Source organism: Delphinapterus leucas, chromosome 12, assembly GCF_059928025.1.
Source record: "Delphinapterus leucas isolate spDelLeu-1000000601 "Yukka" chromosome 12, BTC_Dleu_Yukka2, whole genome shotgun sequence".
In the NCBI taxonomy this organism is placed as follows: domain Eukaryota; kingdom Metazoa; phylum Chordata; class Mammalia; order Artiodactyla; family Monodontidae; genus Delphinapterus; species Delphinapterus leucas.
In genome coordinates this window covers 96265769-96399714 of record NC_143140.1, presented here as the reverse complement: position 1 = coordinate 96399714, position 133946 = coordinate 96265769, and the positions used below count along the sequence as shown (strand labels likewise).

General features: G+C 50.7%; 2 protein-coding genes across 11 annotated transcripts; one reads left to right on the top strand and one right to left on the bottom strand.

The window, feature by feature from the left end:
* Positions 1-19062: 19062 nt before the first annotated feature.
* Positions 19063-101480, bottom strand: FAM120B (family with sequence similarity 120 member B). 10 transcript variants are annotated; one of them, XM_022561493.3, is made up of 11 exons: positions 101383-101479; positions 88884-90353; positions 83695-83875; positions 71756-71857; positions 64942-65114; positions 61425-61517; positions 49432-49638; positions 47892-48000; positions 45142-45234; positions 39350-39401; positions 27237-31345 (listed from the first exon to the last, which is right to left on the bottom strand). In XM_022561493.3, exons 2-10 carry the CDS (start codon positions 90330-90332, stop codon positions 39361-39363), a joined length of 2448 nt encoding a protein of 815 aa, XP_022417201.1. In that variant the 5' UTR covers positions 90333-90353; positions 101383-101479; the 3' UTR covers positions 27237-31345; positions 39350-39360. The 10 variants fall into 10 exon arrangements, 9 of the variants coding, with proteins under 9 accessions (XP_022417234.1, XP_022417225.1, XP_089778401.1 ...); XM_022561485.3 differs by lacking the exon at positions 101383-101479 and adding an exon at positions 100841-101338; XM_022561498.3 differs by lacking the exon at positions 101383-101479 and adding an exon at positions 100600-100801.
* Positions 101481-112707: 11227 nt separating this feature from the next.
* DLL1 (delta like canonical Notch ligand 1) lies at positions 112708-122285 on the top strand. Its single transcript, XM_089922271.1, has 12 exons — positions 112708-113394; positions 114017-114430; positions 114618-114914; positions 115632-115692; positions 115924-116181; positions 117983-118043; positions 118553-118683; positions 118803-118972; positions 119088-119304; positions 120432-121227; positions 121417-121534; positions 121632-122285. The coding sequence occupies exons 2-12, from the start codon at positions 114377-114379 to the stop codon at positions 121635-121637; spliced, it is 2169 nt and encodes a 722-aa protein (XP_089778397.1). The 5' UTR covers positions 112708-113394; positions 114017-114376; the 3' UTR covers positions 121638-122285.
* The last annotated feature ends 11661 nt before the right edge of the window (positions 122286-133946 follow it).

Sequence of the window (133946 nt, the reverse complement as noted above, 5' to 3'; positions counted from 1 at the left end):
TATGCACCTTTCTCTCTTTATTCCATCCAGATACAACTGGAGAAGGTCCTTCCTCCTAACAAAGGTCAGTTATTTCACAGGAGTTTCAGACCCCTTTCCCTCTCATTGTGTAGGTCTTCTTTCCTCCTATTACGCCCTTCTCTGTTGTGAATTACTGGTCTTTCTTTAGGACTTGGTCATCCTCACTGGCAAACTGATGTGCTTTAGGGCCTCCCACATAAAGAAACAAGAGAACCCCTCTGGCCTCCTCACCCCCCTCCGGCTACTGTTCCATTACTCTGATTCTCTTTATAGTCAAATTCCTCAAAACACTTTCTGTAAACACCACTCGCCATCCTTCCCTCCACGTGACCTCCTGCACTCTGACACATCAAAGTGCTCTTGTCAAGGCGCCACGGATGTACTCAGGCCAAATGTAAAAAAGAATTCTCTTGCTTGGACTCCCTTCTGTCTGTCTCGGCTTTGTGACAGTGCATTCTCTGGAGCTTTCTCCTGTTCCATTAGCTGCACCTTGGACTTGTATGCTTTCCCCTTCCTTACCCAAGTTCTGGTGGTGGGTGTTTCTTAGGGCTCTGGAGGCCACTCTTGAAGGAACTTGGATACGCTTGGCTTTTGTTATTTAAATTTTTGTTAGTATATTATGCTACGTGACTATACCTTTTCATTAAAAACCCACAATTACATAAAGAGTCAAAATCCCACTAACCACTCCCACCAGCCCCATTCTCGTCCACAGAACTAACCGCACCCCAGGCCTGGGGCTCTGGAGCCTCGCCAGCCACTTCGGGCCTCCAGGCCACCAGCCACCTCGCCTTCTCCCCTCCCCAGACAGACGTCTTCACGCCGTTAGGAAGGGCTTCCCTGGTGGCGCAGTGGTTGAGAATCTGCCTGCTAATGCAGGGGACACGGGTTCGAGCCCTGGTCTGGGAAGATCCCACATGCCGTGGAGCAACTAGGCCCGTGAGCCATGGCCGCTGGGCCTGCGCGTCTGGAGCCTGTGCTCCGCAACAAGAGAGGCCACGACAGTGAGAGGCCCTCACACCGCGATGAAGAGTGGCCCCCGCTCGCTGCAACTAGAGAAAGTCCTCGCACAGAAACGAAGACCCAACACAGCCAAAAAATAAATAAAAATAAATAAATTAAAAGAAGGCTCAACATTTAAAAAAAAAAAAAGAATAAAGCCTCTGGGAGCAGCAACTCTGTGTCTCTCAGTGTTTCAGTCCCAGTGCTTGGAGCAAACAGGGCACAGCAAAGTAGTACAATACACGGATGGCAACTTCAATGCAGCCTATGTTTGGTGCCCATCTCACATGTACATACCCTGAGACTACATGTATGTGTACATACGTATAGTCAATCCTCATTACCCATGGATTTCATACTTGTGAATTTGCCTACTTGCTAAAACTTTCCAAGGAAGGAGAAGATCGGAGATGCACAACCTCCCAGAAAGAAAGGCAAGTGAGCAACACAACACAGCACAACAAACACCACACAACAGTCATCAGCATTCGAGACGTCGGAGCACGAGAGCCTTCCTCCCAGATATTAGCTGTGCTCTATTTCCCAGAGTTGAGATGTCGCCCCAAAGCCTTTCCCCAATGAAGAAACCTTCATTTCTTTTAGCCTCAACAGGCCATGTGTCCAGAGTTGTTTGTTGTCTTTCATACTCCTTAATAGACTTACTTCGTTTAAAGGGGAAAAATTTGCCTAAGAACCTGGCTACTAGAGATCTGGTCCAGTGCCCTGTTTCTCTGGCATCTAGATGTTCACAGATGTGGTAATGACAGTGAGGGAAGGCACAGAAAGGCTTGAGGATAAGAGGGGGTTACTGCTCTCTCCCCTTCTGGGAGTCCCTGTGCCTGCCCACGGGCCGTGGGGAGTGGTGCTGAAACCCGGGCAGCTCCGTCGCCCAGACGCTTCTGCAAGCTGGTACATTCCCGCTCTGTGGCATGGAGGTCAGAGGGCTGTTTCCAGATATTCTCTTTTCTGCAGAGCTTTCTGTCCAGAGCACCTGCTGGTTTCCCAGCCCCTGCGCCCCATTCTGGGAGGAGCCACACTCTTTCCCTGCTCTGTTGTAAACAGTAGGTGCTCAGAGAGCCTGGGCCCGAAAGGCAGGGCAGGAGGCCACACGTAAGCTGGCGGGGGAGCAGGGCCCCTGCGAGCGGGCGGGAAGCTGGCACCGCCCGCCCATCCTGTGGGACGCCCTGCGCAGGTGGCTTGCTCAGAAGATGGGGTTCCCTCGTCCCTTTCTGGAGCACCACGCCCTCCCCACCTCCGCCATTGTTTCCTGCTGCGGCCCCTTGCGCAGCGTCTGTCGGTTATAATCTTGTCCCCTATCGGCTGCAGCCAGGAGGGCAAAGCTTCACACGTCTTGCTCGCTTGGACGGGTGCCTGGCGCTCAGGGTGCACAGCACCTGGTTGTGGTGAACAGATCCAGCCCCTGCTCGGCTGGTGACCGTCTGTACTGCACAGCCTGTGACACGGGACAGACCACTTCAGGCCTCTGACCCTCCGCTCCTTCGAGAACACGGGTTTTGAGGGGACTCTGTGATTCTATGTCATGAGCGTGAAGCCACACTGGGAACCAGCAGACACAAGCTGGGGAGTCGCCCTGGACAGAAATGGGTAGGCAGGAGCGCTTCCAGAACCATCAGAAAGCACTCCGTGGGGTAGAGGTAGGAGGGCGGCAACCGAGGGGACAAAGGAAAACTCCTGCCCAAGGGACAGTCCTCAGACTCCGCCCTCACCAGCCCCTCTCAGCCTGGAGGCTCGGCTCTGACCAGGAGGGCGGCATCATCTGTAACAGAATTCATGCCATTTAAGCCTGACAGTAGCCCTACTTTGTCACACAGATGAGGAACCTGGGACTCAGAGAGGTTAAATCCTTCCCCACAGTCACAGCAGCTGGAGAGGCGAGGAGATCGCATCTGACCCCAAAGCCTGAAATGTTACAGATCTCTTAGCTTCTGACAGTTCCCTGAAAACTGCAAAGGACAGCGGTTGTTAGGAGTTCAGGCTCTGAAGTGAGAACGCAGGGTGAGACTCCTGGTGCTGCCCTGTCTGTGCCTCAGTTTCCACATCTGTAAAATAATGGGGATGATGGTAGTATCTGTGCCACAGGGTTCAGTGGCTTTAACTGAAAACACACCTGACAAGTAATACGTGACCAATAAGCATTAGCTATTACTATGGTTATTATACTTAAAGAATTACTACAATGAGGAGAAAACCTGCTTTTCCAGGCTTATCTCCTGTTGCTCTTGAATCCCCTCCGACTCTGCTCTAGATGAGAAATCCGTGAGGAGAAAGTACTCAGACAGTCCATGATGGTGGCCCAGACCTGTCTGAGGTCCCCACTTACCAGCCTTCTGGGCAGAGGAGAGGGAGAGCCATCCTCTAGGTGACATCTGCCTGACTGCTTTCAATGGTGCCTCATTTCTTTCAGGTTTTGGGATTAGCTCGTCAAGCTAGCTTGTGTGGCCACTTTGAAGGAGACGCGATCCTGGGAGAGCCAAGGACTCGGGATGACAAGGGGTCAGGGTGCGGCCGGGCCCCTCGAAGGCCTGGCTGAAGACAAGACACACCCCCAGACACGGAAGGGCCGATGTGGCCGCGGCTCAGGCCGACCCTCCCACCTGGGCTGCAGGGGCTCATGCGGATGCAAAGGGGGGATGCAGGCTTCGGATCAGGAGGGGTCAGGAGAGGGAAGGAAGATGGTCGGCCCAGGACACGCAGCCCCTCTTAGGTGGCCCCTGTGCCGACCCTGCTTCTCGTTACCTGCTCTCTGTGTGTCTTCTGGCTTTGGCTTCTGCTGCCTGTCTGTCTCAAGTTCCAGCTCTTGCAGAGAAGCTGGCCGTCCCCTCAGTTTCCCATCAGCCCCCTGGGCCTTCTGCCTCTTGGGCCAAGGGCAGATTCAGACGCTACCCTTGAACTAGGAGTGACTTAAGAAGGGCAGTGAGCACGGCAGGGGCTCCTATGTGCGTCTTCTGGACGCCCAGGGCTCAGCGTTGAGGCCAGGTAGCCAGGGCATGACCGTTAGGGGTGGAAGCAGAGACAGAGACAGAGAAAGACACAGGCAGAGAGAGAGACAGAGAGACAGGGGCAGAGACACACACAAAGAGGAAGGAGAGGCGTCCAGCACCTGCTGGAGGTGAGCACAGCTGCCTCTGGCTCAGCCACACCTCCTGGAAAGGACACCCCCATTTTATGGATGAGGAAATTGAGGCTCAGGGAGATTCAGGGGCACTTGGGTTTTGCTCAGCTTGTCTGAGCCTCCTTACTCCCCGGGAAGCTGTGGAGGAAATTTAAAAGGAAGAGATGGAGAGAGCAAAATTACTATGTTTGCATTGGGCCTGAGGGCAGTTTGCCAAGGGTGGAGGGAAGCCACACCTGTGCAGACCGGAGAGGCTGTGTGTCCCCAAGTCAACTAGAAGTTGCCGGGAAAGGCCACGATGGCAAGCACGACAGCTCCCCTTGGGGAGGAGTGAAGGCAGCTTGGCGTGGGGGGAAGGTGGAGGCGTCTGTGTTTATTAAATCACACAGCGGGGTCTGGAGGGGGGCGGTGCCGCGGGACTCATTGGTGTGGAAGAGGTTCCCTGAGTGCATCTCACGGGGTCCTGGCTGGGAACACAGCCGGCAGAGCTGAGCAAGGGAACGGACACACAGGACTAGCTGTGGGGCGGCTGGGGAGGAGGGTGGAGATGGCGGCCCAGGAAGGCTTCGAGGGGCTTGCGGATGCCCCTCTGTCTGGGGCCACTGTCCTGGTGGTGCCCTGCCCCACCTGAGGTAGCAGAACCGCACCCGGAGGGTAGGGAGACGCCAGGGAGTTGCCTACAGAGCACAGCGTCTGTGATCAGACCCTTGCACGGTCCTGAGATGGGTGGAGGGAAGAGAAGAACCGGGGAGAAAGGAATTCCCAGCGAACAGCTGGATCTCAGACACCGGCAGAGACTGTCAGGTGACGGTGTCTCAAGGATAGTGCGCGTGTGTGTGTGACACACGAAACCGTCTAATGCCTCGTTTTATTCTCAAAACCATGCTTGGGTGCAGTAACCAGCTATCGCTATGACAACCCTGTGCCCCAAGTCATCACCCCGGTGCTCGGGGGCATTGGGCAGTAAGCTCCCTTTCTCACTCAGCATCTGTGGGCCGCTGGGCTGTGGGCAGCGGGCCTGGCAGGCCCCCTCCCGGGACGAGGGGGCAGCTCTCCAGGCCTGGCTCAGGGTGGCAAGTCCTCACCACCCTCCCATGAAGGGGTGGGAGGGTTGGAGGTGAGGACTCACTGAGCAATAACTCAGCCGACCGGCTTGTTTTCTAGCTAAGGAAGAACAGGCCCAAGGGTTCATTTGCTCGTCAGCAGCATTCTTCACCTCCAGAAGGGGGCAAGCGCAGGCCCGGCTGGGGGCAAATGCAGGATCTGGGGGTCAGAGTATAGCTGCAGATACCTGCATCTATTTGAGCTGGTTCAAGCAGAGGAGGACATAACACAGGGAACAGGCACTTCCGGAGTCTGAAGCCGAGGGGCGGGCTCTAGCTTGGACTTCCAGAAACAACCCCTGCCCCACCCTCTCAGGACTAGCCCGGTGAGAGGGCTGGGGCTCCTGCTTCCAGGATTAGAATTCAGGGCGGTCAGATGCCCTGCAGGCACGCAGACCTCAGGAGAGGGTGCTGGTAGCTCCGTGGGCTGCCAGGCCTCACCTGCCTTTTTCTTTAAACAGTGAAGAGTGATCTGTGGGGACTTAGGGCTTCTCTGCTAAACGGCACCGGCAGAGTCTGCAGATGGGACCAGAAACGGAGCTGCTCTTCCCGCAGCCCCAAGCCTGACCCTGGATGCTCTGTGGCCGCTGTGCCTGCGTGCAGGCCCTTGGGCCCGGGCGGCCTTCTGAGCTGCCCTCGGCAGCGTGTGCAGGTGTGTGCACACGTGTGCCTGCGCGTGCGCGTGCCTGCCTACTTGAGGACGGACCTGGGTTTGGATTCTGGTTTGGAACCCTGGCCCCACCACTTGTTAGCTGTATAATCTGGGTCAAAGGCACAGCTTCTCAGACCTCGGTTACTCACCCAGGAAGAGGGCTGCCAGCACCAGGCTGACTGCCCGGGAGCCTGGGAATTTCCCCAGGAGCCGGAGGGTGCTGCTGGGGTCTCCGAAAGGGCCCTGACAAGGCGCCCTCCTCCGCATCTGGGTCTCAAGCAAAATGAGACCCCCCCCCCCGGTCCTGGGTCATCGTGCAGCTCCAGCCGGACCGGCGACTCCCTTCCGCGAGAAGACAAACCGCGTCTTGTCCAGACACCGCGACTGTGCTTTCCAGTCGCAGGCAGTGGCGCTCGGGGCCTCACTGATAAACATTCACTGCCCAGAGCTACTGCAGACAGCGAAGGACGTCATAAAGTCAAACGCCAAATGAACGTGGCTTGTTTAGGACTCACTGGCTTCCCTAGCAGGACTTGGGAGGGTCTTTCATGGGAAAGGAACTGACCGCGGCGCCACGCCAAGCAGGAGTGCAGACGGCCTGTCTCAAGACCACCTCCCTCCTCCACGCCCCACGGCTCGCCGCGTGCCAGGGCCACCTCTTCCAACCGCAGCCCCGGGGACAAACCCCGCCAGATGGCCCCCGGCGGGGCTCTCGCTCATCCTTTCTTCGGACGCACCACTGACTGTGCTTCGGATCTCAGCTGAAGTTCGGGGCTGACCAGTGAGACCCTGCCTGACAGAAGGGTGGTAGGGGGTGAGTCTGCGATTCCTGACTTTCCTTTTTGGCTGTCTGGAGACTCCCGGAAGCCCCGCCTTGTCTGGTCACCACACCAGTCTCCCCTGAACCTTTCTCAGTGGGACGTGGGACCAGGGGAAACAGTCCCCTTCGCTTTTTGCTGTCCCAGGCAAACTGGTCACCGATCAGCAGGACGGCTGCAACCAGAGCGGGGTCTGGCTGGCTGGGGAGGCATGAGAGGGACTGACACACCTCGGAACTGCCCAGATCATTCTGTTACTGAGGATGCAGCCTGTATTCAGGCGTGGTCACTTGAGAAAAGAAAAACAAAACAAGACAAAACCAATGAGCTAAAACAATTAAAAGGTAAATGGAAAAACACCAAAGTTAATTATCTACTTTTCTTTCTCTTAGGTTGTCAAATGAAGCTCATTCCCCCACCATAAACCATAAAAAACCATGACAGAGACTTCCTTGAATCATGAGCATTTGTGGCAAGATCCACTTTTAATAACGTGAAGTGCCACACGGAATCAGTCGCCATGGTGAGCGTGTCCTTACAATAAATAACGTTCGTGTCATGTTTAGACTGTTCGAGGTCTTTTACGTAACTTTCCATTGGATTCCATGGTAACGTTTGCAGTACAAGTTGTTGAAAGTGTCATTCAGCTTTTTAAAATGAGGAAACTGAGAGGATTCATGGTTTGTCGAGGCCTCTTTAAGGAATTTCAACACATCTGGGGAGACCATGAATTCTTAGTGACAGGGATGTGGTCGGGGGAGGGGAAGGCTGTGAGGAGCCGGTGGGAGGTGAGCTCCAGGGTGGGAGCTGGTGGCAGCCGCTGCGCTCGCGGGTCTGCGCCCCTGTTCACCGCCCTGACAGGGAGGCACCACATCCCCGCCTTGGAAGAGGACCCCAAGGATCAGAGAGGCTAAGGCGCTCGTCCAAGGTCACGCAGCTAGTGCCTGCTCGCGCCAAGCCCCAGTGCCTTCCTCCAGCCTCCCCGTCCCCCGCCCCCCTGCCCCTGCCCACCTGCCCAGTGCCCCTGCACTGGGAAGGGCCAGAGTGTGAGTGGGGTCGTGAGCCTGGTAAGGTGGTAGAACTTTGGGGCCGAGGGCCTTAGGGATCATTTAGCCCCTCATCTTAGTCCTTTTCTCCTGGCTGGTGGGCTGGGAAGCGGATCCCTGAACCCCTGTCCGCATCTTGGCCTGAACTGCCAACGTGAGCACTGATGACCGGTCGGGTGGCTCAGGGCGCCCCCCACTGGCAGGAGGGGACTCAGCACCACGGGCTCTGCTCCTCTGCGTCTGGTCTGAGGTTCTCCTGCCCGGGAGGGAAGGACAGAGGACGCACCTTGAGATTCAAAGTTTCTATTCATAACAAAGTTCTCCCCAGAAGAAGGAAGGGGGAATTGGATAGCTCTGGGAACCAGTAACAGGATAGGGAGTTTTTAACCTGTACAGACCACCTGTTGGAATCTGGCTGGCCGGCCTGACAGCTGCTTGGTGAGGGCTGGTCTCATTTGGGGTGGAGGGGCAGCTGTGCCCGGTCACCACCTACCCTTAGCCAGTACCTCTGCTGACAGAAGCAGTCGAGGACCGGGGTCCAGGGTGGCCACCCTTACGCTCATTAATTCTGTTCCTTTGTCACAGGAACAGTTAGTGAGCACCTAGGCGAGCAAAGCTCTGCTTCCTCAGGGGGCAGATGTGAGAGGGTACGGCCTGGGTTTGGGGCTCACCTGGGGCCTGTCCAGAGGGCGTCCCGTCCCCGGGGGTGCAGGCAGGGGTGCCCCGAGTTTGGTGTGTGTTTAGTGAACGGCCCAGATGGACAGCTGCTCCATCCACTGCTAAAGGGGGGCTTATTTAGAACTCTGTCGACTTGACTTTCAAACCACTAAGACCATCTTTGGTGAGCCAAGATCAAGGGTAAATTGTGTAGCCATGAGTCAGGCTTTAGAAAAACTGGCAGAAACAAACAATCTTGTGTAGGTATTTTTTAGGTTGGCAAATTTTAAATAGAAAATTGTCTATTCTAGGAAGGATTTCTGTTGACAACTATCTCACTAGTTTATGGTGTATAGCAGCCAATGACACTTCTTGTAGACAAAAATTAAGTTCTTCCTGAAGTAGTGTTTTCGTAGGATTTGGGCCACAGGGCTCAGGTGAACTACGGTGGCCTGCAGTTTGATTGTTCTGGGAAAACTTCTTGGACAGCTGAAGTCTCCATGCACGTCCGAGCCACGGGGGCGAAACCCAGATGCTCAGACAACACTGCTAAACAGTAACTGAAATGAGCAGAAACAACTAACATACATCACTTGAAGAGTTTCGGGTGAATTATTGTTCCGTGACAGAGGCTAACCCTCAGGAAGGTTATATCAAGCATCAAATCGTGTATCCAACAAACATTCACTGAGCACCGAGGGTGTGCAAGCTACCCTAAGAGAGCAGTCCCCCTGCAGGGACGCGCGCCCCCAGCCCCGTGCTCCGGGCGCCATTTGAGAGACGTTTTGAGTGAATGTGCTCATGTCACCAGGGCTACAGTGACACACTCAAGTGGCCAGTCCTTGGTTTCCCAGCTGAATGGGGGAAGTTCAGGGAAATCGGTCGTGTTAACAAGTTCAGGTGTATCCACTCTGGCTACTAGATTAAGGTTTTATGCGTCCATTTGGCCGAGGTGTCCACCGCTGTCCCTCCCATTGTGTCCTGCCCTCGCTCTTTATCCTTCGAGTTCTGGCTCCAAGTCACACCGGACAGCCCACTGGACTCCAACACAGCTTGCAGCTCTGCGCCTGGCTGGCGAGGGGCACAGTTTGTGGAAAGCAGGATTAGAGGCCTCAAGCCAAGGACCTGTGAAGAGGGTCCGCTGCAATGCAGACCCCACAAAAGCATCCTCTGTGGTGTAGCAAGGTCACCCTTTCATCTTGTTGTCCCTGGAGGGGCTGCCGGAGGGCACCTTTTGAAAGTTCAAACTCATGCACCTTTGCAGGCGATGCCTCCTCACGCGGGGCCAGCCCCAGGCAGGTGTGAATTCCCGTCTGGGGGCCGTTGTGGGACAAGCCGAGCCGGAGACACGCCTGGCTCCTTTGATCTCAGACACTCTTCAGAGTCATTTGTGCGCGGAGATGGTGCGGCCTCACTTCTCAGCCTACTGTTGATGGCTTAGTTCCCAGAGGCGTGCGGGCAGGCAGCAGCTCTAGAAGCTGAGAGCTGCAGGCCCTGGTGTCGGCTCTCACAGGGAGAGGAGGGCGAAAGCCAAAGCTTCCATTTGACTCTTTTATATTCATGGTTGCTTTATGCTTTTAACCTTTCACGGGCTCCAGTGAACAGACTTTAGGGGCTTGTGAGGAAGGAACCTCAAAAGCTCATTTGATCCAGCCCTCTGCCTCAGGTGGGACCACACCCAGAAGCCCCACGGGGGGACAGATGGCGGCCGCCCACCCGCTGGAGGGGCAGCCCTGCTTGGCCTCCAGCCCCTGCTGGAGGGGGTGTGCTGGGTGGGGGCTCCAGGCTCCTGCTGGCCCCTCTGTGTGCAGACCTGTGCCGGTGACAAACAAGCCCAGACTAGCTGGGCCCTGGTGGCAACTTTGGGCCTGTAAGCAAAACCATCAGACAACATCTGCTTGCCTCTCACAGGTTTGAAAATAAATTATGCACGTGGGAAAGGTCCCCTTTCCCTCCTGCCCTGCACCCTTGTTCCAGAGGCCGTGTCGAGCGCCCTCTGATACCACTGCCTGCCCTCATCGCCCCTCTGTGACCACGTTTCCTGCAAAGGCAACCCCCCGGCTGATTCTTTCTTTTCTTAAAATAGAAGTTTTAGCTGTAGAACAATATACTTTGACATCTGTACACACTACAGTGTGATCGCGACCACAAGTGTAGTTTCCATCTGACACAATACAGCTGAGTATCTATGAGCTTGTTTATGTTCTGTTTGTTTCTCAGATTCCACAGATGAGTAAAATTGCACAATCCGTCTTTCTCCATCTGACTTATGTCACTTAGCAAAATACTTTCAAGATCCATCCATGTCGCAAGTGGCAGGATTTCATTCTTTGTGATGGCTGAGTGGTACTCCATTGTATATATGTACCACATCTTCTTTATCCATTCGTCTGTCGATGGACGCTTGGGTTGCTTCCACGTCTTGGCTGTAAAGACACTTATAAATAGTGCTGCGATGAACATTGGGGTGCATATAAATTTTTGAATTACTCTTTTTGTTTTCTTCAGACAAAGGCCCAGAACCAGAATTGCTAGATCGTATGGTAGCTCTACTCTTAGTTTTTGAGGAACTTTCACTCTGTTGCCCACAGCAGCTGCACTGACTTATTGTACATCCCTGCCAACAACACACGAGGGTTCCTCTTCCTCCAACATCTGTTATTTCTTGCCTTCTTGATGGTAGCTCCCAGGCTGATTCGTAGCTTGATTCCACTTCTGTAACAACGTGGGGTGCAGGGGAAGTGTTGTTTGACTGACACCTGTGCCAGCCCCCTTTTCCCTGAGCCCTTCTCCCAGTTCGGCTGGGAGGTGAGGGGATGCCAATGTCTGCTCCCCTCCAGGCCACGCTGATCCACCAAGGCTGTCTGTCACTGGGAGCCGAGTTTCTCCTCCAAGCAGAGAGGACCCGAATGCACAAGTGCTGAGGTGCCATCCCCATCAGGAGCCAGGGAAAAAGCCACTATGAGCCTAAGTAACATCTTGCAAAGCTGGTCTCCTCCTCCCAGGCCGTTCCTTCTCAGCCCTCCTCTCACGATGCCCTGGCCGACAGTGTTGGGGGCCACCTCTGCCTACGGGCCAGATGCCCCGCTTCCTTCGCCGGGCCCTCACGTGATCGACCCCAACACTGCCGCCGGTCTAGGCAGTGGGGGCCTTGGGTTGGCAGTACACAGAGAGAAGGTTCTGCTACCAGTGGTGACCCTACCACTCGGAGCTGCCTGCAGTGGTGGTGTGGGCCCTGAGCTTCATCCATTGCTGGCCCTTTGAGGGCACCTGTCTCTTTACCTCCCCTCCCCACCCGCCCCAACTCTGTGCACAACACCCGAGCTTGATGCTCAGGAGGTGCTCAACACTCATTCAGAAAGATACACGCACCCCAGTGTTCAGTGCAGCACCATGTACAACAGCAAAGCCATGGAAGCAACCTAGATGTCCATCGACAGACGAATGGGTAAACATGTGGTGCACATATACAATGGAATACTACTCAGCCACTAAAAAGGAATGAAATTTTGCCATTTGCAGCAACATGGATGGACTTCTTAGAGATTATTATGCTAAGTGAAAGAAGTCAGACAGAGAAAGACAAAGACGGTATGATATTACTTACATGTGGAATTTAAAAAATACAGCAAACTAGTGAATAAAACATGAAAGAAACAGACTCACAGGCAAACTAGTGAATAAAACATGAAAGAAACAGACTCACAGATGTAGAACACAAACTAGTGGTTACCAGTGTGGAGAGGGAAGGGGGGAGGGGCAAGCTAGGGGTTAGGAGGTTAAGAGAAACTGTTCTATATAAAATAAGCTACAGGGTTCATTGTACAGCACAGGGAATATAGCCAATATCTTATAATAACTATAATTGGAGTATAACCTTTAAAAATCGTGAGTCACTGCACTGTACACCTGAAACATACAATATTGTACTCAGCTACACTTCAATTAAAAAAAAAGTCTGCTAGTATTGCTGAACCTGTGAGCACTTTCTGTTTATGTTACTTATTTGACACATAAAACACAGGTCAGGAATATCAATACTTGTCTGCATTACACAAGCTGTGTGGTGGTGAAAGCTTGGGGATGCCTGACAGGGGCCAGACGTGGAGCTTGTGGAAAAAAGCAGCTGAGGGTCTGAAGAGGGCTCCAGGGCGTCAGATCTCTATTTTATTTGGATTTCTATGTTATTAGGAGCATTTCACACACAGAGAGTGGATGTTGAATTTCATCCAATGTTTATCAGCATCTTTAAAGACAATATTTTAATCTTTTGCTCTACTAAATGGTGGTTTATATCAAAAGACCTAGTATTGACCCATTCCTACTTCACTGGAAAAAAACCACTTTGCCTGGAGAGGCCACGCTGCCCACCCTCTGACACGAGGATGGGGGCCCCTGACTCTGCACCCCCCAGGGGATGGGCTGTGCGTGGGCATGCACGAGCGCGTGTCTCGGGCTGGGGTGCGGGGGTTCTGCAGGGCCGTGACCAGCGTAGGGGTGGTTGGTGTCTTCCCACTTCCTCACCCATGGTGGCACCATTTGTGGCTTCTTGCAGATTTGCTAGTGACACTGGCACACAGGTCATTTAAAGTTCCTTATGTTTGTGGGAGGTAGTTTCTTTGCTCATTTATATTTTCCTATGTCTATATTTCAGTAAAAAGTGTGGTTAGTCTTCTGGGGTGCTGAGACGTACGGTAACAATAGGGGACAACTGGTCACTTTGGGACCGACACGGGGCAGGCGCTGGACAGACATGAAACCCAGGCTGAACACGGGATGGGGAAGGCCACAGGCTCTGTGGCTTGGCGGCATTGCTGTGAATTTTGGATTTCTTTGATTACGCAATGATAAAAGTTACACCAAAATGCAAATGTTCCATAGCTCATCAAATTCTTCAACAAGTATTTATTGCGTCCCTACTGTGTGCTAGGCATTTTGTATGTTATATTATGCATTGTTTTCCTTGGAAAATAATTTAGCATTTCTTAAGCCGCCCCTGGACCTGGCGAACCCGCAGGCAGGCCCGGATGTCTGCTTTAGATCATTTGGCCAGATCCCCAGAGACCCTCATCTCAGGGGCCTCTGATGTGCGGCCTCCTCCCATTCTGTGGTTACAGCAGCTGGGTGGCAGCCCCTCTGTCTGACAAAGTCACGCAAACTTCGTGGATTAGATTGTGCGGCAACACTGCCAGCTTCTCATCATCGCCATTTGATGGGAGGGATTTGTAGTATTTAACAGTTTTACATATTTAATAGCTATTTGTCTAAGAAGCTTAACACAATAAACACTGCCAGCCACCCGGGGCCCCGTGTGCTCGGCGTGAGCAGAGGCTGCCGTTCCCCTTGGATTTACAAGTCCAGGCACCACCCGGGACCACAATCCTCCTCTGGCCTCCGGGTGCCCTCAGGAAGGGGTCAGGAGCCTGGGTCGGGAGCAGCTGGGACTTCTCAGTGCTTCTATGCTAACTTGCTCATTTTTGCGAAAGCAGGAAAAAAAAGAAACTAGCCTCAGCAGTAGACAGCACCAATTTGGATCCAGGCAAAGTGAACGCTTCTCTGGGGCCCTAAATCCCATACACAGCAGGGAGTGTAAAATGGGACTTTCCCAGGCTCCGGGCATGCCAAGTCCTTGCCACTCAGCTCAGGAAACAGGAGGGTTCTGTGGGAGAGCTTCTCTGTCTGTCTGTCTCAGAGAACCTCACACTCAGGGCTGTTCTCCCTGTCTTCCCCCATCCTACCGTGGGCCAGCAGCCTGGAAAGCCCACCGCTGACGTGGGGACAGCTCCCCCGCCCACCGTGGCCCCGAGCGCAGCAGAGGCTCGGCTCTGGTGGCCCCATGGCTCCCAGCACACGGCAGCAACGAGGGGCAGGCCCAGAAGAGGAGGGAAGGCACGGAACCCCCCCACTGACGGACAGCCCTCCTCAACACACTGGAAACATGGCACCGTCGCCAATCCCCGAGCCTCCAGGAAGGCGGCACGGAGCGGCGTCCTGAGCAGCCTACACAGGACCATCGTGTCTCACCTGGGTTTCCCAGACGCCTGTGGCACTGTCTCCCTTCTCTTTGGACCACCGCTCACAGCAGCTGCTCTGTCCTGCAGGGTCTGTCTGAGAAAGCATGAGGCCCAGGCGCTAGCGACACCCATGGAGGGAGGCTGCCTCTGTCTCGCAGTGCTGCCCGGTGCACGGGCGTCACCAACCACAGGCAGCTCCATAGAGGGAGCGCCGTGTGCGGGGCACTGTCCCGAGTGCACAGCCGAAATACCCCTCATTCAGAGGACCAGGGCGTGTTCCTGGCATTGGATGTGTTTCTGGGAGCCATTCTGGCCTCGCTGATCTTGGCTGGGCTGGTGATACTCTACAGAGGACACGGGACGGGACGGGCTGGGCTCTGAGACGGCAGACGGCGTGGCCGGACTGTCACTTAGGTGGTCTTCAGATTGGCCAGGAACAGGGAGTGGCCGGTCGGACAGGCCTCATGGAGTGACCCCCCCCCACTCCCCGTCTGGTTCTGAAGAGTTCAGCTACTCACGTGATGGGTCAAGGTCCATGTTCCACTTTTCTTACTTCAGGCAAAGAGTTCTGAAGCTCACCTCTTTCAGTCTCCGCTTTGCTGCCCGTGAAGCTGGCCTGGTGCGTCCGTCCCGCTGTTTCCTTCTCCTTGGATGGGTCCACATGCTTCTGCAGCTCTGCTGGTCACACACAGAGACTCTGGGTTCTCAGTGGCTGGAAAAGCTGTCACTTGCCTGCCAAGATTCTTTCATGCTAACTCCCACTAGCTGGACATTTTCTTCTTTCTTTCTTTCTTTCTTTCTTTTTTTTTTTTAATAAAAGCGATAACTACGATTTTGCTGCCCCTGTTATGGGACACCTTGCACACATTATGTTATTTGTTTATTAATTAGGTGGAGGTTTTCTCACCCACTCCTTTCCCTCTGGCTTTGTGTAAGCATATCACACTTACGGCTGTGCAGCCACGTTGTGGCCATGAGGAGGCGCTCACCCAGCAGCCTGGTATCAGTGAGCACTGAAATAGCCCTGAGCTCCCCACCTCAAGACTCCTTGTTCTGTGAGAAAAATAGCTTGTTTGCTGAAGACACTGTTATTCCAGGAGTCTGCTACTTGTAGCTGAAAGCATTCCTTTTGACGCGGGGAGGATTTGGACAGACCACTGGGTAGAAAGGGGGCTCCAGGGATGTGCTGGGGGGTCGGCTAGTTGCTGGCCTGCTTCTGAGGACACAGAGGGTGGGCTTTTCTAGAACACTGCTCAGCCAGCCCTCGCAGGGCCAGAGTCACCAGGCAGCGTCAGGGCAGCGGGCGTGGACGTGAGGCTGGGAGCCCTGGCACTCACAGCTAGCGTGGCCTGGCCCATCCGAGGCGCCACGAGTGTGTCCCAGAGGGGTCGGCCCAGGCACCTCAGCCCAGCCTTTCTGACGGTGTGGCCTGGCCTGAGCCTGCCCCAACGCCTGCTCCCTCTGGCTTTACCCCAGGCTGGATGGAGGCTCAGACATGCGGCCCCGTTTGCCTGTCCAGCAGAAGCCACCTCCCTCCCTCTTGTGCCCCTGCCGCTTTCCCCAGGATTTACTGTGTGTCTGCTCCACACCTGTCCCACCGGCTCTCCCCACCCTCATCGAGACAAGGTTTGCTGCCCTGATTGGGGGACCCCGTTTCCCAGAAGTCTGACCGAAGCCTTGGCGCAGGCCTGAGCATGGCCCGAATCCCACCCACTGCAGTGCTGGCTGCCCCTGGCCCCTCGGGCCCCCATGCGTCCTCACTTCCGCTTCCTTCGACACCCACGTCTGCTGTTCTCAGTAGGTCATGGGGTGTGCAGGCACCCAGGGGTTGTGGCCGCTCCTGTCTCCTGAGGAGTCGGAGCCCTGGGGGCCTGTGGCTAGGTGCTGGCACAGGGCTTTCCTGGCTCGGATGTGGCCTCCGTCGCCCCTGACAGGGAGGGGCTGCGGCGCCGTGGGACAGGAGCAGAGTGCTGGGCCCCCTGGGAGCCAGCAGAACCGGGTTGCGGTGACCTGGGTGGGTGCCTTGTCTCCCAGAGCCTCGATTCCCTGATCTGTCAAGTGGGTTAGAGGCACGCAGCTCGCCGGCCAGCGCCGGGGCCCACCACCCTCCCTCCTGGGCCCCGTGCCGCTGCCTCCGGCCTCCAGGCCGCAGGCTCCGGGTCCTGGGCCCTCCACTGTGGGAACAGAGCGTTTGGGGCCCCGCCTCAGAATCTTCTCAAAAGCAATATTCTGAGCACCCCTGGCGGCGAGGCAGGCCTGAGTGGAAAGCTTCCCAAAGTGACTTTTCTTCCACACCCAGCCTCACCCTGCAGCCAGGACCCTGGAGGGCTGCCCAGGGCCCGGGGCCATGACGGGCAGCGGGAAGCCTGGGGGACGTCGGCCCCCCTGCCAGCAGGCTCGGGCTGCACCCCTCCCTCAGCCTTAACCCCATCAAGTCCTCGGGGGCCACACAGCTTCATTGCCTTAACTGACTCAGTAAGCCCGTGTTCTGAGGGACAGCTCTGCGGGTCTGGCTTGTGATCCAAGGGCAAAGGCCGACGTAATCCCGGCTTTGGGGGTTCAGACCCCTCTGTGGAATTGGAGATCCCGGAACTTGCTCCCCACCAGCTTCCCAGCAGCAGAAGTGTCTTTGCAGCAATTCCCACAGAGAACAGCCCAAGCCCGCCCAGGTGGCACCTGGAACCCCAAGCCATTGCTGGGGTTAGGCCTGCGGCCTGGGGGGGCCCACAGCTGACCTTTCTCATCTGCCAGCTGCCCTGAGCTGCCACCCCGCTCCTCCTCTGGGTTATGCAGATCTGTGACTCCCTCGGAGGAGGCGCCGGGCAACCCTGCAACCCGCGGGAAGGTGTGATGACCGCCAGGCTCCCACCCTCTGCTGGCCGAGATGCAGGCGTGGCCACTTCAAAGCCCAGGGAGGGCGGTGTCCTGAGCGCCCCCTGCCGGCCCCTCGCAGGTGGGAAGTCCAAGTGTGAAGCGGTTCACAGCGGCAAGAGGTCAGGGGCGTCGCTCAGATGGAGGCCCAGGCACGCTCCCCCTGCCCCCATGCCGTCGGCTGGAGGGGCGGGCGTGGTCGTCCAGCTCGTCCTGGAGTCTCCTAAGCTCAGAAACGCTGTGATTTGTGACACTGGTGTGGGGCCAGCACAAGGGCAGGAGGACACCGTCCGCCGGAGAGAGGGGCCTGGCGTGTCCGTGGCGGGTCGGTCGGTGGAAGGGTCGCCTGCCCCATATCCCCAGATAAGAGCCGGAGGTCGGCTCACTTTTCTTTATCACGTGTCACGTCTGCATGGGGGGCTGGGAGGGAAAACTTCAGAGGAGGAAGCCTGGGCCGGGAGAGCAGCGCAGGGTCAGCAGAGGGAACTCTTCTGCCCGAGGCTCTGTGGCGTGAGGGGCGTCGCCCTCGGGCGATTCAGCGGCTGGTCCGGGGCCGGGTGTTGGGTCCCGGCACCCAGGTGGGTAAGCCTGGAGGCTGGGTGGGGCACGACCCGCCGGCCCTCTAACCAGGTCCTCGTCAGCAGGTGAGAGCCAGCAGGACAGAGATTTTAAGCCGTTTGGGGTTCCGGCCACCGGGTCGGGCAGGAGTTCCGAGTCCCCCGGAGCAGGCTCCCATGGGTCAGGCAGAGGCCTCCGGTCGAGAAGGGGGGCATATAGACCACAGACCAGCCGCGGATGTCGGAGCCTGGTCCCCAGCACTGAGAAGCAAGGTGGCCCCTGGGATGCTCTGTGCTGTCAACACTGATCACAAGGGGGACCAGGCCTCCTGAACCAGGATCCCCAGGAAATTTACACACAAATTCAGGTCTCAGCAGCATGATGTACCTCTTAACTGGGCCTTCCTGCCTCCTAGGGGCCCTGGGCGCCTCCTGCGAGCCCTGGAGTTGAAGCTGAATGTCAGCAGTGAGCCTGGGTCCCAAGTCTGCTCCCCGGGCCAGGGGCACCAGCAGCTCCTCAGCAATGTTAGAAACGCAGGTTCCTGTGCCCGCCTGGTCCTGAACTCTGGGCGGTTCTGGCCACAAAGTCTGAGATCCACTCAGTCCGCTACAGGAGCCTGAGGAAATGTGGCCGAAGGGGCTGGGTCAGCGGTCAGCGAGCACCTGACCCAACGTCCGGGTCACACCTAACAGCCACTCCAAGCGCAGGTGCATGCCCGCTCTTGTTTAAAGAAAGCAGATTCCTGTGTCTGCGGGTCAGGGCCAGAGCCCCGCCCCCTCGGGGCTGAGGCAGACCTCTGTTCCGTTCCTCATTTACAAGAAAAGTGGAGGACCCACCCTGGTCCCCAGAGGACCCACGGATGGCCGTGCCGACACTGCCCCAGAGGACACCAGGGCTGGTGGGATGCGCCCCCGGTCGGAGGTGAGGAAGGTGTGCTTGGTCCTCCTCTGTCCTCTCGCACGAGCAGAGCTGGGTGGTGACGAGCCAGCCCACTGCCCTCTCTGCCTGACCCCCACCCAGGGTCGTATGGCTCCCTCTCAGAAGAGGGCAGGGACGCTGCCTCCCCCAAAGTCACGGGGACTCCTTCGGCGGGGGGGGGGGGGGTCGCGGTGGCCCAGAGAGCTCCAACTCCGCCTGAGTTGAGCCGGGGAGGGGCGAGGTGGTGGCCGGCTGAGCAGCGACCCCCCCCCCCTGCCTGGCAAGCTGCAAGTGGACACTCCACAAACCCCTGCTGCGTCAGGTAAGGCCCCTTCCCCTGGGGGGAAGAGGAGAAAGAAAAGCTGGCTGGCCTTGCGTGGGCGGCAGCTGCTGAGAGATGTAACTCGCACACACACACACACGCACGCATGCACACACACACACACACACACACACACACACTGTAGACCCAGGTGAGGCAACACGGCACCATTCTCGCCAGGAGGGCGAGGCCACTGCGGATCTGCCGGGACAGAGGATTTAGAGGTGCCTGTTGTCAAAGTGATCACCCGAGTATCCCATCGACATACTGTCAGGTTCTGCGATGAAACATGGGCTTTGGACACAAACACAGCAACGGCACCGCCGCCTGGGTCCCAGGCAGATGGGGCTGCACGTCTGTGGCCCCCTGGCCCCACCTCCTCCTGCCCTGCCCCCATCCCCACTGCTGAGGAACCCACGGGGCGGGCGCGGCACATCCGCTGAGAAGCAAGAACCACGGCTCAAGGGTGACTCCCAGTGACATCGAGCTTTGGGCCCACCCCTCGGGGGTCCCACCGGGGGGGCGGGGAAGGGAGGAAAGCGGCGACTGTTCAGACCTCCCGTGTGCTGGGCACTGCATGCCGGTCCTTACATGATACCCAGTGTTGTCCTGCTTTCCGAGCTGAGGGAACTGAGGCTCAGAGAGGGTAACTTGCTGAAAAGTCACACAGCCAGTATCCCAACCACCTCGGCCACATGGCCCCGGCCCCTCATGCCGGCCACAGTTTCTTATGGAAATCAGGGTCAGCTTGTGCCCTGCTGGGGCCCTGGGAGAAAACAGGACTGGCTCAGAGAACCATGTGTGGGGCCGGGGAGTGGGGTCCACCCCCCGTGAGCTGGACGTGCTGCAGGGAGTGTTTGTGATGGGAACCCCAGCCCCTCCCATCTTCTCCACCTCCTCTGCAGTCCACCCGACGTGGGGCTGAGGGGGTCTCCTGGCCCCCGGCACAAAAAGCAGCCGACAGGATCACTGGGCGAGTGGCTGAGGCCACTTACAGTCACAGTGCAAGCTCTCTGTGTGCTCAGCAAAGGTGCTTACAGAGAAGCACCTGTCTCATTTAGCCCCGTCATCACAATCACACAGCCAAAACAGAACAGTTACCTCTGTGGGCAAAACTAAAACTGAACTGGGCAATCAGACCTGGCTTTGCGGCCCGACTACATGTAGAGGCCGCGGCTGTAGCTTCTATAAGCCAGATGCTGTTCTCCCCACAAGAAACAGGGACAGAGGGGTGTCAACGAGGCTCATTTGGGAGATCGGTTTCCCACCTGTTACAGATACTCCAGAATGAAAAAGCCTCTTCGGCTGCTGTGCAAACCATAGTTTCTTCTCAGATCCGTGGGAACAGCTGGAAACTGGAGCTGGGCTCCAGGGGGAGATGGTCAGCTCGGGGAGGAGGACAGCGTCTGGACAGTGGGCAGGTGCCGCAGAGCTACAGACCCCGGACAAGGGGACAGCCTCCTGCCAGCCCGGTCGAGCCCCCGAGGGGGGCCCACCTGGTGCCAGCCTGTATCTGGCACGGGACTCGCGTCCCCGGGAGAGGGGCAGGTTCACAGACTTGGAGACCTCAACCTTAAACCCGGGTCCCTAGTTCCAAGGCTTTTCAATTCTTGAGTTTATTCCACAACATACATATGTCCAGCTTCCTCGTCTCTTCCCGGTGAGTTCATCCCATGCGATCACTGCTTCGCTCGTGTGACATGGGTTGTGTTGGGAGAAGGGGTCCCGTGCTCAGGGTGGAAAGGCAGGGCTCCCGCCCTCCGTGGGGTCAAAGTCCCTCGGCTCCACTGGCCTCCAGGAGCAAGGATCCTGCTCAGACAGCCCTATGAATTTGAGTAAGTGATCAGAAAAGGCAGTTCCAGCGTTCCTGTGCCTTTTCAATTTGTACATGTTTCTGAATTGCAGTATTTTCTCTGCAAATTAACCCACAGGGAGAAAAGCCTCGCCCAGACACATGCTGAGATGTAAATGAGGAGATTTGAACACACCTCGTGGTTTCAGTGAACACCCAGCTGGTGGCTCCTCGGCCCCTGTGGATGGGCCCCCCCCCAAGCCCAGGCTGCTCCGGGCCCTGGTGAGGTCTCCCACGACAGTGCGGGTACGGGCGTGAGGGGCAGGGTCTCTGGAGGGACGAGGGCCCTCAGGATGGCCTGTGACCTGCAGGGACTTGGGCCCCATGACTCGGGGCTCACAAAGCCACCGAGAGCTCTGGGGGCCACACCTGTCCCAAGCCAGCCCTTCACATCGGGGTCCTAACGGGAGACGACGGTGTCCATGGGTCCGAGTCTCAGGTGAGGATTTTGGTGGCCACAACGCTGGGCTCCGAGCTCTGCTCTGCAGGGCCAGCGCTCAGCGGGCAGGTGACACGCAACAGCATCTGTGGATGAGGGTGGACCCACGGGCAACATGGCCACGAATAACCACACACGTGTCACTGCACACACGTGTGACTGTACCTGTGGAACACATTCATGGAAATAAGAGTTCTGATGGACATGCCAAACCTTCTTCGTCCCTTGAGAAGGGAGGGATTTCGTATTGCCTGCTCAGCCTGACCCAAGTGGAACACGGTTGCTCGGGGAGTTTTATGAGAAAAGCTGGGCATCTTTTCGTTTAAGGGCGACTTCTCCTTCCTTCTCGTGAGCTGTGTGTCACGTCCTTTGCCTCCTTTTCCTCATTGACCTATTGGTCTCTTTTATTATTGACTTAAATAACAAAGAAACTCCTCTCGGTTTCTGTTACAAACATCTTTTACAGCTTATCTTCATCTTCTGACTGGCTTACGGTGACGGTTTAGCTCCACGCAGAGTATTTTTATTCTTATGTCATCTTTTTGTTCATATCATTATGGCTTCTGGGTTTTGTGCTATATTTAGGCCTTCCATACAACATAAAAACCCTCCTGTGGTTTCTTTCAGTCAGTACACGTCTGTTTCTCTTCTTTAGCATTCAGGTCATTGATCTGTCTGGAATTAACTTTGATGAAGTATAGGGCCAGCTTTATAGTTTTCCAAGATGTTTGTCTATGTAGCACCACTACATTCCCCCAACGATTTAAACACTTTTATCATAAATGACATGTATTTTGGGTCTGTTTCTGGACTTCCTAATTATCCATCTGCCAGTAACAGAGAGTTTAAAATATAACTTCAAAATGTGTTTTAATATCTGATAGAGCTAATTCCTCTATTATTTTTCTCTTAGATTTGCCCTATTTTTATTTTTTCACACAAATTTAGATTTAACCTGTCTAGTTGAAAAGAGTTAACCTTTTAGTTGGGGTTGCACTATGTGTGCAGATTAACTGTGCGGAAACTGGCATCTTCAAGCCAAGCGCACGAGTGCTGGTCCCTGTCCTGGTGTGCGCGTTCCCCAGAGGTGCTGTACAGTTTTCTTGCTGTAGGACTTTCATATTTCTTCCTAACCACATTGTTATACAGCTTATCTTTTTTTTGATGCTGTGATAAATGAAGCCTTTTCTTCTGTCGTATCTCCTACTGGTTCTTGTTTCCAGACAGGAAGCCTGCTGATTACTTTGCCAAATTCTCTTATATTTTTGTACATATTTTTCAGCTGCTTCTCTAGGGTTTTCCAGATATACAATGAAATAACCTGTAAGTAATCATCACTTTATCTCATCCTTTCCCATTTTTGTACTTTGTTTCTTTCTCCTGACTCAACTGCATGGGCCAGAACCACCAAAGCTGTGTGAAGGGGCTGTGGGATTGTGAGGGTCTGTCTTCTTCCCAGTGTCTCCAGGGTTCCCCAGGATGTGAGCTTTCAGGCTGCGACAGCACTGATAATATTAAAGACGTATTCATCAACTGCTGTTTTATTAGGAGCATTTTAAAAGCTGAGAGTGGATGTTGAATTTCATCCAATGTTTGTCGGCATCTACAAAGACATTTTAATCTTTTGCTCTGCTAGATGGTGGTTTATATCAAAAGACCTAGTATTGACCCATTCTTACTTCACTGGAAAAAACCTACTTAGCCCCTTACTAGTGTATAATCTTTTTAACACACTGTTGGATTCTGTTTGCTAATTACTTACTTAGGATTTTCACACTTGCTTATACATTAGATTAGTTGATAGCTTTCGTTTTTGCTGATCTCTTTGGTGTCAATGTTATGTTCGCTTTCTTTCTACATTTGCGATGGCTTAAATAATGTTGGAACAGACAGGGTAAATGGCACAGAGGGAAATCAGCACTTGCCACCCTTTACCCAAGTAACCTGGAAATGGATCTTTTATGTGCATCTGTTGGAAATTAAAAGATACTTGAGATATTATGAAGAAATTCCTATTTTAAAAAGCCATCGAGAATTTAATAAGTCTAACAGGAGTTTTGCTTTCGGTAAAATTCCAAGTTTGACTTGCTCTTAAGGCCATTTGGTGCCCAGCAATGTTTGTTAATTTGGAAGCTGAAGGCCAGATTTTAATTTTATTGAAATAACACTATTTTATGCTCACAAGTGCAATGGTGAAAGGCCAGGAAAGTGTAACTTAATAAGCAGCCAAGCACCTGCTTTCTCGTTTCCAGGAAGTGAGGACCTGCCTGCGTTCGAGCACCGGGCGGGTGACTGGAGATTGAAGGGAGCCTGGCAGGAGGTGGCCAGGGGCCCGGCTAGGGTGCGGACGCTTAACTAGCTCCAGCGGGCAGTGCGGTGCGGAAGGCTGAGGGCCACTGCCGAGCTTGGGGTGCCGTGCTCATGAAGTGACCGCGGGGCACCAAGACCCTCGTGGTGACACCCAGCCCCTGGGTCTGAGGGAAGTCGCGTCCTAGAGCCACAAATGAACCTTTACAGCAGGTTTTGTGAAATTCTGGGGGCGCTGCCACCACGGCAGCCAGGGGCTCTGTGCGAGGCGGGCATCTCAGGAGGGGTTTGGGTGGGTGAGTCTGGCCACGAGAGGCTGACTCCTCCCCAGAGGTGGCTTCCTATACCGCACGGAGTCGCCCGGGTCCCTGGCTTCCCACTGACTCCCTGGAGACCATAAGATGCTTCAGGTCTTGCCTGGGCATCCGCTCCTGCCCACGCCCAGGGTCTGGCTGAAAAAGCGCCGAGGGGGCCCCAGAAACCCTGGAGTAGGTCCCGTGCTGCCCTCCTGCCTGGTCCCAGTTCTGGGTGGTCCCATCAACTTGGAGAATACGGAGGGCGGCCTGGCGCCCTTGTTTCTGGGAGGAACTGCCATGCTCTGCCCTCTCCTGATAAACCTGGGCGTGGGCCCTGCATGTGCAGCTCAGCAGCCTGTGAGGCCTCCTCGTGCACGTCTGTGTGGTGCCCGGTGGAAGCGCCCCGGACACACACGCCGTCCTGACGGAGAGAAGCAGCCCAAGGTCACAGCCAGACCTGGGAGCTGGTCTCCCCGACAAGAACCAGCAGGAGAAACAGAATCTCTGTATCCCTCGGTTCTCAAAAAAGAAAGTAACTGTAAGCAAACAGGGTAGGGGGTCCCTGGAGAAAGAACCAGGCATGGCCTTCCTGACATAAGAAGCCATTTGGGGCCTAAGCCTTTTGTGATCTGACGCGGACACAGCGCTTGCCCTTGAACAGGTCTCAGCAGTTAATGATCTTAATGGAGGCGGGGAACGCAGGACCAAAGGAAGAGCAGTCAAGAAGCAACGGAACAGCGATGCAACAGAGTCCCAGCTCCTCCCCAAGGGGCGCACACTACAGTCTGAGTTACTCTGCAGGAACTAAGTCCCCCCCAGGAGGCCAAGAGTGATGTTGACCGTCCCAACTTCAGTCAGCTAAAGCCTGGGCTGTGTCCACCTCTGCCCAATTCTATGTTGAATTCTCTTCTGCTCAAGCCCCCTCATGAAGACGCAGGTACCCTTAGCTTAAAACATCCCTGATTTTGCTGCTCTGGGAAATATCCCCGGTGCTCTCCTTACTTGCTGCAAGTAATCAATCCTTCCTTCTCCAGCACTGGGCTTGGTTGTGTCTTCTGGCTCGACGCTCACCAAGAGTTCCCAAGAGGGGAACTCAGTTTTGGGGTAACGTAGCAAAGGTCTGGCTTTGCCCTAGACCCCTCCTAGCCTCCCGCTGGGGGGCTCCAGTCTCACCACCTGACACCTCGGTGGAGAGGCGACTGCAACCGGCCCGCTCCCTTCAGCAGCTCTCAACCCCAGTTGAAAACACGGACTCTCTAGGAGGCTCCGCAGCTGCACCCCCTGCAAGGAGCCCCCTGGTGCTGCCAGGAGGGACGTGGATCCCACAACAGGGCCCACGAAACGGTCCTGCTAACAGCTGATGAAAGCCCACCCATTTGTCCCATTAAACCAGCTCCCCAAACTGCGTGGGTGGACAGATGTTCCCTGGCCGAGGGGCCGTGTCCCAGCCAGTTGGAGCTCTCCCGTGCGGGCAGAGACTCAGCCCGCAGACACCAGCCTGAAATTTGGGGAAGGGTCCATTCCGGAGTCAGGCGCCAGGCCAACAGAAATACACGACCACCCAGCTCTCAGACTGGCCAGCTCTCCTTCCAACCGTACGTGCTCCGAACTGGGGGGAGAGGGCCAGGCCAGAGGCGGAGGGAGCGCTGAAGGAGGGGCAGCAGGGCCGGGAGGAAGACCCGACCCCTCCCCAGCCCCATTCCAGAGCACAGATAAAAGTGAAACCTGACCAGGGAGTGTTTGTGTTGCCACGGTAACGGGGACACTTCAGCAACTCGGAGCAGATGGTCAGTGAGCAACAGGCAGCATATGCTCCCGTAAGCCCTGCCATGGGCACAGATGGAGGGTGGGCAGGGCGCTCGCCCTGGTACCCTGACATTTCCTTCCCTGCCCTCCCCTTGGTGCTGCGTCACGGACATTAGCGCCTGTGTGTGCAGCTGGGCTTCAGTTAGCCGAGTGGGACGCTGACGACCAGGGGCCCAGAGCCCAGTGGGCAGCCCTGCCAGCCCTGGGCTGTGCCTGCGGCTTTTACAGAAGCAGCACACTTCCCTGTGGGAAGGAGGAGAATTAAACGTCTCCTTCAGCGTCTTCAAGGACAGGGTGGGGCAGAGACAGGTCCTCGTGGGGACTTTGGGGACTCAAGGGCGGGAAGCATGTGGTCACGCTGCCTGGCCACCAGCCAGCGTGTGACCCTGCGATTCTGCGTCTTGTGCTGTTTGTAAATATTCACCGCATCTGGTCTGACCCCCTTCGTGGGAGGTTTAAGTATCAGCCTCCAGCCCGGCCGACGGGAGAAGACCCCTGCACACGCCACACCTTCCTCTGTCCCAGTTGCATCTGAACGTGTCCTGTGGCCCGTTAGGTCGGACACTCCCTCTTCCTCGGGCTGCCTGACTCAGAATGAGCCTTGTATGGACAGGACGAGAGTAAATTCCTATCTGGACCCTGGGGACAGAGTCTCCCACACAAATGTCACGTCAGTACGTCTGCCCACAGAACGGCTGCGTCAACCTACGTGGCTTCTCCGCTGTCCCCAGGCTCCCACACCTCCATCCACGCCTCCTCCAGGCTGTCCTGCGTTAGCTTTTGGCCATTTTGTTTCTGATGCTTTTTTTAATGCATTAAATTCTAACCCATATCTCTTCCCACTTTCCCTTTCCAGAGGTGCTGAAGTTGTCATTTCAGGGAAAACAACACAAAAACAGTTTTGTTGCCAATGATGAAATCTGAAATTTAAAGCAAAAATTAGAGTTGGGAGCCCTTGTGTGAGCCACAGCCGCTGGAGGGTGTCCTCAGGGAAGAGCTCTCAGACGGAGCTGCGGGCGACAGCAGCGAGTGTGAGTCTCGTATAAGGAAACATGCCAGCGTTTGGAAGACTGCAGAACTCAGAGAGCCAGTATTTTCCACATGACCAAGCAGGGTACACAACTGTGCACCCAGAGTGCAGGGCAGACCAATGCCTGTCACACACGCTGGGCCGGAGTTACTGAAGCGGTTTCAGATTCCACTGCAGTTGCCTTCAGAGAACTCCTGCCTGTGGAGTGTGGGATGGTTTCCAGGAAGCCTGTCCATCTCTGAAAAGGCACCAGAGGCCTCCTGCTCTCGAGCCATAGGCCTGGGGCCGGTCCTCCTTTTCTCTCAGACGAATGGCGCACTGCTGCAGACGGTCTGCTGTCCCTCCTAAAACCGGACACTAAATGGATTTGCAAAAGTGCAAAAGAACGCTGCTCTTCTCACTAATTTTTTGGGGGGAAATATGTTATTTTTAAATGAATTAATAAATACACATTTAAGGTTTTTTACCATTTTTAATTTTCAATGCAGTAACCTAGAGTCCTCAATAGTTTCTAGGTATAAAAGGGGTCTAAGACCAGTAAGAACGAGAACTGGTCCTAAGAGGATGAAAAGCACATTTTCTACGACTCTGTGTACTTGCTAGGGGCCACCAAAGCCTGGGAGTCTACTGTAGTGATCTGCGGCTCCTCCGTGAAAGAGAAATCCTTCATATCCAACATAACAAGGTGATTTTCCTGACGTCTGTCCACACAAGCTCAGAAACATTCAGTTTGACAATCAGCTCATTATAATGTGCTGTGAATGTTTCTATGAGGGCCAGGGACTGAACCTCGCTACATACCATCCGGGATTAAAACGATTTTAATCCAGCTTTAAGACTTGGAAAGGTCCAACTGTTAGAAGGAAATATGCTGAAACCCAGAATATCAGAAAAGAGCAAAGGAAGAGGAGGATTTCTAAGGGGGGGGAAAAAAAAGAGCATGACTCTTTGGGAAAACCTTTTCAGAAAGAAAGAAAGTTCTGTAGCCTTAAATTGGCGACTCACGCTGAGTCATATGATCCCTTCAGCCACTGCGGTACTGTCTTCTCAGAAGTGCATTGCTCCGAGACCAACGCCAAAGATATTAGACAATTTCCTCCTTTCGAGCTGACTGCATCCCCCTCGCCCGGGCCTGCTGCCTGGGACAGGAAGGCTGGGGTGACACCAGATGTGTATCAGTGGCTCAGACTATTTCAATATCTCTTCACACGTGACAGGCTTTTATCTTGGTCTGGATCCGAAGTTAAGGGCTGTGGCTTGAACATTTGATTCAATAGACAGGCTGGTGGCTTAATTTAATCGAATTATCTGCTTTTCCTGAATTTTAACAGCTACATGGATCAAGAAAAGGGAGAGTATATCTCACGCCATTTTACACAAACTTATGAGTTAGCTGCTAACGCAAAGGACTGACAGGCTGGAGAGGCTGAATCAAACCACAAAACAGATCTTGGACAGTGTTTTACTCTTGGTGCCAGATTTGCCTCAAAGAAAACGGGTTTAGGACACGACGAAACTGTAAAACAGCCAGCGAGAAAACCTACAGCCCGTGGAACCTTCCCAGAAGAGGTTTCCCCCGGATGCTCAGCTTTACTAACATTTAGTGGCTCTAGTGCAGACAAGTGTCCAGGTGCGAAGCTGTGACCAGTGGGCCTCGCTCCCTCCTGCCCTCAAGCCACTGCCTGCCGGACCCCCTGCCCTCCAGCTCTGACCTCCGGGCAGAGGTGGGCGCTGACCTGGGTGCCCGCGGGGGCCTAGTCGTCGGCACCAGCACACGTTTCCCCCGCAACTCCCTGCGTGTCCTGTGGGCGCTGACCTGGCTCCCCAGGAGAGAGGCTTTCCGGGAAAACCACAGAGACGCGAAGACCAGTCTGCTTTGGAGAGGCTGCTGCTTCTCCTTTTTAGTTCAGACAACTTGCCGAAAAGAGAAGGTTGAAGTCAACTTCAGTTTTTACCCAACCTCTAATAAAGCCGGCTTTCGCCATCCACCTCCTCATTCAGAACTATAACCGCCCCGCAGACCCGCGCTGCTTCCACAGAAGGCGGGCTCGGTTGGGCCGGGAACAGTGGGGGAGGCACGAGCCATGGCCTTGGGTGCCACCTGAGACCGTGAGGGAGTAGCTTTTCTAACCACACAGGACCTCGACGTGAGGGGATGTTTGCCAACTGTTGGTTGGCTCACCTCCGTGGATGGGGTCTCACGGTCAGTCTGCAGAGCCAGCTCCAGCCCTTCTTAACGCTTCACAAGGAGCTCCCAGAACATCTGGGAGACGGGAGCCACGGAAGAAGCCACGAGTCAGCTTCTGCTACACTAACAGGGAGGCGGCCGGCTCGGCCGTGGGTCACGTTGGCATCAAACAGGAGGAAGTTATGGGCATCAGGCCCTGCGGGGCCCCCCGAACGCAGCACCTGCAAGCAGCCCAGGTCCCCTCTCCCCACACGGAACTGCGGCTTCCCCAGAGCATGGCGTTCAGCGTCCCTCTTTCCACCAAGGGACGCAGTTCATGGTCTGACAACATCACGGTCCGCAAGCCTGCTCTTCCCCAAGCCGGCAGGACAGTGGGGTGAGGAATTCACTGGGCACTAAGCCAGGCTGACGCTGAAGACCGGTGAAGATGTCCAGTCACCTGTGTGTCACCAGCCGAAGCTTCAATACCACGTACAAAACACAGACCCGCCTCACACATGTGCTTCATTTCCCTTTTGCAAAATTTATTTTTCTTTTTTGTGAGTCAGGAAATAGTGGTGCCTGCTTATTTATTTTTCTTCCTAAATTGTGGCAGGTGCCTGAAAGAGCTTGAAATTTTAAACAAGAAGTTCAAAGGATGGAAAAAAATGAACATAACCAAATTCTGGGTGTTGAAACCTGAAAAAAAAAAATCAGATTTATAAAATCCAACTAATTAGTACTTTCAAAAAGGACACTTTATCTCAGACGAAAACAGCGTCCCTGCCGTGCTGCGTTCCTCCACGGGATCACACACACATTGCTGCTGCAGAAATTCCCACAGCACAGTTCAGGCAGGAGCCTTCCTGAAACCCAGTCCGCCAGAAGCTCTACCAGTTCAAGGGAGCAGCGAAGTGGGGGACTCCCGGCCTGGTACCAAGGGGCACGAGGCACAAGAAGGACCCACCGCACCACAGCTGCAGGGGTGGGTGGGCGCCCGGGGCAGGGTGCCCCAAGCCTCGTTCCCCCCAAGGCTCTGCTCCCCCTTGTGCCGCCACCGCAGGCCCTGCAAGAGGCTCAGCCGCCACTGTCCTGGCACAGCCCTCCTCCAGCACAGGCTACGGCAGCCCACGGAGAGCTGCTGCGGTTGTGATGCTGACACTGTTTGCTTCATAATTTAGCTTCCTTTCATCTACATAATGTCTTAGATTGAAAGCTGTATTAAGGAAGAGCTGTGAGCATAAGGAATCTAAGGTGTGTCTGCACGAATTTAAATAACATTAGAAGAACAACAAATCAGCACAGAAATCACTTTTTTCCTTTTAGGGAGTACGTGTGACTTGCATTTGAAGATGAGGACACCGGGGCCACAAAGTAGGAGGAGGCCAGGCAGAGTCAGGACCAGACCCTGCTGTCGCCACGGTAACCTCATGGGAGTCGTCTGCTACCTAAGAGGCCTGGGTTAGAGCCCCAAGGCCTTTCCAGCTCTAGAACTTTAACTACAGGTCCAAATGAAAATCAGAAGCAAAGAAGTCAGTCATGTTTTCTCATTAGTAACAGACTAATCATTTATATTTGGCATAAACCACAAACTTGTATCACAGATCACCGTTATGACACGAAGAGAGATGGCAAACCCAACCAGACCATCTGTACAGCTGCAGGTTTCCCTGAGGACCTTGTGGAGAGTGCCGAGGAACAGAGCACATGGAATGCGGCCCTGGTGCCCCGCTCCTGGATGGGTCACAGCTTTTCCCTGGTTCTTGCATGTGTCTCCTTTAATGATGAGGTCTGGCTAATTCCTAGGAGCAAAATGCTCACCACAAACCAGTCATTTCCACTCACCAGTAGAAAACTCTAACTCCTGACAAAATGGCCTTTCTGACAAATTTAAACAAGGAATCAAAACCTAAAAGCTGTACCATGGACACATCAATGCATTTTACAAGGATCCTTGTATGTCAGAAGCCTGGGCCCACCACTGTGAGAAAGTAACTTTCTGTGAAATCGTGTTTTTAACTCAAGGACAGCTGTATGAAGACAGGAGTGTGCACTGGGCTGTGTGAAAATGAAGCAGGAGCTGTAACCACGCGCTCTGGACAGACAGCGAGGCCTCTGCTGTGCGGCCGACCAGAGGACTCCTGCAGTGTGGCTGAGTTCTCCACTCCCTTATTCTCTCCCACGAGCGTCTCTGCATTTACATTCACTGTTAGGACGATACTTGTATTCGGGGTGAAGCTGCAGTGATGCTTCTGGGCGACGTGTCGCAGGTGGTTTTCCGTGAGCGTCTTCAGTTCTGCCTTGTCTTCCTGGCTCCCTTCTCTACCCACTGCCTGTGAAATGCACAAGGGGAACGGAGTTTAAAACACACACCACGTCCCATGTACGTCTTGGACTGGGTGCCAGTAACGTGTGAAACACAGTGTATTTTATAATGTGTCTTGACTGTAGATAAGCCAGAGGCACTATGTTCAATGTCCAAGTTTTAAAACAATTCTCTCTCCAATGGTGACAGGGTTCTGTCCCACCCAGCAGGCAGGCGTTGGCTGGACTGCCTGGAACACAAGTGGCTGCGTGAGTCTCCGTGGCAACCGCATCTTCTGAGCCAGCCCGCTCTTCCTGCCAGGACAGGACAGCTTCCTAAGCTGGAGGGCCTGGGTGTGCGGGGGGGGTGACCAGGAAAGGAGGGGTGTGTCAGCTGCAGTTCCGTCCACAGGGAGCATCACACCTGAGGCCGTGTGTGTCTGCATGGGTGCTGTGCTGCCTGGATGTGGAGGAGAGTCTAGGAGAAGCTGAGGGACCCCCTGCCCCTGCGGTGCCCCCTCACTGAGTGTGGCCTTGGAGGCCCACGACGGGTCTCCTGATCTGACGCCACCAACCATGTGCTTCTTCCATCTGACCCCTGCTGTCCTCAGGGCTCAACATCATCCTTTCTTTGTGGGTCGCTCCTGCCTCGGAGATGCTGGAAGGTGCCAGCCCCTCTCCTCTGAGACGCTCCTCCCCGCGACCCAGGGCACCTGCACCCAACTCCTCCTGCACCCTCAGGCAGCTCTCCCTCAACCTCCCCTTTCTCCATGGTGTGTGGGTGCTGGTGCCCCAGGGGCTATTCCTAGTTCTCTACAAATGTGCTCGCCGTGTGCGCCTGCATCCGCGTGCGTGTGCGGCATCGGCGTCTCAAGGGCAACACACCCACAGGTTACTGCTGTTCTCCCCATGCTTCCAAGTCAACGCTACTGAGATCTTAACCCAACACAAGTCAGAAACCTGGGGGTTATTCCAAGGCCCCTCACCCTGTTTCCAAAGGTCACGCAGAGCTTCAGATTTTCTCAACTACATCATCCCTTCTGTGCCTCCAGAAGAAACTAGAGGTCTCTGCTCTAAGGAAACTGACCAACCCGAGGTAACAGAGCGAAGGATTCCAGTGCCAGGGCTTCCACAAGGGTCCCATGACTGAGAAGATGGCGGGTAGAAGCCCCGCCAGGCACAGACTTCCAATCCCCTTTTTAATGCCTGACTCTTCAACAAGAGCGGACACTCAAGAATCACCTGGCATCTGAGGAAAAAAAACTAAAGTAAAAACAGAGACCAAAACAAACATACAGAAAAAGAAACTTGGAAGGACAGTCTATGAAGGAAGAGAAACAAAATAAAACGAACTTATGGGTGTAATTAATCTCAGGTGTGAGAGAAAACGTGCAGTCTTGACACAAAGAAGAAAATGTGATAAAAACTAAGTATGTTGAGCTCTCAGAATTTAAAAACAGCACAATTAAAAAATTAACAGAAAGGATGGAAAATAAAGTTTAGGAAATTTCCCACAAAGTAGAGTAAAAAGACAAAAAGATATTAGGAGGAAAATGTAAGGTAATTATAGGACTCAGAATACAGTGTCTAACCTCTGAGACAAATAATTGAGAGCAGAGAAAATGAAAGGAGGAAATCATCACAGAATCATTTGAGAAGTTTCCGGACCTGAAAGATGTGAATTGGCTTCATGTCACCGTCCATTCGGCAGGTGGGCCGCGCTGGAGATGGACTAGCTTCCCCCACCGCTCTGAGCAGGGGCTCCTTGGAAGCTCTTGCTGGTGGTCAGGTGTGTGCCAAGAAGCTGGGCTGGGTGCTGGACCTCCCTGACTTGGGGCCCATCAGGATGGCCAGGCCTAAGGCCTTTCCTTAGAAGCTCACCCACACTGACCTCCTTAGAGAGTGAAGGACACACCTTCCTCACCACAGGCCAGAGACAGACCCAGTGTGTAGAGGTTGTTAATTAAACAAAGAGGCCATCAGACTGACTTGGCTCCAAGGCCTTAGCAGCCTAAGTAAGCAAACCCTCAAATGCCTTGAAATCAAGGAACCAAAACCTAAGGACAACCCATCACAAGCAGCCAGAGAGGCTATGAGCTTCAGCCGGCCAGCAGCCTCCTGGCCTTGCTTCGCCTCCTCCCTGGACAAGGCTCCCCTCGGCTCTTACTGGTGACGCCTCCAAACAGATTCTGCTTTGGTGCGGCCCAATTTGAATTGATTTTTTTCCTCAAATAAACTCTTAAAAATTTAATATGCTTTAGTTTGTCTTTTAACAAAGTGAAAGAGAGTTTAAGTTAGCAAAGACATGGAAAATTGAAGCAAATGCGGCAAAATCTTGATAATGAAGAATCTGGAACATCCATTCTGAAGCTGAAGCTTCCATTTACTGCAGAACAATGGAAAGAACGGCACGTGCTAATCAGAGCATAAAGGTGGATTAAAAGAGGGAGGTGCAGAGGTGAGGGCAGGCTGCGGGCCACAGAGGGTAAGGAGGAGGACGCAACCGAGTCACTCACGAAGGAGGCAAACGCCTTCAGACCCAGCTTCCTTCCTCTGCAAACCTCGGAGATAGAAACAAAACCTCAGCGACGCGTGAGTGGTACTTTAGAAGCTTGACAGCGGCCTCCACAACAAAGCTAAAGGTCAGAGATGAACTGATGCCATCACACTGCTGTCTGCTGAGGCCAGTTTTAGCTGCCAGACATGTCTCCCTATTTCTTTGTATGCCTTGTGATTTTCTGCTGAAAACTGGACATTTAAAGCGTATACTGTGGTAATCCTGGAGATCTGATCCTCCTCGTCTCCTGGCGTTTGCTGTTTGTTGCTGCCGCCTCTGTGCTGGGGACCAGCCTGAGGGGGACATGTGAGGCCTGCTCACGTCTTTTCTGAGCCTGCATCCTTCCCTGGCCATGTGTGGTGGCTTTCTAAATTCCCCTGTATATATGCTTGCTTTTGAATGTCCTAACCCTTTAATGTCTGGCTTCCAGAAGAGCACAAAGGGAAAAAAGAGGAAACAAAAGCTCCACAGGGGTTGCTCCTTTAAATACTGTGGGGTTGAGACAGTGGCGGCCAGCGCCTGTCCCTCAGCAATCAAGAAGCCTGATGTGTGGCCCAGGACCTCACTGCCCATCCTGGCTCCAGCAAGCTGCTCTAGGAACGAGGACACGGCTGTCTGCCGAGGGCTGGAGGATGGGCAGCCAAAAGGGATGGATGGAAATTAATCACAACTAACCAGCCACGCCTTCCCCTGGAAGCTGCAAGCCTTCAGACTCCAGAGTTCCACAACAGCTCCTTCACACAGTTGCTGCCAGTACAACTGCTGTCCAGGCAGATGGGTCCCGGAGCCTCCTACTGCAGCATCGTCCCTGACATCACTCTCCTGCCATGAATTTTTGAATGTAGTATTTTTATTATTATTTCTAAAAGTAATTTTGATTTTGATTTCCTCAGTAAAAATTCAGAATGGTAGATTAACTTCCAAGTGGGAAGATTTCTGCTTTTTATCCTTCTGTTGTTGATTTCTTAAGTTATTTTCTTGTGGGCAGAAAATATGTCTTATGTGATTTCTGCTTTTCACTAAATTGGTTGAGATTTACTTTGGAACCTGTAATACCCAGTTAGACTTTTTAACTGTCCATTTATTTTTGAAAATAATATAAATAAAGAGGGCATATATTGTTCTGTATATTTCTATTACAGTAAACTTCTTAATGAAGTTATTCAAATGTATATCATACTTTTGTCTACCTGATCTGTATCTCTGAGAGAGAGATGTATTAAATATACTCTTATTGGGTCTGTTTCTCCTTGTATGTTGCTTATAATTTTGATTTATGTCAGGTGCATAAAGGGTATGACAGATTTTCCTCTATCATCTTTCTTCCCCCCTTTCTTTCTTTCCTCTAGAGTGTACCCCTACATTTTACAAACATACGTAAACTTACATTTTTCTAAAAACTGCTAGATTTATTCAAAACCTATTCTCTCTCTAAGCAAGATAAAAAATTTAGTCTGCCTTTACTTTTCACCTTTTTTTAAAAAAAATAAATAAATTTATTTATTTACTTGTTTATTTATTTATTTTTGGCTGTGTTGGGTCTTCATTGCTGGGCGTGGGCTTTCTCTAGCTGTGGCGAGCAGAGGCTACTCTTCATTGTGGAGCGGGGGCTACTCTTTGTTGCAGTGCGTGGGCTTCTCATTGCAGTGGCTTCTCTTGTTGCGGAGCACGGGCTCTAGGTGCATGGGCTTCAGTAGTTGTGGCACACAGGCTCAGTAGTTGTGGCTCCCGGGCTCTAGAGCGCAGGCTCAGTAGTTGTGGCGCACGGGCTCAGCTGTTCCGCGGCATGTGGGAATCTTCCCAGACCAGGGCTCGAACCCATGTCCCCTGCGTTGGTAGGCTGATTCTTAACCACTGCACCACCAGGGAAGTCACTGCTTTTCATCTTATGTCCCAGAAACACTCATAACTTTCCTTATAATACTCTGATATTTTAGTCTCCAATTGTTTTTGCTTATTCCATTTTTACAGTTAATAATTATATAGCAATAACTATACATTTTACTGATTTCTTTGTTCAACACTTTCCTATATCCCATGCATTCCTGTTAGCTGAAGTGCTCATTTTGCTAGAGCATACTCACTTTCTTTTGGAAAAGATCTGTTGGTCAAAATTTTACAATTCCTAAAAGTGTATTAATGTTTTGCTCTGATGTTACAATGCTAATTTGGCTGACTATAGGAGTCTGGGCTCAAAATTATTTTTCTCCAAAGGAGAGCAAAGAAATGATGTGATTGCTGGAGAGAAAGCAGATTACAAAGGGTTTTTGCAAAATGGGAGGAATAACCAGGGGATATAGCTGATGCTTCAGGAGCCGGGCGGTGGGGGGAGGCTGTGGTGGAGCAATGCCACTGACCAGGTGATGGGGACTTGAGAGCACAGCTGAAGAGACTCATGGGTAGTTCATCCATAGGAGGAGACGAAAAAGTAGATATTCCCTCTGTTATTCTGGATTTGTCTATTTCTCCTGGCATTTGCTTATACAATTTAGATTTGATAATGCATTGATGCGTGAAAGTGGCTGTAGGAATGTACAGGAAGCAGCGTTGTCAGCTGTGACTGAGGTTGGGGCGAGTGCTGGAAAACTAAGCAGGGAGGAGAGGTGAAACGTGTGGACAGTGGGACAGAGTGGAGGCTGACTTCCCTGAGGTCGGCGAGCGTGAGTGTTAAGGTGGGGCTGGTAAGGGTGACTGTGGGTTTTTCTCTAGCCACAGTACAAATGCAAAGGATTGGATTTAGCCGAAGTTTGCAGTTTTACCACAAAACATAGTAAAATGAGAGAGGCAAAGCAGTCAAGAATAGATACAAGAAAGTCACTTTCATTACTGATCATGGAAGGTAAACAGGGAGGGGATACAGCAGAGAAGGAATGTGAGGACCAATGAAGGGGGCTGGACAAGTGGACTGGGGTCCTGATCTGACCAAAGGATCACCCAGATCTAGAGGCAGGAAGCTGTGTGGCTGGACAGTAGGTGTTTAAAACTGAAGTTATTTTTTTAGTGACCACAGAGGGGACCCAGAGCAGACTTCTCTCCTTCCCTTGAACTCTACGTGGCACTGGAACTTTGTACCACCAGAGGCCTCTTGTGCCTGTCTGCCTCCCCAGAGAGTCCAGATAAATTGGGGAGACTGGTTCAAGATGGCGGAATAGAAGGACGTGCCCTCACCCCCTCTTGCGAGAGCACCGAATCACAACTAACTGCTGAACAGTCATCGACAGGAAGACACTGGAATTCACCAGAAAAGATACCCCACATCCAAAGACAAAGGAGACGCCACAATGAGACAACAGGAGGGGCGCAATCACAATAAAATCAAATCCCGTAACTGCTGGGTGGGTGACAGACACTGGAGAACAATTATACCACAGGAGTCCACCCACTGGAGTGAAGGTTCTGAGCCCCACGTCAGGCTCCCCAACCTGGGGGTCCGCCAACGGGAGGAGGAACTCCCAGAGAATCAGACTTTGAAGGCTAGTGGGATTTGACTGCAGGACTTCGACAGGAATGGGGGAAACAGAGACCCCACTCGTGGAGGGCACACACAAAGTAGTGTGCGCATCAGGACCCAGGGGAAGGAGCAGTGACCCCATAGGAGACTGAACCAGACCTACCTGCTGGTGTTGGAGGGTCTCCTGCAGAGGCGGGGGGTGGCTGTGGCTCACCACGGGAACAAGGACACTGGCAGCAGAAATTCTGGGAAGTACTCCTTGGCGTGAGCCCTCCCAGAGTCGCCATTAGCCCCACCAAAGAGCCAGGTAGGCTCCAGTGCTGGGTCAGCTCAGGCCAAACAACCAACAGGGAGGGAACCCAGCCCCACACATCAGCAGACAAGCGGATTAAAGTTTTACTGAGCTCTGCCCACCAGAGCAACACCAAGCTCTACCCACGACCAGTCCCTCCCATCAGGAAACATGAAAAAAAAGATCTATTTCCAAAGCTGGGAAATAAGGTTGTAGGTCCTACAAGACTGAATGAAAAGTGACTAGACATGCAGATGTCCTTAAGAAGGACCAGCAGGAAGGGGTGAGGATATTTCAAACGTAAGAGATATACATGTATTAAAATAGCGGGAGACTATATCCCTTTTTGGTAAATACCAGATGGGATTCAAACACAAGACAAAGTCAGGAGCTATGCACACAGAGCTGTCGGTCAGGGTGAAGCATCAAGTGCAAAGTTACAAACTGAACTGTGATTCGTTTAGGGTTTGTTTTTAATGATGTCAACTGAAGGACACGTCTTATGAGTGCTGGTGAGCATGTCTGAGAGTGCTGGGGTTCTCCCAAGTCGTGGTTGTGGCCCAGAAGGGGACTTGGTAGTCACAGCAGCTCCAGGCCAAAGGGAGACAGATGCTAATGAAGGGCCTGTCTTCTAACCCCTAATCTAGATTTTCTTCTATTATCAGAATCTCAGGGGTTGAGTTCAGAACAATCTGGGGCTTACTATTTCAATTTTTGGATTATCTGAAAATTCCTCCATGAAAAGAATTTCTCTGAACTTGGATTCATTTAAGATATTTTTTAACAACAAGAGCCCTGCAGGGCTCACAGACAAAGAGCAACAAATGTACCACTCATTAGTGGCATCATAAATTAGGCTTCCTGCCTGATGCCTGATGTCTGCTGAGCACCCGGGTGTGTCTTCACATGCACAGGCTCTGGGCTTGAGCCTAACAAGTGCAAAATGAAAAGGATGACACAACAGAAGCAGACCCACGAGTCTCATGCTGTGTCAAGACTACGCAGTTACCTCTCCCACCAGGAAGGTGAGAAGGAAGCTGGTACCTCTTTCGCTATACAAACACTTCTGAGGACCAACAGAAGATATGGTTGGAAACTTTACTTTTGGTTAGAATTTATAATTAGAAAACAATTCCTGGAAAATGACATAGCTAGTAGACATCATGTCTTCAAAGACAAGATCATTTGGGAAGCATCCTCACTATCTAGTGTTAAAGTTAGAAAAAGTGGGATATAATGAGATTCCCACTCATTAAAAGAAACCAACCATACCCACATCACAGATGAAGACACTGGAATGAAGATGTTAACAATGACCGTTTGGGGCCATGGAATCAGGTACAATGTCTAAAAATAAGCCAACAAAGGCGTTTCTTATATGATACGAGGGAGAAGACTGACAAGGATGTTTGTCCTCTTTACGTGATGCTGGGTCTAGAAGCCACAGGTCAGCCCCTCCTCAGAGAAGACAGGCACTGTCTGATTACTTCACTCTGAAGGAGGGTGCTGGGTTTCATGGCCAGACTCTGCATCTCTTTCTGTGCACACTTTTTCTGAAGGAAGCAAGCTCATCTTGAAATCAAGTTAACTTAGCTCCTTGTTGGGAGGTTTTAACATCTGAATTCTTTTAAAGTTTGGCACTTGACATGAAAGATGTATGTTATAAAGACAGATACTGTACCTCAACCTTTGATAAAACTGACTTGTTCTGAAGATATAAGTGGTGGACTTACCCAAAAGATGATTAGTATCTTCTCCATTGGTCAGGGTCATACTGTCTACTTCCTGCACCAAATAAATATGAAAACAAAAATTCAGAATCAAATTTCTCTAAAATTCAAACAGAAAAAATGGCACATTTCTAAGTATGTATAAAAACAACACCTGAGTTATATTTGGGGCCAGAACTTTATTCTCTTTTCAGTTTTGGCCACCATAATTATTCCATTAAAGTAGGAAGCAATTAATTAAGAGGCAGCCCTGTGAGTGGAAGGAAGCAGCGTCAAACCTGCTCCCCTCAACTCCAGTTCCAACCGCCTGCACTGCGCCTGCACAGTCGCTGCTGTCAGTGAAGTCTGGAAATGGCCTTTCACGTGGAGACGGCTCATGGCACATTCTGCTGAGTGTGGAAAAGCGCGAGTGTGGTTCCCTCCACAGCAGAGCCCAGGGCTTCCTTGCCCCTGCCCATGGGGCTGCTGCCCACCTCCCGCCCGTGCTCACGGATGATGGGCAGTCTTGTCACCCACACCCCCAGGAGGGTAGCAGGAGGTCACAGCGGTGGCCAGAATGAGGTTTCCAGGCCCCACCCTTGTTATCACAGATGATCGGAGGCAGCTTTACAACAGCCCAGGCCTCCTACAGAATTACCACAGAGAAGTGAAAATCTGAAGAAATCACAGGCAAATTTGTGGCTACTGACTGTGGAATTTAACACATCATTTCTCACCAACAGCATGGAAGAGGTTAAACCATTCTCACTTTAGCTGCCGGCTAGCATTTTAAAAGTTCCGAAAGCTTTGATGTTCACCCCCTTAGTGAGGGGAGGTTCACACCTCTGCTGGTCCGGGGTCCCCACCCCTAGTTCACTGGATCTCAGCCCAGAAAGGTCTCACAGGCTTGTGATTCTCACCTCTCTCGGCTGGCCAGGCCCAAATGGAACGGCTGGCCTCTCATCAGGCCAGGGGGCGGCCGTGGGAAATCTCCCAACTTCTGGGCAGTAACTGAATACTCTCATTTTGAGGCATTCTTCGTTTTTCACCAATAGGAAGAATTTTGCCTGTTAACTCTGCCCTGGAAATAGTGACAACCTTCTGCTTGGACTACCTTAGTATCTCCAAAAAATACTAAAACAGGAGTTCAAAAGTAGACAATACCCAGCAAAAAATGTGCTGGCCAAGTGGAGATGACATAATTCAATCATAGCATAAAACTGAAAAAGTGGATTACCTAACCTGAAAAAACATATTCCTGTCCCAATAAAAGACTTTATGTATACAAATGTGTGTGTGTGTGTGTGTGTGTGTGTACGAAACATATACTATATGAAAACATCTGCAACTAGGAAACATACGTGCATTGCAGTAACATTTTCTGAGCACTCTCCATGTCAGGCAACATGCAAGTGCACACACTCCGGCTGTTTATGTGTGTCCCGTCGGAACTTCCACCACCCTACTCCTCAATTCCGAAGTCTGACACCAACTCAGTGCTCACCACCTCAATTTGCCTCTGATCTGTGGCCTCCCAGAGGAAGTTTTTCAGCCCCAGCCCTCTGGCACTAGCACCCCTTGACTTTGGTGTGGCTACTGTGGCCCCGACAGAGCAGGGGTTTCCTTCAAAGACCCCTTATCAGACGTATGTGCTGGGTGTACAGGGAAAACACCCCGGAGGCACCGGCACCAGCTCGGGAACCACCGACACCTGAAAGAGGAGTCGCAGCTGCACCTCTGGCCTCATTCCCTGAGTCGATGGTTCCTTAAGTCCACGTATCGACCTGGGTCCTGTGACCTGCACTTGAGGTTTGGTAGTGAGACCTGTGGGGCCCAGAGCTCAGGTCTCTGGCAGAGGAGGAAGAAGGGAAGAGACAGCACATTTCCCCGGGGGCCTCTGCTCTGCCAACGTGCCCGAAGCCCGAGACCAGGTGGGAAGACTCAGCAGACATGCACAGGCCTTGCTGGCATGCGTCCTCGACCCCTCTCATCAGCCCAAGGTGGTGGCAACACCTGGCCTTGTGCTCCTGCAGGTGACAACCTTTCACCCTCCCTCCCCCAGACCCAACCACTTCCTTGAATCATTCCTCCCAGCACCTTAAAGCCCGCCAGACCAACGAGGAGCCCCTTGTTCTCCAGTCACCAGCTGCCTGCCAGCACTCTGGTCCAGTCCCACTGGGACACTGCCGCCCCCAGCCTCCCAGAGGCCCTCAGCGTCCGGGTGTCCCCGTCCTTCTGCACTGACCTGCTTACTCTCAGGCTTGTGTCCGTCCACTGCTCTCTTCACCAACACCACTCAGCCTGACCTCAACCTCCACAGGGCCCAGTCCACACATGTAGGATACGTGAACGCGGGCAGCACCTGGGCCTCCGCACAAGCAGCAGGGCTCCTGCCACTCCCCAGGGGGCCAGCTGTCAAGTCACGTGGGGTCTCAAGAGGAAGATTCCTCCCCAGCAGGGAACCAGGGCTGATGGTGAGTGTCTACGCTTCCACCCTAAGGAAAGTCACTGTTTTTCTAATTTGCGCGAGGAGAAATTGCCAGACACTACTCCTGTCTGCCAACAGAATCTGAAGAAACTTCTTCGTTTACTGTAGATCTCTGCCAACAGAATCTGAAGAAACTTCTTCGTTTACTGTAGATCCAAGGAAAACTGTTTCTCCTTCTTCAATGTTAACACGCTCCTGAAATTTTTGCCATCACAAGGAAGTAAGGACGAAGCCAACGTTCACGACCTTTTCTCCTTGGCCGGCAACCAGAGGAAACTCTGACCAGGTTGAGGGCAATGTCCTGGAGAGGATTTGGTGTTTAAGCAATGGCTTCTGGTCCTGTGGTCAAGTGATGGCTGAACTCATACAGGCCAAGCCTGCACAGTCAAGCTTTGCTTTGTTTCCTTCCTTTATTTTTAAAAAACAGCTTTAACTGAGGTATAGTTGACTTTGTTTGCTTTTTAATAGAAAAACAACTCTAATAAACTAATAACTCTAATAAAACAGGTCAGCGTGAAAATATTAAGGGAAACACTAGAGCTAACAGCAAGAGAGGAACAAGGTCTCAGAAAGGACAGCGTAGGGGCCACCAGAGGCCAGGTCCACGGGTGCCTTCCCTCCAGCCCTCAGCACAGCCTGCAGGAAGAGCCCGGCCCCAGGTCAGACGTCAGGGAACAGCCCCAGGGGATCTGTGATTTGCTCAGGCCAGGCCTCTGGCAGGTGGTGGACCCAGGTTTCGAGACAGCTTCTGCCTGTCTGGACCCAAGTGAAGTAAGAAAAGAAAGTCTGTAGCGTGTACTATTCTACAGGCTTCAAATTCAAGGGCGCACCAGGCCCAACGCCACCTGGCGTGGGGCAACACGAGGCCTGCACCCGATGGTGCGTCCCAAGGACACAGGTCTGCCTCTTATGCACTCTGCAGGGCCACTGTCCCAGCGTGAAAAAGCAGCAGCAAAGGACCTGGGGTTCAGAGCCAGAAGGACACTAGGGGGTACCTGGGCCGGACACCCAATGATGAGGCCCAGGGGTGGTGCAGGAGCTGTTCGAGGTGACACGCCCTCTAGAGGACGGCCTGGTGCTGGCCAAGTGCTCCCCCGCAGGCGCCCGAGGTCACAGCCTCTCCCACCCGGTGCCCGTCTCAACCTGCAGCCTCCCACCCTGGCTCTCCTGACCCGAGGCCCAGCAGGAGGGAGAGGGCACAGGCCTGAGCCAAAGGGGCGAGGGAAGGTGGCCGTTCACAGAACACCAGGCCCCGATGGGGAGCGCAGGGCGGTGGTGGGAAGGGAGACGGCTGGAGAGACACTGGCAGGGGCCTGTCTCCTGGCTTTGGGAGCGGACTCTGGAGGGAGGGCTGACCCTGGCCACGCCGGGCCAGGCAGCTAAAGATGGCCCCCAGCTCCCCCCGCCCTCCGTGCTCTGCTGGGGGCCTGACTCCAGGGGGAGCAGCATCGCACTCGTATCTGGAGTGGGGGATCCGGGCCGCACCCGGCTCCAAGCCCACCACACAAGGCCTCGAGGCCCCAGGGCCACCAGCACCGAGACCCAAACCCAGTCAGAACCGCAGGACGTTTCCTCCCGGCTCCGCACTGAAGGCCGAGGGCTCTGGGCATGTGGGTGACAGTCTGCTGCCTGACGGCCGCCCCTCCTGGCATCGCCCTGCTCAGGACACCAAGGGCGTCTTGTGTGGCCCTCGCGAGGGGAGAGCACGGCCGGGTAAGGGCCGCCCCTGCTCCTCCGCGGCTGTGGCCCCCTGTGCATGGCTTTGCCCCTCTCCTCGGACCCCTCGTGTAACCCAGCGGGGGCGGGGGGAGGGGAGCCCCGCCTTTTTCCCTCCAGGCCTCCGCATATCTGTCCAGGGTCCTCCTTCTCTCAGAAACACCTTGCCCCTGGTTCCCCTGAGGAAGGCCCATTGTTCTCAAGAGTCAGAAGCTGAAATTCTGCCTGTTTCCAAGCAGTCCCACTGCCCAGCTAGAGGCGGATGGGGCTGACGGATGAGTGCCATCGGCAGCATGTCCCTGTGCACGACGCAGGTGTGACGGATGGACAGCCCCCCAGCCCAGTGTCTGAGGAGCTGCGCCCTCGGCCATGAGTCCACAGCACTGCTATCACCTTCTGATTCCAGAGCGTACACAGACCTGCCTATGGTTTTCCGGGTGCCCTGTCTGCACCTGAGTCAACCTCAGCACCTTCTCGCTGTGAAGTCATGGAAAGGAGGTATTTTCCCTGCTCAGTGACACGGCACTACGTGATCGTTCAGATGACTTAGCTGGCACTGGGCGGAAGTAACCCCGTCCCAACAATGGACCAGGGATTCTAAGAAGATGGAACTTTACTCACTTTGTTCAACCAGCCCACCTTGAAGCTTCAAGTGACAGTGGGTGGCGTCATTTGGGAGGGCAGAGACTGCAGGTGAAGTAAGCTCAAAGGAACAGCTGCAGCACCTGCGAGTCTAACTCTGGGAAGCTTTCCTCTCCTGACAGGGATGGGCATTTCCGAAACAGTCATCATAAACTCTGGCATCACGGAACCGTACAACAGACTCCTAACATTAGGTAAGTGCAGATTCTACCAAGAACCAGTGGGAAGAACTCAGCCCCCCACAGGCCACCACGGGACGAGCAGTCCACACACAGCCTGGCTCGGAGTCCACGTGGCCACAACGTACTAAATTCATCTTTATGCGTTCAAACCAGGTATCTGTATTACACACATAAGAAGCAAAGGATTCATCTTACTTCCCAGATCACACTGTTAAGGCTCTTACGTATAAAACCAAGTCATAGGGCTTCCCTGGTGGTGCAGTGGTTGAGAGTCCCCGCCTGCCGATGCAGGGGACATGGGTTCGTGCCCCAGTCCGGGAAGATACCACATGCCACGGAGCGGCTGGGCCCGTGAGCCATGGCCGCTAAGCCTGTGCATCCGGAGCCTGTGCTCCGCAACGGGGGAGGCCACAACAGTGAGAGGCCCGCTTACCGCAAAAAAAAAAAAAGTCATAGAACATAAGAAAATGCTTCTACTGGTAGAATGCTACTGTTTGTGTTCTTATTAGAAGGGTGTATGTATATGTAGCCTTTACAAGAGCCTTCCTTTGAGTAAATTACAAAAAACTGGGTCTTGAACAGATGAATAAATTGACAGAAAATGAATAAAGCAGTGAGCAGAGGCAGGCTAGCACCGAGCATGGCAATTACGTCTCCACTTCACTAGGCAAAGCAATCAGATCTATCAGTACATTTATCTGTTTATTTACTTGTAAACATACAACCTATTTCCAAAACAGCTGCGAGGCAGTCTCCAGAACACTGCCGCCACCCCGCCTGCCTCTTACCTGGCCCCTGGTCCCTCCAGTGCTGTCCTTGGCCAGACCGGCTGTACCCAGAGCTCATCCTGTGGTCGCTGGATCCCTGTCGGCCCCTCCGCCCTGTGGGGACACGTGATCAGCACGTCAGCAGCTACCAGACGCTGAACTCCAAATGGCAGTCGTGTTTAAGAGTAGAGCAAGGTGACCCTGGGCTGGCAGCTCCCAAACTTCTGGCGTCCTTACCATCACAGGGAAAGCCCCTGAAAAATGCAGATGCTGGGGCCACGGCACGGCGGCTGGGTTGGGTCAGGGCTGCACTTAAACCTGTTCCCAGGAGTCTGTGGGGGGGACGAGCAGGCTATCTTGTCAGGTCCCTCAAAGCAGGGCAGTAAGTTCTCCTTTCTGCCTCCTCGGGCAGCTGCCCTGGGCAGCGGCCACAGGCCCAGGCCCGCACTGCTGGCCACCAGCACGCGGGGCTCTGGGACATGGTGGGCCTGACCAGGCCACCCTCTCCTCCCAATTCCCCGCAAACTTCATCGGCATGCAATCGGCTCACTCTAAATTCTTCTTCTAAATTCCTAAACCCTGACGCCTTCTTCTGTTTGTCTCTACTAGAATTCAGTACTAGCAAGTCTAAGTACATATTTAAATGTGATTCTAAACACTACCTTGGTGCCTCACACTATTCCATAAAGAAAGGAGGCCAAGCCTGCCCGGCACCAGCCACAGGGGTGAACCAGCGCTCTGAGGACATGGGCAGGCGGCTCCGCACTGGCTCAGCCCCGGGCCCCTGCCCTCCACGCGCACACTGTTGCCAGCTGAGGGCGGGGAGCAGCCTGAAAGGCACCGGCAAGTGTCAACGGCACCAGCTCGTCCCGGGAGAAGGAGACAGCGGCTGCGTGCAGGTGACCGAAGGACGCTGGGCTGGGGCCAAGGGGCTGGGCTCTGCCACTGAGAACCTGTGCGGTGTTGGCGAGCCACCGGGGCCCAGGGGAGTGAACCACAGAATATCAGGCTGTATTTGTGAAGAAAATGATGACATCGAGGACAGAAAAAAGGAGCAGTTTCCACATCACGTAAATTGACTGATGATTATCTGTTGAAACCGTTTCTTCCATAATCTGGAGTAACTCGACAGGATCACCCAGGTCTGCCATCTTACGGACACTTCACCAGAAAGAGATCACAGAGTTTCCTGTCTGTATTAGGAGTGACCGTACTGCAGCATTAAACTCTGTGAAACCACAGGCTGTCTTAGGGCTTTCAAGAACACTTGTCACATGTACAGTCCTCTTAAGCCTGAGTGTAAGACTCTGAAATGCAGAAAGAGGTTCAGGCATCCAAATCCCAGTGACTACTGTAGCTGACAAAGCCTGCATCCTGCCATCTGCATGTCTGCAGCCAGCCTGTCACTGCTCTGCTAACAATCTCACTAGTGACAGGAATCCTGGTGCGGTGCTCACAGGGCAGACGGCCTGAGTGACATGCTGCCAACAGATGTGGGGAACAGGGGACACAGAGAGAAGCTGCCTCTTTCTTCTGCAAGGAATAAACTTTTGCTCTGGGGTCTCAAACGCCGCCTATCTCCAGGCAGCTGGAGAAAGGTAAAGGATGGAGAGGGGGCGAGGCCAGGAGGGACTCTGTCACCATTAGGAGTGGGCTGGGGCCGGAAGCCCCTTTACACAGCACTGACCAGCAGCAGCTGGACGCGACCCGAGGCCTCACCGACCTCATGGCACAAAGTCTCTCGGAGCGAAACGTGCAGGGCTGGTGTGAGCAGAAGTCAAGACGGTCTGGGGGAGTAGGAATTTGGGGTAATTCTCTATTCCATCAAGAAAAAATGGGGCTGCTACAGTTACAGGTATAGATCCTACCCAAACGAGGACATGAGAACGTGATTAAAATGAACTCAACACAATGAGCTACTGAACAAGATGTCCGACTTCACTGATAAACAAAGAAGCACCCAATCGAGGAGACAGGCTTTTTCATCTATCAAATTAGTCAGAAAAACAAACTTTTAAGTGGTGTCAAGAATGCATGAAACAGGAACTCTTAATCCCTCTGGTGAAGGTGTGAAGTGACCGTGTGTTTTTAGAAAACAAGTTGGCAACATTTATCTAAAATCCAATTATGTTTGGATCTATAATTCTGTGAACCACGGAACTCTATCCTAAGGAAACAACACACAGAAAAGCATCAAGTATAATGAGAAAAAACGGAAGCTTGAGGCGGGGGGGCTACGACGCAAAGGCAGTGCGTGTGGTGGTGGGGATTCTGTTTAAGGGGAGCCTGACCACCGTGACCACGATCACGTTGGAAGTCAAGTGCCAAGGAGAACAGGGCACACAAGCATGCAGAGTATAATCATAATGAGACGAAAACCCAGGAAAACACCTGTCATCATCATCTTCAGGAGACAGAATTAAAGGTTATTTGGGTTTCATTTTTAATTATTTTCTTTATATTCTAAGTGTTTTCTCATGTACTTTTATCACGAGAAAAAACACGTCCAAACCTCTGTCAAATAAAGGCCCACCAGCCCAGCGGCGTGTGTACTTCAGGGCCTCCTGGAAAGGAGGCTGAGCCCCAGAGGAGGGTCCTTAACTCTCAGCACATGAACCCTCTGAAAACCCCCTCCTAAGGGGGCCAGAACTTAAACCGCTCAGCAGCACACTATCATCTTAAGTTTGTTTCTTCTTCCAATTTTATCAGCCTCTCCTCGCAGCTGCACGTGGCAGTGGGGCCCCTCCTGGGACCAAGAGGCTGGGACCCACCTGAGTGGTGTGAACGCCAGTGCCGCCTGCTGACGATGGGTCTGTTCTCCTTCATGCAGGCCTTGCACACGACTGACTTCAGGGCATGGAATCTGGTGAGCCAGGACCTCTGCAAACAGACCAGATGGGCGGAGCAGTGTCAGACACAGGCAGGCACTCAGGAGACGCAACTACGTGAGTGAAACTACACAGTATGCTGTGCCCAAGGACACCGCAGCGGTGTGGGCGAGCATGGCTGCAGTTTCCCTTCCACACTGCAACTCAGCAAGATGTTCTTAGAAACTGATCTTCTCCTGCATGCCCTGGAACGGCAACAGTGGCAGCTACACCCTCTCTGTCCCCGGTAGGTTATACAACCATTTCCAAAAGGGCCTTCAAGTTCTACTGTGACATCTATGGCCCTAACACACAATCATACCTAAAACATCCATGCCGGTAATGTGTTATCACCTCAGTTCCTCTTGGTTGTAAGACAGTAAGTGGAAAGAGCAAGGCCACAGACAACGAATTAACATGCGACCTTCCCTTCCAGCCTCATCTGTACTATTGAATATTTGATCCTATCTGCCCTAACTTGTTTTAAAGCAGTGAGTGTGAACCTGTAATCATTTTGCACTTGGTCAAGGCATTAGGAAGGAAAGGAGGGAGGGGTCCGTGATGGGTGATGTGCAGGCCGTGAGCCCGGCCTACTGTTACCTTTCACTGATTCGGTACTAAGGCCACACTTACAGGACATTTTTGTCAGTACTCTGCTTTTGTTGACTACATAACTGTGGCTGCTTCTAAACTCTGAACACTTACATTCCTATGACGCCCTGGACTGTGTCTGTGTGCGAAGCAGCACTACCGGCACATCAGTCAGTAATGTTTTCCATCTGATGCGAAGGCGTGGAGCGCTGACCCGTCACAGACAGTCAGCTCTCGCTGATGACAGGGTCCTGTGGGTATTAACACACGTTCCAAATGAGCTTGGCCGGGGCCCGACTTGGAAATCTTCCAGGAACCGTGTAGCAGTTGTACTTACAAAGCCAGAACAGCAGCCAATGACCCCAACTAAACTGTCAGCCTTCAGGGAATATTTTCAAGTAACAAATCATCACCGCTCCTATCGAATTAGTCTGATGTCTGCAGAGGCAGCTCTGCAGGGAACGTGCATTCTTAACTCAAAAAGGGGAAAAGCAGCGAAAGCACTCGAAAATTTAAAATGTGTGAGACTGGGCAGGACGCTGCTCGCCCGCCTCCTCACAGGTTCTGGCAGAAGCTTCAGCAACGCTGACCCTGAGGCCTGAAGCACAACCACAGCGGAGGAGGCCACCGGCACCAGCAGCCTCACGGACTTCTGGGTCAATTTCAAAGCCTGGGATCTGCGGCTCCTCAGAGCGGACGTCTGGGGTCTGTTCCTAAAGTAAAATGACCGTGAGGACAGAAGGTGCTGCGGACCCTTTTGACCTCCAGCCGAGGACTCTGAGTTTTCGTGATGCATTTGAGCAACTGATTTCAAACCTACTTTTTCTAAGCGTAAAGAAAACTGTGAACTCACGTGTTGTTCCACAAGCGCCTCTGCTGTGTACCCTTTCTCAGACTGCAGGTACTTCTGATGAAACAGCTTCCCGTCGAACAAATTCCAGGGCATGAAGTCCGACGTTTTCCAGGGGAAGCCGCAGGCACTGTTGACCAGCACCAGGGTGGTGAGGCCGCGGACCAGGAGGGTACCCAGCTGCACGGCCCTGGGGTCGACGTGGTCGAGCTGTGGAGACAAGATGCACAGAGAAGGTGAGGAGGCAGCCGCCACTCGGGCAGAGAACCAGAGGCGCTGCGCACTCGGGGTGCGACCTGCTCCGCACACAGAGACACCCTTGGAGCTGCAAAGGCCAAAGCTCTGACCTGCCAGGAAGGTGACAGGATTGCAGCCTCGGGCCTACTGGGAAACTTTCTTTAAAAGCAAAGGCAAAGGAAGAGAAGCCAAGACGGGGGCATTTTGGACACAGATGAGTCACCGCATTTTAAAAAATCACACTGAGTTCTGTGAACATTATTAGATATGTTTTACACGAATGTCTACCATTTAAGAATAAAATGGCTTATTACTGCATAGGGTTGATGGTCTGTTACTTCTTACAAATTAAGGTCACACCCATACAAAATATTTATTCTGCTGTCAAACCTCCTTCCTGTTCTTGGACATAGCAGGGGCTCCATTTGGTGAGAACCTGCAGAGACGCCCTTCGCCTTCAATCGCTCGTGTTTCTGGAATTTGTGGCCTGTGCTGACCACACACAGTGAACTGACAGGCAGCAACTGTCCACGGGGTTTTGTTAACAAGGCAAGTTCAACTCAGTCTGTCGGCATCGGGTGGATCTGTGTTGCTCAAAGTAAACAGCAGCGATTTTAAATGTCATTATGTATCTCACATAGTTTACAAAATTGAAGTAAACCAGGAAAAGGGACAGATGTTCATGCCCTTTTTAAGTCAGGTCTCACCTCCCTTATTGAGAGAAGCGTGGTCGTGACCCTCAGGTCTCTCTGCCCGCGCCCTCACCAGGCTATCTGCCCCTCGCTGTTGTCAGCACCTTCCACCATCTCCCTGATTTCAGTCGTCGAGCCCTCACCCTGTGCACCCACGCACACGGGGTACTGTCTGTCTAGAGCCGCACTGTCCACACCAGCAGCTGGGGCCCTGGGTGAGGTTTGAATTTAAGTGCAGTAAGATCAAATGCTCCATTTCTCAGATGCACCACCCCACTCGGGGGCCTGAGTGGCAGTGTCAGTCGGCACCTTCCCGCCTGCCCACCGCTGGACCTTCTCCACCTCCCGCATTCCCCTCTTTGCAAAGCGCCCAGCCTCGAGGCTGCACTGCAGGCCGCACGGGTCGGGGCAGGTCTCAACCCCAGGTCAGGGCACCCACCATGGCTGCTCAAGGTCAGGTGAACTGACGCAGTGGCTGCGTATTTTCTGAGTATTGGGGGCAGTTCTCTCATGAAGCACATTTTCCAGTAATGGAGTCAGTTTCTGTTCATCTCTTCGACACCTGTTTGTCTGTTTTAAAGTAAAGTTTAAATGAAGTATACCACTCCGCAAAGCACAGATCCTATGTGCGCCACTTGAATTCTCAAACAAACCAGGCAACCAACACCTGGGCCACAAAGCAAATGTCACCAGGACCACAGAAGCCCCTCTGCCCCTCCCTGTCACACCCACTGTCCCCAGAGGTAGCGCTAACCGACTCCTCAAAGCAGGAACGGGCTTGCTCGCCAGTGAGCTGACGGAACCGGCTCCGGAAGTGAAGTGCACACACGGGCTCCGGCTTCCCCGGACTGACGCTGCTGGGGTCTCCCCAGGCCATTCACCCCTCCGGGCTGTCACACGCCACTGCATGCGGGGCTGACTGGGGATGCTGAGCCTATGAACCACGCTGCGGACAACGGGCATCTTTAAACAGTGAGCCTGTTTCCAGCCCAGGAGCGCATCCTGTCAGCAATGCTTTATGGTTGCCAGTGTGGAGACTTGGCCCAGCTGTTGATTTTTCCTAAGTATTTCATATTTTTTCTTTGATGTTAGTGTAAACACAAAAAATGCGGGGGCTATTTTTACTTGTTATTGTTTCTGTAGAATATACCTGGATTGTGTATGTTGACTCTGCACCAGCCCCTGTTAAATTTGCTTAGTAATTCTAATGGTTGCCCTGTAGATCTGGATTTTCCATATACACAATCACGCCACCTGTCAATAATGACAGTTTTATTCTTTTCTTCCAGTGTAAGGGAAGTGGTGAAAGAAGGCACCCCTGACTCACTCCCACCAGAGTGGAAAAACTTCCACTGTTTTACCATCAGGTCTGATTTCTGTTGTAGATACTCTTTGTTGGATTAAGGAAATTCCCTTCCACTCCTGGTCTGCTGAGACTTTTTACGACAAACAGGTACTGAATTCAACCGAATACTTTCTCTGCATCATGCGTGGTACTAACGAAGTGAATCACACTGGTTTTCAAATGTTGGAACCAAGTCTGTATTCCAAAAATAAACAGCTGGTTGTGTTGAAAGAGCAGAAGATTTTTCACAGGTTGCAGAATCAAAATCTGAGGGTATCTTCCAGCAACAGAGAAAGTCACATAGCAACTCTTCTTCTTCCCCAAAGAACTGGAATTTAGGGAACAAGTCAGTGTGGCAGAAGGCTGACCCTGAATCCGGACTCGGAGTCGCTGGTGAGCACGGACTAATTCCATGTGGCTAAGGTATGGCCTTACCAATAAAAGTCATAAATAAAAGCGGCCGTATTTTGGAAACAGGATTCAAGGTGCTTTGGAATGAAGACAAGGAGGAGCCGAGCCCTGAGCGCTTCCTGCTGAGGTGATGGAGCATCTAATGCGGACACAGAAACCAGAAAGACCAGTTCTAACGCTGCAAAGCCTCACAGTCAATATTTTAACAGTAAACAGCTCAACTGTGTGGTGTTTATACGCTAAGGTATTAGCAGTTATGTATACATGGAGGCCAAAACCCCCTAGTCAGCCGATGCTCCGTTTCAGGCATTGCTTCACCAGAGCGACTGTCCTAAAACCAGGTGGAAATCCAGACACGGCAAGGAGAGCACTGCAGACTCGTTACCACTCACCAGAAAACAAAGCAAAGGCAAACTCTGAGCTCCTCTGGTCTGAAAGGCCGGTTGCACTCAGGAGGTTCTGCACCTAAGTTCTTTGTGGCTACAGGCAGGCACAACTGTACAACACAAGCCCAAGAAGGCCGCCTGAACCTTGCGGGGCAGGCGCACGAGGGGCTGGTCCGGCTTTTCCTAACAGCCGGCTGCTCCTCAGCCCTCCTGAGTCACACAGGGGTCCCGCGGCTTCCAGGAGAGCTTGTTAAAGATGGCTCCTGAGGGCAGAGACCACCGAAAATGGGGCCGTCTGCTGAGATCCTCCCCTGGAGGCTTCTCATGTTGCACTGAGTAACTTACCTGTGACCCCCAGACTCTCCGTGTCCAACAGGGGCGGCAGAGGGCTCGAATCCAATACTAACAGTCTCCCGGAGCCTAGCAGCTTCCCAACTTTACCTTCCAACCCTCCCATCTCTGTCCAGCACTCCCTCCTGCCGTGAAACAAGACATGATGCTGCTCAGGGGCAGGAGGCCGCCTGAGGCAGCGGGGCCGGTGGCTGGCACCTACACATCACCCACACAACCACGGGCCAGGTACCAGAGTCAGCTCCAACCCCCAGGACAGGGAGAGACGCGAGCCAATAGGCAGGAGACAGGGAGTCAAGCACGTGACTCGTGATGAGTGTGTCGGGGGGGAAGACGGGAACCACAGGAGCAGGGCTCTGCATCTGTACGGCGGACACTACCTGGTAGGCCCTGGAGAGCCACTCATCTTTAAGTGGAGGATAACACGAGTGCATCTGTCTGACACACAGATAAGCCTGTGAGAACACAGCAGGGGTAAGCGTGTCAGGTGGGTCACTGCGGGAGGGCTGTCCACACAGTGGGTACTTTAAAAACAGCTGCTGGATTTACATGTAAATAAGTGACATGTGAAGGCTGTGTGGGGAAGCCTACCACCTTCTGATCCTACCTTAGAGGGAAAAAGAAATCAGAGGCAGGGCACCGTTTAACAAGGCACCAGCAGTAGTGCACCCAGAAAGCTCTTCTTTCTCGCGAACACAGGGTCACCACGAGAGACGACAGGTGCTGCCCCGAGGGTAACACTGAGGCCTGCGTGGGCAGTCGTTACATGGCTCCTGCCCTCAGCAAGCGAGATGAAAATTCCATTTCTCCTGTACACGTTCTTATCCAATGTCGTTTTTACGCCACATCTTTAATCCAGGCAAAAGTAAACTGTGTTGAGATGCACTCCTAGAATTTAAATGGACACTTGCAAGGAACAAAAGCGGAAGAGAGTAAAATGAAATAAGTGAGAAACTGGCAAGGGCCGCCTGTCATAGGATTGGGCCAGCTGCAGCACCCTGTAACATCACTAAAATACCCACAATACCCTGTGGAACAACTGCAGGTTTTCTGTACTCACCACACATAGAAACAAAATCTCCACCCGGCCAAAGTCAGTGGCTTTCTCGGGCGTGCTGGGTCCGGCAGGACTGATAGGCCTGCCAACCATAACCTTCTGATCTGCAGCCCCCGCAGGTGCAGGGCATGAGGAGACAGCCTCTGAACACACACCTAACTTCCAACTCCATCCTGACCTACACATAAGGTTCAGAATGGATGACCACAGATAACAAACAGGAAAAACAATTCCTACTAGAGTGCTTTGTGGCTCACAGAAAGGACCCAAGAACAGAGGAAAGAAGAGAACATGCAGCTTGGTCTGAAGTCAAGTTTTCCTTCACGAAAAACTATGTGACAGAGGAAATACCTATGGGAGCAGCACAGCCCACGTACGGCTGGCAGGATGAAGCCTGCTATTCCCACAGTGTTACCACCCGCAATGTCCACTCCAGACCGCCTCCTTGGTCCTGACCCCTCTCCAGACTCAGAGCCACCTGAACACATGCAGACGTCCTATGGCTTCGAAGCTGCACTCATCTCCCCCGCCCTGTCACCTCATCTCAGGCAGCTCTTGCAGTCTCGAGTGATCCAGTCAGAAGGAAGGTGGCTCCAGGGTCCACGACCACCATGAGGTCTGCCATTATGTTTACAAGTACAAAACTGCAGAAAGGGCCCAGGACTGAAAGAATGGTAAAAGGCTAATCTTTACAAAAAAATGTAGTAAGGTAATTCTAACCATAATTCCACCCTTCTTCCCATTCTTCCTTAAGGCCTTCAGTCACCTAAGACTTTGTGCCATCAATACATGGGGACAGGAAAGGGTAAAACTGCCAAGTTCCGACCTCTGACTTTCAAAAGCCTCACCCCCGGAGAACCTGAAAGACCTCCGATGTGCCCCACGTGTGAAGAGTGAGCAAGAGGAAGGGGCAGGCGTGGGGCAGGAAGGGGAGGGGCCTCGGGCGAGTGGAGCTCAAAGCCCGCAGGGGGACTGCCAGGCAGCCAGCGAGCTCCGCCTCTGGCAGGTGGGTCTGGGGAAGAAACTCTGTGCAAGATGTCAGAGCTTTGCTGCCCGGCTGATGTGGGAGGTGAGCAGGCATGGGGGCAGTGGGGCGGGGGAGCCCGGCCCCCACTGGTAGAGCGAGTTGGCACAGTGTCTCGGGGGGTGCCCACCCGCTCAACCCCGGGATATATACCGCAACCAACGGGATGGGGTTTGTAAAAGAAATCACATTGCTGTAGAAAAAGAAAGGTGAAACTGAAATTACGTCTGAGGTCCGTTTCTCCTGTAGAAAAACACATTTTATGTGAAAGGCTCTTATTCGTGAAGATAAAAAGGACATCTACCAACATCACAGCGGTTTATACAAACATTAAGCAAACTGACAATTATTTGAGTACATATGACACACCAAGGGGGCTCCATGGAAGTTATAAACACTCGGCCCGCCCCCTACTCCGCCCCAGGAAGGATGTATCTCAATTCATTTGAACAAATACTAGCTGAGTACCTGCTAAGTTACTCAGAAGCATAGGTACCAGAGAATACACAAAGATGAATAAAGCGGAGTCCCCACTCTTGAAGAAGCCACAAGCCAAGGAGTTTAAGAACAGTCTGAACAACATGAGAAAGGGGACACGTATCCAAGAGCAGCGTTACAGTAAGAGACCCACGCTGAGAAAAGGAAGAACGTGGTTCTGAAGCAGATCCTGCAACACTGGAAGAGGGATCACACAGCACCTGTGTAATTGCCAAAAACAGGTAACCAGGAGTAACTACAGGTATTTATGTGTTATCAGCAAGTACAGGTAACCAGGAGTAACTACAGGTATTTGCAGAAGGAAAGAAGTCACCTTGGTGGTGAGCGCTGGGTCTTGGTGGGCATGGAAAGCTGGGGTCTGTGGAGGGCCTGCTTCACGGGGGCTGGACTGCAAGACAGGTACCAGGGCAGACAGAATCAGAGGGCCTGGAAGGCCAGCCTACTTGGAAAAGTGCAGATTCTGAGCGTCAAAATCTTTAATCTACCCTGGGGTATGAGTGGCCTGGAAGGGGGAGAACAGAGGCTAGAGACAGTTTCAAAGCCAGAGTGCTGAAGTCTTAATACCTGAATGTTTGTAGTAAGAAGCAGTAAGAAGTTGTAACATCTGCTTATGATTCAAGACAAAAACAGGAGAGGGACGAAAACCCAAATGTGAATAGCTCAGATTCTAAAGTTGGGCAGCTGTGAACTATGCCAGAAATGTACACATGGACCCCTCCTCTGACCCTGAGCGTCCGTGCCCACCAACCAGCTCTCAGGTTCACGCCCAGGGCTGCTGGCCAGCTGTCTGGGAAGGGCAGAGAGCATCTATCGCAACCACCCGGTTTTGCAGCTGTGATGTGAACGCGTCCACAGACAATGTGTGAGCGACTGAGCCTGGCTGTGTCGGGGGCGGGCGCGGGGCGGGGGCGGGCTGGGTTTGGCCCTCCCTCGCTCTCTCCTGCCCGAGCGCACACCCCGGGTGTCTGGTGGGGGAGAGATCGACCCTTCTGAACCGTTACGGGCCCGGGAGGGCGGGCCGAGATCTCTCCCGACTCTCAAGGAGGCGTCCCGCCGGCTCCGTCGCTGCCCTCACACCCACACGCCTTCACTCAACAAGGGCCCCCAGCCCCCTCCCAGGGGCACAGCCATCCTCCCCGGGCTCCTCTCGCCCGGAGAACCTGTCTGAGCACTGCAGATGGACTCAGGGAGGAGGCGTGACCAGCCCTCACAGCCAGTTCCCTCAAGGGCTCGTCAGCCGTGTTCCCCACTGTGCACCTTACGGTCTCTTCACAACGCTCGTGCTCACCCGGAGAGACCGCATCTTCTGGACCGAGTACCAGGACCTGTACTGTGATACAAACCACGCGAAACTGGGACTGCTGCCACCGTTGGGCACCAGGCCTTCTGGACTCTGGGCTCCAGGCACTCTGAGCCCTCTCACTACCTCTCTTCCCTCCCAAAGTCACTCAACGATATCCTGCCTGGGAAAAGCATTTGAAAGTCGTAAGCATGCCAGAGAGAATAAAAATGAGGAAAATATGGAAACCAGGTTTCCTACCCATTCATCTAATTTAATCTGCCTGGAGCACTCATCTCCTATGTTTACAAAACAACTTTAAAAAGTCTACTAAAACTTTCAATAGATTCTATTTCTACTATTCACTCATTCATCCAATTTTGAGCTGCCTAATAATGAAAGCATTCTTCTATATCTGAGTGCGCTTTTACACAATGTTGTGCTTCTGTGGCTGTCCCGGTGAGTTAATCAGCACAGCACCCTATCCTGATGAGCTCTAAGAATGTGATCTCAATACGTCCTCAAAGCATTTTGATTTTTGCCTATGGGACTTAGAGTGATTTAGAAAGTGAGGATTTACCAGCCAAGGCAATATTATGTAGAGATCTCTCGATGAAGACGTCTACACCTGCTTTTCACACACGCTGCGTTTGCTCCCCACCTGAGAGGTGCATGGCTGCTGGGGGGATGACACGATGCTGGGGAACCCATGTGGAAAAGGAGCTGTGGCCTCTTAATGTGGCTCCAACACACTCTGGAGTCTAAGCCCAAGACGCAGGGCTCTGACTGAACTGCCTGTGGTCCCGTGCACTCAGCGCCAAGGCACAGCACTGCCTTCAATTCGAAATGTGCTGAGCACTGGGCCTTCGACCAGCACCCAATAGGAGGCAGAGTGGGTCCAGCCGTGGAGCAGCCCCAATCGTCACGCGTCCAGTAAATCTTGAAACATCCTCACCGGGGCGATGAGATGCTATGCTCACAGCAGACCCCTTGCTAATGTGGTACAGCTCGAATTTCAGAACAGAATTTTCCTTTCCATTAACTCCTGTTTCTTTTCCTTTCAATTTCCCAATCAAAAATGACCAAGAGGGCTTCCCTGGTGGCGCAGTGGTTGGGAGTCCGCCTGCCGATGCAGGGGATGCGGGTTCGTGCCCCGGTCTGGGAGGATCCCATGTGCCGCGGGGCGGCTGGGCCCGTGAGCCGTGGTTGCTGGGCCTGCGTGTCCGGAGCCTGTGCTCCACAACGGAAGAGGCCACAACAGTGAGAGGCCCGCGTACCGCAAGGGAAAAAAAAAAAAAAAAAAAAGACCAAGAACTTTCCAAGGAGCCCTGGTAGTGCCAGGAAAGATGCCAGCCACCTCCTGTAAGCTAGGCTTCGGGGTGGCTCAGATAGGTCTCCCCGAGCGCCGGGGGTGGGAGAGGTGAGCCTGGAATGTTCCAGCAGTTGGGGGCCTCCCCCTGAAAGGAGATGGTTTATCGTTTTGTTGGTTTCAGGGACCCAATGCAGCAGAGAGGAACTGACAGGCAAACAAAGCCCCAGTGTCTCTTTGGCTCATTCCAAAAGAAAAGAGTGAAAGCAAATCTAAACCACGGAGCACCCTGGGGCGGAGCAAAGAGGCTCTGAGAGCACGCAGTCTGGCTGGGACGCCAGGCCTGGGCTCTGCTAGGCTCAGTGACAGTAAGCTTCATAGAGGACTTTACACAACACTCTGGGCACGTGCCCAAGTCTGACGAAACCCTGGGGGTGAGCAAGGCAGCTACGTGCACCCCTTTTACATTCCTGGACAGGCACACAGGGCGCCCAAGTTAGAGGTACTGCTCACAGGACACAGCAGGAGCCAGGGTTCCTGAGGCCCAGGGCTCCTCCCACCACCGCCCGATGGGCAGGAACCAGGAAAGGACAGGGGCAAGTGACCACAGGAACTCACACATCATGACATGTGATACCTTACCCGTGATTATTCTCTGGCTGAGGCATCCCTGTCTTAAATGATACAGATAGAAGAATCTAAGAATCCACCCTCCCCCTTTCAAGTCGCTTAAGACGGGGGACTTATTTGCTATACAATTCAGAATATTACTTAACTGACTTTCCCTGCTAGCCATGCACCTGCATCTCTATCTATACGCATGCACGTGTGTTCATATGGGCTGTACAAACCAAGTATGAAAGGACCACGTGAGCAGACCCTGTCCTCTAGAGCTGTAGGCTGAACGCACACATGGACAGTTACGACGCTGACAGGAAAACTAGCAAGTACATACCCAGCATTCAGAGAGGACAGAGTAGCGACTGGAGACTGACTGACAGATGGACAGCCTGGCCCCACCGTGCTCTCAGCACCCAGGAGACCAGTGTCCTTGGTCACTGCCTTCCCTGCTTTATAAAAAAGCCTGTCTTTTTTTTTTTTAGTACCAAGTAATACTGTTTTTCTTCTTTCTTTTTTTATATTCCTGCAGATTAAGGGTTCCTGTATTCTTTGATTTCATATATAGCAGACTTCTACGTCTGTAAATGAATGTGTGTACAGTATATACATATAAAATGTGATATAATCTTTACAAATATAATCTAATCACCTGGATTTTTTTGTGTGTGTGTGGTACGCGGGCCTCTCACTGTTGCGGCCTCTCCCGTTGCGGAGCACAGGCTCCGGACACGCAGGCTCAGCGGCCATGGCTCACAGGCCCAGCCGCTCCGTGGTATGTGGGATCTTCCCGGACCGGGGCACGAACCCGTGGTCCCCTGCATCGGCAGGCGGACTCTCAACCACTGCGCCACCAGGGAAGCCCCATCACCTGGATTTTTAATAAACGTGTAAATACACATATCATTTAAAAGGACCTTTCCACAAATGGAAAGATATACCATGCTCATGGATTGGAAGAATGAATATTGTTAAAATGACCATACTACCCAAGGCAATCTACAGATTCCATGCAATCCAATCAAAATACCAATGGCATTTTTCACAGAAATAGGACACTCCTAAAATTTGTATGGAACAAAAGACCCCAAATAGCCAAAGCCATCTTGAGAAAAAAGAACAAAGCTGGAGGCATAACACTCCCTGACTTCCGACTGTATCTCAAAGCTACAGTAAACAAAACAGTACTGTCACAAAAACAGACACAAAGATCAACAGAACAGAATAGAGAGCCCAGAAAAAAATCCATGCATAAGTGGTCATCAAAGGAGCCAAGGATATACCATGGGGAAAGGACAGTCTCTACAAGTGATACTGGGAAAACTGGACAGTCATATACAAAACAATGAAACTGTATCTACACCATACACAAAAATCAACTCAAAATGGATTAAAGACTTGAACATAAGAGCAGAAAAAATAAAACGACTAGAAAAAACCACAGGCAGTAAGCTCCTTGACATCAGTCTTGGCAATCACTTTTTTGGATTTGACACCCAAAGCACGGGCAGCAAAGGCAAAAATAAACAAGTGAGAATACAGCAAACTAAAATGCTTCTGCAGATTAAAAGATATAACCTGCTATGTATAAAAAAAATAAGCTACACAGATATATGGTACAACACAGGGAATAAAGCCAATATTTTATAATAACTATAAAAACTATAAATGGAATATAACCTTTAAAACTGTGAATCATTGTGCTGTATACCTGTAACATATACTATTGTACATCAACTATACCGAAAAAAAAGGAAAAAAAGCTTCTGCACGGCAAAGGAAACCATCAACAAAATGAAAAGGTAACCTACTGAATGGGAGAAATCATTTGCAAATCATGTATCTGGCAAGGGGTTAATATTCAAAATATATAAATAACTCATACAACTCAACAGCAAAAAAACAAAACAATCTGATTAAAAAATGGGCAGAAGATCTGAACAGACATTTTTCCAAAGAACACACACAGATGGCCAACAGGGACATGAAAAGGTGCTCAACATCACTAATCATCAGGGAAATGCAAATCAAAACCACAATGAGATACTACCTCATAACTGTTAGAATGGCCATCATCAAAAAGCAAGAAATGACAAATGTTGGAGAGGGTGTGGAGAAAAGGGAACCTTTATGCACCATTGGTGGGAACGTAAATTGGTGCAGCCACTCTGAAAAACAGCATGGAGGCTCTTAAAAGTTAAAAATAGAACTACTATATGATCCAGTGATTCCACTTCTGGGTATTTATCAGAAAAAAATAAAAATACTATCTCGAGGAGATCTGCACCCCTATGTTCACGGCAGCACTATTTACAACAGCCAAGACACGCAAACAACCTAAGTGTAAGTGTCCACCGATGAGTGCAATGGATAAAGAAACTGTTACACACACACACATACATACACACACACAATGGAATATTATTCAGCCGTAAAAAAAGAATGAAATCTCGTCATTTGTGACAACATGGATTGAGGGCATGACGCTAAGTGAAATAAATCAGAGGAAGACAAATGACATACGATTTCACTTCTATGTGGAATCTTAAAACAAAACAAAACAAAAACAAAAACAAACTGATAGACACAAAGAACAGATTGGTGGTTGCCAGAGGCGGGGCAGGAGGTGGGCCAAATGGGTCAAGGGGTTCAGAAGGTAAAAATTTCCAGTTACAAAATAAATAAGTCATGGGGAACGTTCCTGTAAAACAACCAAATGTAAAGAAGGCTGGCAAGTGTGCCACCCGTTTGGTCAGGCGGGCCACCCTTAGAGGTGTGACAGTCAGTACCTGCAAGTCTGCAAGCTCCATGGTGGTCTTTCCTTCGAGGCACAGGGCCTGTGCAATGAAGGCATGTAGATCCTCCAGACAGAGGGTGTCCACCTGCGTGGGAGATAGAGCCAGCGTCAGCCCCAGGAAAACCAGCTCGGACCAAATATAGCCATGGGACACCATGCATGTGCACATACACACATACACTCGTACACACACACACACACACATACACACACAGAGGCAGCAGAAGAGACGCCAGTGGAGGTGAGCAGGGTCTTTTCTCCCACCACCCACAGTCCCTGGTGTGAAAATCTCCACAACACCTAGGGCCAAGCTGGACTGGGGAGCCTGTTACTCACTAGCAAGGCAGAACGCTCCAGAGCGCCTGCGGAAAGCCTGAGCTATGACCAAGTCTAAGTCTTGGAGCAACACAGGTCATCAAGTTTTGACACATATTTCCAGAACTGACAATTCAGGGGTTTGCAGACGGAGAGCACCCACAGCTGGCCTGAGCCAGAGTGATCAGAGCTGGGATAAACACCCACTCTTGCCAGCCCCAGACATCAACTGTGTCCTCAGATCCCAGTTTAAAGGAAACCAGGATTCCCCAGATATGAGTCCCCTCCCATCCTTTGTGGAATCAAAGAGTCTAACCAAAGTGTGAGTGAGAAGCAAGGAGAGACAGAGATATGGAGAAAGAGACGGACCCTGGAAAGGAGGAGGGAATGGAGATCAAAGACGGCACCAGGCCCGGCCATCGGCAACACCTCTGCACCCTCCTCACAGGGTCACAAGGCTCTGCCACCAAATGCCACACTGGTCCCGTCACTATCCATTTCCATGTTTACTCCAAAATAGTTGTTGCCTTTGTATAAATGACAGCTGTAATTATTTCAGGGAAAAACCATGAAATCTACAAACGTGCAGCACTCGTGACCAAGAAAAAAGATCCCAATCCACAGAAGCAAGACCAAGCAGAAAGTATTTTTTTTAAACCCATAAACCCTCACCTCTCTCTGCTCAGACAGGTTTGTTGGCATACAGTTAGTTCTGCTTCTTGCCATTAGCATCTTTTGCAGAAGGCTGATTTTAAAAGACACTACCTATGAGAAAGGAATAACTCTTTCATGTCCTATTTTTTTCAGTTAACCTATTTCATACTCTGCCACCACCTTTGTAATTAACAAATCTATAACATATCAGAGGAGGCAAGTCTTAGTAATACCAATTTTTTAGAATTTTGCATAATGGATATTATTATTATAAAGTATTTGCTCCAGTATAGATTATAAAAAATATGTAAAGTTTCTATGATGCAAACTTACACTCCCAGGAAAGCTTCTCAGATAAGCCTCTGATAAAAAATGCTGCTCACTTGTAGGTACGAATCCAAGTGAACAAAAGAGAGGGTTTTGTTTCTCTACAGGTTCTGTACTCTGAACAGGATGTAGTTAACCCGTATGGCATATCAAAACATCTAATATAAGCTTAACTATATAAAAGTACAGTATTTTTTAAAAATTACCTTTTTAGTCTTATTAATCCTGAGAGAAGTTATCCCCGTGAATAATAACACAGTACAGTACCTTTTGATCTGAGGGACAACGCTGATGTGTCAATTTGTTTTCTAGTTTTAAAAAGTTCCAATTTGAATGTGTCCTTGCAAGTCAAACCAACACTGAGTCTATCTCATGCTGACTTACTTACACTAAAGAGATGTTCACTGAAAGGGCAGTTACTAGTGTAAAGAAGGTATAAGTAGAAGTTTTCCTGATGCTTGTCTTGCTTCAGGGTTATATAAATATGAGATGTAAAGTGACTGTTCTGTGATTTGGAATTTTTTTCCTGTTGGAAGTGGATGTTCATAACTAACGATCACTTGCACAGCTGACAAGAAAGCAGAGCTGTATCGGGTGACTGTGAATGGGTTCAAGGACCTATCTCTACTGCTGGAAAAGAATAATGCAAAACGTAGTCCTAGGAGCGCTAACACATGGCATCACTATCCGTATGTTCACAAGGAGTACTGAGAAGAAAAGCACTGATCTTTCTGAAGGAGAAAACTCAGCTATTGGTCATCTACCACTTCCCAATTCCCTCTATGGGTCCACCTCAGCCACCTGTAGATTCATAAACAATGGACAGAAAATATTAACTGACAATATATGCATGTACATTTAGTAAAAATATAAAAAGAAATATATTTTTACATTTAAATACTAAATAACCCTGCCATCATTTATTGATTTACACTTTGCTGAGTCTGGTGCAAATAAAGGAAAATTCTACTCAAAACTAAAGTTGATACTGGTGCATGTGAAACCAATAAAGAAGCAATAAAATCTCTAAGGGTGATTTAACTATATATACCACGTTTGTACAAAATGCAAAATACAGGACTAGCTATAAAATGACAGAGGACTTTTAGAAAGGAAAAATCAGTATATGAGTCCCCTGAAATGTAATTCTACCATAAGTTTCTTAAAGACAATGAATTCAGGTTTGAAAAATAGAAACATAATTTTCTATTCCAGACGAATGAAAACTTGATAGTTACGGCAAAGCAGACGCAGACCTATCACCTACAGAGACCAGAGGAGGGGACAGCTGCTGGGGATCAGGAAAGCTGGTGAGAAGGTCTACATGGCTAAAGAAACAGACACTTGATGGCAAAGGACTTGTGCAAACAGTTCAGCTGGGGAAGGGAAGTAGGAGATGGAAGGTATTTAAGCCCTTCTTTTGTTGAGGCGTCCCAACGTTATCATGCACGTGGAAACTAATAAAAGGCGAATGTTTTCAGTGGCCCTTGTAAGCTCCCTGCATAAACTAACAAACCGCACGAACGAGGAGCTGGTGGCGCCTCCCCACGCGTGGCTGTGGCCTTCTCCACCCCGTGCGTGGCCCAGCTCCGCGGGTGGGGGTGGCTGACAGCGACAACCACCCTGGTGGGCTTTTCTCTGGGCACCTGTGCAGGACACTTCTCGCCTTCTACAGAATGCCTGGCCAGTAGCCTCACGAAGAAGGTGTGATCCCGTTCGCAGGTTGAAAAGCGAACGTTTGTTAGATGACTTAGGAAAGTTGAAGTAGTCTCCCTTGGTAGCTCTGTGCTTCTGGGAAGAGCTGTGACTCTAGCCAGGTCAGCCGGACTGCAGTGCTGGACCTTCTCACCATTACGTGAAACCCCACCAACAGGAACCACCACCCACACAGGGACACAGGAACACTCCAGAGCCCAAAAAGCTCAGCAAGCGTGAGCAAAGTGCAACCGGGCTCCTGCACGGGTCAGACGCCTCAAGTCTCCATCACACTCAGGTGCAGCCCACCTCTAGTCCGGCAGCAGACGGGGCTTCTCAAATGTACGCCCTCACTTGAGTCCGAGCATTTCGAAGGACTGGAGTTTATGGAACAGACACTGGGCAGAGATGGTGCAGGGGACCGACCCACGGCTACATCCCAGAGCACCACACCCCACGAAAGGCGAGGGCCAGGAGTGAGGGGTGCCAGCAGCAGCTTCGACAGGAAAGGAGGTTACCTGCACAAAGAGGTAGATCAGGAGGCAGCACAACGCTTGAAAGGGGCTCTCAACCACCTGCAGCTCTTCTCGCGAGGAGGAAAGGTCAAAACAGGCCAGGAGTGTGTCCAAGCGCTGGGCCTGTAGTCCTGCCTCTTGGCTCAGCCACAGTAGCTTCAAACTAGGCGTTCCCCCTAGTTAGAGGAAAGTCCATTTACCGTTATTCTTTGCAGTAGCAGGTTATAATACACGTCTGCAGAAATACAATAAAGGAATAAAGGGCACTAACTTCTTCCCTTCCCGATACCCTTGGGCTTTAAAGTATAAAGCAACTGGAAATAAACATGAACAGAACTTCCTGGTTTAAACAAGCAGAAACCCTAAAAGGTCAGCATATATGTATTTCACTGAAACCAGTCTTCTTTTTTTAAATGGCTACATTGTGGGGGAAGAGGGCTTTTTCCTACCCGTGTTGCTCGCTGTACTGTCTTGGGGCGTGAGACACAGCACAGCTGCGATGGGGTGCTTGGTGGAAACACCACCTATTTGCTGTTAGTTTGCTGTTATTTCCCCAGACTAGTGGTTTTCAAACTTCATTGTGCAAAAGAACCAGCTGCCAAAATTGTAAAAAATACATTTCCTGGAGTCTGTATGCAGAAATTCTGCTTTGCTAGGTAAAGTACCTGGGAGTCTGCACTGAACAAACTAGAGACTGGGATAAGCAGGGCACCTGTGAGCCCCAAGCTTTGGAAAGCACATCCCTAGAACTATTAAACAGAAATTCCTAAAATATTAAAATTCTACTAAATTTGTGTTTTATTCCTACATTTCATATATATGTTTAAACTATTAAAATCAAAGAAAAGAAAAACTTCTCACTCATTTACCCAAGTCACCATCAATGGCAGCATGAGTCTGGAGGAAGACACAGCAGCCCTGCTCCTTCTGCCCAGAGGGGCCAGGCCTGGGCTGGGCCAGGTCGTGCCAAGAGCAGCAGCTGTGACTTTCTGTAGGTCCTGTGGCTGTAAGGCATCCTCAAGTGCAAGGACGGCTGGACCTAACCATCCCACAGCTTCACTAAGAAAACAAAACTCACTAACCAAATGGTATCAGAATTAAGTGACTCAAAAAAGGAAGTTCTTCCCCTTTCCTGTTTATGCTTCTCACAATGTCATTCAATATTCTCAGGTGTGTATTTCCCACCATCAGAAGTGAAACAGCCCAGCAAAAGTCACTTGCATTTCTGATATGGCTGAAGTGTTCCCTCCTCCTCAAAATACTTTTTCATTATTTATTAAATCATCTTTTCCCTTGGAAGAAAGAAAATGAAGGTAATTTTGTTTTGGCAAAAACAAAAAAAAACAATGGCACTAGTCTTTAAGGTAGAAATATTATTCCAAGAGAATCACAGGGTCAGCTATTCCTTCTTAGAAACACGCTTTTCCGGAAAACAATCATCTTGCAGGGGTCTGCAAATAGCAGCCTGTGGGCAAAATCCAGCTCATTGTCTGTTTTTGTACAACCCATAAACTATTAATGACTTTCACATTTTTTAAATAGTTGAAAATAGCAAAGTAAAAATATTTCACAATATGAGAAAATTGTGTAACTCTGCCAGAAAAGATCAAGGGTAGCCCTTACACTTTACCCAGAGTTCCATGGGCAGCTGAGATGTTCCAAAGAACAATCCAGAGATCTAAGCAGGTGATCTGCTCTGTAGGTCACCAACTACAATACACTGCCTCTGAAACACATCAGTTTCAAAAACCAAATTCTGTCACTTGGCAAAGGTTTTTGCCTGAATCCGTGGACAGACAGGAAAGTCTCAAGGCTTTTCGGAGCAACCGAGCCCTTGGAGGGGCACGCAGACGGACAAGGAAAGTGGTCATTTCTGTGAATGACAACTTGGAAGACTGTCTGAGATGCCTGGGAGGACCCACCCCAGGGTGGAGGCTGCTGGATGCCCCACTGGTAACAAAGCAATGGTCCGGAGTGTGCTTTTACAGCTATAAATGCACGAGTGAATGAATACACTCCTACACTCTAAGCCATGGCATTTCTGTGTGCTTTCTATACGGAAATAATGTAATCGTTGGGTTTTAGAGTTATCCTATGATTATTTTCCTTGTATATTCCTAGGGTAAGAAACCATAAAACTGGTTTGTGTGCACTCTGAGAACGAGAGAGGTGACACTTCCAGAAATTAACCTGCATACACTGTGTCTCAAGTTTACTTATGAAGGTTTTAATTCATAAGTCTGATTTAAATGAATATTTATTTAGCATTCTGTTTGAAAGAGCACCCCTGGCCAAAAAAAGACAAAATAAAAAACGCTGACTACTCACATGCAAACTGAATCTTTATTCTGGTTGGATAAACTTCAGTAGCTTATTTACAATAAGTAAAAAAATTCATTCAGATATAAACAGACTAGAATGAGTTGACATCTCAATATATTAAACTCTAAACTTCCATGGATGAGCTAACTTCATGCTTGCAAAATGACAGTGTTATACTGCTTCTACCTAATACATTCAAAATACAGTGAATTAGGTATAAAAAGCAGTCAGTGCAAAATTCAACCACTGGCTTGTGACTCATACGTGTATTTGTAACATTTAGTTGACAAAGCTTCCAATTATCTTTACAAATGGAAGAAAAACACGACTGAGGTTTTAAATCCATTTATTCTAATCCACAACATCAGGGAGGTGACTTCAGAGGCTGGGGCCCTGACAGCATCTCCTCACGAGGAGCACATGCTCTCACCCACAGAGCAGGTTGGTGACCTCCAGTTACCACCCACAGAAACCTCCAAGATGTGACAACACTTTTTTCACCTGTATTAACAAGTGTCAAGATGGAAACCTTCAACAGTACATGTTAAGAGGAGCTGAAACAAGAAAACTTCACTATAGTTGTTTACCAAATGATGGAAGGAGTCAAATATAGCCCCTTCTTGTCATAAAATATACCACTCCACCTCATTTCATTTTATAAAATAGTCTTCTAAGATGATCTGCAAGATTCTAGTGAGTCAAACATCTTTACATAGCCAAGAAATACTAAGTTTACTCACTGATTCTTGAACAACACTTTAAAAAAATCATTCTATTGGGTTGGCCAAAAAGTGCCCTCAGTTTTTAAGTAAAAATGAAAGACACATTATTCATTTTCACCAAGAACTTTATTGAACAATGTATTCACCCTTTTGTTCCACTACCTTCTGCCATCTTTCGGGCAACTTCATAATTCCATCTTCCCCAAACTTTTTATCTTTTTGAGCAAAGAACTGTTCCAGGTGCCTTTTACCAGTCTTCCAGGGAATGGAAATTTTTTCCATTAAGAGAATTTTGTAAAGACCAAAATAAATGGAAATCCAAAGGTGCAATGTCTGGTGAATACAGAGGATGAATCAGAACTTCCCAGCCAAGCTGTAACAGTTTTTGCCTGGTCATCAAAGAAACACGCGGCCTTGCGTTATCCTGATGAAAGATTATGCATTTTCTGTTGACTAATTCTGGATGCTTTTCGTCGAGGGCTGCTTTCAGTTGGTTTAATTGGGAACAGTACTGGTTGGAATTAATCGTTTGGTTTTCCGGAAGGAGCTCATAATAGAGGACTTCCTTCCAATCCCACCATATACACAACATCACCTTCTTTGGTTGAAGACTGGCATTTGGTATGGTTGGTGGTGGTTCATTTTGCTTGCCCCACGATCTCTTCCGTTCCACATTATTGTACAGTAACCACTTTTCATCACCTGTCACAATCTGTTCTAAAAACGGAACGTTTTCATTACATTTCAGTAGAGAATTACATGTGGAAATACGGTCAAGAAGGTTTTTTTCGCTTAACTTATGTGGAACCCAAACATCCACATAACCAGCTGGTGCAAATCATTTTCAGCTCTTGACTTGGATATTTTGAGCATGTCGGCTGTCTCCTGCATGGAATAACGTTGATTGTTCTCAGTTAATGTCTCGATTTTATCGCTACCAACTTCAACTGGTTTACCCGACCATGGAGCATCATCCAGTGAGAAATCTCCAGCATGAAACTTCGCAAACCACTTTTGACACATTCGATCAGTCACAGCACCTTTTCCATACACTGCACAAATCTTTTTTTGCATTTCGGTTACATTTTTACCTATCTTGAAATAATAAAGCAAAATAAGCCAAAAATGTTGCTTTTTTTCTTCCATCTTCAATGTTAAAATGGCTACACAAAAATTCACCAATTTTGGTAAGTCTTTTATTAAACGCATGCTGATATGACAGCTGTCACATACAATCTAACAAAACTGTTTTGAATGAAGTTAAAGATAACTAAGTGCTACTAGAGCCACCTTACGGAAAAAACGAATGAACTTTTGGCCACCCCAACAGACACACAAATTACCAATTAGATACGTGCAATCAGCTTTCCTAGGTTTGTAAAATAAGGATATGCTTATTATGACTAAAAAATGGCTCTGTGAAGAAAAAAGAAATCATCTACACTTTGTCTAAAGAAGAATCTCCAGTTCTAGAGCTAGAAAGCTATTTCAAATGCTTCCCTGTTATGTGGTCCAAGACACCACAAAATGCAGAACATCCGTAAGTGAAGTGTGATGAATGAACAAACACACATGGACGTAAGGATCCTGTAAGGGTCGTCTGGGGAAAGGAAGCGAAATTTCAAGGTACACCCTTCTTGTGTTACCAGGAACATCATCTTTCGTGACATATTGTAAGATAAGTGGAATGTAATATCTATACAATTATAAACGTAATATAGCTAGTACATCTGGGTGTGTGTATATGTACACACACATAAAGATGGGGATGTGGATAGAATATATGCATGTAAATGAGCTCCATGAATAAAATATACCAGTAATGAAATTAATTTTTCTGCTCCCTGGCTGGTCATTTATAATTCTTTCCCCCTTTTAATTCTTACCTAATTTTTAGGTAATCTTTATAATTTTTCTGCTCCCCTTCTGTCTCCTTTCTACTTTGTTAAAAAACATCTGATTTATTTTTTATTTCCACCATTTAAGAAAGCAAGTGTTAAATCATGTGTGCTGTTAGAGGAAAAAGTCTTTTTTTCTACATTGGCCACTACATGGGGAGACTCACTGAAAATGTAACATCCATGATACCAACCTAATGGCACCATCTCAGGAGAACAAGAAGGATCAGACACGGTCTCCCCTAAAGCAACAGCTCTAGCAGCGCCACTGGCCTGGCTGGAAAGGATGGCTTTAATCAGGCAGCAAGGACACCTTGCACCTGTGCACAAGGGGCCTGCCAAGGTGAGGATCAAGCAGCAGGAGTCCACTGGTTTTACTCCCACATGTCAGGGTGAGGATGGAAAACACCTGAGACAGGAATTGGCTAGTCCATTTTCCAATTTAGTCTAAAACCACTTGGCATTTTTCCTCATGGATATAGAAAGCTATTTATATAAAAATCTTGTCATCTTGTATCACTATTAACATAAGCATGAACAGAGTAATTCATCTAAACCACCTGCAACAAAAGTTCAAGATCCCATTTCCAGTTTCCTAGTGATGGCAGACGTGCCATCCCCAGCTCCTTCTGGAAGCAGAGTCCCAACTGCAGTCTGGGTGTGCCACACGCACAAACCTGTGGTTCACAAGACCCAGAAGCAGTCTCTCTGATAAATGAATGACTTCTAGAGCTTATTAAAACCTTATATGGAGTGGTTTCTAAAATTAACTCATAATAATGAATAACCAAATATTCTCTATAATTCAAATGAGGAAGAGAACTATCATAATCACTTTCCACATTATTTCTGGAAAGATCCTATAAAATGAAAATTACATATATAGCAGAACATTTCTGGGAAACGGTTTTGGCTATCCTTTAAAAATACTTCTTGCTGTAAAACCAAATGTCAGTTCATCTTAATTTGTTTTTGTGATAAGCACCTTTTTAGGTCTGAGTATATCACTCACCAACTGAGAGAGTAAGGAAATATTCCTTCAACTTCTCTCCCTATACAATTCCACTTATAAGCAAAATGTTTTGCAGTGTTCAAGCCTTATTTGGTAAATTATAGGCTTGAGTGATAGAAAATAATAGTGACTTAAGAGAATTTAATACATACAAAAACGGAATATAAAAGTTTTAGAAAAGTATTTGTTTTCCAAAACACTAACGAGGGCCACTAAAATAAACCCTAAACCCCTCTTCTTCAGCTGTCTGTATGTAAAACACTATCTCCTACAAACATGCTTGACCTTTTTCAGATACTAAGAACTCACAGGAAGGAAGGATTTACTTCAACTAATTTTTAGGAGAACTTTGTTTTTTCCTCCTCTCCCATTATGTGTTTTAAGATACCTCCCTTGAAAAAACTTTTTTTCCAGTTAAAATAACTTTTCTTCGCCTCCCCTCCCCAGTTCCTCAAGCCCACTTTCAGTGGTGGGAACAAGATGAGAACTGACTCAAACAGAGTAGCAAGAACCCAGCCTTGTTAGTTGGGTGGGTTTCACTGAGTGACGGCCAGGCGTCAGGTCCTGGGGCCCAACCCATGACGACCTTTCTTCCCCCCCTCCACCCCCCGCCCCGCATGCACCTTGAGCAGTGGGAGGGGAACGAGGCAGGACGATTCGGCAGACTGGCCCCGGGAAAATCGGTATAACGCCCTTTCCTCAGGTGTTTTAGAACTTTATTAGATACATTGCTCTGGGACCCACGGTAGAAATGAAAATTAGTACGTGTACAGTTCTGGAAAAGTATGTTTCCACAGAGATCAGTACTGGACTTGCATCACATCAACAAATCAATGATTTATTTCAATCAGGGCTGTCTGTACCTGGAATGCTCATCTGCAGAGGCCTGACGAGGTCCGGCTGCCTCAGTGGGTTCCCAGAGTACACAAACCACTCCTTGACAGTGGGGCAGGCGCTGGCACCACCTGAGTAAAGACAGCTGCATCAGTGGACATGCGTGAGTGCCAATTCATCACCAGGCTAACACTGCACCAGACCCACATTGGCCAGGACCAACTCCACGCTGGTGAGCACAGTGAGTTCTCACATCCAAGGTCACTGAGAGGCCTTGGGCTTCCAGCAGTGGGCCCCCTACCCTCTGATCTGACGGCCATCCGTTCATTCCAACAAGAATGATAACCTTGTGGGGGGGATGGCAGGATCACCTGGGTAAGTGATTACCAGGCAGAGAGGCAGCCACAGAGATGACTCCTGCAGCATTCTGCCTTCCTTCCTTCCCACCCTCCCACCATTCCAGAAAACATTTACAGAGAACTGGAGGAATAGGACACCCTTTCTGTTCTTAAATTCACTACTTTACGTGACTATCAAGACTACTGTTATGTCAGACAATTCAGAAAGCTGATAGAAATAATCTAGAATTAAAGGCCTTTCTGTCTGTTGCTGGATTATTAATTGCTACAGAAGTTCAGGTGGCTTCCATTCTTGTACCATCCTCAGCAAAGCGGAGGTGGCGGAAGCCTGTCCTACTCAGCGTTCTCACTCAGCCTCTCCAAGCCATCAGCGTCTGGCTCCCCTGCGGCCTCCAGACCCTGTCCCCCCCAGGGCCCTCACCACACCAGCCCTGGCCTGGGGCCCACAAGGGGAACTCTTGGCCTTCCCCCTTCACGCCGGCACTGCCCTGGTGAAAGCAGGCTCCTCTTCAGTCTCATCCCCTTTCAAGCCATTCTCCATGTCAATGGGGCTTTTGGGGTTTTGCTTTTTTAAAAATGAAAATCTGACCAGGTCGGTCACTCTTTCTAATTAAGATCCCCCAATAGCTACCCAGGGACCAGAAGAAAGTGTGGACCTCGGAGCCCAGCAATCGCCCAGGGCCCCTGAGTTGCTCTGGGGGTAGTGACCGGTTCCCGGGCGGCTGACGCTGCGGGACCCTGGAGAATCACAGCTCCGGCTCACGTGCCGTGCTCCACTCAGCTGCAGCCCCCCAGATCCCCAGGCTCACCTTGTCTTTTCTTACCTCTGCATTTGGACCGCACTCTCTTCTCTGCCCGCCCCCCCCACCCACCCCGCAGAGGCCCACTTCCCTTGACGGGCACTTGGTGAACTCCCCCCTTCCCTTTCCCTCACTCTCAGTTAGGCATCAGTCCCTCTAGTGTGGGGCCAGCGCCTGCCCCTGCACCCCCCAGCACCCCATGCCTCCCTCCCCTAGTTCTCTGGCCAGAGTCCCACATATGCCTGCATATTTCCCACGGCTGCCCACCCTAACTGTGAGTTCCCCAGAGCAAGAACTGTGTCTTCTTCATATAAAACAAGGCCCAGAGCAAATATTCATTAACTGTTAAGTTTAATGAGCAAATTCATCTCAGTCTAAATTTCACACATACCAAAAAATTTTTAAAAAGAAAGAAAATATGAGAAGTATTCTTGATGTTGTTAAAAACAAAACAATCCACTTTCTATATAATCCTCTTGGCCTAGGTTTCCATTACATTAAAAAACAGCCAGGGCTTCCCTGGTGGCGCAGTGGTTGAGAGTCCGCCTGCCGATGCAGGGGACACGGGTTTGTGCCCCGGTCTGGGAGGATCCCACATGCCGCGGAGCAGCTGGGCCCGTGAGCCATGGCCGCTGAGCCTGCGCGTCCGGAGCCTGTGCTCCGCAACGGGAGAGGCCACAGCAGTGAGAGGCCCGCGTACTGCAAAAAAACCCCAAAAAACAGCCAACTGAGTGAATACTGTCCTACTCATCCCAAGAGACAAACCTTAGGAGGTTTAGTAACTCACACTCAACGGCTGCCATTGATGAACCTAGCCTGCCCATTGACTCCTGGGGAATCACTGAAACATTCACAAAACCGCACTTCACACCACGTGCAAGTGACCATCTTTCATCTAAAACTGTTCACAGCACAGAGGTTCAGAGTTGACACCTCAAAGTTTTAATTCTAAATAACACACAAAGAAAGTAAAGATAGGTTCACATTGGGCACTGGTATCCTTTATTTAAAAACACCTGATAGGGGCTTCCCTGGTGGTGCAGTGGTTAAGACTCCGCCTGCCAATGCTAGCGGACACGGGTTGGAGCCCTGGTTCAGGAAGATCCCACATGTCGCGGAGCAACTAAGCCCGTGTGCCACAACTACTGAGCCCGCGTGCCACAACTACCGAAGCCCGCGCGCCTAGAGCCCGTGCTCCGCAACAAGAGAAGCCACCACAATGAGAAGCCTGCGCACTGCAATAAAGAGCAGGCCCCCGCTCGCCGCAACTAGAGAAAGCCCGTGCGCAGCAACGAAGGCCCAACGCAGCCAAAAAATAAATTAATAAAAATTAAAGAAATAAAATAAAATAAAAACACCTGACAGACCTTCTGTTATTTCCTTTCTTGTTAAGACCCAGGGAAGTCATCTTTTGGACAAATATTCCAAGAGAAATGCCACACAGCATCAGTCGTTCAGCTGCAATCCAGGAGGAAACAGCTGCCCATCGAGAGAGCCCAATAGGAGCTGTGAGCTCACCTCTGCGTCAGGCCCGGCAGAGAAACAGGCCCAAGGCCAGCACCAACAGCAAGATCTCTCTTCCCTCAAAATTTAGACCACCACTGATGCCCAATCCCCTCTTTCCTCATTATTTAGACCAGCACTGACAACAAATTCCCTCTTTTCTCCATAATTTAGACCATTGAGGGTTAAGTGAATATTAATTACAAAGTATTTCTTAATTAACAAAAGAAGGGAAGCTTTTGCTTTTACAATAAAATGGTTAACTGACATCTGATGAGTTTAACTGACTAGGTCTCAGCACAACAAACTATGTTCCTTAAAATGCAGTACTTACAGCTATCTACTTACAGAGCCTTGAATAGGAAACTCTTAATTTTCAAATAAAATTAACTAGCCAGAGGATAAAAGTTCAATCAGAACTGCTGATCTGAAGTTTCATTCCCTAAACAACATTTTATAAATTGTGGGGAAGGATACAGGAAAAGAGGGATAAAAACAAGCATCTTCTCCGAAGTGGAGGGCAGGTGTCTGCAGGTTCTTCTGCGTCCTGCCCTCACCTGGTGAGCTGCCTGGTGACAGAGACCCTCGATACGCCTTTGTTTCCTCCTTCTGCCAGAAGAGGGTAAAAAGGCAGTGCAGAGCAGCTAGAAAATGCTATCAACATGGCAGAGTAAGTCTGTAGTCTGGATAAGGTCTCTGTCCAGACCTAAACATTCATTTGGAAGCATTTTCACTGTTAATTCAGACTATGCCTACCACAGACACAGTTACAGCTCCCCACTCCTTCTAAAAGCCACAGCCGGATGCAAAGTGTTACCTGAAATCTTCTTAAAATAAAAATAAATGCATTTTGTTTGAAAATCCTATAGTTTAGCACATTCTCTGGGGTACCACGTAATTTCAGAGGTTTTAATCTGGTATGCACTTTGAAACAACAGCAGAAATGTTTGCAATAATTTGGTTTGTCTGAATTAAAATAATCTTCTTAAATACCTACACATCAAGAAAAAGAGAAGAGGAAATTGAGTTTGGTAATTCCTAAAAGAAAAGGTTGATTTTCTCATTTGAACTTTCAATTTGCTAGGCTCTGAGTTCAAAAGAGCAAAGTAAAAACTCAAGTAAAATTTCTTTGCTAGTTTTACTCTCTATTCACGCTATAACACTTTATACGGAAAACAGAAAAGTAGCATAATCAAACTTGTTCTTCTGCTATTCCCAAAGGACAGACACATTATACTGCTTTATAAAAGCTTCTAGTATAACTAAGACATTTTCCCCTGGGAGCAAAACTGTGGAACTGTCTACATGCCCAACCGCTCTCCCATAAAAACTCTTGATTATGCCAACACACACTGCCAGCAGTGCCCACTCCTCTCACACAACCTGGAGGGTCTGTGAGCACTGGGAGGGGAAAGAGAACGAGCAGAAGCAACATCAACTTTAACCGCTCAAGTACTGTACTTTCAAGTTTGATAACAATCCTCCAGGCTTTAAAAAGTATACATATGTCCTTATGATCCTGTAATATTTTTTATATTGCTGGTTTAATCTGTAATTATGTGCGGCTTTAGTCCTTAAAAATATAGAAAAACTCCCCATTCTTTTTTGTATACATTTGAAAAAAAAAGTCACCTTTTAGGTCAACCTCTAGGACTTGGATGAGCTGATGGCCTGTAGGCGCTTTGTAAAGGTGCCACACGGATGACATGACTCCCTAACCGCCCATCACAAGACTATCATTCTCCTGCAACTCCCATGGATTCCCAGATGTGTCTGCTAAGTGAAAACGAGGAGAGAATGACAAGGAAAAAGGACAGTTAACCTTAACTGTTAAAGACTGCCATAGGCGTGGGCTCTTCTCCAGAGCTGCAAACCAGTGAGACAAGAGGAGGAGAGCAGAACAGAATCTGCCTTCTTGCATCTTTCTGAGTTCCTTCTATTTCCTAAAATATATCAAGTTTTATGGTGATTTAACCTAATCTTATCATTAGGGAGACTAAAAAATGGAGACAGAGTTAAAATCAGCGGTAAGAATGGGTATGAAGCCAAGGATGGGCTGAGGTCTGAGTTGATTTCAGGGCTTCTCCCTACTTTTGGCCATGATGCCATTGAGCTGTCTAAATACCATATATTCAACTATATAAAATACATGTAAGAGTGACAGCGACCAACCACTCCCTAAAGAGGCATCCTCCAACATTCCAGATGAACTGGAGTATCCAACAGATCCATTATCCAAATCTTGCCCATAACTAGGAACTCTGAAGTATGAAGCCATCAATTCGGTGCTGTGCTTTGGCTCAGACCTCCAGCGTCCACAGCTGTGCACCTGCAGGAGCCCTAGTGCTGAGAGTCGATGACCGTGGAGTTAAAGGCAACTTTGATTCTAAACCTCACTCCAAACGAGTGGGCTCCTGCCTGCCAGTCAGACGGGGCTTAGAGACAGCTGCTTACCTAGTTGGGATTTGAGAGACCATCGCTCTCCCTCCCATGTCTGAAATTCAACCATTAGGGTAATCCTTTTCTAAGGAATGCCTTGCTAAATGCAAGTACTCCTGAAAAGGTAACTTTTTTTTTTTTTTTTTTTTTTGCGGTACGCGGGCCTCTCACTGCTGTGGCCCCTCCCGTTGCGGAGCACAGGCTCCGGACGCGCAGGCTCAGCGGCCATAGCTCACGGGCCCAGCCGCTCCACGGCATGTGGGATCCTCCCAGACTGGGGCACAAACCCGCGTCCCCTGCATCAGCAGGCGGACTCTCAACCACTGCACCACCAGGGAAGCCCAAAGGTAACATTTTAAACACACACTCAACACACATAATATCGGTCACCTAACTCACCTGAGAAATCTGCCAGGTGTGGCAAAATGCCCCCTGAACAGTCCCTGCTCTCTCAGCCTAGTGGGGAGGAGGGCCACCGGACAACACGCATGTGAACAGGGCGCAAGTACGAACTGTAATAAGCTTAAGAATGAAAAGCACAAAGCTTCTTCAGAGGAAATCAATTTTGATGATGGCATAAGGGAGGAATCTGGGGGAGTTGGTTTTCAAGGGCATGAGGGACAAAGAGAACTGGTCAGAAGGATGGGTCATTTGTAAACATGTGGATGGACCTAGAGTCTGTCATACAGAGTGAGGTAAGTCAGAAAGAGAAAAATATCACAGATTAACGCATATATGTGGAATCTAGAAAAACGGTACAGATGAACCTATTTCCAGGGCAGGAATAGAGACGGAGACATAGAGAATGGACATGTGCACACAGGGGTGGAAGGGGAGGGTGGGACGAATTGGGAGATTAGGACTGACATATATGCACTACCATGTGTAAAAGAGATAGCTAGTGGGAACCTGCTGTATAGCACAGGGAGCTCAGCTCAGTGCTCTGTGATGACCTAGATGGGTGGGATGGGGGGTGGGAGGGAGGTCCAAGAGGGCGGGGATATATGTATATGTATAGCTCATTCACTTCGTTGTACAGCAGAAACCAACACAACATTGTAAAGCAATTACACTCCAATAAAAAATTAAAAAAAAGGATGGTCTGAGCCAGAAAAATAAATTTTGTATTTTTCAACATGGATTTGGTTTTTAAAGCAATGCAAGTGAATGAAATCACCTGTGGATAAAGGGGGCAAACCCAGCTTTGATGGCCTCCCACCAACAGAGCCACTGAGAACAGGAGCCAGGCCAGCAACCTGAGGCTTCCAGCAGGAATTTGACGGTCCAGGAGGAGCTTCAGGACGGAGAAGAGAAAGGCCCTGATGGAGAGAGGAGGGAGAGAGGGACACTTCTCCAAAAAAGCTGAGGTTGGAGTGGTGAAATGTTACCCAAACGCAGCAAAAACAAACCAGGAAGTAGAAGATGAAGAAACAGAACATCAGACCAGGAAGTGCAACATCTCTTAGCAGTTCCAATAAAGGAAAACGGACATATGGATGGGAGAAAAATGTATAAACATGCAGGATAAAACTCTCCAAGGGGAAAACAGTCACAAAAAAGGAACAAGAACCACACTAGCACTCAATGCCGTCAGCACCCGGAACACTAGAGGAGGGTGGGGTTGGCTGAGACAGGGCAGTTGTGCTGACGACTCTCCCGTCTTCAACAACTCTAGAAGCCACCGCATTCTCGAGTGGACACTTTTTACCCTGAGGCACCGTGCAGACAGCAACCTAGGGCGGGAGAGCCTGGCAGAACAAGCCACTCTCTGAGAGGACGAGGCTGTCGTGACAGCAGGGGCTGCAGGCAGAACCAGGAGCTGGTGCCGTGCAGAGAGGGCTCCAGAAGTCTGCAAAGGAGCATGCTCGAGGTCCTGGTGGGTCCAGGGCAAAGCTCAGTGAGGCCAGACAAGACAACCATGGGGAACCCTGCTGCCCGACCCAGGGGCCCCTGCGGCCAGTGTGCAGAGACGTTGTCAAACACCGGCACTAGGGTGACAGCCCAGGAAGGCCCAGCCTCAGGAGCAGGGCCACTCTACCTCCTGAAATTCCCTATAAGGCAAGCCCTGAAAGGATTAGGTAAATGAACTGCCCGACAGGACAGAAATCAAGACCCTTCACAGATCCAAAATCTTCTAGAATACAATAAAAAATACTGGACATCAGAATAAGCAGAAATATGTGGACCCATTATAAGGAGGAAAAGTCAATAAACAGACACAGGCCCAGCAATGACAGGGATGACGGAATTAGTAGACAAGGACTTGAAAACAGCTACTGTGAACAAGTTTAAGGATTTAAAGGAAAACATGAAGACAGGGAAGAAAGAAATGGAAGATTGTTTTAAAAAACTGAAAAACACAATATCTGAAATGACAATTTCACCAGATGGGTTACCAGCAGATTAGACACTGCAGAGGAAAGACACTGGAAATGCGAAAATGACAACAAGAGTGGCCCAAATTGAATCACAGAGAGAAGAGGCATAAAAACAAGCCTTGGTGCCTGAGGGACACTGTGAGGTGTGAACCAGGCACGTAACTGAAGGCCCAGAGTGATACGTGAGAGAGAGACAGAAAAAGTTGAGCACCGTTTCATGAAATGTTGTTTTCTAAGTCAATAGGGAATAGAAATGGACCCAAAGAGCTCAAGAGTTGCAAGCAGAATAAACAGAGAGGAAACGACTCCAAAGCTCAGCTTAAACAGTGGCTGAAAACCAGCAATCAAGAAGAAACCCTAAGGACAGCCAGAGAAACACACACTTACAACCTGTGGACACAACAGTCAGAAGGACCATCGTCAACTCATGAGAAACACAAGCCAGAGACAACAGAATGACACCCTGAAAGTGCCCAACAAAAACACCTAAAATTCTACATCCAGCAGAATTATATTTCTGAAATAAAGAGCAGCAGAGGGCTTCCCTGGTGGTGCAGTGGTTGAGAGTCCGCCTGCCGATGCAGGGGACACGGGTTCGTGCCCCGGTCCGGGAGGATCCCACATGGCGCAGAGCGGCTGGGCCCGTGAGCCATGGCCACTGAGCCTGCGCGTCCGGAGCTGTGCTCCGCAACGGGAGAGGCCACAACAGTGAGAAGCCTGCGTACCAAAAAAAAAAAAAAAAGAGCAGCAGAAATGGTGCACACAGAAGACCTCATCTCACCTATTAACTCCTTTAAAAGACAAATGACTGGGATTTCCCTGGTGGCACAGCGGATAAGAGTCTGCCTGCCAATGCAGGGGACACAGGTTCAATCCCTGGTCTGGGAAGATCCCACATGCCGAGGAGCAACTAAGCCCGTGCGCCGCGACTGCTCAGCCTGCGCTCTAGAGCCTGCGAGCCACAACTACTGAGCTTGTAAGCCACAACTACTGAGCCCATGTGCCACAACTGCTGAAGCCCGCACGGCCTAGAGCCCGTGCTCCACAACAAAAGAAGCCACCGCGATGCAATAAGAAGCCCGCACACTGCAACAAAGAGTAGCCCCAGCTCGCCACAACTACAGAAAGCCTGCACGCAGCAACAAAGACGAACGCAGCAAAAAAAATAAATTATTCTTAAAAAAAAAAAAAAAAAAAAAAGACAACTGACTGTTCAAAGGAAGGGTTGGAAAACTTGGCTCATAGGCCAAATCTGGCTTGCTTGCTTTTATACAGTCTGAAAGCTAATGATGCTTTTCATATTGTTTTAAATGCTTGGAAAATTATCAAAAGAAGAATTTTCCATGACACAGACCAATGACATAAAATTCAAATTTTGTGACATGGGAAAACTAGATAAAGCTTCACTGGCACAGCCACACCCTTCTGGATGTAGGTCCATGGCACTTGGCTCAGCAGGGCTCAGCAGTTGTTACAGACTGTGGGGCCCTCAAAGCCTAAAATATTTATTATCATCTGGTCCTTCACAAAAAAGTTTGCCAAGCCATGGTTTAAAATAAAAATAAGAATCGTGTGTTATGGGATTTAAAACATATGCATAATCTCAAAAGGTTACCTACTATGTTTCCACTTATGTGACATTCTCAAAATGACCAAAATGTTGAGTTGGAGGACAGACTAGTGGTCACCAGGGGACAGGGACAGAGGGCAGGGTACAAAAGGGCAGCATGAGAGAGTTCCCCTGTGGTGATGGACCATTCCTGTACCTTGACATGGGATAAAACTGCATAGAACTATACACATACCAAATGAATGGGTGGACAAAATGCTGAAAAGTGAATAATGTCTATGATCTAGTTAATAGTACTGTACCAATGTCAAATTCCTGGCTTTGATATTGTACTTTATTATATAAGATGTCATCTTTGGGGAAGCTGGGTAAAGGGTACATGAAACCCTATGAGCTATTTTTTGCAACTCCCTTGAGTATATAATCATTTTAAAAGTTTTAAAAATATACAGAATAGCAGGGAGAATGCAAGTACACTGTTGTAAGGTTTTTACAATACACATTACGTGATATGATACGGAAGTCAAATTGTGACACATTAAAGACATATATTATAAACCTTATAAAAACTGCTAAAAAAACAAGCAAACAAAAACAGGTAAATCTAATAATCCAAGTCCAATAATAAGCCAATATAAAACAAAATACTAAAAATTACTCAATTGATCCAAAAGAAGTCAGAAAAGGAGAAAATAAGGGAAGAAAGAACAGAGCAAAGAGCAAAATGAAGACTTAAACCCATGAAGACATTACATGTACTGTCAATAAGTACATTAAGTGTAAATGGCCTAAACAGTCTAATTAAAAGACAGAGATTGAAAGACTGTATATGCTGCTTAAAAGAGACATACTTTCAATATAAAGAAATAGTTTAAAAGTAAAAGGACAGAAAGAAGATACACCATAATCATAAGAAAAGTGGGGTGTGTATACTAGTGGGGTGTGTATACTAGTATCAGACAAAGCCAGCTTTGTCTGATACCATTCACTAATAACAGAACCTCAGAAACATCTGAAGTAAAAACTAACAGAACTGAAGGGAATAAATAAAAACATCCACAACAGTATCTGGAGATTTCAACACTCTTTTCTTAAAAACTATGAACAAGCTGACAGAAAGTCGGTGGAAGACTCTCATAGCCCTCTTCGCAATACTGGCATTTTATAGAACACCACGCTCAACTGTAGAAAAGACATCTCTTTTAGGTGCATGGGCAATAGTAAGCCAAGCCAAGCAAACAGCATAGAATACGCTTTATTATATTCATTATAAATAAACCTGCAACAGCAGCTTTTTACGTTTACATCCTAACAATGTAGACTTCATGTAGAAAGCCAAAAAGTTGAGAAAGAAAAAAGGAGAGTGAAGGTCAGTTGTGAAGATAAGTTCAATCTGAGTAATTTTCCTGTTATTGTGGTTATCTAATAAAGTGATCTCTGTGGCTGTCAATAAATTGCATTAACAAAGTAGGAAATTTAAGTTATGAAGTTTATATATTTTAACCTCATTTAACAAAATACTCTAAAAATAATACATGAAATTTTTTCATGATGAAGATATCTTTTCTTTAATCATCGGAGTCAATGTGCCATCATTCATGTTAAGAAAGAGTATATGGGCAGAGAACCACATAAGAAAAATAGAAAAATTATTTCAATAATATTTGGTTTCAAAGTTTACATAGGTTCTTCTGTTTCTGTCTTCAAATCAGCTTAAACATCTTTCTCATGTCCTCCTTAGGCCACATCAGTGTCTGAACTCTCACAGCACCTATGGGAGAAGGCAGCACATGCTGGGTGGTGCTGGGAATCTAATAAAATCTGGGTACAAAGGACCTGTCACTCCTTCTGCCCAAAAAAAGAATAATCACAACACTTCAATCTGATGATTCTATCACCACCTTTAGATTATGTAAATGTTTCCTTTCTGGAATAATATTAATAGTAATGTTGGTAGGTTTGGAGATAATGGAGTTTAGGCAAATGGGCCACAGACATCCTTTCACCAGGACTTTTCTGCTTCAATCCTTGCCCTGATAGTAGTGTGCCAGACTCTGTTTCTCATCCCAGCACCATCCGATCAGACCATGGTGTTCCAGCAGCCTGCCTCAGGTCAGCAAGGCCTTGCACGGAGGTAACTGCATGCATTAAGCATCACTAGTCTGTGCTACAGAGCGCTCTCCGACACTCCCAATTTCCCCAGACTGTTCCTAACAGAGGGTTACAGGGTCTGATTAATTTTATTCCTGGTGTTAAAGGTCCTCTCAATTTTACTGGCCTAGCCATGGACAGTCCTCTCCTTATCCTCTTGTTCCTACTGTGAAACTGAAATACAGATGGAAAAACATAAACTTAATTACAAAAACTCCAAAGGAAAATTTTGTTTATATTTTAAAATATATGATTATATACAATCATTTTACGAAACTCACATTTTGAGGGAGAGTAACTAGACGCTGTCTTCTAATAATAAACACACCCTACACTCCTACAGGAGGAAAGGGTTTTCACATTTTTTAAAAAGGACGAATCCTTTTAAGGCATAAAAATACAACATTTTAGGGACTTCCCTGGTGGTCCAGTGGCTAAGACTCTGTACTTCCAATGCAGGGGGCGTGGGTTCGATCGCTGGTTGGGGAAATAAGATCCCATATGCTGTGCGGCGGAAAAAAAAAAAACCTCGACATTTTACAGAAACAATGCACTTCTCTTTTAATGAATACTGGTCAAATGCTTGCTAATTAGATATAGACGTCCCAAGGCATTTACCCTTTATTCTGCACAGATGCGAGTGGCATTCTACATTACAGATTTCACAGAGAAATAAACCCCGAGTCCTGAAAGAATGCACTCTACTTTGTCTGGTCAGTTCTCAGAATTCAGGTCCACGAGCACAGTCACTGCGAGACCATGACTCACCTTCGCTATCCCCCAGCAAGAGGGAGTACACCCGCTGCCGCACTGGGCGGTAGACGAAGGCCTGGCTGGGCAGAGCTTGGTCCATCGCATCCTCCAGACTGTTGCTGCATTCGACCTCCCCGCTGCTCATGACGTTGTACACCAAGTAGCTCTCTGCCTGGACGTGATGTGCTCTGGCGACCTGCCGGAAATTTAAATGCAACTGGTTTCTCGCTGAAAACAAAACAGTGACCTTTAATAGGAAATCCAACGCCTCTGAGGGCTCAGAAATAGAGTAACTGTCACTCGAACTCATGACGTCAAGCTGGCCTCTGTGCCTCCTTTCCTTTGGGCTTCTGGCTCAAAGCTTTCTATTACTCCTCTTGCTCCTCCTCCAATTTCCAATCACCTACCAGACTTGTCGTACTTCCTCCTGCCGTCATTCATCATCCTGTCCACCTGACGGAGAGGTGCTACCCAGGGCTCCAGCCGCCCCCACCAGTGTCTCCTCTCTCCAAGCCACCCTTCATCCCAGCGATACTCTGCCTTCCTGGAAACAGAGGCCCAGTCAATGCCTCCTCAAAGCATCTGGCCGGCTACCACAGATTCTTCAGCCTGAGACTCAAGGGAGGCCCCGCGGAGGCCTCCATCTCCTTTCCCACGTACACCATTGCCCTTCGTGGACTCTCTGGGGCCCAATCTCCACAGTTCTGCAAGAATCCTCCCTGTGCTCTGGAAAACTGACCTCTTTCAGCCCTTCCCAACCAGCCACTTCCCAGTCTCTGCTCCTCTGAGGGTCCCCTAAAGCGTCATCTCTCCATAACCCTGTCATCCTCTTTGAGCAGGAACTCACCTACCCCTGGCCTGATGGGCTCAAACTCACATTTACCCTACACTGGTTACCTGGCCTTACCTCTCCTATTAAACCATAAACTCCCTGGGATTAGAAACTGCATCACGTTCATTCAACTGTTCAGGGATTTTTTATTGAGCAGCAACTATGCACTGGGCACTCATTTCTTTCTACTTCGAATGCAGCACAGTGGCAGCACATGGTAGGTGATGAGATGTATGATTTAAATGGATACCACTTTCTCATTCAATGAGTAGCTAAGATCAGACGGCCTATAATATCCTCCATACAGGTTTCATGTTCCTGCAAAAACATTCTTATTACTGCAGGAATAAATTCATCTAGATTACTCTTCAGAATTTAAATCCAGCCTACCACTAATGGCCCTTAAAATGTTCTGCCAATAACCTGGAACACCAAAACCTCTGTGTGTCAGTGTCCCGTTGTTATTCATACACGTGAAGCAGCTCAGTCACGCCCATTCATTATTGTAGACTTGAGTCCTAATCCCTTTAACTCCTCACTTCCTTCATATGTAAAACAGGTTTAACAAAGGTGCTGACCTCACAGAACTATCCTGAGGATTAAATGTGTTAATATACAAGGCTGGCACATAGTGCATGGCCAATAGGTGGTAAGTACTGGTCTCAGGCTGGACATACTCGAGTGTCTATCTCATGGCTAAAATTTCTTTAAATCAGGATGGCAGACAAACTAGCAACTTTAAGGTCAGCAAGGATTCCAAAAGAGTTATTACTTGATGCTCTAACCAATCAAAGATCATTAGAAGTAGCCTATTTCTCTATAACACCCCTTTTGATACAGAATCTATCAGAAACAATATGGTTAGATATTTCATGATCCTTTTAAGGCAGAATACCTTCTAATTTATTCTCCTATTCCCTCTTCCATTTCTTACTCTTTTTTTATTTCAGAAGAGTTAGTATTTTGACAAAGTTATGTATATAGCTATAATAAATTATATTCACTCTACTAAGAAATCTTCAATTTTGGCAACTCTACAGAATTTGAGATGTAACATTCTTTTCTGGGTATACACAGGGTTTTCAGAGAAGTTCTCTACAAGCGTAATATTAATTCATTAATTAGCTCATCACCTCAGTATCTTTTTATCTCTGCCCTTAACTGTAGATATTATATAGCATTCCACACTTGGAAAAACTTTAACATATGCACCTAACCTGAATATTCTAAAGCAAGAATTCAGTTTATCCAACAGTGTGTAACTCTGGAGGAAACAGCAGTGGTTGTGGGTATGTACTCAGGTAATTGCTGCATTCAGCAACTTTGCACCTAAGGATTTCCAGGGTGACTATGTGTGGTCAAAATGCACACAATTGAATTTTGGTTACCTATTGACAGGGCTGGAAGACTCCATTGCAAAAAATTTTTTAAGGAAAAATTAAGGGAAACTTAAGAAACTTCAAAATTGTTTTCAAAGGTATCACTAAGCTCAGTAAATGCGAGTGTCACTGGAACAGCAGACTATCTGCCCTTACCCTCCCCCCGCAAGCGGCAGACAGGCCTACCAGATTCTGCCGGCCTCTTCCCATCCCAGGCTTCTGCCAAACTTCCTGAAAGAGCAACCCCATCCCCAGCTCCTGCCTTTTTTGCCTCCAAATTGCTCCCCAAATCCCTGTAATTTGAACTCCCCCAGGCCCCTGGGAGACCACAGCTCTCTGAGGCCACCCAACCCTCCTATGTGCCAATAGCCATTCTCTGCCGTGTACCCAATGTTTCAAAAAACAAAGAACTGATCTCACCACACCTCTGCTTGATAGCCAATGCCTCCTTAAAGAGTGTAAGAACTAAATCCTGAACTCTTTCAGCACACACGTGCTACCCTTGGCAGTCAGACCCAACCTGTCCGCACTCCCCTTGCAGGAGACTGGGTGAGATGGCCAGGACGCCCATGAGCACAGCGGAAGCCCAGGTGGGTATGGGGTGGGTGTGGCGGATGAGCCAGGGAGCGTGACGAGGAGCCCAGACGGGACAGGTGCAAGGTGTACACAGACGGGAGACCGGAGCGGAAGTCAGGGACTGGCAGGGGCCAGAGCAAAGGAGAGTGAGCAGAGAGGGACTGGAATGGCGCTGTGGATGTGGCAGGTGATCGCTCAGTCAGAGTCCTGGGCTGGCTGAGACGCAGACACCGCCGCCTCTCGAATGAAGACTCAGAGCAGGGGGGTTCCCTTACACACTCCTCCACTCTCCTGCTTCTACACTACCGACCACGACTGTGTCACCTCTCTAAGCGCCAATGAACTTCTAGACCAGCAGGGAAGGCAGTGGTGATCTTGGAAAGCGTCAAAGGCTTGGGTTCAACGCCGGGGTCTGCCAAGCGCTAGTCGTGTGACTACTGCAGACCATGTCACTTTCACACCTATGTCCTCACCCACGCATCTAGCGACAGAGCTGTGCGATGACCGAAGGAGACTCAGCAAGGAACGCCTTCTGGGAACCATGAACAACTACAAAGAGATGTGTCATTGGAGAGCCACCTGCACGACCAAACTGAACACATGCAAGTCGAGCCCAGGTTTAGTTCTCTGTCCTTCCTCCACGCTCTTCTCCTTCTTCCTCATCAGACGACTCCTCATTCTCTGCTGAGGCCCACCTGTGCCCTGCTGTCATGTTCTACTCATGTCCCACTGCCTGGCAGCACCTCCACGTGGAGGTCCACTTCTAACCTTCCTCCAACGTCCACCCCACATTCTTTTTCCTCTAAAAAGCAGTTAAGAATGCTTCCCAGTAGAATAAATTTAACTTAATACTTTTTCACCTACAACTCTCTTAAAACATGTATCACCTTCTACCTCTTAGCTCCTCTGCTACAATATATGTAACAGAGAAAGAGGGGAAAGACCTTTTGGACAGGAGAACCCCTGCAGTTGTACAGGAGGGAGGGAAGAAGTCACTAGAGAAAACCTGAAGATACAAGAGACAGAGAACATCCCCTCTGAGACTGAACTAGCAGCCCCTACCAGACAGACAGCAGGACAGGACAAGGGGCTTGGCAATGACAAGAACAAACAAGGTCCTGCCCTCACAGAACCGCCCCATCTAGCAGGAAAGACAGGAACCAAATACGACATTCCAGGGGCATGCGCTGCAAACGTCAGGCACACACACACAGGGTGGGCAGCCAGGGGGCTTCTCTGCGTGTGTGGTGGAAAAGCCGAGCAGGCATCGACTAGCAGAAGGGGGCAGGAGAGCCGTCCAGGAGGGCGAAGAGCACATGCGAGGCTGCAAGCAGCCGAGGGGCAGACAAAGGTGGAGCTGCAGGTAGTGGCTGGGTGATGGCTGCCAGCCTTGTTCCGGTTACTGTTTCCCTCCTAAGAGCTACGGAATGCAAATAAGGGTTTTATTTCTGTGTGCAGCATGACAAATGGACTGGAAGGGGCAGAAGTCTGTTTAGGAAGAGCGCTCAGAGATGACTGCAGTCATTCACACAAGCGATATTTTGGCCTAGGGTGGTAAGATCCACCGAATAGATCGAAGTACCAAGACTTGGGAGAGACTGGTTACGAAAAATGGGAGAGATGGTTCCCAGGTTTTTAACTTGTACAAGATGGTGACAGTCAATGCCAGAACAATGAAAGGTTGTGGTCATGTTTGGTTCTGCACTTGCTGAGATGCCTCAGGGCATTCATGTGGACATGCACCTTCTCTGTAACCCAAGGAGAACGAGAGGATTCAATGAGCTAAAATACACGCACTGCGCGTAGACAGATCCTACATGCAGCAAGCAGTTAATAAACAGTGGCTCTCCTTCAAAAACTATCAAGGCTCTATACTACCTTCAGGACTACGTCCAAATTCCTAGCATGGCATGTACCAAAATCCACAATCTGGCCGCAGTCTATCTTTTCCAACTGTTTTCTCCTTACTTAGCCCTTCAAACCCCATGCCTCTGCTACCTGTCCCAGAACTGTGCCTGAGGGGAGATTCTACAGGCCACCCCTCCGGCGCTCCCACAGACCCCATCTTCACCTGTTCACAACAAATCTCAGCCCCATGAAGGCCTGGCTTCAGTTATCCCTCCTCTGGGAGCTTCTCTCTCTACTTCACCCACAGTGATTACTCTCTTCCAAATTTCGAGCACTCTCTCTGTAACAGTGATGTAACAACGTGAGACAGAGTTTATAATGTGGGTTTTCACATGTATTGTATCTTACTTCCTAGCTAAACTCCAAGGGTTCTGTCCTGTGCCTGCCACCCCCACCCCCCACCCCATTGTCTTAACCACTGCAGGCAGTCAATAAATACTCACTGTCAAATCTATCAATGGGTACACTTTCCATCATGACGTTAGATCTGGGCGGGCACATCTACATACCTTCAAGATCTCAGGATCCGGAACCATAGTTATTTGTTGCTTGACTTCAGGCCCCATATTTACAAGATCTTCTTGTTTAATTTCAGGGTTTGTACACAGGGGTGCTTCTAGGTTAAATTCAGGGTCCATACCTACAGGTAATTTCCGCTTGGATTCAGGGTGTGTGCATAAGAGAACTTCTTGCCTGGATTCAGGGTGTGTACATAAGGGAAATTCTTGCTTGGGTTCAGGGTCTGTGTACATGGGAACTTCTTGCTTGGATTCAGGATCTGTACACATGGGAACTTCTTGTTTGGATTCAGGGTCTGTGTACACGGGAACCTCTTGTTTGGATTCAGGGTGTGTATACAAAAGGACTTCTTGCTTGGATTCAGGGTCTGTACACATGGGAACTTCCTGCTTGGATTCAGGGTCTGTACACACGGGAGCTTCTTGCTTGGATTTAGGATCTGAACTCATGGATAGTACCTGATTGTCCAAAGTTACTACACCTTTAGGTTTTTGGAAAAACCATGGAGACTTCTGTCCTGGCAAAAGATATGATGCCACTCCTTTATAAAAAAGAGCTTTGTTTGGCCCCAAAGGTAACATCTCTTCCAGCTTCTTCTCACCTTGATGCAACCGAAGAACTTTAGATATGTGGTCCGCTACAGCTAAGATAATGTTACCTTTTTTGTCAAAGTTCTCTTTCACAGAGGTATAAGAAGACAAGCACTTGTAACGAAAGCTTTCGAACATGCCTTCTGGGATGATGTCGTTGCCAAGCAGGCAGGCCAGAAGAGGAAGGTCAGACAGGCTGAGACCCAGGCTCTGACAGAGCTTCTCTCGGCAGAGCATGATGGTGTCCAGACTGTCCAGGGAGAGCTCACTGATGGAAAAGTAGGGACAGGTGTCATAAATTAAATAGTCAGTGTCTTCTCCAAGAATCCCAAGACAGTTGTTCTGGAGGCCATAGGAAGCCACCTCATAGTCGGCCTCCTGTAACGAACACAGAGTTTCCTGACCCAGGGCCTTCAAAGCAAACTGAGTAAATATGGCCAGCCCTGAGGGGATGAAGAACATGTTTCTGCCAGGCTGCTCCCTGTGGGACTTGATATAATGGAAGATCTTGGCTATCTCCCTGTTGTTCCTGAGTCTTCGTTTCACCCACTCGTCTCTCTTGGACTGCTCCACCATGCCATCAAAGAAGAATACCAACTTGATGCCAACAGCTGTAAAAGTTTTCACAAATTCTCGCAAAGAAGAAAAGTATTCCCGCCACTGGCCACCACAGATCCAAGAGTCCGGCGTGTACCAGTATCTGAGGCAACACATGGCATCGACCACAATGGTAGGAGTCCCTCCAGGATGCCTGCTTCGGTGGTGCTCTGCCAGCTCTTTGAAATTTACTACCATACATATATGTGGGCAGCTACTTCTCACAAATCCCTGTAAGCCTCTCACACCCATAACTGACCTCCTGGAAAGGATCTGGAAAGGAAAAGAAATGAGTACTTATGGCGTTATCACCAGACATATGGCTCCTTTCAGAGCAAACACAGACAATATTTAACATTCACTCTCTGTCTCCAGCACAACACAGAGCACGTCACGCTGGTCAGGAGCCTGAAGAGGCTTCCCCGGACACACCCGTGGGGCTGCGCCTGCGAGTAAGGTGCTGAGTCGGACTTCCACCAGGACAGCACAGGGCAGCACTCTTTTAAGATTGTCACTAAGACTATTACTCAAGAGATTTCTCAACAAAGTTCGAAAACAGGTTAACAATTTCAAAGAAGTAATACTGCCCATCTAGCAGCTCAAACAGAAGTTAATTTTGAAAACATAAAATGTAAAATTGATACGTGCAACACTGATGTTTCTCAAAATAATTTTGCTGAGTGAAAGCTGGACCAAGGAGTGCACACTGCATGATCCCACTTATGTAAAAGCCTAGCCCACTGAGAGCTGAGCTGCCCGCAGTGGCAAGAGCCCTGTGGTCGTCTGCAGTGGGGCAGGAGGAGACAGGGACTGACAGAGCGGAGACAGGGTGATGGACACATTCACCACCTTGGCTGTGGGGATGGTGTCACGGGTGAACGCATGCTCAACCTCTCGAATCATACGCTGTACATATGTGCAGTTTCCTGTGCATCAAGTGCATCTCAATAAAGGTGTTAAAAAGGAAACTACATGAATATTCACTAGGCCAAATGCAGCAACATTTGAGGTGGTGACTGACTGACTTTGGATGGAAAACTGCCCATTCTAAAATGTAAAAACACACAAAATAGTTCAAAGGATCAGAATTCACAATCTGGAAAAAATCTAAGCAGAGTCCTTTATGTAATAAGTATGATGTCCTTACACATAACAAAAGATGTAGTATAGCCAGTAACACCCATCAGTGGTCAGACATCTTTTATCTTAACGGCCTATTCTTTTCATCAGGGCTTCCGGTCCTCTGATAAAACAAAACAAAAGTATCCTTACTATGCAAACAGCAGCACAAGAGCAAATGGTGCCTCTCCCAGGCTGGGGACTGAGGGCAGCAGCCCCAAGCTGCCCACGCACAGCAGTAACAGCTCCTGTCTGTGCCCACTTCCTGCCAGACAGCACTGGGCACTCAAAGCACACGTCTCCACTCTTCAAAACAACCCTGGCGGGTAAAAAACTGTAAGCCCTATTTCAGTAAATAAATTACTAGGCTGGGAAAAGGCCCCCTCGTGGATTATCTTTTAAGAATTTGCTGCCTGTTAATGAACCCTTGCCCCTAAGAGAATTTGGAGTTATCTGTTTAATAGCCATTAATAATAAAGAATATCTAAAAACTGAGTGGACACAAATAGCACACATTTAAGTTGAAATTGAGTGAGGCCTTGCTCATTAAGTTGTTACACATAGTGGATCCATATACCCCAAACCACTGCAGACCTATTGCTAGCAGTGGGTTCATCTTGGGAAGGTGTGTTTGTGAAGCAGGAGATGGACTTCATAACATGATTATCTCAGCCATAAGGCAGTTCTCCAGTCGGGCCCTCCGGGCCTGGTGTGGAAAGGGGATATGTTTCAGAACACAATGTCAGACTGTACAAAATACCAAAATGGATTTAAAAAAAAAAAAAGGCAAGGTCTGTGGACGACGAGTGGATCCAAGGCAGATCTTACCCAGCAGGAGGCGGACTCTTTCTATACGGCGGGAGGAGACCTGCTTCTTTCCCCGAGCTCGTGCGGGTGCTGAGGACCCTCCCACCAAGCCCGCGGGGAGATGGAGCCAGGAGGGCAAAGCATCGGCACCGCCTTCACTCCCACCCCTCACAGACGTGGGCCCGTTTGTGTAGCAGCTCTGCCACATTTGCGTTGGCTGCCTTCCCTCACCGATAAAAAGACATTTTTGTTTCAAGCATTTTTCTACTAAAACTGCAAGTGACAACACTGAGTTTCTTGAAACACTCTCCTCTTTATTTTGCAAGAAGTCGGGCTCAGCCTCTGCTTTGATTTTATTCAAATGTTTTTCCTCCTTGCTTACCCCAGTAGTGAAAAGCTCACTATTTTTTAAACATGTACTGGTTTTTCCTGTCTTTCACACTGCCAATTTCTCACAGTTTGAATCACAAATTACCTCAGGAATGTTATGTTACAATGTGCTCTTCTATGGCATTCACAAAGACAATTTTGGATAGGCAAAGGTTTGGGGACTTGGGCATTAGAGGATGCCTTCCGGCACTTCGGCTCTTCAAAGCATTAATGCAGTGTTAGCCCGCCATCAATGCAGTCAGTGTGGTGTGAAAGGAGATGCTTAAAAAGAGAAATCTGGATATTACCTTTTTAAACAACTTTCTTCTGTTTTTTTAAGCCTTTTACTGCTAACAACATATACTCTAAAGGTAGTTTTTAAGATGACTGCAAATACATATATGATTATGCAATATATATATTGTAAAATTATACGTATATATACACACACATATACAAAATTTCATTTATTCTACCTGCAAATTATACAGGAAATTGTCATTATCTAGATAACTGTTGCCTGGAAAACAAAAGTTATGTCTCACTAGGTAGGAGTCCCACTGCCCAAAATACAGTCTGGGAGTCACGTGCATTAATGTGGGCCTCAGGGCAGAAGATGTCACCCTGTCAGATCCCTAACACCCAGCACAGTATCAGGCACATGAGGGCCTGGCAACCACTTGTGAACGAATAAATAGAAAAAGGCATCAAAGGGCAAGTGTATAAAGAGAAATCAGGGATCGACAAGTTTATAGACTCCAACTGTGGGCAAAGAGTACAGAGTAGAGTCTGCCCTTGAGTAGCTGACAAACTGGTCTGGGAAACAAAGCATCAGTGCAGGAGATTTTAGGAAAGAGCAGCAGGTGCACAAGTACAGCTAGAGTGTGTGACACGGGAGGAGGCCTCGCTCCTAGCAATGGCTCTGTTCTCCTTACATCCAGACCAATCCCAATGTACTGGGTTACCAGTAAATGAGGCCTGGAGAGAAGAGGAAGGAGAAGCCCAGAAGCTCCTTTATTCACAGTCTTTCAACTGACAAACACTTGGAGAAATGAAGAGAGAGGCAGCAAAACACATATGCACCCTATCTGCCACTGAGAGAACGGGGTCAAAAGCTACACATGGAGAGTCACTCTGGACACAGCAACAGTGGACCCATGGACAGCCCAGGGCACACACCCTGCCCCCCATGGAGCAGTGTTTGTAGGCAACCAGTACCAGCAGTTGTGGCCACCTTGAGCCACATCCAGCATCCCAAAGGTGTCAAGGCATAATGTTCAAAGGTGAAAAGACATAACCCATGCAAATATAAATTAATGAAAGAAACTGTAAGACAGGAAGCCAGTTCCGAGCGCATCTGAAGAGCTGGCCGACCAAAGTGAGCTTTTTAAAGTTGGAGACGAATTGGGTTAATGTCCTACAGAAATAGAACCATAACCTTTGGATAGATCTTTATCAGACAGAAATAATGTCTCTACAAGACAAAAATCTACAAGTTAACGTGTAACATCACAGTGTTTGAGCTCTCATGAAGAGTAAACAGCAAAGTAAAACAGAGAGGGACCTTCTGTTAGAAAACTGAATATTGGAAGAATCTCTTGGACAATGTCCCAGGATTCAGTGAAGAACATACAGTCCTCTTTTTCCATGCTCCGTGTCTGACTCTTGGACCATTGTTCTCCCAGGGGTAACCTGCTGCCCAGGGCCTGGGCCCTCTCATGAGGCCCCTCACACCTTTAAGTGGAGGATCTGAAGTCTGCTCTCTCCTCTCCTCCCCATTAGCCTCAGCTAAAAAGAGGAACTTACAGGGACCCTTTCAACACAGCAGGGTAAGAACAGGGACTGAAAATTCAGGGATGAACATGTGTCCCAGGCCAGCACACGAGACACGGCAACTGCCCAGCGCTCACTGGAATTCACAGCCAGGGCTGCGGTTCACCGCAGGTGGTCCGGGCGGCTGCACCAGGCTGCTCTCCCTGCTGTCAGAGGCCTCCACACGGGACTCGCGGAACTACTGGCCGACACGCTCTCCCTGACCAAACTCAGGCTCCTGGGCCCTCTTCTCGACAGGCCTCCACCTTGAGCTGCAAGTTCATCCTTACCAAGTTTAGCCAGATTCCTGCTGAGTCAGCTTGAGTAACCCCACCCTTGACATGTGACCCTCCTCAAGATCTGATCTAACTGCTCCCCCGCCCTCCAGTCCCAGCGACCCTCCCTCTGCTGCAGGCTCTCAATCCCCCGGTGTCTGTGCTGTGTTCGAACTTGAGCCCACCTCTCTCACCACTCAAGTCTTGAAGAGAGTCCTTCTCACTGTCTTAACAAGTGTCAGAGGGATATTTTAACACTAACTTCAACCTCAATAAAGTTTATTCCAAGTGGAAATGGAAAGCCTACAGCCGTCACGACTCCAGACTCAGTGTGCCCTCCCTGGAGGACCCTCCGGACCACAGTCTGGCCATGACCACTGACGCCAACATTCAGAAAACCGTGCGTGGCAGATGCACCGAGTTGGGAGCTCGACCCCTCTTGGCTGCGGCCTAGGGAAAAAGAACGCTGGGCAGCACAGCACTGCTGACAGAAGGGAAGGCTCTACAACAAAACTGAGCTGAGTTGAAATTCTAACCTCCACTTACTAGCAGTGAATCTTGGAGCAAGTTACTTCATTCTTCTTATATGCAAAATGAGGTTTATAAGACTCAATTGTTGTGATGCAATTTTATTTATATTATAAATTTGGTCATCATTTTTCATTAGTTGCTAAAGTTCAGTGAAATAAGCCCAGCACAAGTCAAAATTATTAAATTATCTCAAAATTCAAAACAAAGCCATATAAATTTTAGTCAGGCTTTACTGTATTTATGATTTTTACAACCTATATTACTTTTTAATATCAGGAACGTACTTATTTATAAAAAATTTTTTCTGATTAAAAAAGTAGCTATGTTCTTTGCAGAAAATTCAGGGCAGCACAAAAAGAAAAAAACTACTAATCTCACCTTCCAAGGGTGACTACAACAAACATCTGAGTACATATTTCTAGTTTTTTTAATTATTCATTGTTACTAAAAATTGGGATCATGCTTTTCTATAATCTACTTCTGTGTCTTAGTTTATTATGAATATATTCCCAAGTCGTAATGTTAACCTCCTGCAGTGTCACTTTTAACGGATGCACCATGTAGACATAATAGGAGTTATCTAACCCTACTGTTGAACATTCATTTCCAATGCCGTATGCCATAAATAAGAATGTCAGTCACATCCGTGAATACACATCTCTGAACACACCGTCTCTGATCATTTCCTTGGGATTAATCTTAGGTGTGAAACTGCTGAGTCAACGCAAAAGCACATATTGGTCATTTTTCCCTAACTGTAGTTGTAACTCATTCATACTTACTTCTCCTCAATGACACCAGGTAACTTTATTTAGACATAAGTCGGGTTTACTCATTCAGCAGCTACCTGAGTCATCGCTACAGCAGCTGTGGAGCCATGACAGGGTCCCTGCCTTCTGGCAGCTTATGCTCCAGCAGGAAAGCCTCCAACAAGCAATGATCACTTGGGCATTACTGTAGGGCAGAGAAAAGCAGAGGGCGTGCAGAATATTCAGCAGGAAGACCCAACCCAGACCTGGGATCCACGACGGCCATCCTGAGGAAGGGCATTCCAAGCGGCCCCGACATGAGGCAGAAGAGCCGGCAGGCACAGCCAGAGGGAGAGGGGAGAGCAGGCGGATGGGGGGGGGGGCTGCGTAAGCAAGAGGAATAAGGGATGAATCTTTTTTAAGTCCATAAGGTGTCTTTTTTATTATTAAATCAGTGTTTCTAAGGTGCTTAAAATATCTGTTCTATTAGGTAGTTTAACCTGCACTTTATTTACTGTATTATAAATGTGTTCTTCAACGTGGAAAACGGGGAAAAAAACAAAAACAAAACCCCTCAGTCTGGCCAGAACCTCTGTCGTAAGGGAAGAAGAGTCTAGAGAGACGAAGAGGCGCAGCGACCAGTTTGCACAGCCGCACACACGTGCACACTTCATCCTAAGGGAAAGCAGATGCTGCTCAGGCTCTTAAGCAAGCGCATTTTAGAAGCACTGCCCTGCCTGTGCTGTGGAGGAGGGAGAGAGGCAGGCCCGACTGGGGAAAACCAGCTACCCCCCCGCAAAGCCCAGCACCCTCCCTCATGTGGATATGGAAGAACCCCAACACTGCAGGGAGGCAGAGCCCTGTTTCCTGCTGCAAAAGACAAAGGAGGGTACAGAGAGGCTCTTCTGCTCCCCCACCCTCCCCGATATACCAGAGATCTAGCAGCTGTAGGCACAGCAACCAGCAAGACGAAGTCCCTAAGACATGCACCTTGAAAGAAGGAGCAAAGGCTCAGGGTCCGTCAGGAAAGAAGAAAGCCTGCGGGTGCGCAAACACATGTCAAAACGCACCAAGCCGTACACTTTAAATATGTGCAGCTTATTCTACGAGCCCCACGGCAGACACCCCTCTCGTCCCACTGGCACGCTATCAAGTTTTGCTCGGACTCCACTGTGGGGCACGCCTGCCAGCGACGAAGGCAGGAACGAACGGCTGCTGGGCGGCAGCCAGCAAGTGTGAGCTGCTCAGTCACCTGCCTGAGGTCACAGACGGCAACGGCAAAGCCGGGATTTGAATCCACCTGCCTCCGAAACCGGTTCCTCTCACTAGGGGAGCCCCCACCCCAACACTGCACTTGCTGCCGGCACGCGCGGAACACCAACTCGCGTGGCAGAGTCAGCCTGCGGGGCACGCGCTTAGCCCAGAGCGCTCCTTTCTGAAGGTCCTCCCAGTCCCAGGGGCCCAACAGAAAGGCTGGACTGAAGGAGCAACCCAGAAGGCTGGACCCTGGGTCTCTCCGCACCCGACTGCAGCGCTACAAAACCCCTTCAAGTCAATGAACATAGAAAAGGAAAATGTCTGCCACCTACAAAAACTTATGCCTCATGTATCCAGAATTCAGGATAAGACTCCAACATAAATTTTAAAATTCACAAGTAAAACTGAAACAATTTATTCATAAACAACTTCTCAGGCTCTGATTTATCATCTATAAATTCTTCTTCTACATAGTTCTAACAATTAGCTCCTAAGTCCACAGTGAAGAAAAGTATGGAAAAAGCATTTGAGGCAGGCACGCACATACTGACAAGGGTCAGAACCTCTAACAGCTGACCTGGGGAAAGCAAAGGGACAAAAACACTGAAAGAGGCCGAAAGACATAAAAACTCCAAACAAATAACAGGGAAAACAGTTGTATGTGCCTCAACGAGCCCTAACACTGTTTGCATCACAAATTTTATGTTTAAAATGTTTACTTGAGATCATATCACAGGATTAGGGAAAGTTCATATCACATTTAGCACATTCTATTAAGAAAGTAGGGAATGGCTCCAGTGGTTAGGACTCCGCGCTTCCACTGCATGGGGCCTGGGGTAAGATCCCACAAGCTATTGTGGTGTGGCCAAAAAATAAAAAAAATTTTTTTTTTTTTAATTTAAAAGTAATTTTTTTTTTTTAATTAAAAAAATGTTTTTAGGGCTTCCCTGTTGGCGCAGTGGTTGAGAGTCCGCCTGCCGATGCAGGGGACACGGGTTCATGCCCCAGTCCGGGAGGATCCCACATGCCGTGGAGCGGCTGGGCCCGTGAGCCATGGCTGCTGAGCCTGCGCGTCCGGAGCCTGTGCTCCGCAATGGGAGAGGCCACGACAGTGAGAGGCCCGTGTACCGCAAAAAAAAAAAAGTTTTTAAAATTAAAAAAAAAAATTTAAAAAGAAAGCACGGAAATATTCTATTTTGGAAAGATTTCCACCCTAAATGTGAAATTTTGATGCTTAATGGGCAAAAATCCAAAACTCAACTATCCAGCAAACTCTGCTGTTCAAAGTGTTACTGTCCCCTTGTCCTGGTTGCAGACCGTTTTATTATAAATGACTTACAGTAACTTACACGAATCTGTACTGAGTTAATTCTTCGGGCTCAAGGACTGATGGGGAAAGCATCCATGTCTGCTGTGTACTTTCTACAGCCTAGCATGCACACGGGCGTGCAGCTGGACAGGTATGTGGAAGTATAAACTCGGTGCATGCTATAGTAAGCACTCGACAATAAGAGCTGAGTTAAACGGACTCCTCCTTCTCTGAACCACACTTGTTTATAAGGAAACGGGTGCTTAGGACCTGGCTTTTTTAGCTAGCAATGGCCCTGATTTACTGGCTGACTGAAGACAAATCACTGACTCTCTTTGTACATCACTGATTACCTTATTTGTAAAAATAAGATAATGATTTACCTCTCAATTTGGCAGGTTTTAAACTACTACTATAAAATCCTTTAGAAATATCTTATTATATTTATATAAATAATTTAAACCTTAAATAACATGTTTTAACTCTGAAGACTTTTCCAACAGAACACCTTATAAACAAACAGAAATTTCCTTCTAAAAGCAAATGAAAATGTAAAAGTTATTCACACTTATTATAAAGCTCTATAAAAGTAACTGATAGCATAAGGGTTGCCTCAGTTTCAAACTAATAAAATAAGGATGCAATTAATTCCTCTGAATGAATTTCCAGTGTATGATTCTAGTTTCCATAGAGATAAGAGCTGCTTTTATGATCTCAATTAAGTGAACTTCCCTTCTTACTTTCAACCTTTTCTTGAAGGACATGGCAACCCAGCAGACAAGCAAATCAAATACATGCACTGCTGTAAAGATTCTGCCCACTGTGCTAAGTTGCCAATCTCTGACACCTCTCTTCCTGACCCAAGAGCAAACCAAAGCCAGGTTACAGCAGGAGTTTGACCAGCTCCATTCATTCATATTTTCTCTCTAAGCCTCAATAAGAGGCACACACAAGGAGGAGTAGGAGGTGGGGAGGGGAAAGTCTGAAGGACAAGAACACAAAAACCAAGACAGCAGGATATGACTAACGGCCAGTTTAGTAGGGATCCAAGTACTGTAGGGCCTGAAACTTATATAATTTGAAGTCCCTCTTCTAAAAAAGAATACACTATTATGGGACTTCCCTGGTGGCGCAGTGGTTAAGAATTTGCCTGCCAATGCAGGGGACACGGGTTTGATCCCTGGTCCCGGAAGATCCCACATGCTGCAGAGCAACAAAGCCCATGAGCCACAACTATTGAGCCTGCTCTGTAGAGCCCGCGAGCCACCAGTACTGAAGCCCGCGCGCCTAGAGCCCATGCTCTGCAACAAGAGAAACCACTGCAGTGAGAAGCCCGCGCACCTCAACGAAGAGTAGCCCCCGCTCACTGCAACTAGAGAAAGCCCGCGTGCAGCAACGAAGACCCAACGCGGCCAAAAATAAATAATTTTTTAAAAATAAATAAATAAAAATAAAAGACACACAATTATAAACACAAGACCACTGAGGTCCTTCCCAGTGCCTTGAAAGGGGCCCGTGAAAGCGAGGCCCCTGAAGCCTGAACTTCATTAGCTTTACAGTAAACCTGCCCCATAAATGACACTGATTCAGGCTCAGGGAGTAGGGAGAACCTCAGAATAGTAAAAACTGTAAGTGACCTCAACCAACACCTACTGCGGTCTTCTCAGTTCACAGACGAGAAAACAGAGGGCCAGAAGTGATTAGAGATTTCCATGTCTGGAAAATAGACATGTCTGTTCGAAGTTACACGAAGACAACTGGGAGGTAAGGTGGTCAGGAAACGGTATGCATGGAGATGAGCAGTGTGCGACCTGACACAGCCAAGGTGTTCTCACTGCTTTCCTTGAACACAGCCTATAAGGAACGCACCACTGCAGTCCTGTGACCGAGGAATGGCAAGGCTGGGGGAGAGCCCCTACGGCAGAGCTTAGAGATGGCAGAGATGGGGTGATGGGGAAATCGACACACAGAGAATGTGTGAAGGCTGTGGTGGTGCAGGAGTGGTAGCTCCTCACAGAAAGGTCCAAACGTGGGCAGGCCAAAGAGCACATGAAGATGGGAGGCCACGATTCAGAAATGACAGAGATGGAGGACAAAACAGGAGGAGGACGCCAGACATGGAGGAACCAGAGCGTAATACATTTGGGAGGCGACAGGTGAGGAACCTGATGCTGCAGACCTGTCCCCATTCTGTGGTTCTCATTCTCTGCATTACCTACTCAAGCGCTCAAGCCAAAAATGTGGAAGTCACTGGAAATACCACGACCTCAGTTTTTCCCCATCAAACTCACCTCCAAGTTCTCCCCACTATCATTTCCAGATTTTCAGTCCTAAAACTTCTTCCCTAAACGGCTGCAAAAGCCCTCTTATCACATGCAGTCACCCAGCACCACCATCCCTACGCCTGCCAGATGACTCTTTTAACACTCCGATCCGATCACATCACTTCCCTGTTCCCAATTCCCCCGAGTTTCCTGCCATCCCCAGCTCTAGCGCCCTGTCTCTCCCAGAATATGTCAGGCAGTCTCAAACCTGCAGGTCTTGAACATTCTGTTCCCTCTGAAGGAATGAATGGTCTCTTGCCCCTCGGCACCTCCCAACTCCCACTTATTCGAAACTCAGCTGGAATCCTCCCCTTCTGTATAGAAACTTCTGGCCCCTCCTTGGCCGACATGGACAAATCATCCTCTCAGCCACCTAGGCGTCATCCCGCCGGCCTTTATTCCCCAGAGGGCATGGTGCTTGCTGGGTGCTGGGGCTCCGGCTCAGGACAGCCGGGTCAATGCGGAAGGCGCCCAAGTTCGGAGACGCCAAGTGCAAAGGTCAGAGGACACCTCCCTGGGGTACGGCCGACAGGGACCACACGGCGACCCGGAACTGCACACCTCTTTCCGGGGAGGGGTCGGGCCAAGGCGGCACGAGGAGGAGCACGCAGGGCGCACGGCTGTGGGGACATACGGTGAGGGAGACGCGGCCCAGGGACCGCGACGGCGCAGAACCACGAGCGCAGCCGCCGCGCCGAGGCGACGACCGAGAGCGGCCCAGACGCGCTGGCCCCACAGGCCCAGCCCTACCTAGAGATGCGCCTGCACAGCCGGAGACGCGCCCGCGCAGCCGTCGGCCCGCCGCAGCCGCCGGCCCGCCGCAGGCGCCGCGCACTTCCGCTTCCGCTCGGGCGTTTCCGCTCGAGAAACCGCCCCGCCCACTCGGTGGGCGGGGTCTGCGCGGCCGGGCCCCAGAGGCGCCGGGAAGCGAGATGCGCCGGCGCAGCGCCAGTTGCCTCGGAAACCGCGCGGTGCGTGGAGGTCGGGGTCACGCCTCGCTCGGCTCCCGCTGGCTCACCCGCTGGCTCTATGGGCCACTGGTGGTGCGGACACGCGAGCCCGGGCCCTGACGCCGCAGTTTGGCGGAAGAGCGCAGGGAGGGCGGTGTGGGCTGCTAGGAGACGGCAGGCTGGCCCTGAGCCCGGGCCCCGCAGGAGGCAGGCGGCCGGGGGTCCAGAGCGAGTGGATTTTCCAGCCAAGGGACCTTGGCGCGCTGTCCACCTCGACCATGGGCCTCGGTGTCTGCCCTGTCTGGAGGAGGGCGGCGCTTCCCAGCCTGGGCTGACCAAGGACACAGCAGAGCACAGCAAGCACTAGGTAGAGAGGAGCCTTGCTAGCATTGCTGTGACGGCGGCGGCCACCCTAACTATTCTGGAGCCCACAGTTTTAGTGGGCAGGCTTGCGGTCTGGAACGGGGCATGAGAGCTCCGGGGCGGGCAGCCACGGCAGTGGAGGAGGGGAGGAAGCGAGGACGCGCTTGCCTGGTCTTGCGGTGTCTGCGTCTCACGTTAAGGAGTTTGGACTCTGGTAGCCACCGCTTCGACTTTGTTTCTGCAGCTGCTTTAAGGCCAGTAAGGTTCCCATTAAGGACATGCTCCCCTGGGCTGGGAGATAGGCAGGCTTCAGATTATACACAATTCCCATTCCTCTGGTCACAACACCACCCTTTTCTCTACAACCAAGAGAACATTTTGGTAGCCAAGTGTTATGACAGAAGAATAACTTTGAAACCAATCTAACTTATTTTTTAAGTAAATACTTGACAAACTTCAGTTAATAATATCAAGTTATTTAAGATGCATCTCAAAACCTATCTTTACATATGACCTATCTCAGGAGGGCTGCTGCAAGCCCCAGGGAGCTGGAGGCTTCCATCAGGGAAATAAGATGGTCAAATATTGTTCCTGCAGGGTCTCTTGAAGATCAAGCACTCAAAAAGTATTACCAAATTGATGGGAATTCCCTGGTGGTCCAGTGGTTAGGACTCACCTTCCACTTTAGGGGGCATGGGTTCGATCCCTGGTCAGGGAACTAAGAATCTACCCGCCCCCACCAAAAAAAAAAAAGCATTACCAAATTGAAGTGACACCATATGTATGTATTAAATAATTTGGGAAGCAATCTCTTCATTCGGCCTACAAGGCTTTCATTTCCTGTTGATATTTTTTTCTAAAATCAATAAAGAGTGCTCAGCACCTAATACTTGTTGGGTGCCATAGGGTCGCACCAACAGTATGTGAAATGGTCTCAAGCCTTGAGTGCACGGGTGGTTGGGGAGACAAACACACACTTCAGGTATCAGGGAACAAGTGACACATAAAGTCTTAGAACACATGCATGAAGAAGGCAGCAAGGAGGCAATGTGCAAGCTGAGCCTGGAAGGGCGGGTTGGGCCTGAGGCAGGATTAGAAGAAGAAGGACTTGTAGGCAGAAGGGGCAAACGGAGGAAAGCGATGGAGGTAGGGATTCAGGCAGTGTGAGGGAGAAGCCACGCATCCCGGACTGTAGGAGCAGGAGCCTCACACTGACAGACAGTGCAGACCCCCGGAGCCAGACCGTGGAGACAGAGGAGGCAGGCCGACCACAGCCCCATTCACCACCCTGTGTGAGCCCTGCCACTCGGCGGCACTCGGCTCTGCCCCTCCTGAATATGCACAGATGACCAAGGCGAACAGACGTTTGAGGAAGACAGCAAAAAAGGGAACAAACAGAAACTAGGAAGAGGGAAAATATTATAAAAAACTTCATGGTCTGCAGTCTCTGAAGATCATATACCAGGGAAAGGAAAAAAAGTATATAAAAGAACATTCAGAAAATGTGCTCTTGAAAATTTAAGAAGCAGTAATTTAAACTTAAAAACTGATAGAAGATAAATTTGATATCTCTCAGATAACAGAACAAAGAGAAAAAGATGAAGAGAAAGACATAAGAAAATTAGAAAATTAAGAAGTTTGACATCTGAAAAATAGGAGTTACATGAAAGAGGACAGAAAAATGAAGTAGAGCATTATTCAAGCAATAATTCAAGAACAGTTCCCGGATCTAAAAGACATGCTCTCCTGTGGAAAGGACCCACCAAACGCCCAGCACAACAAGCCTATGAAGACCCACGTGAAAGCACATCATCACAAAATGTCAGGACACCAGGGGCAGCGGAAGGACCTTAAAGATCTTCCATAAGGAAAAACAGAAAGGTCGCATTTAGGGAGTGGAAACTAGCATGGCATGGAAAGTCTCAATAGAGTTACAGGAAACTGAAATTCGGTGGAGCACTAAATTTCAAAATTCTGAAGAAAATAACTAACGCGGAATTCTACTCAAAATCAAAATATTAGTTATAATTGTGAGGGTGGAAGATTTTCAGATATGCAGCTCAAAAATATTTTCTACCAAATACCTTATCTCAGATACCTGCTGGAGGATATTCTCCAAAACTAAGAGGCCAAGAAAAAGGAATATTTAGGACCCAGACGCTAGGGAATCCAAGTGAAGAGAGAGGTGGGAAATCCCAGGAGAAAGCTAGAGACACATCTCCAGGAAAAAGCCAGTCCATGGAATGCCTGAGATGTTTGAGTGTTATTTCGTTTGTTTGTTTGTTTGAATTTATTTTATTTATTTATTTATTTTTGGCTGCATTGGGTCTTCGTTGCTGCGCGCGGGCTTCCTCTAGTTGTGGCGAGCGGGGGCTACTCTTCGTTGCAGTGCGCGGGCTTCTCATTGTGGTGGCTTCTCTTGTTGCGGAGCATGGGCTCTAGGCGCATGGGCTTCAGTAGTTGTGGCTCACAGGCTCAGTAGTTGTGGCTCGCGGGCTCTAGAGCGCAGGCTCAGTAGTTGTGGTGCACGGGCTTAGTTGCTCCACGGCATGTGGGATCTTCCCGGACCAGGGCTCGAACCCATGTCTCCTGCATTGGCAGGTGGATTCTTAACCACTGCGCCACCAGGGAAGCCCTGCTGGAGTGTTTTAAAAGGAGATATTCAGAGTTTGGTGACAGTATGTAATAGGTACATAGAAAAGTCAATAAGCAAATAAATTTGGCAATTGTTGAATCCAGTAAAGACAAAATTGTACAAAAAAGAAAACGTAATCGTGGCATATGCCTCAGCTGGGAATAATGATTCCATAATTTTAATGAGGTAAATGCTGAATGGTAATTTAATCAAAAGGATGCTATTATTATTTTGGAAAAAATGGGAGGTGATCTTCTATGCGTTCATAAATATGCGTGTGTCTAGGAAATCAGGTGGAAGTGTTAAACCTTCATCTTCTAGAGTTAGGAAGTCCATAGACAATGTACACAACTGAAAAAGACATAGCATTAGGAAGTTTTTTAAAAATACGAGTAAATTTCAAAAGAAGTAGCTACGAGTTAGAAAGGAAAGAATTGGGAGTGGGAATGCATGGTGTAGGAAATTGCTATTTTTTTGTAAATCTAGAAGTACTATTTGAATTTTAAAATCTGTAAGTATATTACTTTGATAAAAGGAAACTATTATAAGTTTTAAGAAGTGATTAAGTAACTAGTACAATGGTAGTAAGCAGCACAATTATTACTCAAACTCGAATCTTTCTAAATTCTAATGGCTTCTTAACATTTTTTATGACTACATACACTACAGTGAAGGAAAGGAAGAGCCAGCGATTACTCCCAGGTCTCTTTCCTAGGATCTAAAAGGAAAGTTGTACATAGAAATCAGTGTAAAAGGAGCACAAAGACTTACATGAGACTCTTCACATCCTTTTCCCCACCTTCTGCTTCATGCCACCTATAGACACTTTCCTGTGCTCTACTGTACACATCAGATTTATCGGTTTGTGGGAGAATCTAGAAACAGGGGATGAAGGATTTACATAAGAGAGAAAAACAGGGACAGAAAGAAAGGAAGAGAAAAAGAAAACTGTAGGTTGAAAGTAGGGAGAAGTTGGGAATTAAGAGACAGTAAAATGTTTCCCAAAAACTGGGAAAGAAGAAAAGCTACAACCGTTAAAACATACTGACTTCTACATGGCTGATCCACAGTAAATATTACAGAATTGTTTTGTCACTGAACAAAGAGCGTCATACAGAAAGAAATTGTCCTCTTCCTCTACTGGCCGTCCTTGTGTCTGTTTGTGACTTCTTGGGTCCCTGCAGGCTTCATGCAGTCACAGGAGACAGCTAACCCATGTTGGAAGCCAGCAAGGCAGGAAAGGTGGGGCAGAAAGATGGAGGGCACATTGTGCCTTGACGACATGGTTGAGCCAGAAGTTAACTAAAACCACTCTGCCTCCTCATTCTATGAGATGATATCTTTTCCTTAAAGTTAAGAATATTAAATTAGGGTTTTCTGCTATTTGCACCCAGAAGTATCGTAACTGTTTCAGCTTCTGCCCATGAAGGAATAATTCCTACAGAACTTGTCCTTCCACTGTAAACAACTAGATAAAATTTATGAAATTACTAGTTTTAGACATCAGGCAAAAGGAAGTGAAGGATGGAGATTCTGAAAGAAGACTGTTCTTTGATAAGATCAATTAAGCTGATAAACCCATAGCTGTATTGATCATGATAGAAGGATAGGAGGCACAGATTACCCGAAATAAGGATGAAGGATGGTATCACAGATTTTACTAACACCAAAGGGTAAAAAGGAGACTATTTGAACATCCTTAGATGAGATGAAGAAATTCCTTGAACCATATGAATTACCAAACCTGACCAAAGAAAAAATAGAAAATCTGAGTAACCCTATATTTCTTAAACCCTATATTAAGTTGAATTTGTAAGTAAAAATCTTCCAAAAAGGAAAATTCCAGACCCAGGTGGTCTCACTGGTGAGTTCTATTCAAACATTGAAGGAAGACATATTAATCCTACAAAAACTCTTTCCAAAAACAAAAGACCAAGCGATACTTCTCTACTCCTACCACTCATCTAGTGGCAGGAAGCAGGTCTGATTTCACTCTGGACCTCCAGCCCCTTGAGCAGTGAGTGGATGAATGAATAAACGACTAAATGAATTGGCCTTCTCATTGCCATGTGCTCTGGGCCCGACAGTAGCCCCAGCTGTGAACTGTGATTGACATAAGCCAGTCGTGGTTCTCCCATTTCCCTCGACTGCGTTTGGATCGGTGGTGGCCTGTGACTTCGTTCTAGCCCCTGAGAAACGCAGGTGGTGGTGGTGGGTCATTCCCTAATGTACTCAAGCTGGACCCTTGACCTGAAAACAGCTATGTGTCTTGCTTCAGCTAACCTACCTATGTTATTCGGAACAGTTCCAACTACCACGAAAACAATTCATAGTTCATGATTGTTCCTTAAATGTCCAGACTCGCCAACCCTGCCCCTACTTACCTAGCAACACATCCAGGCATCCATTTTGAGAGCAGTTTGCAATCCTTAGTTATTAGCAATGATGACTGATAAACAGCCCCGTGCCCCATTCTACTTTCCGGAGACAAAGCAGCATTTGGAAACATCTCAATGGTGAGCCAGTGCTGTCCCCACTCTGCATCTCCTAGGAGGTGTGGGGGGTCAGGGGGGAGTAAGAATTACAGTGACAAGAAGGAGGGAAACTGCTGGAAAGTATGTCTTACGTTTTGAGATTAGGAAAGGTGTTGATGCGAAGGTGGAAAAACATTTGCCTAAACTTGTCCCCCTTTTTTCTCCAATACTTAGGCTGTTTATTGGGGTCCCTTTCTCTCCAGCCCATTTACTGGAGTAGGGCTTTGCAAAGCCGTCTCCTAGCAGCCGAATGCAGAAGGCCCATTCATAGTACAATGGACGGAAAGGAAAGAAAGAGCTTGGTTTGTTTAAACTGCCTCTGTCTTCATTCACAGCCCGATGTCCGTCTGCATTGTGACACCCACAATGGCACTAAGGGACTCATTGTGACCGAAAACAAACCAAAACAGAATACGGGATGCTAAGATAAAAGAGTCATGCAACAAAATCTCTTAAAAAAAATCTAAGTCGTACATCTGAGATTTATGTTACCTTTTGGCTGTGTGGCCTATTGACCAGTGTTTATAATGACCATCAGAGTTTAATAAACAAAAAGATAAATGGGAACTTGTACATTTTCAAGGCGCTTCCACGGAGAGGATGGGTATGCTGGGCTGCTTTGGAAGCTGTTTAATAATCATCGTTCTTTGTTTGCACAGCATTCGGGAGCCACCCTCGCACGTTGCGCTTATTTTCCTTCTGGTACACAGGCCCTGGCGGTGCCCGTGTGGCCAGGCAGCATCTCCCGCACAGCCGCCCCCGCCCGCCCCCAATCCCACCTCCACCCCCTGCCCCGACCGACATCAGATGCTCAGGAACCCACGCCCAGTTCAGCAGGCAACAGGTGGAAGGTTGAATAGCTTCACACGTTTTTCGGGAGGGGGTGGGGAGAAAGAGGAAAAAAAGGAGGGCGGGAGGGCAGGCTTTTGGGAGCCGATTTAAGGATTAGATCAGATGTTATTGCTAGTGAAAAATTAAACAGCCCGGTGCTCTGGGGAGTGCAGATTAATATATTTAGTGACTGTGCGCACAAAGGCCGCTCATTGTAGCCACGTCTGAATGCCTGTGAATAGGATGGAACATATGCGGCCTGTCACCGCAGGTGCCCACATCTGTTCCTCTGCGGGCAGATGCTCGCAGAAAGGAGGTGGGAGGCGGGGAAGGATGGCGCAGGGCAGCTCGGGTCCGGCTGGGACAAGCGGGCGGGGCGGCCTCCTCGCGGTTCCGGCCCGGCCCGCGCCCCGCCCCGCGGGCCGGGTGATTGACGGGCGCCGGGACCGGCGACAGGTGCCCGCGACCTCCGGATGGGGCGCGTCCCGGAGCGAGGCCTCGGGAGGGCCCGGGTCGCTCGCGCCGCCCTTTCTTTCCCACCCTCATTGTCTGACACGGTCACGGGCCGGCGACCCCCAGGTGGGGCCGCGCCTCGGTGCAGGTGACCGGGTGCCCCCCACCCCCGCCGCACGCCCGGCGGCCGGGGGTGACCCGCTGACCTGGCCCTCCCAACCCGGCGCTCATGCCCCTGCGGCGAGTGCCCGGCCCGCCGCCGCCACCCACTCCAGGCAGCCCTCCGGAGCGCCCACTGGCGCCGCGCCCCCTCCAGGCAGCCCTCCAGAGCGCCCGGCCCGGCGCGTTCAGTCGGGGGCCGCTCGGGCGGGCGAGCGGAGCAGCTGCGCGGTCATCCGATCGGGACAAAGGCGCCCGGAGCCGCGCCAGGTAAACAGCGCTTTGTCATGGAGATGAGCGCGGACCGCCGGGCAGATGATCCCGGGGTCGGAGGAGCGGACTCCGCGCCGCCAGCTGAGCCACGCGACCGCCTTTCTCATGCAAACCAGCGCATGCCTCCGCAACCCCGGCCCGCGCTGCGCCCCAGGGCGCGGGGTCCCCGCTCCGGACCACGTGGCCGGGCCGTCCTTCCTCCCTAGCTGCGGGTGTCTGCGCTTGGCGGGTGGAAGGGAGGGCAGAGGGGAGGCGTCAGGCCCACTGGGTCTTCCCTGGGCTCTGTCCTCCGGTACCGGTGCTCTCCGCCCCGCGCCAACCTGCCGCCCACCAGGAGTGGTCCTGGGCGTCTGCAGGCCGCCCCTCCCCCGAGGGAAACGTCCCAGGGAGGGCAGGGGAGGCCGAGCTGTGGGGCCTTCCTTGGTGTGCCGCGTAGCGTTTATCCTTAGCGAGAGGGAAGCCTCGGAGCCTGAATATAAAAGCTAGATCTGCCCCTCTTTCCCGCCGTGGACAAACGGATGGCTTGGGTTAGGATGTATCTTCAATAGAGTGATCCGGAAGGAACTTGATCAGGTGCAAACACACCGTGTATACATTCGGGTCAGTGCGTCTTGTAAATGTTCACGTGTCTCTGGGGTTCGGTCCTTAAGAAGAAGTAAGGGACCATCCATCACAGCCACCCCGCGCGGGTGAGGTTTTACCCACAGATGTCTGTGGAGCTTCCTGTGTGCGAAGCAAGCAGGCCAGTTCCTCTGCTCTTTTACCCGCTGAAGGATTCCAGACCTGTGACTGATGGGGAATGGGCAGAAGGGTGTGCTGGTGGGAGATGTGATGCTAATGCCAATGAATAAACTTGCTTTAGGTTCCCTTCATCATCTTCTTTTTCAAGTAAGCTGGCATGTTTGATCAACACCAGATTTGCTGCCTGGAAGTTTTTCATTTTCTTGTTCTGAACAAGGACCCTAATTCTTCTTAGGAATAAGAGAACCTCTCTGTTGGGTATACAGTATTCAGTTGGTCTAAGAAAACACAAACCCCACTCAAGTCTCCAGACTTGTTTACACAGAAAACTGAACCTGGGGCTGGCTTGGAGTCTGGATCCTGTTCTGGGCATTGTTTATTGCAATCTGCCCAAGCCCTCCTCCCCCACCACACACATACCTCAGGGATAGAACCTTTCTTTAGGCAAACGGGGATGGAAACAGGATGGGGCTGACCACAGCATGAGTCACACTCATTGCTGAGGATGGGCATTTAATCTGATAAAATGATGGTCATGAGCTTTTATTCCCAAGTGGCCTAATAAAATGATGGGTAAAATGATCAGGGTCGCCAACAAGCAGAGAACTCAGCTGTAGTTGGTGTGGCTGTGGTTCTGATTATACAGCTGAGCCTACCCTGGTCATTGGGGTCATTCAGGCTATAAGCTCTGAATGCCTGGCAAAAATAAAACACCAACACCAGGTGGTAAATCCCTCTCCCCACTCCTGTGTCTGATGTATTGGGTGCCTTCGAAGCCCTAATGAGCCTCACTTTGTACAGTAAATTTGCTGAGACATCAAAAAGTATTTAAAAGAAAGTTTCCTGCTTTTTCCTAATGAGCAAGGTGAGGATTTATGGTGTGTGTGGGAGGAGGGAATCTGGCTGCTAAAGCCAGCACGGGGGCAACTCTGTTTAACATAGTCGAGCTTAAGCTCCCTCCTGCATTTAGGGGGTTCAGAGCGATTAGTCGCAGGAGTATACAGACATGCAGTTAGGGAGTGAAAAAACGCCATTTGGTTTGGAGCAGATGGCTGGCTAGGGGGCTGATGGCGTCTAAAGGCGTGTCATCCCCCTTCAGCCTGAATCCCTAAGGGCTCCCCTTGTCTTCCCAATCAATGAAAATTAAAGTGCAAAGAAAGGATGAATAGTTGGACCTCGAGTCTCTCCTTTGTTCATCTCAGCTACTGGTGTGCAGGAGTTAAACTACAACAGACTCCTATAGAAACACTGAAGTTAAACAGTCTCCCGTTAGCTCAGCTTTGAAAGGGAGAGGGGGAGAGGGCCCAATGTGGGGTGGGGGGAAAGACAGAGAGAGAGAAGGAGAAGAAGATGGAGAGAGAAGAGGAGGAAGAAAGTAGAGGAAAGAAGAGCCGGAGGAGGAGGAAGGGCAAGAAAAGGGCTTTCTGCTTGATTTCCCCAATACAGAATTGCGTGGCATAAATTAAGTTGGAAAAGAATGAACGCTTTGGGCAGGATTCTGATGGATTTTACGATGCCTTTCAGTTCCGCTTTGCCGCTGTAATCGAGAAATCTGTGCCATGTCAATTTAACAAATACTTGATACTGAGGCGGGTTTGTTAAAGATTTGGGGCAAGTCGTTCCCCCCCCACCCCCGCAAGGTTTAAGCCCTTGGGCGTGGAACTTTTTATTTCCAGTTTTCTAAACAGGCATTCAGATGAGCCTGTTTCCCACTTCCATTTTCTAATTAAAAGGTTCCCTATATTTCATTTCTTACCGAAATCTACTCTCAGTCTGGAAGCACAGAGGATTTAGAGTTCACATTCCTTTCTTCTTTTGCCCTCTCCTGCTCCTGGAACCCTCTTACCTCTCTCCCCACCACTGTCTCTCTCTCTCTCTCTCTCTCTCTCTCTCTCTCTGTCACACACACACACACACACACACACACCAGCTTCCATGCAGTAGGGAGCAGAGTTCTCAGAAATTAGCTTTCAGAGGAAACATGGATGTAGTGAAAAAAGGATGCTGACACTAGGTGGCAAGATTAAATTAGGATTCGCACTGGCCCAGCCCTGTGGTGATGCAGCGAGTCCTCGAAAAGTCCCCAGAGGGCGGCCACGCTGGGACTGCCACCGTCCTGGGGGCACAGGAGGTTTTGAAGTCTCCATTTGTTGTGAACCAAACCGTAGGGGGTTCTGGTGGGGTCCAAGCCTGCCTTTCTCACCTCAGCCTTAAACATTACACGCACATTACTTTCGATTAATTCTTTGCTTCTCTGGCATCAGTGGAAAACCTAAAATCTGTCCTGAAGGTATTTGGGAGCCTGTTGCCTAACAGCTGGAGGGATGGCCATGAATGACTTCAACTGATTACTTGGTATTTGAGAATTTTCCCTCTTCCCGTGCATTATATGGTACACTGTGATCTCAACATCTGCCTCAGTGAAAGTCACACTTGGCCAGGACAGTGCACGTTCCCACTAACAAGGCAGCCGTAGCACACCTAGAGCAAGGCCCTTGTGGCCAGGCGCCCTGGGGCTGTGCCGCCATCAAAGTGACATGTACTCCAACGCTCACACTGCTCGTCCTGGATGAAGCTGCCCTAGGTGTTGGGGGGAGGGGGGAATAAAGGAGGAGCAGAAGGGGGTGGGAGAGAGACCTCGAAGTGCGCCCAGCAAGAAGCTGGATGCCAGAGTAGGAGTCCATGCCCCACCTTAACTCTGCATTGCGCCCGCAACCATGAGAGCAATTTAGATAGCTCATTGTGTGATAACGTGTGTTCTCGGCCCTCCCAATAAACTCATTTCCCTTAAAAAAAAAATGAAAACAAAAGTTCTAGTGTCTGATGGACGTGTAAACCCTAATAAGGTGATGGTTGTGCGAAGGTTGCGGGTTGAGTCGGCCAGGCTAGAGGGTCTTTAGAACATGTGCCGGACATTGTTGCAGAGGCCGCGGCGCGCGCGGAGGGGAGCTCTTTCTCTCCGCATTGTGCGGGGAGCAGGTGCGGTCTGCATTACCATACAGCTGAGCGCACAAAGAGCCACTGATTCAGCCTCGCACAATAACAGACTGCCTTAATGACAGCCACGCGAACGACACACACCAAACTCACTTTTTACCAAGCAGAGGGAGGCCGAGGGGGGAAGACACAGGAGAAAGGGGCCGGAGACCCAGGAAAGGTGTCGGAGGCCGAGAATAGCGCCCGGAAGGGTGCGTGTGTGTTTTTGGGGCGGAGGGGGGGCGGTGGTTTAAGGCGTCAGGATCCCGGGCGCTAGCCGGACCCCGCCCCCCAGCGGCCGCCGACCAGCGCGGGGACACCCCGAGCTCGCGGCAACAGGGTCCCCGGGGGCGCCGCGCTCGCCCCTGTGTTCCCAGACGCAGAGTCGCCGTCCTTGCCCGGAGACGTCTGGGTGTCAGACCTTCCCAAACTTCCCGAAACTGCCGCTGCCCTCTCGCCACCCTCTGCCCGCCGCTCAAGCCTGCCCCCTCCCTCTCGTGCCCGGTCCCCCGCCCCGGAGACTCCTCCTTAGGAAGAGGCTGCCCGGGAGAAGGGGCGGCCCACCGGGAACTGGGCCTCCGACTTCGCCCCCGCCGCCAGACCCCGGCCGCGGCGCGCAACAGGGACGAAGGCGGGCGCCGCGGCGACCGGAGAGTTCCCGAGGCCGGACGCGGCCTCACCCGCCGGGTGGCTCACGGCAGGGCAGGGGCGCAGCGCCACCCCCGCGGGTCCCGGGGCCTCTGCGAGCCTGTGGCCGGGAGGGCAGCGCCGAGGAGCCCGGGCGGCGGCACCAGCCTCGGGCGCAGAGGGGATTCTTGCGGTGAACGTTTTACAGGAATGTAAATGAGTGCGTTTCGTGCGGTGGGGGGCTGGGGGCGGGGGCAGGGGAGGGCCGGGGGCGGGGAGGGTGGGGGCGGGGAGGAGGGTTGCACATTTTACAGCTCACTGACCATTTGGCGATCCATTGAGAGGAGGGTTTGGAAAAGTGGCTCCTTTGTGACAGCTCTCGCCAGATTGGGGGGCTGCTCATTTGCATCTCATTAGCCATGCGGGCGGCCGGCGGGATATAAGGCGGCGGCGCGGGGCGAGCCCGAGCCCTTGCGCGCCCGCGGAGCCCCGGCCGGCGCCGCACCAGACACACAGCCTGGCGCGCAGCCTCCGCCGGGACCCGGTCCGGGACCCCGGGTGTTGACCTGGATGGCACTGACTGGGTCCCTGGGAAAAACTCGGGTCCAGGGCGCTCCCCGGACCGCGGCCGCCGAGTGAGCTGGCCGGGCCGCACCCGCGGGCGCTCCGCCGGCGCCGGATTACCGCCTCGCGCGTGGGATTTCCAGACCCCGGCTCGCTAATCGGACTCGCGGGGAGCCCTGCAGCTCGTCGGGAATTGGGCTGAATATCTGGACGCTTTCTCTCCTCTCTTTTTTTTCTTTCTTTCTTTCTTCCTTTTTTTTTTTTTTTTTCCTGCGAAGAATCTTGAGACAAAACCAGGAAGCAGACGACCCCTACCTACTCGTGGGTTGGAAGAAAGGGGAAAACCGAAAGTTGCCGCGCCAGAAGCAATCTCTCCGGGGAGCCTTTTTTTTTTTTTTTTCCTCCCGTGCATCCCCGGAGCCGCAGTCGCCTCCGCAGGGAGGATCTAAGGAAACTCGGCCTCCGAAAGAGCCGGAGACGGACCCTTGAGGAAAGAAGTCCGGATAATCCCAGTCCGAGGCAAAGCGGCGGCGCTTTTCTGCCCGCGCTCCTGGAGACACCTTCCTCCCCGAGCATTCCCTGGCGATTTCAGAAGAGAAGGGGGACGCGAGGAGAGCGAGCGCGGCCGGCGGTGCACCATGGGCCGGCGGTGCGCCCTGGCCCTCGCCGTGCTCTCGGCCCTGCTGTGCCAGGTAAGTTGCCAGGCGGGGTCCTAAGGGCCGCGCCGTCAGGTAGGCTATCAGCGGGGCTCTCCGGCTCCCTGGGGCGTCAGGTGGGGGGGACCCGGGGCGCGGGCCGCGCGGGGGGCAGGGCCCAGGGCAGGACGCGGCCGGGCGGGCTCCCCGCGCCTGGAGCCCCACGCCCTAGCCTCGCCCGCAGGTCTGGAGCTCCGGGGTGTTCGAGCTGAAGCTGCAGGAGTTCGTCAACAAGAAGGGGCTGCTGGGGAACCGCAACTGCTGCCGCGGGGGCGCGGGGCCGCCGCCGTGCGCCTGCAGGACTTTCTTCCGCGTGTGCCTCAAGCACTACCAGGCCAGCGTGTCCCCCGAGCCTCCCTGCACCTACGGCAGCACCGTCACGCCGGTGCTGGGCGTCGACTCCTTCAGCCTCCCGGACGGCGCGGGCGCGGACACCGCCTTCAGCAACCCCATCCGCTTCCCCTTTGGCTTCACCTGGCCGGTGAGCGCCGCACCTGCGGGCGCGGGGCGGGCGGCAGGTGGGCAGGGAGGCGGCCGCCAGCCCTGCTCCGGGGCGCGGCGGGGGCGCGGGGCTGGGCCTGGGCAGGTGGGCGCCGCGGTCCGCGGGGGCCTGGGGCATTGACTCCACGCCCGGGTGATCTGCAGGCGGCGGCGGCGGCGGCGGCGGCGGCGGGGGGGAGTGTGGGAGGTGACAGCCGGGATAGAGTGAGGCAGAGAGGCTGAGGACCCGGGACATTTCCGTATCCGGTCTCTGCGCCTAGCCCCCAAGTTGAACGGGCCCCTTCACTTGGGAAAGTTCTAGTTCCCCAGCTCGTGGACTGGCTAGTTGTTAAGTCGCCCTCGCAGCCTGACAGCCCCCAGGCCCTCTGCTTGGCGCCTTCCCCAGAAGACTGCAGACAAGCCCCTCCAGCCCCGCCTGCTGCGCGCAATCGTTTTTCCTTTTCTTTTTCTTTCTTTTTTTTTTTTTTTTTACCGCGATATCCTGTATTAACAGGCTGAAAAAACACGTCAGGAAACCACTCTTTAAAAAGTTTTTCCATTTCCTTAAGGAAAATGAAATCAGACAAGAGATGTACAGAGACCCCCCCACCCCCACGACACACTGCACACAGATCTGCGACGACTTGGTCGTCCCGAAAGCTTTGATTCTTTTTTAAACATTTCTGGTTTATCTTCTGTCTCCTCCCCCTTCCTCCAGGGAACCTTCTCTCTGATCATTGAAGCTCTCCACTCTGATTCTCCTGATGACCTCGCAACAGGTAAAAACAAACCAAAACACTCCCAAACTGTGCAAACTGCGTCTCCAGTTATTATGTATTTGAGTTCAGATCTCCCCAGAAACAAACGTCTGCATCTTTCATTCTGCAAGTTACTCCGGAAGGTTGAGGAGAAGAGCCTTCAGCCTCCTTGCCCAGCATCCTTTCCACCTCCCTCTCTCCCCGAGCCTCTGGGCTCCCAGTCAGGACCAACAGAGCACCCTCTTCCTGCAGAGAACCCGGAAAGGCTCATCAGCCGCCTGGCCACGCAGAGGCACCTGACAGTGGGCGAGGAGTGGTCCCAGGACCTGCACAGCAGCGGCCGCACAGACCTCAAGTACTCCTACCGATTCGTGTGTGACGAGCACTACTACGGGGAAGGCTGCTCCGTCTTCTGCCGCCCCCGCGACGACGCCTTCGGCCACTTCACCTGCGGGGAGCGAGGGGAAAAAGTCTGCAACCCTGGCTGGAAAGGCCAGTACTGCACTGAGCGTGAGTCCCTGCGGGAGGCCGCCGCTCCCTCAGTTTACCCCTCCCCAGGCCTGCTCCCCCACCCCCACCCCCGGCAGTGGGGACATATTCTCTGAGCTGCTGGCATCTTGGGGTTTTAGCCCTGGAGAGATGTTCTGGTGGGGAAACCAGGGCCGGGGAGCCAGAGAGATTTGCTGAGACCTCACAGTTAGCCAGTGGCAGGTTGGGGTCAACTTAGACGTTTTAACTTCCGCTATGGGAAGCTGCCTTTCTTAATCAGGGAGGATTTTGGACACAGGGCCAGGGGTCAGGAAGTAAGCCTGAGGGAAGGGAGGGAGGAAGGAAGGGAGGAACAGAGAGGAGGCTGTGTGCAGGGCGTGCTTTTACCAAAGGAGTTCTCTTTGCCCAGACAGCTTCTCATTGAAAAGTGCTTCATTTTCTCTCCGGAGTTGGTGTGCTCGGCCTGTTTAAAAACATTCCACTGTTCACGACACTTTCACTCGCAGGGTCAATGGACGTGGGTGGGTGTGTTTTGAGGCCTGGGCCTGCCAGGCATGCTTGGGGAGGGGTCTGCTTGTCCTGCTTGCGGGATGCTCACATAGTACCCTGCCTGGGAGGGGGGACATACCTTTACAAAAGTGACTTAGGCCCTGCCTGCCCGTAGTTCTGTATTCTCCAGGCAGGCAGGGTAGCTGCACAGGTGCAGGGGGCATAGGAGGGTTGTGAGGACCGGCTGGCTCCTGGGCCTGGTTCAGCTGGACCCCACTTGCCTCACTGCCACCTCGCACTCTAGGTGTCAGGTGGGGTGGGTCCTAGAGCTTCCCCCAAAACCCCAGGGAACCTTGCTTCCGCCCCCGAGCCTGGGAACCTTCTCTGGCAGGACAGAACCTCTCGCCGGGAGGTGCAGCTTCTCAGTTTGGATTTGTGCGTACCTGCAGCGTCATTGTCGCTCAGCCCGCACAGCTTTCCACAGCTCCTTTGAGCTCGCCTTGGCCTGAGCTGGCTCTGTTGTCTTAAAAACTTGTGGAGCGGCTTGTTAATGAGTTTCATAACCAGGAGAAGGGAGCCAGCTGAAACCTCAGCCTCCAGCCTCCCCACCCCCTCCGGGACCTCTGGCCGGCCTGCCGCCTCCCTCCTGGCTACCCTCCCTCTCCCTCACCGTGGGGTTGCCATAAACTTAAACTTTTTTTCTTCTTATTCAAACACTGGAGTCTGTCCCCGCCCCCAGCTCGCGCGTGCCATCGATTAGATCTCTCCGGGGATAGGCGGCTGGGACGCACGCCTGTTCCCATTGGTGGAAAGGGTGCACGTGTGTGTGTGTGTGTGTGTGTGTGTGTGTGTGTGGTGTACACGCTGGGGTGTGTGTGAGGGGTGGGGGCATGGGGGGCGAGGGGGAGGCCGGTATTGTTGCACTGGGGCAGCTGCTGGGAGAGAACAGACAATAGAGCAGCTGTCTTGCCCTGGTACTCTGCATACCAGCTGTCCACCCTTATCTACACACACACTTTCTGGGTATTAAGAGGTGGAGCTTTGTGCATAGAATTGGGAAGTGGGGGAGGAGGAGGGGGAAGGACTTCTGACCCTCTCTTAGAAGAAAAGGGGCCGGGTGTGGAGGGGGGGCTTCCGCGCTCTTTTGTCCTGGAGCCGCTGTGTTAAGAAGAATGCTCCTCCTGGGCTGAGTAAAGTCCGCGGTGGTTACCGGGCAGGACAGTCGATGCCCGGGGCTCGGCGAGGCTCTCTGGCGGAGCTGGGCACGGTCTGTAGCCCTGTTGTGCTGGGGGCCACTCTGGTGGGCTTGACGCTGTGCCTTTTCTTCTCGCAGCCATCTGCTTGCCGGGGTGCGATGAGCAACATGGGTTTTGCGACAAGCCAGGGGAATGCAAGTAAGTTTGCAAGAGCTGCTTTTTTCTTTTTCTTGTTGTCCTTTTACACCTAGTGTATTAGTAAAGCATCTCTAGATGCCCTTTTGAAAACCGCAGGTAAGATTAGCTGGTTGGAGGGGGCTGTGTTTCTGTGTTTCTACTAAATAAATACATGGACGGGCATAGGGTCAAGGGCTGTCATCCATCTCAGTGGTTGTGGAACTTACAGATGGAGATTTAAAAAGAATCGGCATAGAAGAAGAGAGAGTTTAGTTGGTTCTCAAACTTCGCAGCACATTAGAATTACCTAGAGATGCTGCCCCGGTTGGCCCTTGGACCCAGAGTCAGACCCTCTGACGTGGGACGAAGGCATCCACATGGTTTAAAGCTCCTGAGGATGGTCCAGTGTCCTGCCTCATTTGAGAACCAGCGGTGTTGATGCTGTTGGAAGACAGTCTCTCGTGAGTGGGAAAGGTGTTGCTAGGAAGCCGGTAGCGTCAGCATCCACTGACTCTGTCCTCTCCTCCAAGGTGCAGAGTGGGCTGGCAGGGCCGGTACTGTGACCAGTGCATTCGGTACCCCGGCTGTCTCCACGGCACCTGCCAGCAGCCCTGGCAATGCAACTGCCAGGAAGGCTGGGGGGGCCTTTTCTGCAACCAGGGTAAGCCTCCTGTCCCCCGCCAGGCAGCCTGGCTTCCCGGGCGCTCTCAGGGAAGTACGGTCTCCCAAATTTAACCCTGGGCCTCCCTTCTCCTCCTCTTCCCGTCTCCACCCTCACAGACCTGAACTACTGCACACACCACAAGCCCTGCAAGAATGGGGCCACCTGCACCAACACGGGCCAGGGAAGCTACACTTGCTCTTGCCGGCCTGGGTACACGGGGGCCAACTGCGAGACGGAGGTGGACGAGTGCAGTGCCAGCCCCTGCAGGAATGGAGGGAGCTGCACGGTGAGTCTGGCCACCGTGGGCTCTCCTGCCGAACCGGGAACCCTGGTTTGAGACAGACCGTGTGGGTCCCTCGGAACGACGTAGGAAAGCTTTCTTCATCTTCTCCATTACTCAGGACCTCGAGAACAGCTACTCCTGCACCTGCCCGCCTGGCTTCTACGGCAGGATCTGTGAGCTGAGTGCCATGGTGTGTGCCGACGGCCCCTGCTTCAACGGGGGACGGTGCTCGGACAACCCCAAGGGAGGGTACACCTGCCGCTGCCCTGGGGGCTTCTCTGGCTTTAACTGTGAGAAGAAAATGGATTCCTGCAGTTCCTCACCCTGTTCCAATGGTAAGGGGGCCGCCTGACCCATCCGAGATGTTGTCCAGTGGTCCACACTGGTGAGAACGCGTCAGAAGCGCAGAGTTTAGTTTCAGGCTGAGTTCATCACTTTGTGAGTTGCCTTGCGTTTCAGAAGCCCTTCTGTCTGAACAGTGAGAAACTGTTTATAGAAATCTTATCCCCGAGTCTGGAAGCACCCAGGGAGCTAGGAAGGCAGGCAGGGGCGTTCCTTGTCCGCAGGGCCCGGCTCAGGTGGAGACGCAATGACCTGCGCGCCGTCCTGCGGCGCCTCGGGTGCCCGAGACTCCGAACATCAGCGGGTCAGCCCCAGCGCCAGCCCAGCCACTGCGCTTTTGGAGGGAAGCCCAGCTCTGCTCTGTCACCAAACAGAGCCGTCTGCTGCGAGGATGTATGGTCTCCACGAGTGGGGGGGATGCCCTAAGCAAACTCACAGAGGGGGAAGCTGGGCCCCAGACAGGCTGGACCATTCTGGAAGCTTCTGGAGCTTCTGCGTGGAGTGTGATAATCAATGGAGAGGAATCAGCTTGCTTTGCTCTCCATGTTCTGTACAGAAGGTGTGGCAGTCCTGGGGTCAAGCTCTCTCTCCTGTTGGCTTCCAGCCACTGAACCGATAGAGCAGTGGATGCTTCATGCCTAGAGAGGAAGAATAGGGAGGTTTAGCAGGCTTGGCTCTGGAAAGACAAAGACCAAACCCCAGCCTCCTCCCTCCCTTCCTTTCTTGGTTTCTCTTTCTTTCTGTTTCAAGTCTTACTTGTCACTAACTGTGTAACTGTGGGCAAGCACGTCATCCTCTTTAAGCCTTGGTTTCCTCATCTGTAAACTGGGTCCTTTGTTGGCTTGCTGTGCAGGCGAATGCAGCACGGTAGGCAAAGCGTTTTGCACGGTGCATGTCAGGAGGTATTAGCCTGTATTTTTTAGGTGATTTATGGAGCTTGACCAGAAACCCCACCCCGGCCCTCGCCGTGGGCCTGTGTTTGATGTATGTTGTCTTAAGCGGTGGCCTCTGTCCGGTCTGCCCCTGTGTCTCTGCTTTGGTGTGTGACGCAGCGGCCGGGGCAGCACGTGCTTCAGGGCATTTTCTGGGTGACAAGCCACTGCCCTTGTCCGTGTCCCAGGTGCACAGTGCGTAGACCTTGGCGATGCTTACGTGTGCCGCTGCCAAGCCGGCTTCTCTGGGAGGCACTGTGATGACAGCGTGGACGACTGTGCCTCTTCCCCGTGTGCCAACGGCGGCACGTGCCGGGACGGCGTGAATGAGTATTCCTGCACCTGCCCCCCCGGGTACACGGGCACAAACTGCAGTGCCCCTGTCAGCAGGTGTGAGCACGCACCCTGCCACAATGGGGCCACCTGCCACGAGCGGGCCCTCCGCTACCTGTGCGAGTGCGCCCGGGGTTACGGGGGCCCCAACTGCCAGTTCCTGCTTCCCGAGCTGCCCCCGGGCCCCGTGGTGGTGGACCTCACCGAGAAGTACGTGGAGGGCCAAGCCGGCGCGTTCCCCTGGGTGGCTGTCGGCGCGGGCGCGGTCCTCGTCCTCACGCTGCTGCTGGGCTGCGCTGCCGCCGTGGTCTGCGTTCGGCTGAGGCTGCAGAAGCGCCGGCCCCCCGCCGACCCCTGCCCGGGGGAGGCGGAGACCATGAATAACCTGGCCAACCGCCGGCGGGAGAAGGACATCTCTGTCAGCGTCATTGGGGCCACGCAGATCAAGAACACCAACAAGAAGGTGGACCTGCACACGGAGCCCGGCACCGAGAAGAACAGCCTCAAGGCTTGCGACCCCGCCGTGGGCTATAACCTGCTGCAGGACCTCAAGGGTGCCGCTGCCAGTGGGGAGCCCCACAGCAAGCGTGATGCCAAGAGCCAGCCCCAGGGCTCTGCGGGGGAGGAGAAGAGTGCCCCGACCCTCAGGGGGTGCGTGCTACGGGCCAGAGGGGGCAGGCGGGAAGGCCAGCAGGGGGGAGGGTGCCCGACCCTCGCGGGGTGCCTCGGGCCAGGCCGGGCAGGGGGACCAGCTGGCTGTGTTCCTCCAAGCTCTGGTCATTGTACTGTTCAAAAATGTTTTCACGTGTTGACTATGGATGTCTTTCATTTCCCTTCTAGTGGAGAAGCAGCTGAAAGAAAAAGGCCGGACTCTGTGTACTCCACTTCAAAAGACACAAAGTACCAGTCGGTGTACGTCATATCCGAGGAGAAGGACGAGTGCGTCATCGCAACTGAGGTCAGCGCGCGGCTGCCCGACCCACCCTCGGCCCGGCCGGGTCGGAACCGGGCCTATGACTTGCGCTAACCTCCCCTCTGTCTCTTGGCCCCCCTAGGTGTAAAGTGGAGGTGATGTGGCGAATTCCCGTTTCTCTTAGAATAAGTGAACTTCCAAGGATATCTGCCCCGACGATGCTGCTGAGAGGAGCGGAGGTGCTCGTGACTGCTGCTGGGAAGCCAGGTCCTCTTCCTGCCGAGGGGGCGGCCGGCAGGCGTTCCAGGCGCCTGTCGCACTGCCTTTTAGGACGTTTCCATTGCACTATGGACAGTTGCTTTTAAAGAATATATATTTAAATGAATGGACTTGATCACTACGTGAGAAGCTCGCACTGCTTGGAGTGTATATGTTGGATTCTTATGAGCCAGTCTTTTCTTGAATTAGAATCACAAACACTGCCTTTATTGTCCTTTTTGATACTAAAATGTGTTTTTTCTAGGTGGAAAAAAATGTGCGTTATTTTTTGGATTTGTAAAAATATTTTTCATGATATCTGTAAAGCTTGAGTATTTTGTGATGTTCATTTTTATAATTTAAATTTTTGGTAAATATGTACAAAGGCACTTCGGATCTATGTGATTATATTTTTTTGTATATAAATGTATTTATGGAATATTGTGCAAATGTTATTTGAGGTCTTTTTTTTTACTGTTTTGTTAATGAAGAAATTCCTTTTTAAAATATTTTTCCAAAATAAATATTATGAACGACATCCAGAGGTGTACTTACTCACCCTGCGTAAGAGCAGACTTTCACTCATACTCGTCCGAGGCCGCGAGGACAGAAACGGCCTCTGCTTTTCTGTTTCCCAGGTCTTTGCATAGTTTCATTGGATTGATGAAAAGCAACTTTCCTCGCTCCTCTGCCCACCTCAGAGAACCCTCCAAGGTCACTGTCAGGAAAAGGAAGGGGCGGGCGCAGTGCTGCTGGTCGCTTGATTCCCTGAGCATCCCCTGAACTGCACGGAAACCTGAGGGCACTTCACGTCTGGTCAGTGCTGAGAAGCCTCGGAGCTGGTCACCTTCCATCGGAGCCTTATTTTTATCAGGACTGGAACAAAGCCTCATTTTGGATTAAATACCCACAGAGCACTTTAATGTCGTCATGACAAAGGCTTTCGGTCCTCGAATAATACTTATTCATTGGTTTGTGGGTTTATCTCTAGCTAATTCAAAAGAGTTAGTTGCCTCCTAATTCAACCACAGTTGCCATGGGACAGACAACAGCAATGATAAAAACACTCTTCTTGGGTGGTTACTACCAGCCAGGCCGCTCTTCCATGTGAATTATCTCATTAATCCTCCGAGATAGTAGCTTCGTTACTCCCATTTTATAGCTGAGGAGACTGAGGCTTTGGGGGGTGAAGGTACTTGCTCGGGGTTGGTAAGTGGCAAAGTCAGCATTCAAATCTGGGCAGTCTGGCTCCAGACCCTGGTTTGATCATTATCTGTCAGAAACTCAGCTTCTTATTGAGAACAAGACAGGGATTTAACAGACCGCATCACTGGTGCCATTCAGTGGTTCCAAAGGATCCGTGCAGATGGTCAGCTCTCGAGGACAAGTTAGTGTTGGGGAAAAGTGGTTTACTCCTGGGGTCAGAGGGGAACAGGCAGAGGGCTTAACTAATTAGAGGGAAGAGGTTGCCTTTGTCTCAGTGACTGTGATGAATTTATTCCATCGGTCGTTATTGTACAGTCAGAAATTCTGGACTCTTCCTGCAGAGGAAACACAAAGCACGTTGTGTGTTAACCAGTCCTGATGCCCATCCTCGTGTGTGTAAAGGATGGAGAAGCACGTGCAGTGGACTGGAGACCAAGATAACAACATTGGGGCCAGACGGCACCCAGGAGCCACCCGGCTGGGGCTTCTGCCTCTGAAACACAACCCCATCCGTTCCCCACCCCTCTGGCTTGTTATTTTGGAATAACTGCTCACGGGCAGAAACTCCAGTGGAGAGATTGCATCCACGGAAAGAAGTCAGCGTCAGGGCCAAGTGCGGCTGAGGGAGATTTAGGCTTCTGAAGCTCCTCCACACTCAAACTGTCCCCTGCTGACTTTAAGGGTTAGCAGCATATTCTAGAATAACTGAGGGGGTCACCAAGGTTTCTTTCAAGAGGCTACAGGATCTGGTGAAAGAGTGGGGTGAACTCAATCCAGTTTACGCTTGTTAACCTGGAGTCATTCATAGCTCCCTCTCACTTTCAGCAGTGACCTGACTCGGATAATAAATTAAATGGCTTATCTATTTTCAAGAATATGGAATATTCTGGGATTCTTGCAAAGCCCATTCTATGAAAGAACCTCAATGCACTTAAAGATAATGTCACTTTCATCTTTTCCAGCCTTCTAGTAAAATCAGGGAAGAAATTCATCTTTCATCTAGGTAAGCAAGTAACACGGCAAACTGAGACCGAAAGGTACAGCTTTGGAATTGCCAGCCAGTTGAAAATTGGTGCACGTGGTTCCCTGGGTCCCTCCTGAGACTTACGTTTTAATTGGACATTGAACCAGATGGTCCCTCAGCTTTCAGGGTTTACGTCATTTGCAGGGGGAAGTTCAGGTACATTGACCAAAACATCCACATGAACACATGGGTATTTACAGACAAGTGTCCACGATTCACCGCCCAAGCGACGCCCGGCATGACTAGCCTTGCTCGGAACCAGGCAGGAAGGAGCATCTGTGACAAGAACAAGGAGGTGAAAAGGCAGGTCCCTTCAGTGGGGGTGAAGCTGGCGCTGGACCTGTGCTCCCAAGTTCTGAGGAGCACGGAGCGTGGGTGACGCCTGCCCGAGGGCCCGGCCTGCAGCCTCAGCCCCACGCTCCAGGCACCGCCTTCCGGGACTTTGGTGAGACAGAAAGGAAGGTGGGGCGCACATACTTTTCCTTAGGCCTTTTTCCTTTAACTTTTCATAGGGACGTAATTTTGGACTTCCAGAAATTCTGCTAAGAATTCTCGTCATGACGATGGCTGTCACGTCCGTCCTCCTTCCATCCTGACTGGTTGGCCCTCTGCAGTCAGGACGAGCGGTCCTTTCTTGTCCACAGCAGTGTAGATGTTACTCAGTGGCTCATAGTCTGCTGCTGCCCCAGGGTGGGGCGGTCCCCACCCTCCCGGGTGTGTCTTACCTTCAGGCTCACAAGCCCTCCTGGCCCAGCTCTGGAACTGGCCCCTCTTAGTAACCCTGCTTCCATCAGTGGAGGAGGGAGACAACCGTGTTTCTCATTTTGTGCCTTTGTGAGCCTGACAGCAGCCGGCAGTTACCGAGACGTAAATTGTGTGACCCGGGTACAAGCCCCAAACAGGCCCTTGAGCGAGCGTGACTTGGGTGCATGCTCTGCGTCGTTGAGTAGACGGCCAGCAACACTGTGGAGGAAGTATTTTTGCCAAGAAAACTGAACTTGAATCTGGTCAGACGCCTTGATCCCGTTGACAGGAGTCCAGGGCGCTGAGGACACGGTCTGGACACCAGTAGGATCTGCTTGGCCGAGTCCAGGGCAGAAGGAGAGGGATGAGGGGACCCGCAGATTAGAAGCGACTTAGTCAGAAAACAGTTTAAAAATTCATGAGCTGACTGGAGAGACGTAAAGCCCGACTGGATGTTTAATGGTGTTAAGCAGTACTTGTAAATTTTTTAGATGTGAGAGGTTATTACTGTTAAGTCGAACACAAAAAGAGTACTTAAGTTTTAGAGAAAAATTCTGAAATATTATGGATGAAACAATATTATGTCTGGGATTTGCTTAAAGGTAACGAGACGGGGTGCTGGCAGCGGGCGGGGTGCAGGTGAAACACGAGGGCTGCTAGCGGACAGTCGCGGGGCTGGCTGTGGGTGGAGCTGGCTGCACCCTTCTCACCCCTTGTGTGTGTGTTGGAAACTTGCCATAACTAAAGGCATTAAGATGACTTACACACTGAGTGCACGCACCCAGGTGACACAGTCACTGGTGCGCGTGTAACGCTGTGTCTCGTAGATGTGCGAGCACAGTGGGTTTTAGGGAGGTTCCCGGTCTTTGCACGTTCAGATGAGGAATCTTGTGAGACCAAACCAAGGCCATCCTACGGCTCAAGACGCAGGGGGATTTGCTCAGGGCTGTGGTGCCAGATCCTGGCCCTGCCCCCCTGGCCAGGCTCAGTGACTGTCAACTCTGCTGAAACATGATGGTCTTTCCTGAGCAGCTTTGCAAGGACCCCGTTCTCCACGTGACTCCAGAGGCTCCCAGAGCACAAACCCGAGAGTGTCGTTCCTGCTAAAACCAGCTAACATCTGCTTTTAGCATGAAGTTCAAAATCCTCACCTTGGTCTGTCAGGCCTTGGTGTAATCCGGCTCCTGACCGTCTTTCTGCCTCAGTCTGTGTCACTTTCCCCACTATCCCTTCAGCGCTCAGCTCCAGCCACACTGGCCATCGGCATGCGGCTCTGTACCCCTCCCCGGTTCCGAGACTTGGCTGTCACCTCTCACCTGCTGGGCCGTGCTGCGCGGCTCCTCCCCGAGCACCTGCCGACAGGGAAGACCCCTCTGGGCCTCCAGCTGGGGTACCTGGCCTGTCGCAGTGCTGTCCTCTGGCCGGCCTGTGGCTGAGTGTGTGCAGCGACTGTGGAAGGCCTGTGTGTCCCGGGGGTGGGCAGGGCTCTCACCACCTCCAGGCCCAGCTTGGAGCTTGAGCGAGAGCTGTCGTCTGTGCACGCTCACCGCACAGGAGGGAAATGCGTACAAGTGTGTGAGGATTTGGTCATGACAGAAGTTTTATTCCTCCCAATGTGACTGGTACTTTGGGACCATAGCATGAAGCCAAACACAGATATGATCTGAGTGGGAGACCACATTACTTTGTTTCTATTGTAATAAGTAAAAGGTCACCTAGACACAGAGTGTGATGTGAGGATGCTTGCTTGGTATCCAGCCAACGGAGCCATATGCAGTTAGTAATTTCTTAGGCCGTGAATTTTGTAGAAAAACTGTAGGGAAGTTAAACGACTTTCCTAAAGGGCAGCTGCTGGATGTCTGTAGAAACACTGAAAAGAAGAGCGGGACTTGGAACTTGGGCTGAGCTAGGCCCCGAACGTGTGGGTGTGCGTCTGTGGGACGTCAAGCTTCACGCGACAGGCGTGCGCACCACGGTACACTCGACTGTGCCAGGCAGCTGTCATCTGGAAGTAATTCGGAGACAAACTTTTTAAAGATGATGCGTGTCCATGCAGAATATCAGCATTTCCCCCCAGAACAACCTTGAATTACATTCATTTGCTCAAATAAACCAATATTTCCGTTTTGGAGAAACCTATCTCACCTGCGTCACCCTGGGAGGTGGGGCGGTGTCGTCCTTGCCTTTTCGTGCTGGCAAGACTTGAAAAACAACCACACTCTCTTTCTCACCTTTCTTGTTTCTTAAGAAAACATCCACTGCTCCACATCTGGCATTTGTTGACTCCGCATTATGGAGATTATAATCTTAAAAGAAATGGGGGTGGTGTCCCTGAAGGTGCCAGCATGAAGCAGCATTTTAAAAGGTACGACGCAGCCTCGGGATCGCTTCCTTTTCTGAAGCTCACGGATGAAAACGATGATGCCACGAGCGGCACTCCTAAAGGGCACCGGCTTCAGGGTAAGAGCAGAGAGTCCAAAACAGCAGGGACAGGATGCACGGGGACCAAGGCGCCGCCCGCAGCCTCGGAAGGCTGGCCGGGCTGGTGGTGGGCTGCCGTGGTGGCTGAATGTCCTTGTGATGTGACCTCTGAAGACCACGTGAACGTGCAGCGGGAACAAGCGTGGAGACCTAGAAAGCTGCAGGCCTGCTCAGGTTCGAATTCTCCACCACCAATTTCTGCTGTCTACGTCTGTGCTACACATGCACTGGCTTCTACCTCTCATGTGCTCAAATCAATATTAACAAAAAGTTAATAAATCTTTAAGTTAACTTGAACTTTAAAATGACTGGACCAGAAGGGAGAGTGTCAGTCCTGGGCACTTGACCAGAACCTTCGTGGCTTGTGAGCTCGCATCTTCGGAGACGGAATTGGAAGCTGAGACTTTCTGCCATTTTCGGGGCCCAGCGGTGCCACGCAGGGCTTTTACGGGAGTGACCTGCGATGCGCTTCCGTAGCACCAGTGATGTTTCCATGGGGCCCTCGGGCTGCGCTCGCTGCTGCTCTGGAGGCAGGGACGGCGCCCACGACCTCCTCCAGAGTTAGAGTGGTTTCCCGGGACTTTGTGAATTTCAGCCCTTTCTGAGAAGCTTGGAAACAACTTGGGAATAAAAAGTCAAGTTAAATGCAGCATTAAAAAGGGCGTGTTCATAACGGGAAAACGTCCTAAATTTAGGAGTTTAAGATGGAAGAGCCAGGCGCGCTCCCTTTCTGCTCCTTTTGACCCAGGAGAGGGAAGGAGGCTGGTCACCGCCAGCAGAGCAAAAGGCCCCGCATGCGTGGTCCTGACCCAGCAGGACCGCGGGCGCTGGGCTGCTGGCGATGGTCTGACCAGCACGCACGAGGGAGAGGGGCAGGGTCACCGAGGCTCCAGAGGCAGGCGCGAGTCCGTCTTGGCCAGCGCCCACTTCCAGAAGGAGGCGCTGCCCTTGGTCCCCGTTCTCAGGCCTCTCTGCTGACCCCACCCTATTCCAATGGCATAAACTCGCCTCTCGTTCCCAAGAGGGCCCTACAGAAAATAGGACTCTTCCACGCCACTGAGGAAGGGAGGTGGCCTCGGTCCCCCACGGCTCGCGGTGGGGACTACCTTGTGAGGCCGTCCTGGTGGCCAGGTGTTCCCCTGGATGCACTTGGCGTGTCCCCCAGAAGACACACTGATGTTAACAAACTGGCCCAAACAGAACTTGGAGGGTGACCGCTTTGCAGTTCCCCTTCCTCCCTTCCTGCGGCGCAGCTCATTCCAAAGCCAAGGATGCTAGTTTTATTTATCTGCTATTTTGAGTGATCTTCGGGTGGATCGCTTTGACAGCCCAGGAGGTGCCCCTTCGGCTGTGAGGCAGCCCGGACCCTCCTGGGCTCCGAGGGCCCCCGCCGTCCTCAGCGTGGGGTGAGCCTGGCCTGAGGCAGCAGATTCTCAGCTGGAGGAGGATGCTCTACCCTGCCGCTGTGCCCTAATATACTTGATCTTCTCCGTTTGTAGACGTTTGGATGGTTGTCAGTCTAAGTAATGTTTCATTGAACAACGTTGTACATAAATCATTGTGATTATGTCTCAGTTTTTCATTATGATAAATTTCTAGGAGTGGAATTAGCTTGTCAAAGGGAATAAACATTATAAAGGCGCTTACGATCTTTAAATTCCCACTAGAAGATTTGTACCAATTTGTAATCCTGCCCATTGTTCACCAACAAAATGAATCATGATTAAGAAGTTCATTTTCCAATTTGGTTAGTGAAAATAGTGATCAGAATTATTCCACTTTAACCTGTTTAGTGGAAGCTTGAGTCCTGGAGGCCTTACTCTTCCCACGGCACCTGCTGTCCACCAGTGCGGACCTACTGTGTGTTGGGCATTTCATAGACATTTTTAAGGTAAGTTCATAACACACCTGGGTGAAGATGATTATTTCCTTTTCCTGCGGCACAGAAAGGTCACAGGTTCAGTGAAGGGCCCAGCAGGCCAGCCTCTGACTGGTGAGGGCTGGCATCCCTGGGAGAACATCACAGACCCCCCAAGTGTGTTTGCAGCCAGCACTCTGCGTGGCTTGGGTTTTCTTCATGGGTAGGTGTGCTTTTTGTGTTAATTTTTCTAAACAACTATATTTGCAGTATAATTCACACATGGTAAGATGCACATATATTAAACCCACAGTTGGATGAATGTTAAGAAACATGTACCCTCATGAGATCAGCTCCACAATCAAGATGGAGGACTCCCACCCCCATCGCTCCAAAAGCCCTGTGCACAATCCCTGCCACGGGTCAGATGACTCCGGTAATGGAGGTGCTGGGAGCTCGCGCACATGGACCCTTCTCACCCCGCTGGTCCTGTCTCTGCTCACATGTATCACACGTCTCTTTTCATTACTTCGGAATTTTGTAAGAACTGTTCCACCCAAGCCCCCTGCCTGAGGGAGGTAAAGGGACCCCCACCTTACCTCTGCCCGTGGGGAAATTGGCCGCTGCACAGTCTGTCCTCTGCTGACCTCGTCACTGATTCAGTCTTGGCTCAGAGAACCCACCCCCAGCATGGAAGCTGATCCCCGGCATGGAAGCTGATCCCCGGCATGGATGCTGATCCCCGACATGGAAGCTGATCCCCGGCATGGAAGCTGATCCCTGGCATGGAAGCTGGTCCCCGGAATGGATGCTGATCCCCGGCATGGAAGCTGATCCCTGACATGGATGCTGGTCCCCAACATGGATGCTGGTCCCCAACATGGAAGCTGATCCCTGGCATGGATGCTGATCCCCGGCATGGATGCTGAGCCCCGACATGGAAGCTGAGCCCCAACATGGATACTGGTCCCTGGCATGGAAGCTGATCCCCGACATGGATGCTGGTCCCCAACATGGATGCTGATCCCCGGCATGGAAGCTGATCCCTGGCATGGAAGCTGGTCCCCGGAATGGATGCTGATCCCCGGCATGGAAGCTGATCCCCGACATGGATGCTGATCCCCGGCATGGATGCTGGTCCCCGGCATGGATGCTGATCCCCGGCATGAAAGCTGATCCCCGGCATGGAAGCTGGTCCCCGGCATGGAAGCTGGTCCCCGGAATGGATGCTGATCCCCGACATGGATGCTGATCCCCGGCATGGAAGCTGATCCCCGACATGGATGCTGATCCCCGGCATGGAAGCTGGTCCCCGGCATGGAAGCTGGTCCCCGGAATGGATGCTGATCCCCGGCATGGAAGCTGATCCCCGACATGGATGCTGATCCCCGACATGGAAGCTGATCCCCGACATGGATGCTGATCCCTGACATGGAAGCTGATCCCCGGCATGGAAGCTGATCCCTGGCACGGAAGCTGGTCCCCGGCATGGATGCTGATCCCCGGCATGGATGCTGATCCCCGGCATGGATGCTGATCCCTGCTCTAGATGCTGGTGGCCTTTTTCAGCTTTCCTTTTCCCATGGCTGCCTACCCCCTGGAGCCTCCCTGGGGCTGCCGTCAGTGCCTCACCTACTGCGCCCCTTCTGCTTCTGGAGACTGCTCCCTCTCTCTGTTGAGAGCCAGGCCTCTGGTGGGTGTGGAGTTCCGGTGCGGCTGGGAGAAGAGGATGGGAGCGGCGGAGCAGGCAGCGTCTCCCAAGCGGCTTCAGAGAGGGATTAGGAAGCAGCCCAGTTGTCCCTGCTCTTCCTCGGGCTGCTCCTCGTGGTGTCTGCGTAAGCTTTCATCAGTCGCCACCAAGACCAGGGTCACGGGGTGACTGGTTGGGACCAGGTGGGGAGGCAGGATGGGGGCTCAGGCTGAGGGGTCAGGGGCAGCGAGAGGCCCAGAGGGCAGCTTTGTTTGACTGGAATAAATGAAATTCTACAAATCAGCAGCAGGGATACAAAGGACCGCCATGCCCCTCCTTACCTGCTTCCACCCCCCCCCCCGCCCCCCGGCTGTTGGCAGAGAAAATACAAAGCCGCCCGCTGCAGCGCAAACCAGAGGGAGTTCTGGGTAACGCGTCGATCGTGTCTCTCCTGACACTGCTGCCTCACCCTTCTGGGCCTTGCTCCATGCCCCTCATACCCGCCGTAACTTAAAAAGTTCTTGAGACCTAAAGACACCTTTTTAGACAGACCACCTGGTGAAAGCAAGGAGTTCTGCCTTGGTTCATTTCACCTGAATTCAGTTTACATCGGAGCACTTGGGCGCCACTGCTCCGCCCTCTGGGGCCTGAAGCTCCGAACACCTCACCGTGAGCATCGTAGGTCGGCCAGGTGGCTGCCTCTGGGGTTTGCTGACACCGTGGGAATCCCAGAGGACATGCCCCATGACACTGTGGAAATTCCCAGAGGACAAGCCCCATGACACCGTGGTGGCGTTCGTTAAAGCTCCCAGCCTGCAGCTTCGTCAGCTGACATCGGGGACACAGCGCTGGGTCTTCTCTGCCGGAGGGTCAGCTGCAGGAGAGCTTGGGAACACTCGCTGGACAGAGAAACAAGTGGGGTTTGCTGGCCTGTCGTCCTGCCTGAGCCCAGACGGCAGAGTCAGATGGCAGTTTTTTCTTCTGGTCGCAGCTGGAGACAAGCTGGAGGCCAGAAGTCCTGCCCCTGCGGCGCCGGCCACCCGGTTACTCTTTCTGCAGCCCTCGCGCACGGGGGGGGGGAAGGGAGGCACTGTCCCTGAAGCCAGGGCACGGGCCGGGCACCGAGCCCACAGCCCGAGGGGCCTGGGGAGTGGTCGGGCGGGAGCTCGGGCCCACGTCGGCCACGGGCGTCAGCTCCAAGCGAGGTGGGATCTCTGTGTTGCCACCCTGCAAGGCGGGGACACAGGTCACTGTCACAGGAGGCCGGCTCGAGTTCCTGTATGCTGAACACCTGCCCCCAGGCTCTTGGCATCTGACACAGCGAGACGGCGTTGGAGCAATTCTCCACTCAACATTAGGGTTCAAGTGATCTGATCACACTGATTAAATTAGGCTGTCATCATGAACCACCTTCTGACGCTGCGCTGGGGAGTCTGGCGTCAGTAAAGCGTTACTCGGCAAAAACAGAAGATTCAGGAGCGAGACACTGAAAATTGCACGGTACTCTAGTTGTGAGTTGACTGGTATCCGGGGCCAGAGGGAAACAGTTTCAGGACGACAGTGACTGCCAGCGTGTGGTCTCGCCAGGACCGGAAGTGAAAACGGCAGACGTCAGTGCTGCAGAGGCGGCTTCCGTGCCCGCCGTGCCAGCTGCTTGGATGGCCGTGCAGAGGGTGGTACCAGAGGGGCCCTGCCTGGGCCCAGATGCCGGCCAGAGGCCAGGCCTCCCTCCTGCCCTTTAGGGTCAAGCCTCCAATCCGCTCCTCAAACGTCCACCCAGAACTGGTGTCCCTGCTCTGCACCAAGTGCATTTCATTTAATTCTTATTTTCAGATGTGGAGGTCGAAGCCCAAGGTCACAGCACCAACACAGAGACCAAATCCCAGAGGTTTCTGAGCTTCCCCCATCACACAGCTTCCCGGTGGCCAGTGGCAACATTTAAACACCTTTTGAAAAGGATTTTTAACATACTGCCATAGCTCTCGGATTCTAAGTGAGAGACACAATTTCTATCCTATCAGCAGGGAAACGGAGGCTGGGGCTGCCTGTCTCCGGTCCACAGGGCCTCTCCCTGGGTTCCCGTATGTCCCCACTCATCTGCAGACCCACCCCTTCTGGGGGGAGGTGCCGCGCTCTGCACCACGGCCCAGGAGGCCTGTTCCTTTACATCTCATAAAGCTGGCATCCCCTCCCTATGCCTGGCCTCTCTGTGGATAAGCACTCTCTGGTTGCTTTTGTATCTCTGGTGCCCATCATCTCCGAGGTCCCAGTAATCATGGAAGAGAGGAAGGAGAAGCCTGGGAACATGGCCAAGATACGGGGCTGATGGGGAACTTCTTTTCGCTCCTTGCGACACCGGGCCTCTGTGTGGCTTTATCAGTAGCGAGGAGTCACTGCTGGTCCTCTGCCCACCCACCCATTAGGTGTGCTGAGCTCAGTGCCACCAGCTCCGAACACTTACAGACTAATCTTCTCAGCAAGGTCTTCCTTCCAGCATCAAAGTCCCTCAGGTCCTGGGATTAGCCTCCTGGAAATGACCACAATTTACCTGGGATATTAACAGCCCTCACCCAGAGCTTGCTGACACTCAGTCCTGGGTTAAGGGCTTTAGAGATGGAAAAATTAAGGCAAATAGATGTTCAATCACTAGGTCCCACAGCTCGCAAGGGGTCAGGTGGCCATGAGACCCAGGCCGCCCAAGCTTGACTCAGAACAACAGACGTGGATGCTGAGACACTGTGATGATCCCAGTTTTCCTGGGTCGCCGCCTCTACTCAGTGCTGACAGCCTGCCGTCTCCGCAGGAAATCTAACGACCTCTAGAAATTTGGGAAGTTCTAGCAAGTAGGTCTTGACCTCTTGCTACACTTTCACTTTCTTGCTCTGGTCTACTGAGGAACTGAAAATTCCAAATTAGCATGTGACACTCATTCAGATCAATGGGATTTGTGTTGTTTGTGCATTTTCCCACAAAACTGGCAAGAAAGCACAACCCGAGGGAGCCTTTGTTGATCCAGCCTTGCTTCTGGAGGAAGGACATGACCACTGGGAAGCTCTGTCCCTGCGGCTGGACTCTACACAGCACGTGGGTCTCCTGATGACCACTCAGGACTGTGTCCTGCCCACCTGTGGCCTCCTCATGGCCCTGGTCACCCTGAGCCCGGCGTCTTCCATGGTAGGTGCTCATCAACACCTGT

Excerpts from the sequence above, each read along its gene's own strand:
- FAM120B (XM_022561493.3), bottom strand. The coding sequence starts at position 90,332 with ATGGGTGTGAGAGGCTTACAGGGATTTGTGAGAAGTAGCTGCCCACAT. Across the intron at positions 71,858-83,694 it reads CTTGCTGGGGGATAGCGAAG|GTGGTGCCAGCGCCTGCCCC; the intron begins GTGAGTCATGGT and ends GTCTTTACTCAG. Across the intron at positions 39,402-45,141 it reads CTGGAGGGACCAGGGGCCAG|GAAGTAGACAGTATGACCCT; the intron begins GTAAGAGGCAGG and ends TATTTGGTGCAG.
- DLL1 (XM_089922271.1), top strand. The coding sequence starts at position 114,377 with ATGGGCCGGCGGTGCGCCCTGGCCCTCGCCGTGCTCTCGGCCCTGCTG. Across the intron at positions 118,684-118,802 it reads GGGCCTTTTCTGCAACCAGG|ACCTGAACTACTGCACACAC; the intron begins GTAAGCCTCCTG and ends CCACCCTCACAG. Across the intron at positions 118,973-119,087 it reads GGAATGGAGGGAGCTGCACG|GACCTCGAGAACAGCTACTC; the intron begins GTGAGTCTGGCC and ends TCCATTACTCAG.